Source organism: Rhinoderma darwinii, unplaced genomic scaffold, assembly GCF_050947455.1.
Source record: "Rhinoderma darwinii isolate aRhiDar2 unplaced genomic scaffold, aRhiDar2.hap1 Scaffold_474, whole genome shotgun sequence".
Lineage (NCBI taxonomy): Eukaryota > Metazoa > Chordata > Amphibia > Anura > Rhinodermatidae > Rhinoderma > Rhinoderma darwinii.
The window spans coordinates 165-128,279 of NW_027464020.1; the positions used below are offsets into that span (position 1 = coordinate 165).

At 44.8% G+C, this 128,115-nt stretch overlaps 2 long non-coding RNA genes across 8 annotated transcripts; both read left to right on the plus strand.

Annotated features, from left to right (window-relative positions):
- Window positions 1-13,792: 13,792 nt before the first annotated feature.
- Window positions 13,793-19,308, plus strand: LOC142719273 (uncharacterized). 2 transcript variants are annotated; one of them, XR_012872712.1, is made up of 7 exons: window positions 13,793-13,837; window positions 15,128-15,194; window positions 16,012-16,076; window positions 16,523-16,654; window positions 17,487-17,553; window positions 17,733-17,816; window positions 18,195-19,308. It is a non-coding gene; the product is annotated as an uncharacterized LOC142719273 (long non-coding RNA). The 2 variants fall into 2 exon arrangements; XR_012872711.1 differs by having other exon boundaries at window positions 17,733-19,308.
- Window positions 19,309-49,451: 30,143 nt separating this feature from the next.
- LOC142719274 (uncharacterized) lies at window positions 49,452-106,185 on the plus strand. 6 transcript variants are annotated; one of them, XR_012872715.1, is made up of 25 exons: window positions 49,474-49,533; window positions 50,139-50,243; window positions 57,496-57,784; window positions 59,051-59,110; window positions 59,571-59,630; window positions 60,465-60,592; window positions 61,664-61,730; window positions 62,503-62,567; window positions 63,167-63,278; window positions 64,103-64,169; window positions 64,365-64,429; window positions 71,507-73,230; window positions 74,782-74,848; window positions 77,932-78,079; window positions 94,514-94,750; window positions 96,014-96,073; window positions 96,627-96,686; window positions 98,392-98,519; window positions 99,565-99,631; window positions 100,404-100,468; window positions 101,048-101,179; window positions 101,964-102,030; window positions 102,230-105,118; window positions 105,306-105,426; window positions 105,941-106,185. It is a non-coding gene; the product is annotated as an uncharacterized LOC142719274 (long non-coding RNA). The 6 variants fall into 6 exon arrangements; XR_012872719.1 differs by having other exon boundaries at window positions 49,475-49,533; window positions 71,507-74,848; window positions 102,230-102,294; window positions 105,002-105,118; XR_012872717.1 differs by lacking the exon at window positions 71,507-73,230 and having other exon boundaries at window positions 49,452-49,533.
- The last annotated feature ends 21,930 nt before the right edge of the window (window positions 106,186-128,115 follow it).

Genomic DNA, 128,115 nt, shown 5'->3' on the forward strand with positions numbered 1-128,115 from the left:
TAGGGCTCACGTGTCTGTTTCCCTACCCCCATCATTACATAATCACAAGCCCTTTACCTAGTCTACCCTGGTCCCTCACACTACTATGGACCCCCTTGAGACCCTGGCTCAGCAAATGCAGGGTCTCTCCCTACAGGTCCAGGCCCTGGCTCAGAGGGTAAACCAGCCTGATGCTACCATGGTAGTGCCCCTCACCTCTTGAACCCCACCTCAAGTTGCCTGACCGGTTCTCAGGGGACCTGGAAGACTTTTTTCTCCTTTCAGGAGAGTTGTAGGCTCTATTTTCGCTTAAAGCCCCACTCCTCAGGTACTGAGAGCCAGCGGGTGGGTATAATTATGTCCCGGCTCCAGGAAGGGCCCCAAGAATGGGCCTTCTCCTTGGGCCCTGACGCCCCTGAACTTTCCTCCGTTGATCTTTTCTTTTCTGCTCTCGTACTCATTTATGACGAGACTGACAGGACTGCCTTTGCCGAGAGTCAGCTGGTGACCTTACGTCAGGGTAAGAGACCTGTGGAGGAGTATTGTTCTGACTTTAGGAAGTGGTGTGTAGCTTCTCGGTGGAATGACCCTGCCTAAAGGTGCCAGTTTAGGTTGGGTCTGTCGAACGCCCTGAAAGACCTGCTAGTTAGTTATCCCTCTTCTGAGTCCCTAGACCAGGTTATGGCTTTAGCGGTATGACTTGACCGGCGTCTCAGGGAACGACAACTGGAATGTTTTTGTGTTTTCCCCTCTGACTCCCACATGATGCCTCCCGAGGTTCCGTTGCTTCTTTCTTCCACGGAAGACTCGGAGGTACCTTTGGAACTCGGGGCCTCCGTGTCCCCCCGACAACGTAGAGAGTTCCGCAGGAAGAATGGTCTCTGCTTCTATTGTGGGGATGACAAGCATCAAGTGAACACCTGTCCTAGGCGTAAGAATAAGCAGCCGGAAAACTTCCGCACCTAAGTGATCATCGGGGAGGTCACTTGGGCGCACAGGTATTTCCCGTAAATATGAAAACTAATAAAATCTTGCTTCCCTTTCCAGTCTCTTTTGGTGGTAGGTCTGCTACCGGCAGTGCCTTCGTGGATTCAGGGTCTTCTGCTAATATCATGTCTGTGGAATTTGTTATGTCTCTAGCTATGCCTTTGTTTGATTTGCCTAAACCTGTCCCGGTAGTGGGTATCGACTCCACTCCTCTTGCTAATGGTTATTTTACACAGCATACCGCAGTTTTTGAACTCCTTGTTGGCTCCGTGCATTTGGAGCAGTGCTCTGTACTGTTGATGCAGGGATTATCGTCCGATTTGGTTTTAGGCCTTCCCTGGTTGCAGTTGCATAATCCCACGTTTGACTGGAATACTGGGGAGCTTACCAAATGGGGTAATGAATGCTTGACGTCATGTTTTTCTGTTAATTCTATTTCTCCCCCTGAGGAGGTGAACACGCTACCTGAGTTTGTTCAGGACTTCGCTGATGTTTTCTCTAAGGAGGCCTCCGAGGTGTTACCTCCTCATAGAGAATACGATTGCGCCATCGATTTGGTACCAGGAGCTAAGTTCCCTAAGGGTAGGATATTTAATCTCTCTTGTCCTGAACGTGAAGCCATGAGAGAGTATATCCAGGAATGCCTGGCCAAGGGTTACAGTCGCCCCTCTACTTCTCCTGTAGGTGCTGGCTTCTTCTTCGTAAGGAAGAAGGATGGTGGTCTTAGGCCATGCATTGACTACCGTAACTTGAATAAGGTCACTGTAAGGAATCAGTATCCCTTCCTTTGATTCCTGATCTCTTTAATCAGGTTCAGGGGGCCCAATGGTTCTCTAAGTTTGATCTACGGGGGGCGTATAACCTTAACCGCATCAAAGATGGGGATGAGTGGAAGACTGCGTTTAACACGCCCGAAGGTCATTTCGAATACCTCGTCATGCCCTTTGGGTTGTGTAATGCTCCCACGGTCTTCCAGAATTTCATAAATGAGATTTTAAGAGATTACCTGGGGGTATTTATTGTAGTGTACCTTGATGACATACTTGTGTTTTCCGAGGACTGGTCCTCCCACATTGAGCATGTCAGGAAGGTTCTCAAGGCCCTTCGGGAAAACAAACTGTTTGCGAAGACCGAAAAATGTGTGTTTGGGGTGCAAGAGATACCATTTTTGGGTCAAATCCTCACTCCTCATGAATTCCGCATGGACCCCGCCAAGGTCCAGGCTGTGGCGGAATGGGTCCAACCTGCCTCCCTGAAGGCGTTACAGTGCTTCTTGGGGTTCGCTAATTATTACAGGAGATTTATAGCTAACTTCTCGGTCATCGCTAAGCCTCTTACGGACCTCACTCGCAAAGGTGCTGATCTCCTCCGCTGGCCTCCTGAGGCTGTCCAGGCTTTTGAGGTCCTTAAGAAGTGCTTTATCTCGGCCCCGGTGCTGGTTCAGCCCAACCAAATGGAGCCATTTGTCGTGGAGGTTGACGCGTCCGAGGTGAGAGTGGGGGCTGTCTTGTCCCAGGGTAACAGTTCCCTCACCCATCTCCGTCCCTGTGCCTACTTCTCCAGGAAGTTTTCGCCCACTGAGAGTAACTATGACGTGGGCAGCCGCAAACTCTAAGCCATTAAATGGGCATTTGAAGAGTGGCGCCACTTTTTGGAGGGGGCTAGGCACCACCTAACGGTCCTTACCGACCACAAGAATCTGGTCTTCCTAGAATCTGCCCGGAGGCTAAACCCGAGACAAGCTCGATGGGCGTTGTTTTTTACTAGATTCAACTTTTCACCTATAGGGTTGGGTCTAAAAATATTAAAGCTGATGCACTGTCGCGTAGCTTCATGGCCAGCCCTCCTTCGGAGGAAGATCCTGCTTGTATTTTGCCCCCAGGTATAATAATATCCACTGTTGATTCTGACTTAGTCTCCGAAATTGCAGCTGATCAGGATTCAGCTCCCGGGAATTTTCCTGAGAATAAGCTGTTTGTTCCCCTGCAATTAGGGGTAAGGGTACTCAGGGAAAATCATGACTCTGCACTATCTGGCCATCCAGGCATCCTGGGTACTAAGCACCTAATTTCTAGAAACTATTGGTGGCCTGGCTTGCCTAAAGACGTTAAGGCCTACGTCACCGCTTGTGAGGTTTGTGCTAGGTCCAAGACTCCCAGGTCCCGACCAGCGGGCTTACTATCTTCTTTGCCCATTCCCTAGAGACCTTGGACCCATATGTCCATGGATTTTATCACCGATCTGCCTCCATCTCAAGGCAAGTCGGTGGTGTGGGTTGTAGTCAACAGCTTTAGTTAGATGTGCCACTTTGTGCCCCTCAAGAAATTACCCAATGCCAAGACGTTAGCTACCTTGCTTGTCAAACACATCCTGCGTCTCCAAGGGGTTCCTGTCAATATTGTTTCTGACAGAGGGGTACAATTTGTTTCATTGTTTTGGAGAGCCTTCTGTAAAAAGTTGGAGATTGATCTGTCCTCCTCGGCCTTCCATCCTGAAACTAATGGCCAAACTGAGAGGACTAATCAGTCCCTAGAACAATATTTAAGGTATTCTATTTCTGACTGTCAATATGATTGGGTCTCCTTCATTCCCCTCGCCGAATTTTATCTTAATAACTGGGTCAGTAACTCGTCAGGGGTCTCCCCCTTTTTCTGTAATTTTGGGTTTAATCCACGGTTCTCCTCCGTTTCACCTGGTGGTTCCAACAATCCCGAGGTAGTTGTCGTTCATTGGGAACTGTGCACAGTCTGGGCCCAGGTTCAGAAGATTCTAGAGGCGTCCCAGAGCGTGCAAAAGACTCAGGCAGATAGAAGACGTACTGCAAACTCCTTGTTTGTGGTCGGGGATCTGGTGTGGCTGTCTTCAAAAAATTTGTGCTTTGAGGTTTCGTCCCAAAAATTTGCTCCCCGGTTTATAGGGCCGTACAAGGTCATTGAGGTCCTTAACCCTGTCTCTTTCCGGCTGGAGTTACGCCCATCTTTTCAAATACACGACGTGTTTCATTCCACCCTCCTGAAACGCTGCTCCCCATCCTTGGTTACCTCGAGGAAACCTCCGGTCCCTGTTCTCACCCCTGAAGGGGTAGAATTCGAGGTGGCCAAGATTGTGGAAAGCAGGATGGTCCAAGGCTCCCTCCAGTACCTGGTCCATTGGAGAGGTTACGGGCCTGAGGAGAGGACTTGGGTACCCGCTTGGGATGTTCATGCTGGGGTATTGCTCAGGAGGTTCCATCTTCGGTTCCCCAATAAGCCAGGTCCACCTAGGAAGGGTCCAGTGACCCCTCATAAAAGGGGGGTACTGTAGAGGATTTGCTAGACGCAGCTTCTGTGTCGACGCCCGTGGTTAATCAGTCTGCATCTGCTCCTAGGTCTGATAGCGTGACTTGATCTGCTACCACTCAGGCTGGTAGGCTGAGGAGTGGGAGAACCTATCTCAGCCTGGCCAGACGGTTCTAGCTCCCGCCCTCGGTCTATGTATACCTTCATTTGTATCTTGTCTTTGCCTGTGATTCTATCTTGTTTCCTGGCTCGGCTGCTCCAGCTATTACTATTGAGCTCTGCTTCATCTTGACCCTGGCTTTACTGACTACGCTCCTGCTCTGCGTTTGGTACCTCGTACACTCCTGGTTTGACTCGGCTCGTTCACTACTCTTGTTGCTAACGGTGTTGCCGTGGGCAACTGCCCCATTTCCCTTAGCTTCTGTTTACCCTTGTCTGTTTGTCTGTCGTGCACGTATTAAGCGTAGGGACCGTCGCCCAGTTGTACACCGTCGCCTAAGACGGGTCGTGCAAGTAGGCAGGGACTGAGTGGCGGGTAGATTAGGGCTCACCTGCCTTTCTCCCTACCCCGTCATTACAGGTGTACTAATATTGGTACCAGAAGAACGCGCCTACAAGGGATGAAGAGGAACTTGGCGCGCTACACACCTGTTGGATCGTGGAGTAACACATTTAGGAAAGGTATGGACAACACTTGCGATCGGGAGCGTTGGACATTCTGGGCCAGCAGGTACTATCCTATCTTTAAACAAGATGTTAGGAAATATTGGTGTAATAATACTCCTGAAAATGCACCAATTCTGGAGATGGAATGGGCAGCTGAAGGGGTAGGAGGAGGCAAATTTTTTTTAACACCATGTGTGCATGCATTGAAGGCTTGCACACATGTTGTTAAATTCATTTTTTATAGCCTGATAGTCCAGAATACATATAAGTTTGTCACACGTTAAGACAAAGAATGTTTTCCAATTCGATTTGGCGGTGTGCCCCTCATTCTTTCCCATATTGTGGGGAAAGAATGGGTCATTTGTTGTAGGTAGAAGAGGAATTTTGTACTAATATTGGTACCAGAAAAACACGCCTCCAAAGAATGAAGAGGAACTTGGCATGCTACGCACCTGTTGGATCATAGAGTAACACATTAAGGAAAGGTATAGACAGCACTTGCGATTGGGAGCGTGGGGCAATCTGGGCCAGCAGGTACTATCCTATTTTTAACATAGATGATAGGAAATATTGGTGTAATAATACACCTGAAAATGCACCAATTCTGGAGATGGAATGGCCGGCTGAAGGGGTCGGAGGAGGCCGGATTTTTTCTAACACCATGTGTGCATGCACTGAAGGCTTGCACACATGTTGTTAAATTCATTTTTTATAGCCTGATAGTCCAGAATACATACAAGTTTGTCACACGTTAAGACAAAGAATGTTTTCCAGTTCACCCCCACTGGAAACATTCATTGGACTGGTCCACAGAGACGTGGAGGCTTTCCGCCATGACTTTGGCCTAGGCCTTTTTAAATGCCAGACCAACCTTGACAATATTGTTAGGCAAGCCTTACTCTCACTTACTAGTGATAGGGATTTAATAATTAAACACGCAGATAAAGGCGGGGCTATTGTCGTCATGGATAGGGCCACCTACATGGAGGAAGTAAATAGATAGCTTGGCGATAGGACAGTCTATAAACCCATTAACCATGATCCAACAAGCACAATTATGACGAAAGCCACTGATATTCTAGATAGATACATGGCCCAAGGTACTATAGATCAGGAGACAGTATCATTCCTGACTAATAGACACCTCATCACACCAGTATTCTATATCCATAAAAGACTCGACAAGCCCCCAGGCCGTCCCATAGTAGCATCCACTGACTCCATCTTTTCACCTATCTCCAAATTTCCTGAAAAAGTACTAACACCTCTGGTCAGAAAAATAAAATCATTTCTTCTTGACACATCAGAATTTCTTTCATACATTAGAAGACTAGACCAACTATCAACGGAAACCATATTGGTAACATTTGATGTCTGCAGCCTCTATACATCTATCCAACACATCAAGGGCACAAGAGCAGTACACGAAATGCTGACCAACGCTGACACACATCCAGACATCATGAAGCTCTGTGATGATCTACTCAATCTCATATTGACTGACAACTATTTCCTCTTTGAGGATAGGTTCTACATACGGGAGGGTGGAAGCTCGTGATTTTTGCGTGCTCTTCCTCCTGCTGCTTCCGGCTCAATGCCGAAAACAGCGGGAAGAACAGATAACGTCCCCGAACTCCTCCCTTCCCCAACTCCTCCTTATACTCCCTCCTTCTCTAACTACTTAACCCTTTCCCTCCTATGTCCGTCATGGAGGCTTCCCTCTGAAGCCCTCTGTGCTGCGTCCAGCCTCTTCTTGACTTGCCTAGGTAGAGTCATGTGTTATTGAACATTTTATTTATCCTTTTTCCACACATTCGCCCAAGAAAAAAGACACGTGACAACCGAGGTTGGATGTGAAATGGCCACAGCAGCCGTTTATTCATTTACATTGTTTATAAAATGCAATTTGATCCGAAACATTCTGATAACTACTTAGGAATTCAACCAGAGAATTCCTCCTATAAATCACATGACCCAACATGGGTCAGAATCATAAATAACAATTAACATTAACACTAATCAGAGCAGGGGAAGTCCTTTAAGCCATTTTTACGATATGTTTGCCTCGAGTTAGCCATCTGCAACCACCACCAACTATTTACCTCCAGCCGTAAACCAGCTCGGAGGCACCGCTCACCTCTGCAGATGGCTCCAACCACCAGAAGACCACTTCAAAAGGGATAACACCCTATGAAGTCTTCAAATAATGCACCTTTTTGGGGGAGGCGTACCCCCGATGCGACCCCCCCACCATTTAGTACTGACCAACCTCAAGGACTCCCCCCGCCACAGCGAAACAGGCCTTGACCACCTTAAGCCTGTGAGTCCCTCCAAACCACCACAGCCCTTTCAATTCCTTCTGCTAGTGCCAGGCTCCACAAATCAATCCCAACCTCGGTCAGATGCACTCTATCACTCCTCCAGTAGTTCCCCTCTCCTGACTCCAAATCCCTGTGCCGCACACAAATGCCCCCGTTCTTGGCTACAAAACGTGACACCGCCCGATTCACTTTATTACGGGCCTTGTTAACCCTCTCCACAGACCGTGCCAGCCGCCAATGCTCCCTCGGAACTATGTCGGACCAAACTATCACTAGGCAGGGATAAGATGCCCATAAACACAACATATCGTGTTTGATATCCTGCACCAACTCCCGAAAGGGGCGCACCCCCAAATCATTTCCCCCCACGTGCAATACCAGAACCTCCAGAACCCTATCCAGCCGAGAGTATGTCTGAAACTCGGCTAAAACCCGGCTCCATAACATACCTCTGAATCCCAGCCAATGCAAAACCGCATCCTGCCGCGGAATGCGCAGCTGATGGCCGTCAGGGCGGACGTCCGCCCTCAAGGCCCCCAATGCACGTAAGAGTGTCCTAACAACCACACCAGGCAAGGGCGCTGATCTGAAACGAAAAAGGACAAGCACACATGCTTTTAACACCAAACAAGCAAATAACAACACGACTCATAACAAATGAGGGCGCACGTATGTCCTAAACCTGTTGGACTCCCAACGGCCAATGCGCCGCACCCCCTCGTCATCCAACCCCCAACGCCCAGCCTCAGTCGCTGCTCCAATCCGAAAGGAGTGAGAAGAGTAAGGACCCGAACCGACTCCGACCGCAGCTAAACATTTCTTAAATACTGCGCCAAATTGATATCTGGACAAAAATTACCCATTTTCGTGACGTAGCAATGGCAACTCGGACGCCCCCACCCGTAGCTTGAAAGCAAGCATACAAGCGACCGGACACATCGCCGATCCCGGGAGGGCAAACAAAACTATGTGCTTCCCCTTTCCCATTTGGTCAGTTTTGGACCGCCGCAACAACAACTCAAGTCTATCCCCATATAGACCCACATCCTCCAATCTCAATCCCCCTGCCCGCTTGGTACTAGGCGAAACCAACTCGCCAATTCGAAGCGCACCAAAAAACGCTAACTGAAATAACTCAACCTCAAAAGGCGAACGACAGACAGACGCTAGCGATAAACCCAAAGAACCGAGGAGAGTAAAAGACACGGGCCGCCTCCGATCTGCTACGACTCTACCTCGACGCAAACCCTTCAAAGCTTGCCCTACCAAAAAATCCTTAGACAAATCCCGTAGACCCCGCAACTTAAAACTAAAAGCCAATGCAGAGACGAAACGATTGACCTTAGCCAGGGAAAACCCCGCCTCCCAAGCGTCCCTTAACCAATACAAAAGTGCCACCAACCTGTCTTGATCCGTGCTGACGCTACCCAAACCTCTTACCCACTCTTCCCACTGCCTCCAACAAGCAGAATAAGCACTTCATGTCGTACTTGCCAACGACTTTTCAATCAACCGTTCTACGGGACCGAAACCCGATCCCAGAGATGTTCCGGACAAGCCAAACCGAGCAGCTCCGCTCCCGATGCCAATTGACGGAATCGATCCCACTGTGAGCGAGAAAGAGCATCAGCGATACAATTCCGAACCTCCGGCACATGCACCGCAACCACCCACGCGTTTAAGGTGTACTTTTGTTTCAAACAACCACAAAAAAGGTCACCGTCTTAATTCTTGGTAAAGGTGGCCAATGTGTCCCCTTTCATTACGGAGGAGATTAATGGGGTGCACCCAAAACCTCTGTCGCCTTTCAGGCTCCTGAGAAACATCAAGTGGGACCAAATGTCCATTATAATTTACAATTAAAAAAAATACAAAAAATATTCACAACATAATCCCTACATTTAGAAACATGCCTCACAAATTCTTCTACGTTGAATGACATTGAGGACAATTTGCATCAATGTCTCCATATGGCTGCGGCGAATTTTAATGCGCCTTTCCGCCACATGTTCCCCCTGCTGCTCCTGCTGGGATTGCTCTGCTAATTTCTGGGAACTCATTTTCCAAACTAAATGCACTCAATAACCACTGCTAAGCCAAAAAAGGAAAGTTGCTGATTTTGGGCTGAGTTTTTGTAGGCCTGGGCCAGAAGTACAGCCCCTAGTGGGCTTGTTTTTGAAACGCCTGGAATACGCTTCAAAAAACTTCTTAAAAAAAGTCTCAAAAACGCCTTGGAAAACGGCTCAATTACGCGTGCAAAAACGCCCCAAAATACGCCTCGACATGAAAAACGCTCGCAAACACGCTTCCAACATGCCTCAAATTCAGAGGCTGATTTTCTCAAAACATCTCCGTAGTTTACGGACGTTTTTTGCTAAGCGTCTGAACATACCCTTAGGGTCAGTTCACACGTAGTTTTTTGACACATTTTTTGACGCGGAAACCGAGTCCGAAAACACTCGAAAAACGGCCAAAAAGGCTTTCAATTGATTTCAATGGGAGGTGAGGCGTTTTTTTCCCGTGAGCGGAAAAAACGGCTCGTGAGAGAAAGAAGGGACATGCCCTATCTTCGGGCGTTTGCGCCTCTGACCTCCCATTGACATCAATGGGAGGCAGAGAAAGCGTATTTCGTGGCTCAATGGCCGTGGGTGAAAAACGCTGTTAAAAACGCAGCAAAAATCGGTGTGCAGGCAGAGCAAAATCTGCCTCAAAATTACAAACGCAATATTGAGGCAGAATTTCAGGCTGCAAAAAACTCAGTGTGAACCCAGCCTTAGGCCTCATGCACACGACTGTAGCCATGTGCACAGCTGTGATTTTTGGGTCGGCCGGCCGTGGAGTGTCACCCGCGAGCCACCCGCAAATTGCGGGCCATGCACATGGCCGCGTCCATTATTTTCTATAACCCTGGATATCACGGTCGTGTGCATGAGCCCATAGAAATGAATGGGGCCGCAATTCTCCAGTGGATTTTTGGGGGAATTGCAGCCGCAGGCACACATTTGTGTGCATGGGGCCTTAAATACACAGTGGCAAGACACTTTAAATTCACTTTTTCAATGGTTTTCAATAACTTAAGTGATAAGTGATCATGCTGCAGCAAGTTATAAGGAAAAGGATTGCTACATCTGTACATGACTTCACACAAACAAACAAGAAGTTTATCTGCTCACCAGGCCGTGCATGTGTCCAATAAACTCTCGGTGTGCGGATAATAGTCTGGTAACTTTATGGAGTATTAAAAATTAGATAATCCAGAACTCAAATTAAATTCAATAAAATATATTCTTTATTAGTATAACAGTTTATATCCATCCAGTAACAGCTTACATGTTTCATATATTACATGTTCATAGTCGTAGCCCCTATAACAGCACACGTATCTTTCTTCCATGGTTAACAAAGGCCCCCAGGTCTGTCATTTTTCTACTCCTTTGAAGCTCTGCCTCCGGCAGGGCTTTAAAGCAGACTGTCAGAATCACGATATACTGCAATACATTAGTATTGCAGTATATCATGCAAGCAATCCAACAATCACTGCTTCAAGTCCCTAGGGGGACTAATAAAAAAAGTAAAAAATAGTTAAATAAAGTTTTTTGTTATGTTCCAAAAAAAATAAAGTATTAAAAGATCAAAAAACACCCCTTTTCAAATTTTTACCATAACTGGTATTGCCGCATCCGTAAAAGTCTGAACTATCACAACATAGCTTTGTTTAACCCGCTCGGTAAATGCAGTAAAAAAAAAGTATATATATATATATATATATATGAAACACGCAAATTGCTGGGTTTTGGTCACCTTAGCTTTTCTTAAAAATGAAATAAAAGTAATCAAAAAGTTGCATATACCAAAAGATGCTATCAGTGAAAACTACAGCTCGGCCCGCAAAATTTGAGCCCTCACATTGCTAAATTGATGGATAAATGAAAAAGTTACGGCTCTTAGAATATGGCGACACAAAAGATTTTTTTAATTTAGCAAATAGTATTATTTTTTTAAAAGTGGTAAAACATAAAACATAACATTTAAATTTGGTATCGCCGTAATCGTATCGACCTGTAGAATAAGGTGCATATGTAGTTTTTGCCGCCTAATGGATGCCATAAAAACAAAACTCCCCAAAAAATGGCGTAATCGCTGTTTTTTGTCCATTTCACCCAACAAATAATTTTTTTACAGCTTCCCAGTACATTATGCGGTACAATAAATAGTGCCATAAAAAACGACAACTTGTCCCGCAAAAAAACAAGCCCTAATATGGCTATATAGATGGAAAAATAAAACAATTATAGCTTTTGGAAGGTGGGGAGGAAAAACCAAAAGTAAAAATCCTAAAATGGTTGGGGAGGGCAGCGGTTAAAGTAGTAAAATATAAAAAAAAAAAATATAAATTTGATATCACTGTAATCTTATTGAGCCGCAGAATAAAGTTAAGTTGTTTCTTTTTACCACACGGTGAAAGCCGTTAAAACGAAACCCAAAAAACAATGGAGGAATCACAGTTTTTTCCAATTTCAGCCCGCAAATAATTTTTTTACAGCTTCCCAGTACATTATATAGTACTTTAAAAACTGATCAACTGTCAGTTTTTCATGGCCGTTTTGCATCATTGTGTCTGCAAATTTTTATACACTTCCAGTCCGTCTGTCCGTTTTTAATGGCCGTTTGACATCCATTTTGCATCCTTTTTTCATGGCCGTTAAAAAAACTGATGAATTTCATTTGTCTGGCTTCTTTTGTCCCAACCCCCTGAAAACACCCAAACAAAGGTCATTGTCATGATTGTTTCACAGCCCCCCTGTAGATGATGCCACACAGCCCCCCTGTAGATGATGGCACACGGACCCCCTGTATATGATGCCACACAGACCCCCTGTAGATGATGGCACACAGACCCCCTGTAGATGATGGCACACAGACCCCCTGTAGATGATGGCTCACAGCCTCCCTGTAGATGATGGCTCACAGCCTCCCTGTAGATGATGTCACACAGCCCCCCTGTAGATGATGGCACACAGCCCCCCTGTAGATGATGGCACACAGCCCCCCTGTAGATGATGGCACACCGCCCCATGTAGATGATGGCACACAGCCCCCTTGTAGACGATGGCACACAGCCCCCTGTAGACGATGGCACACAGCCCCCCTGTAGATGATGACACAGACACCTCTCCGGAGAAAGCACCACACCCCCCCCTCCCTGCGGTAATCTTCCGGGACTCTCTCTGTAAATTCAGGACCGTGCCGAAAAATTTGCTACAGTAGACAACAATGTCCCCTGTACTAGCGCCATGCTACCATAGTAGTGAGCGCAACAATATCCGTAATTTTTGTCCGCCTGAATGCCCTACATACTCACCGATGCATGACCGTCTACGTCACGAGTGATCTCTAGTCTCACTGGTTCTGCGAAGGCGACGCGAGGACGTCATCTCGTCACCTTCGCAGAACCCATGAGACTAGAGACCACACCTGTAGAGGACGGCGCTGCATCGGTGAGTATGTGTCATTGCGCCGCCGATTACCAGCAAGGGAGCCAATAGTTCCCTTGGCTCTTGAATCCCCAAATCACAGAACCGTTTTTAACGGCTATTACATGTATTGACGGCCGTTAAAAATTGATCCATTGACTTCTATGGGGGCCGTCTGGCCGTGAAAGCGGCCAAAAATAGGACATGTTCTATTTTTTGACGGCCAATATTCACGGGTGGTTAAAAAAAGGCCGTGTGAATATACCCATAGAACATCATTGTTCTGAAAGCGGACGTTTTTTACTGTTGTGTGAATGTAGCCTAAAACGAAATTCAATAAAATGTATCCTTTATTAGTTCAGATGTTGCCGTCTTTACCTTGACTTTTAACGCAATAAATGAACAATCCCTTATCTTGATTTTTTCAATGGCTTTTGTTGTGTGATATCACGCTGCAACAAATGATATTTTATTTCACATATAGCGAAAAGTAGTAATCCAAAAATAGGTTTTTAACGTTTCGGTCTATACATTCAACCTTCTTTAGACACGGATATGCGGCGCTTGTGACCTCGGTCGCTGTTGGGTAATGGCACCATTATTTTTGGATTACTACTTTTCGCTATATGTGAAATCAAATATCACTTATTGCATAATACCTTGGAGTGCTGAGTTCCCATTTTTACACATTGGCGTGGAAGCCTACTCACGCACACTTGAAACACGGAGTGCTGCGGGATCAAGAAAGTATCACGCTGCAACAAGTTATCAGAGTCAAGTTAAAGATGGCTACATCTGTATAAAAGTATAAAATCCATCTAGTAACAGATTACACGTTTCATACATTACATGTTCTTAGTCGTAGCCCCTATAACCACACATGTATCTTTCTTCCATGTTTATAAACAGCAGTCCCATGTAACGCCTATATCCAGTGTATGCACAGACAGTCTATCCAGGCAGTAGGAGATAATTAGATGATGTAACAGATTCTGCAGCCGCTTATGATGTCACTGATGATGTCATAGACAGTACTAGCCGTTAGGTTCTATGTGCAGCTGGATTACATATTTTTTACAATTTCTGCCAATGACGTCTGGACCGGGACTGTGATTGACTGTGTGATTGACAGGTAAGATGCAGCATTTTATCATTAATTCTACATGTTACTGGACACATGAAATATATACGCTCTAGAATTCTCATATAAGGCCAGATTCACACTGGACATTACTGCAGCAATTTCTAACCACACCAACACCTCACCACAACTATATGATTGTAGAAGGATTTTTTTCTGGTGATTGTCGGGGGTTGTTTTTTTCTTTTAGACAAACAGTTCAAGTTCCAGTAAAATGTTTCTATTAATGCAAGTAACAACTGAACATTTTACATTCAGATTTCAAGGTTTCATATTTTCTCATTAAAGTTACAACTCAGAGTATGTTCACATGGCCTATTTTCATGGCCATAAACGCCCCGAAAAACATCTAAAACTACAGAGGATGGACGCCTCCAAACATCTGCCCATTGATTTCAATGGGAAAAACTGTTATTTTTTTCCGATGGTGCATTTTACGTGGGCGTTTGATAAAGCGGCGCATAAAAAACACCCTGTAAAAAGAAGTGCATTTCACTCCTTCGGCCGTTTTTGGAGCCGTTTTTGATTGTCTCAATAGAAAAACAGCTCCAAGAACGTTGGTAAAAACGCCTCAAAAAATGTTTGTGGTTTAAAAAATGGCTGAAAATCAGAGGCTGTTTTCCCTTGAAAAGAGCTCTGTATTTTAGAGACGTTTTTTAGTTAAGTGTGTGAACATACCCTTACCATTGTCTGAGAATTGCAGCTGTCAGTAATGTGGAATGTGACTTCTCAGTCGTTTTCAATATGATGTTTAATTTAATTTAATTAAATAGTCTTAAAAAGCTACCGTATATTATCCTAATAAGGCTCAGCAGTAGCCAGGGCTGGCCTTAGGGGTGTGCGACCTGTGCCATTACATAGGGCGCATCCCTCCAGCAGGTGGAACGGGGCGCTGCGCTGGCTCCCTTCCACTGCTTGTGTTTTAGAAGCGGCCGGGCAACTCAGCAGCTGCCTTTCCGCCTGGGTGCTTCTCTCACTGACATCGCGTTTCTAGCAGCGAAAATCGGCATTCCTCTAGGAGATGGGGGCATTGGGGATTGGCATTTGTAAATTGCCCACATTGTGACCCCCCCTAATGTCAGTCATGGACTCCTGGGCCTGGGTGTGACTGCAACCTCTTCACCCCTATAGTTATGTTCCCTGGGTTTACACTAACATTACAAAATGTTTTCAATGTCTGACTCGTCCTGTGATAGAAAATGAAAGGTGTGAAAGTAAATATATTATTATTCATTCTAGATATGGGGTTATTTTATGTTTATTCCATTATGTATTTTACAGACATTTATGACATCTGAATATGTGGCACCAGTGACAGCCGACATGCTAGGACATACACTGTATATATGTAAGTATTATAGCAAATGACAACCTATAGAAATTCTATAATCTGATGTCATCCAGAATGTTCCTATAGAGACACATGACAAGACTGTGGGAACAAATTCCCCAATGTTGTTCATCCAGGGCCTGTCTTAGGGGTGTGCGACCTGTGCGGTTACACTGGGTGCATCACCTGTCACTAATGAATGGGGCGCCACTGGTCTTGATGTCTGGGTCACCCATTGCTTGAACACTCAAACCCACTCTTCATGTAAAAAAAAGTAAAGGGCACTGCTCAGGATGCAGATACAATTCCTTGGTAATGGATTACATTACAGTGTGGCAGACAATACTTGTCTGGCAGTGTTATTTGGGCACTGTATGATTGCAGTATTTGAGTACTATATTCTACGCCATAAAGCTGAATTCAGACGCTGCAGATTTGCTGCGCGGCAAAATTCACAAGTGTTACAGGTGAATAGTTACAGTCTCAAAAACTCATCCACATGTAGCAAAAGTAAACGCTGGGAATTTTGCTGCAGCTTTATATTATTATTATTATAGAAATGCTCCATAAAGAAGATATTATGGTATTAGTAATATATAAGGGACTTGTTATTTATGTCATTTCCTAATACACATTTGGCTTATGGGGGAGCACACAGCGCACACAGAGTGTCTACATTACCAGTACTGCAGTCTGTGCGCCACCATACAGGTCCGTCCACATGAAGTTGCTGTGTACATGAGCCCTAATGTACATTTCCTTCATTGTTGGGTGGTCTATACTGAGCACACGTCTGTCTGGAGAAATAAAACTACACAATTATTGTTTTTTCCAGAACACCTTAAGATCGGCTGCCTGCTGCCAGGGGGACTCTCTGAAGCAATATTTCATCTATGCAAGGTGCGTCTCTTATTAGTTACTATATGCAGTATCCATCAATACCCTCCACAGTTAGAATGACACTTTTTGTATGTCCTGGGTCAGAATGCCCCTTTTGTATGGCCCCACAGTAATGAAGCCCCCTTTTCTAAGCCCCGACTCAGTCCTTTTATCCCCCATATTAATAGTGCCCCCTTTGCTCCTATAAAATAAAAAATTATACTCACCTAATAGACGACCAACCGGGTCAGACATTTCGCTTCCTCCCTGCGCCGTTATTGTTTGTCCAATTTCAGGGGCGTATGGAGCCCCAGAGCTGTGGGCCACCCCAAATCCCTGGACCCCAGCCGGTCATCCTATTTACCCCTTTGGTAATTTTACACTGGTTGGGGACTGGACTCTGTTCTAGATAGAAATGTTGCCATTGATTGAGATTTGTCCTAATACATTGTCTTTCTTTCTCCTAGAATTAATTCCTCATAAGAGTTAATGATAACCACACGTCCCAGGAGGGCAGATCAAAGATTAAGCAGAGTCCTCCACCTCACATCACATAACGTTCTACATTCAGTCGGATGTATTCAGTAGGAGAGTCCAAGGTCAGTGTATTTTATTAACTGCATCTCTAAATGATCACATAGTGTGTATTACTGGTCAATACTGAAGAGGGCACTACCACCATAGATGGCCTGGGCACCCTCAACTTACACTGCCGATCCGGCATTTAGGGCCCAAACCTATAATATAAAAAAACAGAAAGATACAATCCCTAGTTTATTGACTGGGTGATGTTATTTGGGCACTGTATGATTACATTATTTGGACACTACATGGTGCATCATAAGGGGGAGGACGTCACAGATACTGCACATGTCACCAATAAACCTAAGGCCGGCCCTGGATGTGACACAATAGCTGCCACGTGACATGCCATCCACACGTATATGACCGCTGTGGCCTAGCAACTAAAGACAACAGAACCACCAGCGCAGGAGCCACCGGGAATTTAAAAAATGAGTAGGGACAATTTGTTATTTTTAGCCATATGCGGCTTAGACTAAGGTTTATGAAACTGTCAGAAAACCCCTTTAAGAATTATTTTGTCTGTTGAATCCAGAAATCCAATTTACCATTTTCTACTCTCTCTACTCCAGTCCAAAAGACTCCACAAAAGACAAATTAGAAGTTTTCCATTAAGGATAAGATTATATAGAAGAATAACAATAAGCTCCTGGTCCCTGATACAAAATCTATACCAGGGTCCTCCAACTATTATGTGCCATTATACTGCTGGTGTTATTTGTGTGGCAGAGGGGCATTGGACTCGCCCTGTGATAGAAAATGAAATGTGTGAAAGTAAATATATTATTATTCATTCTAGATATGGGGTTATTTTATGTATGTGCATTAAACCCATTATGTATTTTACAGACATTTATAACATCTGAATATGTGGCACCAGTGACAGCCGACATGCTAGAAGATCCACTGTATATATGTAAGTATTATAGCAAATAACAACCTATAGAAATTCTATAATGTGATGTCACCCAGAATGTTCCTATAGAGACACATGACAAGACTGTGGGAACAATCTCCCTGATGTTTTCAATAGGCTGAACATATATTTGTTGATATGATGAACCATACTAAGCGCACGTCATAATATTTTCACAGTTTATACTTTTTGTTCCAGAATTTCTAGAGATCGGCTGCCTGCTGCCAGGGGGACTCTCTGAAGTAATATTTCATCTATATGCGGTATGTCCATCATTAGTTACTATATACAGTATCCACCAGTAGCTCTGTACATTGAAAAAGTAATGAGCGGGCAAAATGCCAAGAAAGGCGTAGCAGTGGGGAACCTTGGATAGTTGGTAGGAATAGGCATAATGTAAGTTAGGGGTATCTTTGTCCAAAATGCTGGCCACATGGCTCGGTTTGGGACTGAACGTAGGTGTAAGGTAATTGGGTGAGGGAGTGTAGGGAGATTTTAGACAGCTTTGGTCTGCCAAGAACATTTGCGATGTGTCAAGGCCTGGATGCAATAGACAAGGACTTAAGTGAGTTTCATTACACAGTCATAATCTGCAGGCCTAGGTGATAATGGACACTGGCAGAATGTTTTTATATTTATAGCACTCAAGCGGAAAGCAATGGAAGGTGCCAGGATATTGCCACGTATAGAGCCCCCACAAGTCATGCAGCACAAGGACCTGGACTTGGAGTGTACTGGATTGTTTGGAGCAAATGGCATCAAGGAAGCAAGGCAGGTATCCTCAATGGTATCATTCTAGCAAAAATTTGAGGGAACATGGCACAATGATGGGCCAAGTGCCAGGATCCTTGCGCAGGGATCCAGGGTCGATGAAGGCAGCAATATCCCAGTAGGGCCTCATAATCTCAACATGGGAGAGGGACACCTTGGGGTTGCCAAAATGTTTAGAACACGGGGTACTGGCACAATGTTTGGAATTACAGGAGCATCGCATCTGGATGTAAAGAGAAGCAGAAGAAGGCAACAGTAGCTGGTTGAGTCTGATTCTGATCTGTCAGATGATAATAAGTGGTCTGATGTTGGGGATAGATGGGCTAATAGGCAAGACATTTAAGATGCTGAAAAAAATGTTTACGCAGGATAAAGTAAAAAGGTAAAAGCGAGGAGGCGTGATACCGAAAGCCAATCCTTTACTGGAAAGAGGGGGTAAAGTTTGGGGCCAGGAAACATGTTTGTTGATTTCTACCTACACACACTTGTCCCAGGAAATGTTGGGAAACATAAGGGAGGAAAGGCTTGTCTAGTTTTTGTGATGTCTATGGAAGATTTAGTTTAGTATTGCAGTGTTATGGTGGTGGAGCAGGACCCCCTTATTGATCAGGTGCCAATAAAAAGGGATGGTGCCTGTGAAGCAGGCTGGTAAGTATAAAAAAAATACATCTGTCGCATCTAAAAGAGGCATCAGTAAACGTTGAAATAGACAAGGAGTTGAGTGAGTTGCATCATTAATGCAGAATCTGCAGGCACGGATGACAATGGATACTTGCAGAATGTTTTTTGTGCCTACAGGACTCAAGTGAGAAGCAGTGGAAAGGACACGGATATCGCCACGGATAGGGCATCCACGAGTCATGCAGCACAAGGAACTGGACTTCTGATGTAATTGACTGTTTGGAGGAGATGGCGTACATTTGCGAAGAATGTAGTTGGCTTTCGAAGCGCGTAAGCAGTCTTGTATCATTACTTCAACATGCCGTGTGGTTTATAAAATGTTTTTCTAATAAAGTCATCACATTGTCATGAGGATTGCTGGACCGTATTTTCTTCTGTTTACTGTATATTTATTGGACAGTGCTAACGCCATACAGCCCTCCCTGTAGAGAACGCCATACAGCCCTCCTGTAGAGAACGCCATACAGTCCCCCTGCAGAGAACGCCATACAGCCCCCCTGTAGAGAACGCCATACAGCCCCCCCTGTAGAGAACGCCATACAGCCCCCCCTGTAGGGAACGCCATACATCCCCCCCTGTAGAGAACGCCATAGAGCCCCCCCCCCTGTAGGGGACGCCATACAGCCCCCCCTGTAGGGAACGCCATACAGCCCCCCCTGTAGGGAACGCCATACAGCGTTCCCCCCCTGTAGGGAACGCCATACAGCGTCCCCCCTCCCAAAAAAAATGCGACCTACAGTGTGTCCTACAAAATACATGTATCCCCTATCCACAGGATAGGGGATACATGTGTGATCGCTGGCAGCGAAAGCTGCTTTTATCCTCTCCTCAGGGTCCCCGGCAGTCACTGACAGCCGGAGACCCGACATTCAGCAGCCCGATCGCGCGGGCAGTAAGTTAAAACCGGAGTCGTAAAAAGTCTATGGCTCGGGTTTTAACCCCTTAATGACCGGGCCTGTTTGGGCCTTAATGACAAAGCCAGATTTGTTAAATCTGGTATGTCTGACTTTATCAGAAAATAACTCAGCGAAAGTTTTGAATATCCAAGTAATTCTGACATTGTTTTTTCGTCACATGTTGTACTTTATTTTAGTGTTAAAAGTAGACTGATACGATTTACGGAAATTAATAAAAAAATAGAAAAAATGAAGAAATTTTGTAAAAATTATCATTTTTCCCTATTTTTTACAGCAATATGTCACATATGTACATACATACAGTACAATTTTTTTTATTAAATATATATTTCCATCTCTTTACTCTATTTTGGCAGCACTTTTGAAAAAAAAATTTTTTTTGAGCAATTTAGAAGACTTACAAGTTTAGTAATAATTTTATACATTTTGAAGTACATTTGGCTTTCCTGCACCAAGCCAGGTTTTCAGAGGCTCATAGGTGTCAGAATGGTGGAAACCCCCACAAGTGACCCCATTTTGCAAACTACACCCCTTAAAGTATTTATTAAGGGGTGTTGTAAGTATTTTGACCCCACAGTTTTTTTGTAAGAATTCATGCAAAGCAGGCGTAAAAAAATATAATCTCACTTTTTTCATAAAAGTATAACTTTGAAGACCGATTTCTTTGTAAAGCGACCATGAGAATGAAGAAACACACCACAAAATCTATCACCCTGTTTCTCTTGTTTTCAAAAATGCCCCCATTGTGACTCTAATGCATTGCCTGGACACACGGCAGGGCCCGAAAGGAAGGGAACACCCGGAGACTTTCAGGTCTCATATTTTGCTTGAAAATGTTTTAGGCCCCACTGTATATTTGGAGAGGTTTTGAACTACCAGAACGATAGAAACTCCCCATAAACGACCCCATTTAGAAAACTAGACCCCTTAAGGTATTTATCTAGGGGTGTAGTGAGTATTTTGACTCCACAGTTTTTTGCTAAATTTAATGCATAGCAGGTGAAAAAAAATTAAACTTCACTTTTTTCATAAAAGTATCACTTTGAAGACCGATTTCTTTGTAAAGCGAACATGAAAATGAAGAAACCCACCCCAAAATCTATCACCCCGTTTCTCCTGTTTTCAAAAATACTCTCATTGTTGCCCAAATATGCTTATTAGACGTGTGGCTGGGCCAAAAAGAGAGGGAGCACCCTTTGGCTTTCAGGGCACAATTGAATAAATTCTAGGCCCCATATCATGCATTTAGAGGCATTGAGCTGCCTGAACAAAAAAAAAAAAACACGCAGAAATGACCCCATTTTAAAAACTAAACCCCTAAAGGTATTCATCTAGTGGTGTAGTGGGCATGCGGACCAAACATTTTTTAAAGGAGGAAATAATGGGTATCATTTCAGACACTATGGGTATATAATGTTTTCTTCAAACTCTTATTACGTTTCCACATGAAATAGAGGAGACGTGGTAGAAGGTTATTTTGTTAGAAATATGCCACATTAATAAATTTGTGCGGCACAGAAGAGAAGTGAAGCCGTGTATTCATAATGGATACATGTCGCTATAGACGTATTTGCCTGTACTTATGACTATGTCTTGCTGAAGAAGAAGTTGGTGCCATTATGATGTCATTGTGGACAGAATTCTGTCCTAATATAAAATCAGTCAGAGAGGAAAAAATAAACTGTACTGGAGTGACGGGCAATATCTTCAAACAAATGGAGGAAAATGTATCCAACTATGTTGCAAACTCGAGTCTGTTCACTAGATAGAAGAACCTGCAGGGCTGTCATGACAAGGTTTTTTTTTTTTCAGTGACTGGTTGTACAACGTCTCTTTAGCTCCATCAATCCTTATGAGGGACGAATGTGCCAAGTGACGCGGTACACCATAACAGGCCCCTGCCCGGCAAGGTAGGAACCGCTATGCGCACAAAACAACCAATCACCTACAGAATATATAGAGGGGCAATGTCCAAAACCATCTATAGGAACAGTAAAGGATCACTAATCCCCAAAATGATGTCAGTATTTCCAGAAGAACCGTAACAAAGACCATGGTGTATTGATAAGGAACAGCTCGATTATTAGAGATCCTCCAAAGAAAAAATATCATGCCCGTATCACGGTACAGAATTAGGAATGTAACCGCTGTATGTGGCAGGACATAGTCATAAGAAAAAGGAACTACATCCCCAATTTATTATTGTAACCATTGCTAAAATGCACGACTTCCACTGATTCAGGGGCGGCACGGGCAATGCCCACATTTATTTTTTATTTCAAGAACACTTGTGGGGTCCATGTTCTGAATAGACAGATGTGGGCTCCTGCACAATAAACAGTATTCATTTGTGAGTGATCAAGTCCTGGATTTAATTGTCCAAGAATTGTATAAAAAAAATCATAAAAGGGAAATTTAGTTTTACAGTCTGAAATAAATAAACCTCCCCATGAGAATCCCTCCCTCCCTTGGAAAGCCCAGAAACTAAACAAAAAAATATGCATAAATGAAATTGACTCCCTAAAAAGGATCCCCCCCCCCCCACCCCACCCTTTTTGGTTTTCCCTAAATTATAGATAAAATTAATAATTAGAAACGGTGTGGTAGGTCTCAAAACAGGGGTAGTTGCACAGGCCTGGATTTGAAGGGCACATGGGGCAGTAAAACCGGGAATCGCTCCTCCTTCCGTGTTTACTGCACACCCGGCATCTCTTTTGGGGGTATCTTTGGTTCACAGAGGCAGGGACGGGGTGAAGGAAGTGGCGCTCAGTGAGCCTTTTGACATCCTCTGACTCGAAGGAGTCTCTAGGTGCGGGGGAGTCAAACAGGAGGTGCTCTATAATTTTCTCCTGATACTGGAGGAAACTGAGCGTTCCCTGGGTCTTGTACAGCACATAGCTGTTGTAAGTGGCCATCTGGATAAGGTAGATCGCTACCTTTTTATACCAGGCCCTAGTTTTGCGCTTGACCAGGTACGGTTGTAGGACCTGGTCAGATAGATCGACTCCCCCCATGAACTTGTTATAGTCCACCACGCAGACCGGTTTCCTCTTATCAGAGGTAGCGCCCCTCTCTCTTACTGCCACTGTGGTGTCCTCGTGCACGGTGGAGAGCATGTACACGTCCTTTTTGTCACTCCATTTGACAGCGAGCAACTGGTCACTTGCAAATGAGAGTGACGCACCCCTTTCTAGTCGCCTGGACACCAGTCGTTGAGGGAAGCCGACTCTATTTTTTCGTACCGTCCCACAGGCCCCTGTATTCGCAGCATGGAGGGACTTATACAGGGGGACACTGGTGTAGTAATTGTCGGTGTACACATGGTACCCTTTTTGTAGGAATGGCACCATGAGTTCCCAGACAATTTTCCCACTAATGCCAATATCCTCTGGGCATCCTGGGGGATTAAGGTGGCGGTCCCTGCCCTCATAAATGATAAAGCCACAGGTGTAGCCCGTTGTGCTCTCGCACACCTTATAGAGTTTCACTCCGTATCGGGCTCTTTTGGAGGGGATGTATTGTCGAAACGATAGACGGCCCTTGAAGGACATAAGGGACTCATCTACCGCTAGTTTTTGGCCTGGGGTGTATAAATTGAAAAATGAGTCACTTAGGAGGGAGATTAGGGGTCTCAGTTTGTTGAGGCGATCATAGGCTGGGTCACTTCTTGGGGGGATTTGTGTATTGTCAGAAAAATGCATGAAACGCATTAGAGTCTCATAGCGCGTTCGGGCCATAACGGCTGCAAATACAGGCGTGCTATGGATAGCGCTGGTAGCCCAATAGGAGCGGATAGAGTTTTTTTTTACTATCCCCATGTTTAGGGTAATTCCCCAAAAAAAAATTATTTCAGAAACTGTTGTGGGGATCCATCCTCTGGCATAGCAAGACCTGGGATTTTGGGTGCCAAATTGCCTGGCATATAAATTAGTCTGCTGGACGATTAGTTCCAGGATCTGATCGCCTATAAACAAATGAAAAAAATTATAGGGACTAAAATTTGAGACATCTGCGTTGATGCCTGGAGTCGCTGTAAATGGCAAAACTTGGGGGGAGAAAGCAATTGCAGGATCCCAAATTGCGGAAGGGACTGCAGTACTAGGCCCGTCTCCTGACGCTTCACCGCTGACCGCTGTGTCCACCACCATAGGGCTGGGGGGTCCAGTGGCAGAAGCGGCTCCTGCGGTTCATGTTCACCACACTAATAATTTTTTTTTTTTTTTTTTTAGAAGACAAACAAAAAAACGGGGGTGATTACGTGTAATCTGGGGTGATTACTGGTAATCTGGGGTAATTACGGGTAATCTGGGTTAATTACGGGTAATCTGGGGTAATTACGGGTAATTACGGGTAATCTGGGGTAATTACGGGTAAACTGGGGTAATTACGGGTAATCTGGGGTGATTACGGTAATCTGGGGTGATTACGGGTAATCTGGGGTAAATTACGGACAATATTCGGATAATATCGGAACACTGGCGAGTAAGTATGTGGTGTATTTTACAGTATAATACAGCACAAGATTTGTATAGTATCTCTCTCTCTCCTCTCACAGATCAACTACAGTGAGAGGAGGGAGGGAAAGAGCACAAATCTTGTGCTGTATTTTGAAAATATGGGACTATGGTCACTGTGATAGGTATATCACAGTGACCATCTGATCAGGGACCAATTATAACGGTCCCTGATCAGTTTCCATTTACAGGCAGAATAGCTGCCTTTCAACTGACAGCGCATGCGTGCGCCATTTTTAATTTTTTTTTTTCCCGGTGGTTGGGGGGAGGGGGGGGCACGATCGGAGGCCTAACAAGTAGTTTTTTATCTCCTCTCACCAAACATTCATGGTGAGAGGAGATAAAAAGTTAGATTTACAATGCTCCATTAATTGTAACGGCGATCGCCGGTATTCGTTGAATACCGGCGATCGCCGGTTTGGGGACCGCAAACAACGGTCCCAAGACTGTGCTCCAAACCCTCAGCTACCTCTGGTAAATTATTAGTGTGGTGAACATGAACCGCAGGAGCCGCTTCTGCCACTGGACCCCCCAGCCCTATGGTGGTGGACGCAGCGGTCAGCGGTGAAGCGTCAGGAGACGGGCCTAGTACTGCAGTCCCTTCCGCAATTCTGTATATACTGCACCACAACCAAGCTTAGTACATAAATACATCACAAAAACCAAGCTCGGTACATGTATATATGTTTTGAGCTTGGTTGCTATGATGCATATATGCACTAGGCTTGGTTTTAGCCATCCTGTCCTTTGCACCGGTGTCTCTCTGATCTGGGACGCCAACATGCTCCGACCACTTCCTCAGTGCCTGAGCAATGTTGTTACTGACCTTGTGTTAGTCTGCAAAGGTTCCGTAGCCTGTTTCTGTATCCAGCGTCCGTGACAACTTCAGTATCCGTGTCTGGTGTCCGTGTCAAATCCCGTGTCCTTGAAGATTTCAGTATCCGTTGTCCATGACAAGTCCAGTATCTGCCTCCATTGTCCGAGACCAGTTCTGCTTCCGATAATAGAGCACAAGCCAGCTTCCGATAACCCAGCACAGGTCATCTTCCAATAATCCGGCACAGGCCCATTTCCAAAAATCCAGCACAAGCCAGCCTCCAGCTATCCGGCACCAGCCTGCCAACAAGATACCACTGACTAGTGATGGTCCTATATTTATTTGACCAGCTGCTACTCCGTTATGGTAACAAAAATAGAGGAAGAGGGGGGAGGGATCCTCCAGCTCACCTGACACTGTGGGTTGTGTCGCAGCAGCGCCCCGGATCCTCGTGTCGGCACACGGTCTGAAGCAGGGAAAGAAGAGGAGTATTTTGATCCAGCGCTGCGTGGAGTTTAAAATGGAAGCGGATTTCCAAGTTTAATGGTTCTTGATTTAAAAGATAGTCCAGAGGTATAAAGTCCAGGTGTGAGGGTAAGCAGGCGGTGGTGTCCTCAGAGCCTACGCGTTTTGGATGCTTCTGCGTCCTTAGTCTTGGCTGTAATGTCTTTTAAATCAAGAACCATTAAACTTGGAAATCCGCTTCCATTTTAAACTCCACGCAGCGCTGGATCAAAATACTCCTCTTCTTTCCCTACTCCGTTATGGTGTAGTGGTCCAGCGTGTCCACAAACCCGGTGGTGTTACACTGAGCTCGATTCTGGTGCTGTATTTATATGCTGAGCTTGGTTCTGAGATTGTATATATGTACCGATCTTCTCTTTAGTGCTGTATATATGTATTGAGCTTCTCTTTGGTGCTGTATATATGTATTTAGCTTGGTTGTTCTGATGTATATAACTCCAGGACCAAGCTAAGTACATATATACAGCACCAGAACAAAGCTCAGTACATATATACAGCACCAGAACAAAGTACAGTACATATATGGAGCACAAGCACAAATAACCCCTGCCATATGTTTGTATAGCAGAAAACCACCATTCCCAGTATAGCATGAACAATGGTAAGGATATGCTGGGATTTGCTGTTTCACAAAAAAGAATGATACACCCATCATCTCGCTGCATATCATACAGTGACTACAGTACTGATCAGTCACAGGAAGAATAAACATTTACATTTAGTGACTGTAATGTCTTCTCAGATTGGAGTCGTTCTTTTTCTCTTTTCTTTTCCATCCAGTCCAGACCTCTATGATGACACCTCTTGGCCACGACCTATTTCTGCAGGGTTTGTCGCTCAGATGTCTTCGGAAGCTAATTTTTCCAACATTTCGCACCTATAAGCGAAGAAAATATTCTCATGGTGCCACACTCTATGCCCCTGAATATAATAGTTTAATACACTATGCCCCTGAATATAATAGTGCTACACACTGTGCCTCTGAAAATAATAGTATCATACACTGTGGCCCTGAATATAATAGTACCATACCCTGTGCCTGTCAAGATCTAGGGGTATGTGGACCAACTAAGCCGCTATGCACTAGTTGAGTGCCAGCTGGCCAAACAACAGTCTATATCAAAAGTCTATGCAAAGTCCTAGCACTAGAGTACCTGAAAGAGACAGTAGCAGAGACTTTGGCACGGATGGAACTTGACTTATAATCGGTGATGGAACATCTGATTAATAACAAGGGGACAAGTACAACTTTACAAGGTACAACAACAAGATTGGATTTCACATTTGACTCATTTTGGAGTACAACGTGTTATTACTTCAGATTATGGAAAGTTGTAAATGAAAAGTCAAAACTTTTATATAATATTTAATTTATTCATAAATCACAGAACTCTAGAGCACCAGGCATTTGGGTCTATACATAGAAGGAATAGTTTTCTCTACAGCTGTTTGAGATTTCGAAATCCTACAAAGAGCGTCTCTAGAGGACCTGGATCAACTGTGCATTACATGGACATCCTATTAATTTCAGTGGGAAAATGCAATGCTTCATATCCGCTGAGGTGGCGCTGTAGGGAAATTAAAAACTTCCTGTTAGGTTCCCCTGCAGATTGTCGGATCACTGCGGGTATTTTTAGGGATTCTTCTAACAAAAAGGGAGAGTCAAAACCAGACCTTAAAATGGTTCTCCGCTTTGGACAATCTCTATTCGTTAGAAGGGTCCCTTGACAATAAGTAGACCACAAAGTGTCCCCCTCGTCCCCATTGACCAGCTGTAATCTGTAAGGAAACCTGGCAGTGCGTATATATTTCATAAAGCCACACCACAGGGAAAATTAAAGCAACCATCCAGTTTTAAAAATACATAAAAAAATTCATTAAAAACTGCAAAATTATGGTTAACTTAGGCTTTGTTCACATCTGCGTCGGGGTTCTGTCTACAGGTTCTGTCAGACCTTTCCGCCAGAGAAACTCGTGAACAAAAACCAAACGGAAACCATAGCTTTCCATTTGCATTACTATTCATTTCAATGGTAATGCTTCCATTGCTAATGGTTTCCCTTCTTTTGGTGGAATCAATAGCGTAGGCAACTACTTGGTTTCCGTTCATGGGTTCCCCTGAGGAAAGGTCTGACGGAACCCATGAACGAAAACCCGACGCTGATGTGAACGAAACCTTACCTGTGTCCTTCTGTTTCTTGCTTCTGACACTGTTCCCTCTTGTCCGTTCTCTATTGTTATGGATGCAAGATTGTCGCCGCTGTCTCAGGCTTACATATGGAGGCTTTTGTTTGCAAATCTGAGACATGCCCTCTCCTCCACTACCCTCGGATGGACCAGCGCTGACGACGTCAGTGCTGATGACGTCAGGGCTGTGTCCATCTCTTCTGACACTTTCCCTGCTAGGATCTTGATGGAGTTCCAGCTACAGAAACATCCTCGCTGACAGCGCCGGGGACGTCAGGAATCAGCTTCTTGGATGTAATTATATAATTGTATGCTTGTAATTGCCATGTTTTACTGCCTGTGTTTTTTTTTACAGGTATCCGTGTCTTGGATGTACATTTTTACAAATAAACTGGTGATAGAGAGCTGTAGTGGGGAAGTGTTTATTTCAATAACGTGTTTTTTTTAGTAATGGCAGTTTCTGACTGACGCCGCTCTATTAGGGTATGTTCACACGCAGTGTTTTCAGACGTAATTCGGGCGTTTTACGCCCCTAATACGCCTACAAACATCTGCCCGTTGCTTTCAATGGAAATTACGGTGTTCTGTTCCCACGGGGCTTCATTTTACGCGTCGTCAAAATACGGCGTGTAAAATGACGGCTCATCAAAAGAAGTGTAGGATACTTCTTGGGATGTTTTTGGAGGTGTTTTTCATTGACTCCATTTAAAAACAGCTCCGAAAACGGCCATAAAATACGCCAAGAAAAAAGCGTGTTGCTACAAAAACGTCTGAAAATCCGGAGCTGTTTTCGCCTGAAAACAGCTCCGTATTTTTAGACTTTTTAAGTCACTGCGTGTGAACATACCCTTACTATCGCTGGGGCTTGGTGTCAGCCAGAGGTATGCTATGTCCACGAAAAGCTGAAACTAACCCCTACTATTACACCGGTATCCAATGCCCCAGAGGTACTGGGAAGTGCTGGGAACAGTCAGGATCGGCCAATCTGATGAGACGGGACGATCCCGGGGCAGCCGCAGACAGGTATTTTTAGGATGGGAAGGCACCAATAGCCATGAACCTTCACATCCTGATAATATCACACGGCGGCTGTTGGTTGTCCTTGGCTGATTTTGGAAATTCGGGGGAACTCCACACTGTTTTTTAAATTATTTTTTTATATAAGATTTTTGGGATTTTCATCAAATAATTTTAAAAAATAACGTGCAGCCCCCTTGTATTTCCATAATAAGCATTTTATATTATATTTTATTTTATAGCATAAACAGCTAATGTTTGGTTTAAAAACTTTTTTCAGTTAAATTAAAAGTTTGTCTCCCCCTTTAACCACATTGTACTACACTGAGTGTTTCCTCCTTATATTGTAATTGTATCTCACACGAAGCACAAACTACACTACAAACATACAACTTCCTATTATGCAGTCTACTGTTTGCTGATAAACTAGAAATTCTGCATACTTTTATGTAAAACTTTCATTTCATGGGTACAATGTGAAAATAATGTTTTCTTAACCCCTTTCCGCTGCAGCCATTTTTCGTATTTTTACTTATATTTTTCATCCCCGCCTTCCAAAAGCCAACTTTTTTATTTTTCCATCTATATAGCCATCTTAGGGCTTGTTTTTTGCGGGATGAGTTGTATATTTTCACGACACCATATATTGTACAATATAATGTACTGGGAAACTGGAAAGAAAGTCTTTGTGGGGTGGAATGGGAAAGAAAACTGTGATTCCTCTATTTTTTGGGGGTTTTTGTGCAGTAAATATGACATTTAACTTTATTCTGCGGGTTAATACAATTACTGCGATTTTATGTTTTTTTATATATTTTGCTACATTTACAAGGAAAAAAATGATTGTTAAAAATAAAATGTGCCCTATTCTGAGAGCGATTATTTTTTTACATTTTCTGTCTATTCAGTGGTGTGAGGGCTTATTATTTGCAGGTCGAGCTGTAGTTTCTATTGGTACCACTTTGGGGTACATAATACTTTTTGATCACTTTTTATTTAATTTTTTTGGGGAGATGAAGTGACCATAAAACAGCGATTCTGGCATTTACATTTATTTTTTGCGGCGTTCACCGTGTGGGTTAAATAATGTTATGTTGTAATACTGTAGTTCAGATTTTTATGGAAGCAGCGATACCAGTTATATGTGTAGTATTGTAAAGATATATAAAACTAGGGTCAGTGGCGTAGCTATAGGAGTCGCAGCAGTCGCAATTGCATACAATTACCTTCCTGCTTCCGGAGCGCAGCAGAGGTCCTGATGTCACAGCGCTGTGCGCAGCGCATAACGTCACAACGCTATGCGCCGCGCACAGCATCCTGATCCTGGATAGAGTCAGGACATCAGCTGCGGCTGAAGAGGAAGGTAAGATTAATATCCCTGTCTGCTGAAGCTGATTGGCGGGGTCCGACTCCCGGGACCCCCGCCAATCAGCTGTTTTGAAGGGGCTGCAGTGCTCGTACGAGAGCTGGTGCTTCCCCTTCATTCCGGTCACTTGCTCACACTGTGAATCCATGTCGGCGATTCACAGTGTGAGCGAGTAAGGGAAATGAAGGGGAAGCAGCTCTCGTACAAGCGGTGCGGCCCCTTCAAAACAGCTGATTGGCAGGGGTCCCGGGAGTTGGACCCTGACCCATTAGCTATTGATGGCCTGTCCTGAGGATAGGCCATCAATGTTTAGGGACTGGACAAACCATTTAAGCGTACGATGTAGCAGGCTTAGAGGGCCCATGAGACAGGATCACAGATTGTGCGATGCTGTCAGCTGGGCACTGTATCTAAGCCAATCACATGGTAGGATTAGATACATGGCCCATGTGTGATCCTGTCTAAGGGGCCCCGCATATCAGCCTACAACATGGTAGGCTTAGATACAAGGCTCCAGCAGACAGTAATCTTATACTGTATAAGATTACTATCTGCTGGACCCTGTATCTAAGCCTACCTTGACAGACAGTATCACACATGGGCCCTGTATCTAAGCCTACCACGTGTTACTAATCAGGTTTTTTTGTGTTTGTGTTTTTTTACAGGTTCGGTCATTGGACTACGTCGGATTCGAGGACTACTTCGATGACGGCTTTCTTTTATTATCAATAAAATGGTTAATGAGGGTTCTGTGGAGGGTTTTATGTCTGCGTTTTTTTTTAAACTATATTACTTCCGCCTTAGTAATGGCCGCTGGCTGATTGACAGCGTCCATTACGAAGGCGGGGTTTAGTATTAGCCAATGCATGAGGCTAACACTGAGCCCCATTATTACCCCGGTACCCACCGCCACCAGGGGTGCTGAGAAGAGCCGGGTACGATCCCGTACCTGACCATCTGTAGTGATGGTCGGGTAATGGGGCGGCTGCAGGCTGGTATTATCAGGCTGGGACAGGCCAGAAACAGCAGACATTTCCCACCTGGTAATGCTAACCTGCTGCTGCTTTATTGTATCTGGCTGGTTATGAAAAATGGGGGGCCCCCACGTCATTTAATTTTTTTTTGTTGTAAAGTACGATGTGAGGACCCCCCCTATTTTCATAACCAGCCAGATACAACACAGCAGCAGCCTAGCATTACCAGGGTGGGGAGGGCCACTGTTTTTAGCCTTCCACAGCCTAATACTACCAGCCTGCGGCCGCCCCGGTGCCTGACCATCACTACAGATGGTCAGGTACTGGTTCGTACCCGGCTCTTTCCAGTACTCCTGGTGGCGGTGGGTACCGGGGTAATAATGGGGGTTAGTGTTAGCCTCTGCACCTGCTAACATTAAGCCCCGCCTTAGTAATGGAGGTTGTCAATCAGTCGGCAGCCATTACTAAGGCGGTAATAATAAAGTTTAAAAAAAATACAAGGGCATAGAAAAAATATTTTATTGAAATAAAAAAACACAACCCTCATTAACCATTTTATTGAGAATAAAAAACGCTGTCATTGAAGTCCTCGAATCCCACGTAGTCCAACAACTGAACCTGTAAAAAAAACCACAAGAAAATAATTAGTAACACATAAAAAAAAGCAAAACAATTATTATTCTTACCTTTCCTGGGTCCAGTGCTGGAGCTGCAATGTCAGCAAGCTGGGTCCTATATCTAATCCTATCATGTGTGATACTGTCTGCTGAGCCACTGTATCTAATCCTATCATGTGTGATACTGTCTGCTTAGCCACTGTATCTAATCCTATCATGTGTGATACTGTCTGCTGAGCCAATGTATCTAATCCTATCATGTGTGATACTGTCTGCTGGGCCCTATATCTAATCCTATCATGTGTGATACTGTCTGCTGAGCCACTGTATCTAATCCTATCATGTGTGATACTGTGCTGAGCCAATGTATCTAATCCAATCATGTGTGATACTGTCTGCTGGGCCCTATATCTAATCCAATCATGTGTGATACTGCCTGCTGAGCCAATGTATCTAATCCTATAATGTGTGATACTGTCTGCTGAGCCACTGTATCTAATCCTATCATGTGGGATACTGTCTGCGGAGCCAATGTAACTAATCCTATCATGTGTGATACAGTCTGCTGGGCCCTATATCTAATCCTATCATGTGTGACACTGTCTGCTGAGCCACTGTATCTAATCCTATCGTGTGTGATACTGTGCTGAGCCAATGTATCTAATCCAATCATGTGTGATACTGTCTGCTGGGCCCTATATCTAATCCAATCATGTGTGATACTGCCTGCTGAGCCAATGTATCTAATCATATAATGTGTGATACTGTCTGCTGAGCCACTGTATCTAATCCTATCCATAGTTTATAGGGTCGCAGTGCTATAGATATGCTGTCTCCTATACACAGACACATACACACATATATACACACACACACACACACACACACACATATATATATATATACACACTTTTTTTTGGGGGGGGGGGTATATGTATTGGTGCTCCTCAATCAGGTTCAGGGGGCCCAATGGTTTTCTAAGTTTGATCTTCGGGGGGCTTATAACATTATCCGAGTCAGAGAAGGGGATGAGTGGAAAACTGCCTTTAACATGCCCGAAGGTCATTTCGAATATCTCGTCATGCCCTTTGGGTTGTGTAATGCTCCCGCGGTCTTCCAGAATTTCATAAATGAGATTTTAAGAGACTACCTGGGGGTATTTCTTGTAGTGTACGTTGATGACATACTTGTGTTTTCCAAGGACTGGTCCTCCCACATTGAGCATGTCAGCAAGGCGCTCCAGGCTCTTCGGGAAAAAAAGCTCTTTGCTAAACCCGAAAAATGTGTGTTTGGGGTGCAGGAGATACCATTTTTGGGTCAAATCCTCACTCCTAATGAATTCCGCATGGACCCTGCCAAGGTTCAGGCTGTGGCTAAATGGGTCCAACCTACCTCCCTGAAGGTGTTACAGTGCTTCCTGGGGTTCGTTAATTATTACAGGAGTTTAATTGCTAACTTCTCGGTCATCGCTAAGCCTCTTACGGATCTTACTCGCAAAGGTGCTGATCTCCTTCACTGGCCTCCGGAGGAGGTCCAGACTTTTGAGATCCTTAAGAAGTGCATTATCTCTGCCCCAGTGCTGATTCAGCCTAACCAAATCGAGCCATTCATCGTGGAGGTTGACGCCTCCGAGGTGGGAGTGGGTGCTGTCTTGTCCCAGAGTACCAGGTCCCTCACCCATCCCTGTGCCTACTTCTCCAGGAAGTTCTCGCCCACTGAGAGTAACTATGACGTGGGCAACCGCGAACTCTAAGCCATTAAATGGGCATTTGAAGAGTGGCACCACTTCTTGGAGGGGGCTAGGCACCAGGTAACGGTCCTTACCGACCACAAGAATCTGGTCTTCCTAGAATCTGCCCGGAGGCTAAACCCGAGACAAGCTCGATGGGCGTTGTTTTTTACTAGATTCAACTTTGTGGTCACCTATAGGGCTGGGTCTAAAAATATTAAAGCTGATGCACTGTCGCGTAGCTTCATGGCCAGCCCTCCTTCGGAGGATGATCCTGCTTGTATTTTGCCCCCAGGTATAATAATATCCACTGTTGATTCTGACTTAGTCTCCGAAATTGCAGCTGATCAAGGTTCAGCTCCCGGGAATTTTCCTGAGAATAAACTGTTTGTTCCCCTGCAATTCTGGATAAGGGTACTCAGGGAAAATCATGACTCTGCACTATCTGGCCATCCAGGCATCCTGGGTACTAAGCACCTAATTTCTAGAAACTATTGGTGGCCTGGCTTGCCTAAAGACGTTAAGGCCTATGTCGCCGCTTGTGAAATTTGTGCTAGGTCCAAGACTCCCAGGTCCCGACCAGCGGGCTTACTATGTTCTTTGCCCATTCCCCAGAGACCTTGGACCCATATGTCCATGGATTTTATCACCGATCTGCCTCCATCTCAAGGCAAGTCGGTGGTGTGGGTTGTAGTCAACCGCTTTAGTTAGATGTGCCACTTTGTGCCCCTCAAGAAACTAGCCAATGCCAAGACGTTAGCTACCTTGATTGTCAAACACATCCTGCGTCTCCATGGGGTTCCTGTCAATATTGTTTCTGACAGAGGGGTACAATTTGTTTCATTGTTTTGGAGAGCTTTCTGTAAAAAGTTGGAGATTGATCTGTCCTTCTCCTCGGCCTTGCATCCTGAAACTAATGACCAAACTGAGAGGACTAATCAGTCCCTAGAACAATATTTAAGGTGTTTTATTTCTAAATGTCAATATGATTGGGTCTCCTTCATTCCCCTCGCCGAATTTTATCTTAATAACCGGGTCAGTAACTCGTCAGGGGTCTCCCCCTTTTTCTGTAACTTTGGCTTTAATCCACGGTTCTCCTCCGTTTCATCTGGTGGTTCCAACAATCCCGAGGAAGATGTCGTTCATCGGGAACTGTGCACAGTCTGGGCCCAGGTTCTGAAGAACTAGAGGTGTCCCAGAGCATACAAAAGACTCAGGCAGATAGAAGACGTTCTGCTAACTCCTTGTTTGTGGTTGGGGATCTGGTGTGGCTGTCTTCAATAAATTTGCGCCTTGAGGTTCTGTCCCAAAAATTTGCTCCCCGGTTTATAGGGCCGTACAAGGTCATTGAGGTCCTTAAACTTGTCTCCTTCCGGCTGGAGTTACCCCCGTCTTTTCAAATACACGACGTGTTTCATGCCTCCCTCCTGAAACGCTGCTCCCCGTCCTTGGTTACCTCGAGGAAACCTCCGGTCCCTGTTCTCACCCCTGAAGGGGTAGAATTCAAGGTGGCCAAGATTGTGGACAGCAGGATGGTCCAAGGCTCCCTCCAGTACCTGGTCCATTGGAGAGGATACGGGCCTGAGGAGAGGACTTGGGTACCCGCCCGCGATGTTCACACTGGGGTATTGCTCAGGAGGTTCCATCTTCGGTTCCCCAATAAGCCAGGTCCACCTAGGAAGGGTCCAGTGACCCCTCATAAAAGGGGGGGTACTGTAAAGGATTTGCCAGACACAGATTCTGTGTCGACGCCCGTGGTTAATCAGTCTGCATCTGCTCCTAGGTCTCATAGAGTGACTCGATCTGCTACCACTAAGGCTGGTAGGCTGAGGAGTGGGAGAACCTATCACAGCCTGGCCAGATAGTTCTAGCTCCCGCCCTCGGTCTATGTATACCTTCATTTGTATCTTGTCTTTTCCTGTGATTCTATCTTGTTTCCTGGTTCTGCTGCTCCAGCTATTACTATTGGCCTCTGCTTCATTTTGAACCTGGCTTTACTGACTACGCTCCTGCTCTGCGTTTGGTACCTTGCACACTCCTGGTTTGACTCGGCTCATTCACTACTCTTGTTGCTAACGGTGTTGCCATGGGCAACTGCCCCATTTCCCTTAGCTTCTGTTTACCCTTGTCTGTTTGTCTGTCGTGCACGTATTAAGCGTAGGGACCGTCGCCCAGTTGTACGCCGTCGCCTAGGACGGGTCGTGCAAGTAGGCAGGGACTGAGTGGCGGGTAGATTAGGGCTCACCTGCCTGTCTTCCTACCCCGTCATTACAGGTGTACTAATATTGGTATCAGAAGAACGCGCCTACAAGGGATGAAGAGGAACTTGGCGCGCTACACACCTGTTGGATCGTGGAGTAACACATTTAGGAAAGGTATGGACAACACTTGCGATCGGGAGTGTTGGACATTCTGGGCCAGCAGGTACTATCCTATCTTTAAACTAGATGTTAGGAAATATTTGTGTAATAATACACTTGAAAATGCACCAATTCTGGAGATGGAGTGGGCAGCTGAAGGGGTAGGAGGAGGCCGTTTTTTTTAACACCATGTGTGCATGCACTGAAGGCTTGCACACATGTTGTTAAATTCATTTTTTATAGCCTGATAGTCCAGAATACATAAATGTTTGTCACACGTTAAGACAAAGAATGTTTTCCAGTTCGAATTTGCGTTCTGCCCCTCATTCTTTCCCATTTTGTGGGCAAAGAATGGGTCATTTGTTGTAGGTAGAAGAGGAATGGTGTACTAATATTGGTACCAGAAAAACGCGCCTCCAAGATATGAAGAGGATCGTGGAGTAACACATTTAGGAAAGGTATGGACAGCATTTGCGATCAGGAGCGTTGGACATTCTGGGCCAGCAGGCAGTGGCGGATTAAGTAGACCATGGGCCCTGGGTTGTTACCTAAACTTGGGCCCCCCTTCCTCACCGCCGCCCTGCCGCGCCGTAACTATTTTTAACACTACCTTTTTGGGCAAGTATTAACAGTGTTACGATTTCCCTTGTCACACTGTGCAGGGACACAACCTCCTGACAAGGGGAATTGTCTATCAGTCCTGGACTGCAGAAAGACTTTTTGTGAAATACAAGGATTTCCTATAATAAACATGTCAGGAAAGGTGGCAGATTCTCTATAAATCTAGTGACTCACAGGTGACGACGTCTCAGATTCTAGTAGTTTTTTTCCTCTTTTCTTCTCCATCCGGTCCAGCGCTCATGACGACTTCTCCCGGCCATGACTCATTTCTGCAGAATTTTCCACTCAGACGTCTCCTCACTTTTCCAACATTTCCACACCTATAAACGAAAATAAAGTTATCATGGTGCCACATACTGTGCCCCTAAATATAATAGCACCAAACACTGCGCGCCTGAATATAATAATACCACACACTGTAAAACGCCACATACACACAGCCTCCTGTACATAGTGCCACACATAGCCCCTGTAGGTATTACACACCCCCATAGATATCGCCATACACAGCCCCCTCTATATATCACACATCACCCCCCCGTAGAGAGCGCTACACACAGCCCCCTATAGATAGTGCCATACAGCCCCCCTGTAGAGAGCGCCACACAGCCTTCCCCCTCTTGTAAATAGCACCAAAAAGCCCCCCCTATAAAGAGCGCCACACACATACCACTGTGGATAGCACTACACAGCCCCCCCTTGTATATAGTGCCACACAGCGCTCCCCCTTGTATATAGTGCCACACAGCGCTCCCCATGGAATATATTGCCACAGGGTTATGTACACATTTAAAAACTTTATATTATAATATATATATATATATATATATATATATATATATATATATATATTAGTATGTGTGTGATTGATTGATTGATTTTATTAAAAAATATTTTTACTTTTTGAGATACGGCTGCTTTGTATCCTGTATCCGTCAGGTCAGCAGGACTGACAGGATCAGTGACACGCAGGATCCACCTCAAATCTATCACATCTAAGATTATAATTTAGCGCAGGGCCCGTTTCACTGATCCCGTCAGTCCTGCTGACCTGACGGATACAGGATACAAAGCAGCTGTATCTCAAAAAGTGAAAATATTTTTTAATAAAACGTAATTACAAAGTTGCACCAAACACACATTTTTATTAAAAAAAAATAAAACCGACGAGATTTTTGCAACGTTTTTCCATAGACAATGCAGGTTTCGTTTTTTAGCGTTTTTATACACACCTTTTTTGCAATTTTGGAATTTTTATTCATAAAGTTTGAAAATGATAGTAAAAAAATAAGCTTTTTTACGTTTCAGCTATTTTTTTTTTGGTAATATAGTTTTACCCTAAAATAGACCTTTTATTTGTAATCGTCATTGTTTACCGTAAATTTTTATATATTACATGTCTATATTAGGGTAATTGGGTCAGCGCTAGCGTTACAACAATGATTGGCGGGGGGGAACGTTTTTTTTGGGGTGGGTATTTTATGTGTATTTATTATTTAATTTTTTTTTGCACTTTAGTTTACAATTTTTTTATTACTATGGTCTGTTCCTCAAAGGTCAAAAAAGACCTTTGGGGAACTTTATATATACTTTTTCTTTCTTTTACACCATGTTTTTCCACTGTAACTGGGGCTGCACAGCAGCCCCAGTTACAGGGGAAATCAGCCCTCTCATAGTGACGATTGTCACTAATAGGGCTCTGCTGGGTCTAGTTAGACCCAGCAACAGTCTGCCACTAACGGCACACGGCGATCATGTGACCAGTCACATGATCACCGGGAGGAATAGAGACAGCGCCGCTGCTGCTTTCTCTATTATTGTACACAGCGCGCATTCAGCGCTGTGTACAAGTGTTCAGAGAAGACAGAAGCAGTGAAAGCTGCTTCTATCTTCTCCTCAGGGTCCCCGGCAGTCACTGACAGCCGGAGACCCGACATTCATCTGCCCGATCGCGCGGGCAGCAAGTTAAAACCCGAGCCGTAGAAAGTCTATGGCTCGGGTTTTAACGACCCGTTCCTGACCGCTGGCCGTAAAAATACAGCCAGCGGTCGGGAACCAGTTGGGCAGGAGGTTAAGCCAACTAACCTCAGCGCCGGTGACCGCCCACCCGGCTCTTCTCTTGCTGCTTTGGAGTAACAGAACAGCCGTCCGTCGCTGTTCTGTTACTCAATGGCGGCGGTCCGCACTTGTCAGGGAGGCGCGTCCTACCCCTTTCCCGGCCAATTCCCTGCTCCTCCTCCTCATCTTCGGCAGTTAGCAGCGCTAGCGCGCTGAATATATTTATTAGATGATGTGCGGTTCGGGCTGCCATGGGCCCCCTGGAAGCCTCGGGCCCCGGGCGGCCGCCCGAACCGCCCATATGATTATCCGCCACTGCCAGCAGGTACTATCCTATCTTTAAACAAGATGTTAGGAAATATTGGTGTAATAATACTCCTGAAAATGCAGCAATTCTGGAAATGGAAGGGGCAGCTGAAGGGGTAGGAGGAGGCCGTGTTTCTTTTAACACCATGTGTGCATGCATTGAAGGCTTGCACACATGTTGTTAAATTCATTTTTTATAGCCTGATAGTCCAGAATACAGACAAGTTTGTCACACGTTGAAACAAAGAATGTTTTCCAGTTCGATTTGGCGGTGTGCCCCTCATTCTTTCCCATATTGTGGGGAAAGAATGGGTCATTTGTTGTAGGTAGAAGAGGAATGGTGTACTAATATTGGTACCAGAAAAACACGCCTCCAAAGATGAAGAGGAACTTGGCATGCTACGCACCTGTTGGATCATAGAGTAACACATTAAGGAAAGGTATGGACAGCACTTGTGATCGGGAGCGTCGGGCAATCTGGGCCAGCAGGTACTATCCTATTTTTAACCTAGATGATAGGAAATATTGGTGTAATAATACACCTGAAAATGCACCAATTCTGGAGATGGAATGGCCGGCTGAAGGGGACAGAGGAGGCCGGATTTTTTTTAACACCATCTGTGCATGCACTGAAGGCTTGCACACATGTTGTTAAATTAATTTTTTATAGCCTGATATTCCAGAACACATACAAGTTTGTTACACGTTAAGACAAAGAATGTTTTCCAGTTCACCCCCACTGGAAACATTCATTGGACTGGTCCACAGAGACGTGGAGGCTTTCCGCCATGACTTTGGCCTAGGCCTTTTTAAATGCCAGACCAACCTTGACAATATTGATAGGCAAGCCTTACTCTCACTTACTAGTGATATGGATTTAATCATTAAACCCGCAGATAAAGGCGGGGCTATTGTCATCATGGATAGGGCCACCTACATGGAGGAAGTAAATAGACAGCTTGGCGATAGGACAGTCTATAAACCAGTCTATCTAGATAGATACATGGCCCAAGGTACTATAGATCAGGAGACAGTATCATTCCTGACTAATAGACACCCCATCACACCAGTATTCTATATCCTTCCAAAAATCCATAAAAGACTTGACAAACCCCCAGGCTGTCCAATAGTAGCATCCACTGACTATCTCCAAATTTCTTGAAAAAGTACTAACACCTCTGGTCAGAAAAATAAAATCATTTCTTCTTGACACCTCAGAATTTCTTTCATACATTAGAAGACTAGACCAACGGAAACCATATTGGTAACATTTGATGTCTGCAGCCTCTATGCATCTATCCAAAACATCAAGGGCACAAGAGCAGTACACGAAATGCTGACCAACGCTGACACACATCCAGACATCATGAAGCTCTGTGATGATCTACTCAATCTCATATTGACTGACAACTATTTCCTCTTTGAGGATAGGTTCTACATACAGCTACAGTACAGCTACAGGGCACGGCAATGGGCTCCAATGTTGCCCCCCCCCCCATACGCCAATTGTTACATGGCTTTCTTTCAGGAACATTACATCTATCCCAATAGCCTTTTTAAACAACATGCCTGCCCGATTGTGGAAAAGATATATTGATGATATATTCTGCCTCTGGGAGGTCACAGCTGCTAGCCTCCAGAACTTCACGACTTACCTTAATAGCATCTGGCCAGAGCTACAATTTACCCTGAGCCATGACTTGCCTAAGTAGAGTCATGTGTTATTGAACATTTTATTTAGCCGTTTTCCACCCATTCGCCCAAGAAAAAAGACACGTGACAACCGAGGTTGGATGTGAAATGGCCACAGCAGCCGTTTATTAATCTACATTGTTTATAAAATGCAATTTGATCCGAAAAATTCGGATAACTACTTAGGAATTCAACCAGAGAATTCCTCCTATAATTCACATGACCCAACATGGGTCAGAATCATAAATAACAATTAACATTAACACTAATCAGAGCAGGGGAAGTTCTTGAAGCCATTTTTCCGATATGTTTACCTCGAGTTAGCCATCTGCAACCACCACCAACTATTTAACTCCAGCCGTAAACCAGCTCGGAGGCACCGCACACCTCTGCAGATGGCTCCAACCACCAGAAGACCACTTCAAAGGGATAGCACCCTATGAAGTCTTCAAATAATGTACCTTTTTGGGGGACGCATACCCCTGATGCGACCCCCCCACCATTTCGTACTGACCAACCTCAAGGACTCCCCCCGCCAGCCGCTATGACACCTGGACCTGCTTCTAAAATGAAAAAAACAACAAGTTACATGAGCATACAACAAAACAGGAATAAGCATAGACAAACACACACAAAAAACGAAACACAAGGGACACAACCCAATTAAAGGGCGGGAGGGTGGGAGCTTGTGATTTTTGCGTGCTCTTCCTCCCGCTGCTTCCGGCTCAATGCCGAAAACAGCGGGAAGAACAGATAACGTCCCCTAACTCCTCCCTTCCCCTTCCCCATCTCATCCTTATACTCCCTCCTTCTCTAACTACTTAACCCTTTCCCTCCTATGTCCGTCATGCCCTCCGTGCTGCGTCCAGCCTCTTCTTGACTTGCCTAAGTAGAGTCATGTGTTAGTGAACATTTTATTTATCCTTTTTCCACCCATTCACCCAAGAAAAAAGACACGTGACAACCGAGGTTGGATGTGAAATGGCCACAGCAGCCGTTTATTAATTTACATTGTTTATAAAATGCAATTTCATCCGAAACATTCGGATAACTACTTAGGAATTCAACCAGAGAATTCCTCCTATAATTCACATTACCCAACATGGGTCAGAATCATAAATAACAATTAACATTAACACTAATAAGAGCAGGGGAAGTCCTTGAAGCCATTTTTACGATATGTTTACCTCGAGTTAGCCATCTGCAACCACCACCAACTATTTACCTCCAGCCGTAAACCAGCTCGGAGGCACCGCTCACCTCTGCAGATGGCTCCAACCACCAGAAGACCACTTCAAAGGGATAACACACTATGAAGTCTTCAAATAATGTACCTTTTTGGGGGACGCATACCCCCGATTCGGCCCCCCCACCATTTCGTACTGACTAACCTCAAGGACTCCCCCCGCCACAGCGAAACAGGCCTTGACCACCTTAAGCCTGTGAGTCCCTCCAAACCACCACAGCCCTTTCAATTCCTTCTGCTAGTGCCAGGCTCCACAAATCAATCCCAACCTCGGTCAGATGCACTCCATCACTCCTCCAGTAGTTCCCCTCTCCTGACTCCAAATCCCTGTGCCGCACACAAATGCCCCCGTTCTTGGCCACAAAACGTGACACTGCCCGATTCACTTTAATGCTGGCCTTGTTAACCCTCTCCACAGACCGTGCAAGCCGCCGATGCTTCCTCGGAACTATGTCGGACCAAACTATCACTAGCACATATCGTGTTTGATATCCCGCACCAACTCCCGAAAGGGGCGCACCCCCAAATTATTTTCCCCCACGTGCAATACCAGAACCTTCGGAACCCTATCCAGCGGAGAGTATGTCTGAAACTCGGCTAAAACCCGGCTCCATAACATACCTCTGAATCCCAGCCAATGCAAAACCGCATCCTGCCGCGGAATGCGCAGCTGACGTCCGTCAGGGCGGACGTCCGCCCTCAAGGCCCCCTAATGCACGTAAGAGTGTCCTAACAACCACACCAGGCAAGGGCGCTGATCTGAAACGAAAAAGGACAAGCACACACGCTTTTAACACCAAACAAGCAAATAACAACACGACTCATAACAAATGAGGGCGCATGTATGTCCTAAACCTGTTGGACTCCCAACGGCCAATGCACCGCACCCCCTCGTCATCCAACCCCCAACGCCCAGCCTCAGTCGCTGCGCCAATCCGAAAGGAGTGAGAAGAGTAAGGACACGAACCGACTCCGACCGCAGCTAAATATTTCTTAAATACTGCGCCAAATTGATATCTGGACAAAAATGACCCATTTTCGTGACGTAACCATGGCAACTCGGGCGCCCCCACCCGTAGCTTGAAAGCAAAGATACAAGCGACCGGACACATCGCCGATCCCGGGAGGGAAAACAAAACTATGCGCTTCCCCTTTGGTCAGTTTTTGACCGCCGCAACAACAACTCAAGTCTATCCCCATATAGACCCACATCCTCCAATCTCAACCCCCCTGCCCGCTCAGTACTAGGCGAAACCAACTCGCCAATTCGAAGCGCACCAAAAAACGATAAGGAAAGCGCTAACTAAAATAACTCAACCTCAAAAGGCGAACGACAGACAGACGCTAGTGATAAACCCAAAGAACCGAGGAGAGTAAAAGACACGGGCCGCCTCCGATCTGCTTCGACCTTACCTCGACGCAAACCCTTCAAAGCTTGCCCCACCAAAAAATCCTTAGACACATCCCGTAGACCCCGCAACTTAAAACCAAAAGCCAATGCAGAAACGAAACGATTGACCTTAGCCAGGGAAAACCCCGCCTCCCAAGCGTCCCCCAACCAATACAAAAGTGCCACCAACCTGTCTTGATCCGTGCTGACGTTACCCAAACCTCTTACCCACTCTTCCCACTGCCTCCAACAAGCAGAATAAGCACTCCATGTCGTACTTGCCAACGACCTTTCAATCAACCGTTCTACGGGACCGAAACCAGATCCCAGATATGTTCCGGACAAGCCAAACCGAGCAGCTCCGCTCACGGTGCCAATTGACGGAATCGATCCCACTGTGAGCGAGAAAGAGCATCAACGATACAATTCCGAACCCCCGGCACATGCACCGCAACCACCCACGCGTTTAAGGACAAGCACACCAGAACTAAGTGTCGCAAAAACTGAACCACAGGAGGAGAAGATGCAGATATGTTATTAATGGCCAACACCACCCCCATGTTGTCGCAGTAGAAACTAACCTTCTTGTCCCTGAGCCTATCCCCCCAAATGGTCACCGCAACCACGATAAGGAACAGCTCGAGCAGGGCCAGATTCCGCATAAGTCCACTGACCACCCAGCTAGCCGGCCAGTTACCCGCACACCATGGACAACCACCGTACGCACCAAAACCACCTGCCCCAGCCGCGTCCGTAAAAATGTCCAACTCACTCGTATCCTGTACTGGAGACATCCATAAAGAGCGACCATTATACTGACCGAGAAAATCATCCCAAACCTGAAGATCAGCCCGATGCTCCTCCCTGAGCCGCACAAAATGATGTGGTGCACGAACCCCCGCCGTCGCTGCCGCCAATCGTCTACTAAAAACTCTACCCATCGGCATAATCCGACATGCGAAGTTCAACTTCCCCAGCAGAGACTGGAGATCTCGCAACGTGATCTTCTTCAATCGACAAGCCCGCCGCACCTCCTGACCCAATGACATTAATTTATCCTTGGGAAGTCGACACTCCATCGCCACCGAGTCAATTTCAATCCCTAAAAAACAAATGGTGGGGACAGGGCCCTCAGTCTTTCCCGGCGCTAGGGGAATCCCAAAGTCCTTCGTAACTTTCTGTAAGGAATACAACAAATTACCGCAAATAGGCGAACCCCCAGGGCCGATGCACAAAAAATCATCAAGATAATGTATCAAAGAATCAACCCCGGCTACGCCCTTCGTCACCCATTCCACGAAGCTACTAAATGCCTCGAAATATGCGCAAGAAAGGGAACACCCCATAGGAAGACACCTATCCACATAAAACGCCCCGTTCTAGAAACAACCCAATAGCCGCTGGCTCTCTGGATGAACTGGCAACAAACGAAAAGCCGCCTCAATGTCGGTTTTTGCTAACAACGCGCCAGGCCCCGCCTCACGAACTAACCCTACTGCCTTGTCAAAGGACGTGTACACAACCGAGCATAAATCATGATCAATCCCATCATTCACCGACGAGCCCCTGGGAAAAGATAAATGCTGAATCAAACGAAATTTACGGGGCTCCCGCTTCGGCACAATTCCCAAAGGGGACACCACTAAATTTTTTATTGGCGGATCAACGAAAGGCCCCTCCATGCGACCCAACGAAACTTCCTTCAAAAGTTTTTCCGACATGACCTCCGAATGCAGGTAAGCCGACTTAAGATTGCGCCGAGTAACTGGAACCTCATAAGGAGGAGGAGGAATAACGAAACCAAAACTAAACCCCTCATAAATTAACTTGGCCGCAACCCTATTCGGGTATTCATTTAGATACGGGGCCATCCTTTCCACCCTCACCCTCACCCCACCCTCACCGAGGAGGACTGGTTACCTGACCGCTTCGCTTTCCGCATACACTTGGCAGCCCCGTGCGAGGATCCGTTACATTCTGAACACACGTGCTTGAATTTACATGTAGCCCTGAACTTACACTGGCCGTCATTAAACTGCCAGCAAAAACCAAGTTTTGACCCTGAACCTTGCCCGGCCTGGCTGGACTGACCTCCATGGCCAACGCTCCCGGGAAAGGACTGCTTAACCGGAGCCGTCACCCTCAACCTAACCGCAATATCCTTCTGGTCCCACCGAATCGCCGGCCGAACCGCCTTTCGCTGGCGAAATTGCTCATCGTACCGCAACCACGCCTGACCCCCATATACCCTATGAGCCTCTCCGATGGCATCGAAATATCAAATTAACGCCGAGCAATTTTCAGGCGCCTTCTCTCCTATCACGCTGGCCAAAATGGCAAAAGCTTGCGACCAATTGACGAACTTCTGCGGGATAAGCCTATACCGCCGACGTTCCTCTTCCTCCTTCTTACTCTCATCCCGCTTGCCCTTATCCAAATTGAATTTTGCAAGCGGCAGAAGAGAAAAAATTTCCACGTACTCATCTTTCCAAATCCGATCGTGAACCTCCTGTTTTAGATGTGCCCCTAAAGGACCCTCAAAGCATACATAAACCTCGCCACGAGCATGGTCATCAAGCTGAATTCTATCCCCATCTTTTTGCGCCTCGGTTTGAACAGACATCGCGACCGCCTCCCTAGACGCCGCCAACACTTCCCCAACCATGAGACGCGACTGTAACACGCCAACCTCATGAGGACCTTCCCAGACTACCGCCGGAGAACTCGCCGGAACTACAGGCGCCGCGGCCCTATCTAAGCGCCCGACTAACTCCCGCAAGCAACCCACTAAATCCGATAAGCAGTCACTGTCGCGCCCGGCAACGCCACTACCGACAGCCGATACCGCGCTCGCTGCCCCTCCCCCTCCCCCGACATAAAAATCGCTGGATACGGCAAAGAAGCAGTTACGCACTCACCAGGCTGCCCAGGCGCTGTGTTCCCGCCAGCCGGAAAATCCTGACCGCGCTGAAAATCGTCCAACTCGCCATCCTCCAGGTCTCCTCTCGCTGACGACTGGCCATCCCACCGACATCTCCGACACGGGGATACCGTCATGCTGACAGATGGGCCGGCAAGCTGCCGCCCGACCGCAGGGACCCAGACTTCCGACCGGACCTGTTGTCTCGTCGCCGCTGATGATCTAGGCGTCCTCCCTGAAGGTCTCGAGGAAGCCAGCCCCCTGGCCGGAACATCACCATGCAGGGCGGACGTGGACTGCTCCCTGGATACAGCGTCAGAAGGAAGTGGGGTGACAGGGAGCCCGGCCAGCGACCCCCTGTGGACCGCCGGACCTCGTCGCGGCTGGGGATTCCTGCCAGGACGCAGGGCCTGGGAGGAGGCGGCCTTCCCAGCTGCCTGGCCTGCAGCGTCCTTAGAAGGGCTCCCCCTGCGATGTCGTGCCCACGGGACCACCTCAGGACTGAGTCGTTCCGGTGGGCGAGACCGCCGGGAGCGGCGGGGAGACCCTGCCTGAGCCACCGCCACTCCCGACGACACTCTCTGCTTCATCCGAGCAGGAGCACTGGGTGCCGACTCCCCCCCCCCCCCGCCACCATAGCACCAGCACTAGACCCTGAGTGCTGGGCCTTGCGTGGAGACGAGCCAGCATCCGGCATCCTGGACAGCGCTGCCACGGTCTCCTCCAACCACCCCGGACCGTGAAACACAGCTGCCGCCCGCTCAATGCCGAAAACAGCGGGAAGAACAGATAACGTCCCCTAACTCCTCCCTTCCCCTTCCCCAACTCCTCCTTATACTTTCTCCTTCTCTAACTATTTAACCCTTTCCCTCCTATGTCCGTCATGGAGGCTTCCCTCTGAAGCCCTCCGTGCTGCGTCCAGCCTCTTCTTGACAGATCAAAAATAAATTTTCTTGACACAACAGTCGGAAAAGATGTACATGGCCAACTCAGCACTGATCTCTACACCAAAGATACAGACAAAAATGGCCTTCTACACTATTCTAGCTGCCATCCACTAGTAACCAGAAACTCGCTACCTAGATCACAATACACACGTGTTAACCGTATTGTGGACAATCCATCACTACGCAAAGAGAGGACTGAGAACATGACAACGCAGTTCCTAGAAAGAGGTTACCCTAAAAGAGTCTTAGAGTCAGCCCAATTACCCAGCTCCCCTCGTACCCAGGTAAAACCTAAACGTATCCCCTTTGTGCACGTTTACCACCCATGTGCATATAAGATTCATCATATCATCAGGAAGCACTGGCCCTTATTGAAGGAGGCCTACCCGCAAGTCACGGAATTCAAATCCCCCTTCCTACCCTGTTCAAAAAAAAAAAAAAACCTCAGAGATAAAATTGTCAGGGCAGACATTGGATCATCCAAAAAAACATCTAGATGTTCCTGAATACACCAAAGATGGGCACCTTTCCATGTAGATGCTGTCTTCAATGCTCGCATATCATTAAGGGAGATAAAATTCATCATCCCTTATCTGGTCAGAGCATCCCGATTCGAGACCATTTTGATTGCAACACCAATTACGTGGTCTATATGATCAAATGTCCCTGTGGGCTGGCATATATAGGCGAAACCACCCAGTGGATTAAATAAATAATTAGTCAGCACAAATCTAATATACGGTGCGGCAAAACATTACTTCCCATTCCCGCACATTTTGCCCAACACAAACACAACATATCTCAGTTAATGTTCCAAGTCATCGAACATGTTCCAGCACCAAGAAGAGGGGGTGATAGGATAAATCAACTTAAACGCAGGGAGGCATACTGGATGCATAAACTCCAGACACTGGAACCTAGGGGTCTAAATAGGGAGTATGAAATCAGCAGTTTCCTTTAAACAGTACCAGGATTCTGACGTTAGGCCACTTACTACCTAGAAGACTATGGTGATACACCTCAACTGTATTTTTATGTTGTATATCCAAGTGTAAATATGCTGTACAGTTATTCCGAAATTGACATTATCATAATCTGCATCTTCTTTTAATCTCAGACCCGATGAATCCTTCTGAGCCTATATGTACTACAAGGGGTACTCCTCTCACGACCAGCGAACCACCTCTATTGACACGGTATCCTTTTTTACTATAGGGCGTACCAGAGCCAACTAGCTCATATTCTGTCATTATCTTTACTATCCACATGATTTCATTTCGTCCACTACCTGACACATACATAAGATGGCGCTGTTAAGTAGCTGATTACAACTATTTCCTCATTTCCTTAGCATAACGGTTTCAATTTGATCTACATATGATCTCTTACAAGTTCATACACCGTGTTCTTACTTTATTGTGTCTACCAGGACACAGCGTCCCCCCACTGCGCGGCAGTAATTACCTCGACTTCAAAGACTCCATGAATGGTCTGCGCATGTGTTAACGCAATCATGGGCCAAAATATATTAGACTGAAATTTGTAATGGGTATGTCAACCGATACCCGCCCTCCAGTGATTTATCCCGTTTCCAAATCATAGGTAATAGATATATATATCTGAGAGAAAAGATGACACAAGAGACCATGCTTGTATGCTCAAAATCCTTCTCTGATCTTTATTGATCCAAACAAGTATATAAGTATAATGACAGGAAAGGTGTAGGCTTTGGTTTCAGCCAATCATCTACAATATGATAATGACTCTGATTCAGCCAATGAGAATATTTCAATGCATTATAATAATTCTTCACCCTCCAAGCCCCACATGGCCTGAACCTTGTCCCATGGGAAGACACACATTTCAGGCCAAGGCTATTTGATCTGCTCCTTACAAGAGTAATAAAACATTCAATTCAAGAACACATAACATAGAATTGCTTCAGGACATCTGCTGACATTTACTTTTTACTTATTAATCTCAAGATGGCTCCTTCAGGCCAAAAGATGGATTCCAACGATCCAAAATGGATGCCTACCATACAAAATGGAGTCCATGCAAAATGTTATCTTTTAAACATATTCTAATCACTTTCACAGCATGCACATGCGTTCCACGCCTCACATGCACTCCACGGTGGAACGCACGTCCATCTTGGCCGATGCGTTCCAACCTATCACGTACGTCCTCCAAGCAGCATACATAAGACTGGAAGTAACTAGGGATTACTAGCGCCCTGAAGAGCGGTAAGCCGCCATATTCAATTGTAAGCTGCGCTACTACAATCGCTATACTAACACTGATTCAGTCCCCAGTACGGCTCAGGTATGTACAGATCATTTTCTACAAAGGTGCCCACATCCTTTGATGCACCTTGTACTCATGGCTTCCCACTCTTCGAGTTGCATGTATTTTATTCATGTATTTCATTTGTGTAATGCATTCTGGGATCACCACTTATAAGTGTTATAACCTACCTGTTAACTACAACGTAGTGCTGTGCTCTTTACTATGCACCTCTACTCTTGCCAATTTGAGTTCAGCTTAAACTTTACATTTAACTTTACATTGATTCCTTAACCTCTGCATAGATCACCGTGTACAAGGGGCACCCCCACTCATCCACATGGAGCAGGGAATACTGGATGTTGACAAATGTACTAATACTAGCCCTAGCCTATATACACATGTACTATTACTACCATTCCCTTTGATATGGCGACTGTTCCAAAGATGTCTGTAACTGTATCTTCCTATACTCTTGTTTTTAACTTTATTTTCTAATTTTGCAAATATTGACCTAGCTTGTATATACAATGTTATATTCAATGTTATATTCAGTCTATGAATGACATGTCCTGTTATGTGTTATATGGTAATTTTCCAAACTCATATGATATGCTATAAATTACATGTATATGTTTCCTCAGTGCCCGACGAAGGTCTCACGACCGAAACGTTGACGTTGCACGTATATCCTCTGGCATTTACCCTGAGAAATAAATTTAAAAAAAATTTTGTTGAACGCAATCAAGGTGTGCAGAATACATTTCTTGACCTATATCTGGTTTGGGACCCTATTTCGAGCACCCAAAGATACTGGTGCTGTCTGAACACAACCAGACTCTGAATCCAGGCGGTTTTTAGAACTGATATTCCAAGTATTTTTGAAGCTTGTTTTGAGGTGTTTTTAATAAAGGGACATGTCACTTTTTTACAAACCATTTTTTTACGTGGTGTTTTTAATTCAGCAGTGAAGAAACACACCTCATATGAACTACACAGTGTATTTTCCTTATGAAAACAATGGGAAGCAGTTTGCAGGTGTATTTCAAGTTAATTCCGGAGCGCAATACGAGCATTTTAGCTCTGAAATACGCCTGAAGATAAGATTTTGATCATGCCCTTAATGTGTAAGCTGGGAATACTCCTTTAAGACCCATTTACATTTATATTATTGTTACAAATGTTATAAATGCACAAAAAGATCAATGTTAAAACAATAGTAAATAGATTTTGTATCCATAAAAATAGAGGATATCTGTGGTGGCATCTTCATATAAAAATACCTTATGTGCCCGCACAATCACCATGACGTAACTGTAAGTCATGATGGCATAATGTAAGATAATCTGATGTACAGTTATTCCAATGAAGGCTTAAGGGGTTAATGTTATGACTGAACGGTGTATAATCATCAAGGGCATAATAATAGGGGTTGCAAAGGTAAAAGTCTCACTGGGGGCTGGAATATGAGGGGCCAAAAGACGATACTAATATTATAAATGGCACTTAGTCTATCTAAATAGTTGCCTATTGGTCAGTGTCTGTAGCGTCCAGAATAAAAAGAATACGTAATTTCTAAACAAGGTTGTAATAATAGAGACAACCCCTCTAAATGCAGAAGTGACAGTTTTACACAGGGATCCAATTTATATAAGTGACACTATTGATGTAATTGTTCTGCAATATGTCAGCTTCTATGTACAGATAAAACAGATAAAAACAAGGGGACATATACAAAAACACCGAAAAAGGCCATACTTACAAATGGACACAGCCAGGTCAGAAAGGCCAATGAAGGAGAGTGAGCAGGTGCTTTAAATAATAATAGCCACTCCCACTAGTCTTGAGGGGAGTGGTGTGTGGTGCATGGGTTGTGTAGTAAAGAATAATAAATGGTGTATGTGCAAGTGTAATAATATAAGTGAAATATAGGGGGCAGTAATGAGTAAAGTGCCTCAATAAAAATAAATTAATAATGAGGTGCAAGTGTGTGAAACATGGAGAGATAGTGTGTAAGTCATGAGGCACAACGTGTATTGCCATGTAGAAGCCTATTTGTGACGCCTTGATAATTCATAGAGCGGGCTACCCTGCTTCTATGCCAAACAACAACACACCATGCTCTCCCAGCATCAAAGACCCGGCTGTGTCCAAAAGAAGCAAATATAAGTAATAATGAAAAATACCTGGGGTATTAGTGATCAATTTTGGCAAAAAGGACGCAAGCTCGCAATCCACGACAAGGATCCCCAGACTTGCGAGTCCCTAACTCCCTAACTGGAACGAAAAGCTCCTGATGCACAGACAAAACAGATAAAAACAAGGGGACATATATACAAAATATATAAAACAACGAAAAAGGCCATACTTACAAATGGATACAGCCAGGTCAGAAACGCTGATGAAGGGGGGTGAGCAGGTGCTTTAAATAATAATAGCCACTCCCACTAGTCTTGAGGGGAGTGGCGTGTGGTGCATGGGATGTGTAGTAAGAAATAATAAATGAATAGTGTATGTGCAAGTGTAATAATATAAGTGAAATATAGGTGTAAAGGATCTGCCAGGCACAACTTCTGTGTATACGCCCATAGGTAATCAGTCTGCACCTGAGTCTATGCCTCTGAGACTGACTCCATCTTCCACCACTCAGGATGGCAGGCTTAGGAGTGGGAGAGCCTATCGCAGCCTGGCCAGACGGAGCTAGCTCCTGCCCTCTGTCTATTTATACCTGCCTTTCCTGTTCCTCCTTTGCTTGTGATTCTTCTTGTGTGGTTTCCTGGCTCAGCTACAGCTTCTGACTATTTGATCCTGCTCCATACTGACCCTGGCTTACTGGCTACTCTCCTGCTCTGCGTTTGGTACCTCGTTCACTCCTGGTTTGACTCGGCTCGTTCACCATTCTTGTTGCTCACGGTGTTGCCATGGGCAACTGCCCCATTTCCCTTAGCTTTGTGTACCCTTGTCTGTTTGTCTCGTGCACTTACTGAGCGTAGGGACCGCCGCCCAGTTGTACCCCGTCGCCTAGGGCGGGTCGTTGCAAGTAGGCAGGGACAGAGTGGCGGGTAGATTAGGGCTCACTTGTCCGTTTCCCTACCCCCATCATTACATAATCACAAGCCCTATACCTAGTCTACCCTGGTCCCTGACACTACTATGGACCCCCTTGAGACCCTGGCTCAGCAAATGCAGGGTCTCTCCCTACAGGTCCAGGCTATGGCTCAGAGGGTCAACCAGCCAGACGCTACCATGGTAGTGCCCCTCACCTCACCTCTTGAACCCCACCTCAAGTTGCCTGACCGGTTCTCAGGGGACCGGAGGACTTTTCTTTCCTTTCGGGAGAGTTGTAGGCTCTACTTTCGCTGAAAGCCCCACTCCTCAGGTTCTGAGAGCCAGCGGGTGGGTATAATTATGTCCCGGCTCCAGGAAGGGCCCCAAGAGTGGGCCTTCTCCTTGGCTCCTGATGCCCCGGAACTTTCCTCCGTTGATTGTTTCTTTTCTGCTCTCGGACTCATTTATGACGAGACTGACAGGACTGCCTTTGCTGAGAGTGAGCTGGTGACCTTACGTCAGGGTAAGAGACCTGTTGATGAGTATTGTGCTGACTTTAGGAAGTGGTGCGTAGCTTCTCGGTGGAATGACCCTGCCTTAAGGTGCCAGTTTAGGTTGGGCCTGTCGAACGCCCCGAAAGACCTGCTAGTTAGCTATCCCTCTTCTGACTCCCTAGACCAGGTTATGGCTTTAGCGGTACGACTTGACCGACGTATCAGGGAACGACAACTTGAACGTTTTTGTGTTTTCCCCTCTGACTCCCCCATGATGCCTCCCGAGGTCCCGTTGCTTCGCTCTTCCACGGAAGACTCGGAGGTACCTATGCAACTCGGAGCCTCCGTGTCCCCCCGACAACGTAGAGAGTTCCGCAGGAAGAATGGTCTCTGCTCCCTAATGGTAGGATATTTAATCTTTCTTGTCCCGAACGTGAAGCCATGAGAGAGTATATCCAGGAATGCCGGGCCAAGGGTTACATTTGCCCCTCTACTTCCCCGGTAGGTGCTGGCTACTTCTTCGTAGGGAAGAAGGATGGTGGTCTTAGGCCATGCATTGACTACCGTAACTTGAATAAGGTCACTGTAAGGAACCATCCCCTTCCTTTGATTCCTGATCTCTTTAATCAGGTTCAGGGGGCCCAATGGTTCTCTAAGTTTGATCTACGGGGGGCGTATAACCTTATCCGCATCAAAGAGGGGGATGAGTGGAAGACTGCGTTTAACACGCCCGAAGGTCATTTCGAATACCTCGTCATGCCCTTTGGGTTGTGTAATGCTCCCGTGGTCTTCCAGAATTTCATAAATTAGATTTTAAGAGATTACCTGGGGGTGTTTCTTGTAGTGTACCTTGATGACATACTGGTGTTTTCCAAGGACTTGTCCTCCCACATTGAGCATGTCAGGAAGGTGCTCCAGGTCCTTCGGGAAAACAAACTGTTTGCGAAAACCGAAAAATGTGTGTTTGGGGTACAGGAGATACTATATTTGGGACAAATCCTCACTCCTCATGAATTCCGCATGGACCCCGCCAAGGTCCAGGCTGTGGCGGAATGGGTCCAACCTGCCTCCCTGAAGGCGTTAGTGTTTCTTGGGGTTCGCTAATTATTACAGGAGATTTATTGCTAACTTCTCGGTCATCGCTAAGCCTCTTACGGACCTCACTCGCAAAGGTGCTGATCTCCTCCACTGGCCTCCTGAGGCTATCCAGGCTTTTGAGGTCCTTAAGAAGTGCTTTATCTCGGCCCCGGTGCTGGTTCAGCCCAACCAAATGGAGCCATTTATCGTGGAAGTTGACGCATCCGAGGTGGGAGTGGGGGCTGTCTTGTACCAGGGTACCAGGTCCCTCACCCATCTCCGTCCCTGTGCCTACTTCTCCAGGAAGTTTTCGCCCACTGAGAGTAACTATGATATTGGCAGCCGCGAACTATTAGCCATTAAAAGGGCATTTAAAGAGTGGCGCCACTTCCTGGAGGGGGCTAGGCACCAGGTAACGCTCGATGGGTGCTATTTTTTTTATCAGATTCAACTTTTTGGTTACCTATAGGGCTGGGTCTAAAAATATTAAGGCCGATGCTCTGTCGCGTAGCTTCATGGCCAGCCCTCCTTCGGAGGAGGATCCTTCTTGTATTTTAACTCCTGGTATAATCATTTCTTCTATTGATTCTGATTTAGTCTCTGAAATTTCGGCCGATCAAGTTTCAGCTCCCGGGAACCTTCCTGAGGACAAGCTGTTTGTTCCCCTGCAATTCCGGCTAAGGGTACTTAGGGAGAATCATGACTCCGCACTATCGGGTCATCCAGGCGTCCTGGGTACCAAACACCTCATTGCCAGAAACTATTGGTGGCCTGGGTTGCCTAAAGACGTTAAGGCTTACGTCGCCGCTTGTGAGGTTTGTGCTAGGTCCAAGACTCCCAGGTCCCGACCAGCGGGCTTACTACGTTCTTTGCCCATTCCCCAGAGACCTTGGACCCATATCTCCATGGATTTTTTTCACCGATTTGCCTCTATCTCAAGGCAAGTCGGTGGTGTGGGTTGTAGTAGACCGCTTCAGTAAGATGTGCCACTTTGTGCCCCTCAAGAAACTACCCAATGCCAAGACGTTAGCTACCTTATTTGTCAAACACATCCTGCGTCTCCATGGGGCCCCTGTCAATATTGTTTCGGACAGAGGGGTACAATTTGTTTCATTGTTTTGGAGAGCCTTCTGTAAAAAGTTGGAGATTGATCTGTCCTTCTCCTCTGCCTCCATCCTGAAACTAATGGCCAAACGGAGAGGACTAATCAATCTCTAGAACAATATTTAAGGTGTTTTGTCTCTGACTGTCAATATGATTGGGTCTCATTCATTCCCCTCGCCGAATTTTCCCTTAATAACCGGGTCAGTAACTCGTCAGGGGTCTCACCCTTTTTCTGTAATTTTGGGTTTAATCCACGGTTCTCCTCCGTTTCACCTGGTAGTTCCAACAATCCCGAGGTAGAGGTCGTTCATCGGGAACTGTGCACAGTCTGGGCCCAGGTTCAGAAGAACCTAGAGGCGTCCCAGAGCGTACAAAAAACTCAGGCTTATAGAAGACGGTCTGCTAACCCCTTGTTTATGGTCGGGGATCTGGTGTGGTTATCGTCTAGGAACTTGCGCCTTAAGGTCCCGTCCAAGAAGTTTGCTCCCCGGTTTATTGGGCCGTATAAGGTCATTGAAGTCCTCAATCCTGTATTTTTCCGACTGGAGTTGCCCCCATCTTTTCGAATACACGACGTGTTTCATGCCTCCCTCCTTAAACGCTGCTCCCCGTCCTTGGCTCCCTCGAGGAAACCTCCTGTTCCCGTTCTCACCCCTGAGGGGGTGGAATTCGAGGTGGCCAAGATTGTGGACAGCAAGATGGTCCAAGGCTCCCTTCAGTACCTGGTCCATTGGAGAGGATATGGGCCTGAGGAGAGGACTTGGGTACCCGCCCGGGATGTTCACGCTGGGGTATTGGTCAGGAAGTTCCACCTTCGTTTCCTCAATAAACCAGGTCCACTTAGAAAGGGTCCGGTGGCCCCTCATAAAAGGGTGGTACTGTAAAGGATCTGCCAGGCACAACTTCTGTGTATACGCCCATAGGTAATCAGTCTGCACCTGAGTCTATGCCTCTGAGACTGACTCCATCTTCCACCACTCAGGATGGCAGGCTTAGGAGTGGGAGAGCCTATCGCAGCCTGGCCAGACGGAGCTAGCTCCCGCCCTCTGTCTATTTTTTACCTGCCTTTCCTGTTCCTCCTTTGTTTGTGATTCTTCTCGTGTGGTTTCCTGGCTCAGCTACAGCTTCTGACTATTTGATCCTGCTCCATACTGACCCTGGCTTACTGACTACTCTCCTGCTCTGCGTTTGGTACCTCGTTCACTCCTGGTTTGACTCGGCTCGTTCACCACTCTTGTTGCTCACGGTGTTGCCGTGGGCAACTGCCCCATTTCCCTTAGCTTTGTGTACCCTTGTCTGATTGTCTCATGCACTTACTGAGCGTAGGGACCGCCGCCCAGTTGTACCCCGTCGCCTAGGGCGGGTCGTTGCAAGTAGGCAGGGACAGAGTGGCGGGTAGATTAGGGCTCACTTGTCCGTTTCCCTACCCCCATCATTTTAATAGGGGGCAGTAATGAGTAAAGTGCCTCAATAGAAATAAATGAATAATGGGGTGCAAGTGTGTGAAACATTTGTAAGTATGGCCTTTTTCTATGTACAGATGTAGAGATCTTTAACTTGACTTAATGTGTTAAATACACAGTGGCAAGAAACTTACATTTCACTTTTTCACTGGTTTTTAATGGCTTAAGTGTTAAGTTACAACGCCGCAGCAAGTTATCAGAGTCAGGATAAAAGCCCTTTTACACTGACCGATTATCGGACAGACTAACGTTCATAGTACGCTCGTTCCCTATAATTGTGTAAACAGGGCACAGCGATCAGCAGATGAACGCGCAAACGCTCGATCATATGCTGATCGTATCGTTTAAAAAAAGTTAAATATTATCGTTGTCGGCAGCACATCTCTCTGTGTAAACAGGGAGACACACTGCCGACATGATAATAATGTATGGGGACGAGCGTTCAGAGTAACGACTGCTCGTCCCCATACATAGCTCTGTGTGACAGGAGCAAATGAGCACCGATCAACGATGTTGGCTGGTGTAAAAGGCCGTTAAGGATTGCTACATCTGTACATGACTTCACACAAACGAACAAGAAGTTTATCTGCTCACCAGGCCGTGCATGTGTCTAATAAACTCTCGGTGTGCGGATAATAGTTTGGTAACTTTATGGAGCATTAAAAATTAGATAATCCAGAACTGAAACGAAATTAAATCAAATATATCCTTTATAAGTATAACAGTTTATATCCATCTAGTAACAGATTACACGTTTCATACATTACATGTTCATAGTCGTAGCCCCTATAATAACACATGTATCTTTCTTCCAGGTCTATAAAACAGCAGTCCCATGTAACATGCCTATATTCAGTGTATACACAGACAGTCTATCCAGGTAGTAGGAGATAATCGATGATGTAACAGATACTGCAGCCACTTATGATGTCACTGATGATGTCATAGACAGTACTAGTCGTTAGGTTCTATGTGCAGCTGGATTACACTCACTTTGCACTTGATATTTGATCAGTGTATCCTACAGCTCATGACTTTTTTGGCTTTTTCTACCATTTCTGGCAATAACATCTGGACCAGGACTGTGATGACTGTGATTGACAGGTAAGACGCAGCATTTTATCATTTATCAGCTATAATGTCAGTGTTATTAATTATACATGTTACTGAAATATATAGGCTCTAGAAATTCTCATATAAGGCCGGATTCACACTGGACATTACTGCAGCAATTTCTAACCGCACAAACATCTCACCACATATATAATTGTAGAAGGAATTTTGTCGGGGGTTGGGTTATTTTTTTTTAGACAAACAGTTCAAGATCCAGTAACATGTTTCTATTAATGCAAGTAACAACCGAACATGTGGATTTTACATTCAGATTTCAAGGTTTCATATTTCCCCATTAAAGTTACAACTTACTATTTCCTGAAAATTGCAGCTATCAGTAATGTGTGAATGGAAATGTGAATTATTAAGTATTTTCTAAAACAGACATGTCAGGAAAGACGTCAGATCCTCTATCATTTTATATGTATGTTCTGTCCTTTGTATAAAATGGTCTTATTTACCTTTTAAATGGGTTTTCCATGACCTTAATATTGATGGCCTATACTTAGGATAGTCCATCAATATCAGACGTGGATCTTACTCCTGCCACCCCCATAATCAGAGTAAAGGGGCCACACCCCCCTGGTGGTCATCCCCATGTTCTCTTTATTGTTTACCAGGCAAAGCTCCATGCATTTGATAGTGGCTGTGCTAAGTATTGCAGCTTAGAGAGCTGCAGTACCAGGCACAGCCATTACAAAATGTACGGCACTGTGCCTGGTAAGCAGTAAAGGGGCCCCTTCATTCAGCTTTTTGTTTGGGATGTTGGGAGTTGGACTTTCAATGATCTGTTATTGATAGCCTTTTCTTAAAGTCCCGGAAAACCCCTTCAATGTTCATGTCCCACATTTGCCAGATTACAGAGCATATATGAGGAGGTCACAACCACCACCTCCTTCACCAAATAACTCTGCCATGGGGCATACCGCTGAGGTATTTTCTATAGACAATAATATAAGAGGATTAATATAAAGTGCTATAGTAAGAAGAATGATATTATTGTATGTTATTGCACATTTCAGGCTACAGTGAATATAAACTCTGTATGTATATGGTAGTAGATGTATCCTCAAGGCCAGGAAGCTGTAGCATAAGCCTCCATAGGGAGGTTTACATTTGCTTACTCATAGAAGATGTTGCTGTTAGACTTTCACTGAGATGGATCTAATAGATGCTAATAATATACTTATAGACAGATGTAAACTGAATTTGTGGGTATTGACTTTTATATGATATTCTCCCATATTGTCTCAACAGGTCATGGCACAAGACCCAGAGCCACAACTTCCTGGGAAGTGCCTTGAATACAGTGAACAGGTCAGATTTATTTTTTCATTCATATTACTTATTATGTGTATTTCATTGCTTCATTCTGTTTAATTAAACAAACATCTTACTAATAGAATATCTGATTCTGTAAACCGGATAAACCAGCCTGGTTATATTCTATCTATTCTATCTATTCTATCTAATCTATCTAATCTATCTAATCTATGGTCCAGGTCCTCACAAACTTATCCAAAAGATAAAATATTTGAGTATAAAACTGAACCTGCATTTTAAGCTTTATTCATGAACTCATTCAGTGAATATGCGATGGTGAAAGTAGCGACTCCCCATAACTCCCCAACAACAGTTCACACTTTTACATATGGCTGATTCCACTCCTTCATGTGATTTAGGCAGAATGGTAACTTCTAACACTTGGAGGCAGCGATAGTTATCAGAGTCTAAAGGGGAAACCAAGTATCTCACCTTTGTATTTTATTCTCAACAGATCCCTCGATTTGTCCCAGAAGTGCTGCTGCCGGCCCAGTATCCTGAATACAACACTCAGGTATTGATCTATCTTTCCTTTAATTTTCCTTTTCATGAATATTACTCATAAACATCCCAAATTATCTGGTCAGAAAACAGATGGGACTCCTTCATGTCATATAAGCAGATAGATACCTGGCACTTGGAGGCAGTCATAGTTATCACAAATACCCTTAGTCTTTTGACACCAAGGTGTTCACCAAACATAATCCTACTCATGGATACAGAGCTATACATAGAACATAGGGGACACAAACCAAAGATCAAGCAGGACCCTCAATTATGGTGCCCAAATTTAGCTACTGAGGACAGAAGGGCGTGATGTTTGTTTACGTCTCCATTTCCTTCCCATGACCTTTGTGGTGGCCAGTTCCCCACCGCCTTGGTTCCTAACAATGTAGTTTCTCTGGAGAGAGGAGTCCTGCGTAGGTTGTCACCACCTAGCCGCAAAGAGGATAGGACAAACCCGGGCCCATATAAGGTGTATCTCTATGCATGTGCGCCCGTGCTTGACTATTTTCATTAAAAGATAATACAAGGAATTTTCACTCTGATAAGTTGTCACCTACATCAGTATCTGTGACCTGAAAAACTCCTTAAGCCGTGTTCACCCGTTACCATTAATTACATTTTTTTGTGAAAATGAAAGCAAAAACCGTGAATTGACCATGTTTCACTTTGCGTTTTGGCACAAATTATCGCAGTTTTTCTATGCATTTTTATCATACAACAATTATAGGCCATGTCCCTAAAAATTCTGAAACTATCAGCACTGATTGTATAGTATCAGACCATGGCCAATGACAAAAGGAAATAGCAGCACGCAGTTGTCAATTTCTTCTTACATTTCCAGGAGTAATAAAAGAGGAACCGCACAGTGAGGAACTCTATCATGGTCTCAGGTCCAGGTGTAGGCGGGCTGCTCAAAGAATATAGAGAGCGCCCAACTAATGCCCAGCATATAAAGTAGGAGAGTCCAAGGTAAGTCCCGAATATTTCTTGTATCTCTGCACACACGTTGTATCACATATTTACTGGCTGGATGGTTTATAACAATAATGGATATTTTCTCTGGTACTGAAATCCAGGAACCCAGTTTAATTTATCTCACATTGTCCCTCAGAAAACAAGGTTGTTCTGCCTAATATTTCCCCGCTTCAATACAGAGGGTGGTAGATGGAAGAATAGAAAAAAATGCCCCTCACAAAATATAGTGACTTCTTATTACTGACAAGCTACAAACCTGTAATATATTAGAAAAAGACCAAGAACCTGGAAATCCGATGAGGTCAACTATGGATCCAGACTAAGCTGCCACCTAAACTTATTTTTGTCAGCAAACTTGGTGCATGCCCAGTATATTCATTACATGTATCCACATTATATGTGTCCAGAGACACCACAAAAGAAAAAGAGAATCAGAAACTCCACATTTCTCTATAGTTTCCCTTTAAGTTCTGGTTTATTTAGAGATATAACTTTAAGCTCCTGGGCCTTGATGCCAAATCTATATCAGGTCCTGCCAACTATCATATACCATATATAATCTACACTCCCACAGACAGAAGAGACTGGTTTTATGGAAAATGGGCTCCTGGGCAACAAGCAAAGTAGACGCGCACCCACTACGTCATCTTTTTATATTGTTTTTTATTTATTTATCTGGTGGTCTAAAAATGTGAAAGGGTTCAGTGTAAATTCGGTGGTTTAAGGCAGTAAAGGGATTATTTTTACATTACCTGGTGGTCGAGGGCAGTCAAGGGGGTCAAAAGTGCAATCAGGATTCCTCTAGGAGATGGGGGCACTGCAGATTTGCCCAGATTGCGACCCCCTTATGCATGTCATGGACACCAGGGCCTGTGTGTGACTGGTTGCAACCTCTTCACCCCTATAGTTATGTTCCCTGGGTTTACACTAACATTACAAAATGTGTTCAATGTCTGACTCGCCCTGTGATAGAAAATGAAATATGTGAAAGTAAATATATTATTATTAGTTTTAGATATGGGGTTATTTTATGTATATGTATTAAACCCATTATGTATTTTACAGACATTTATAACATCTGAATATGTGGCACCAGTGACAGCCGACATGCTAGAAGATCCACTGTATATATGTAAGTATTTTAGCAAATAGCAACCTATAGAAATTCTATAATGTGATGTCATCCAGAATGTTCCTATAGAGACACATGACAAGACTGTGGGAACAAATTCCCTAATGTTACAGACCTGTCAACCAGGGCCGGCCTTAGGGGTGTGCGACCTGTGCGGTTACACTGGGTGCATTACCTGTCACTACTGAATGGGGCACTGCTGGCATTGATGTCTTGAGCACCCAGGGCCTGCACACCTAATCCCTCAGTTGGTGCAAAAACCTAAGGAAAGGGCACTGCTCAGGATGCGGATACATTCCCTTGATAATGGATTACATTACAGTGTGGCAGACAATATCTGTCTGGCGGTGTTATTTGGGCACTGTATGATTGCATTATTTGAGTACTATATTGTACTCCTTAAAGCTGAATTCACACGCTGCAGATTTCCTGCGCAGCAAAATCCACAAGTGTTACAGATGTATTTTACTGCAACTCTGTATTATTATAGAAATGCTCCATAAAGAAGATATTATGATACTAGAAATATATAAGGGACTTGTTATTTAGGTAATTTCCTAATACACCGTTGGCTTATGGGGGAGCACACAGCGCACACAGAGTGTCTACATTACCAGTACTGCAGTCTGTGCGCCCCCATACAGGTCCGTCCACATGAAATTGCTGTGTACATGAGCCCTAATGTACATTTCCTTCATTGTTGGGTGGTCTATACTGAGCACACGTCAGTCTGTCTGAAGATTTGAAACTACACAATTATCCTTTTTTCCAGAACACCTTAAGATCGGCTACCTGCTGCCAGGGGGACTCTCCGAAGCAATATCTCATCTATACAAGGTGCGTCTATCATTAGTTACTATCTGCAGTATCCATCAATACCCTTCACAGTTAGAATGATACTTTTTTATGCCCTGGGTAGGAATGCCTCTTTTGTATGCCTCCACTGTAAGGAAGCCCCCTTTTGTAAGCCTCCACTAAGTATTTTTATGCCCCCATTAATAGCGCCCCCTTTGTGCCACAAAAATAACAAATGATACTCACCTAATAGACAAAGAACCTGGTCAGACATTCTGCTTCCTATGAAATCAGTGGCCTGGCGCATACGATGTAATTTAGTGACTTAATCGCGCTGGGCCGCTTACGTAATCAGCATACTCCCAGTGCCTCGTAGGCTACAAGCCTGAACTAGGCCATGGCCTACGAAATCATACGGCAGGGCAGGAACACAATGGCTCCATGTGCCGTCACGGTTTGTCCAATTTCAGGGGCATATGGGGCCCCATCACTGTGGGCCAGCCCAAAGCCCTGGGCCCCGGGCAGTCACCCCATTCACACCTTTGGTAATCCGCCACTAGTTGGGGTCAGGTCTCTGCTCTAGATAAAAATGTTTCCTTTGATTGGGATTTGTACTAATACATTGTCCCTCTTACTCCTAGCATTAATTCCTCATAAGAGTCGATGACAACCACACGTCCCAGGAGGGCAAGTCAAAGAATAAGCACATATTGTTCTACATTCAGCCGGATGTATTCAGTAGGAGAGTCCAAGGTCAGTGTATTTTATTTCCTGCATCTCTAAACGATCACACAGGGCGCATTACTGGTCAATACTGAAGGGGGCACCACCACCATAGATACACAGAGCACCCACAGCTTGTACTCCTGATCCAACACTTTGTACTCAAATCTACAAAAACACAAAAAGATGCAATCCCTAGTTGTTATAATTGTTATTTGGGCACTATATGATTAAATTATTTGGGTACAACATGGTACAACATAAGTGGGAGGGGGCCCATAGAAGATACTGCACAGGACATCAATAAACCTAAGGTCGGCCCTGGATGTAACATAATAACTGCAGCAGTAACATGCCGTCCACACTGACATGACCACTGTGGTCTAGTAACCAAAGACAACAGAACCACCAGCGCAGGAGCCACAGGAATATAGAAGATGAGTAGTGACTATTCGTTATTGTTAGCCATATATATACTGAGGTTTGTAGAACTGTCAGAAAAACCCTTTTAGGAATATTTTCTCTGGTATCTAAATCTAGAAACCTAATACCCCATGTTCTACTCTCTCGACTCCAGTCCAAAAGACTCCACAATAGACAAATTAGATGTATTCCATTAAGGATAGGTTTATATAGGAGAATAACTATAAGCTCCTGGTCCCTGATACAAAATCTATACCAGGGTCCTCCAACTATTATGTGCCATTATACTGCTGGTGTTATTTGTGTGGCAGAGGGGCATTGGACTCGCCCTGTGATAGAAAATGAAATGTGTGAAAGTAAATATATTATTATTCATTATAGATATGGGGTTATTTTATGTATGTGCATTAAACCCATTATGTATTTTACAGACATTTATAACATCTGAATATGTGGCACCAGTGACAGCCGACATGCTAGAAGATCCACTGTATATATGTAAGTATTATAGCAAACAACCTATAAAAATTCTATAATCTAATGTCATCCAGAATGTTCCTATAGAGACACATGACAAGACTGTGGGGACAAATACCCCAATGTTGTCAATAGGCTGAACATATATTTGTTGATATGATGAACCATACTAAGCGCACGTCATAATATATTTACAATTTAAACTTTTTGTTCCAGAAATACTTAAGATTGGCTGCCTGCTGCCAGGGGGACTCTCTGAAGCAATATTTCATCTATATGCGGTATGTTTATCATTACTTACTATATACAGTACCCGCTAGTAGTTCTCTGCGCTGAAAAAGTCTTGAACGGGCAAAATGCCCATAAGAAATCACAAGGAGGGCCATGTGGCCCCCACGAAGAGAGGGGTAGTATTGGGGAGTCTTAGATAGTTGGCAGGGATAGGGATAGTGTAGGTAATGTTTTTTTTTTTTTTGTCTAAATGGAGCTGTCCACATGTCTGGGAGTGCCGAGTAGTCTACAGGGAATGGTATTTGGCCTGAAGATAGATGCAAAGGCCATTGGTTGAGGGGATTAGGGGTGGAGTAGCGTAGCGAGATTTAAGGCAGGGGCTCCTTGCCAAGAACATTTGCAACTTATCAAGACCTGGTACAAGCATTCGCAAGCGCTTGGGGAGAAGTAGCGTGAGAGTCAGGATGCCGGCGGCTGCTGCAACTACTTGCAGAGGACACATTGGTGCCTTTGATCTTACAGCGCCATTGGTGAAAGTTCGGTAGCCCTAATTTAGGCCTACTCTTTTAAATCAAAACTGGAGGCGGCCGTACCACTGCAATGCCATAGACAAGGAGTTGAGTAAGTTACATTATCCAGACATTATCTGCAGACATGGGTGACAATGGATGCTGGCAGAATGTTTTTATATTTATAAGACTCAAGCAGAAAGCAGTGGAAGGGGTCAGGATATCGCCACATATAGAGCAGCCACAAGTCATGCAGCAAATGATGAGATACGTCTATGATTAGTTACTATATACAGTACCCGCCGGTCAATCTCTACACTTAGCATCATTCCAGATTAGAGATGAGCGACCTTATGAAAAGTTCGGTTCGGCTGGTTTGCCGAATTTCATGAAAAGGTTTGATTCGGACCGAACTAGTTCTGACCGAACCTGTAATTCAAGAAAGCCCCTAAAAATCGTGTATAACACCGTTTAAAAGCCCTAGAAGCCATGTATATATAACACTTTAGGTCACCCATGAGTGTATCCAAGTAGTTTTGAGCTGTCTTTAAGGCAAAGTTAGTGTCAAAGTTACGCCAACATGTATGGCTATAGGAAAACGGATGGGACACGGTGATAACTAACAGAAATCACTGCACTTGTGCATGCTGTATGCTTAATGCATTGTTAAAACAGGTACAAAAATTAACCATTTTTGGCGGCAGATGCCTGCCAGGGTTCATACATATAAGGTGGTAAAAGAAGAAGCAATGGCTTTTGACAAGCCCTCCAAAAACTTTACCCTTTTTATTGGCAGATGCCTGCCGGGGTTCATCCGTACAGATACATGGATGTAAAAGCAACAAGCAATGGCTTTTCACAAGCCCTCCAAAAATTTACCCTTTTTATTGGCAGATGCCTGCCAGGGTTCATCCATACATGGATGTAATGTAAAAGCAACAAGCAATGGCTTTTGACAAGCCCTCCAAAAATGTACCCTTTTTATTGGCATATGCCTGCCGGGGTTCATCCATACATGGATGTAAAAGCAACAAGCAATGGCTTTTGACTAGCCCTCCAGACCTGCTTGTAGCAGACGGCAGTGGAGGTGTATTGGTGGTAGTAGAGGTAGCCAATGGACAGCAAGGGTGGTAGTAGTAGTAGTAGCAGCAGCACATTAAAAGAGACTGGACAGTCACAGGACAAAGCCCTGTGGTGGGGCAGGCCTGCTTGTAGCAGACGGCACTGGGGGTGGATTGGTGATAGTAGAGGTAGTCAACGGACAGCACGGGTGGTGGTAGTAGTAGTAGTAGTAGTAGCAGCACATTAAAAGACACTGGACAGTCACAGGACAAAGCCCTGTGGTGGGGCAGGCCTGCTTTTAGCAGACGGCACTGGGGGTGGATTGGTGGTAGTAGAAGTAGCCAACGGACAGCAAGGGTGGTGGTAGTAGTAGTAGCAGCACATTAAAAGACACTGGACAGTCACAGGACAAAGCCCTGTGGTGGGGCAGGCCTGCTTGTAGCAGACGGCAGTGGAGGTGTATTGGTGGTAGTAGAGGTAGCCAATGGACAGCAAGGGTGGTGGTAGTAGTAGTAGCAGCACATTAAAAGACACTGGACAGTCACAGGACAAAGCCCTCTGGTGGGGCAGGCCTGCTTGTAGCAGACGGCACTGGGGGTGGATTGGTGGTAGAAGTAGTAGCAGCACCAACAGCGGCACATTAAAAAAAGAGTGGACAGGACAGAATCCCGTAGTAGCAGGCGGCAGTAGCAGGCGGCAGCTGCAGCAGCAATGTCAGATCTAATCAGTGGCATCAGGCACAGGGGTTTTAAAATCCTAACCGATCCACGCTTGATTCATTTTCAGAAACGTGAGATTTTCCAAGCTGTTGGCGGACAATCTTGTTCGCTTAGCGGTGACGAAGCCCCCTGCCGCGCTGAATACCCTCTCTGACGCTACACTGGAGGGTGGACAAGACAGTACACCCATGGCAAACTGGGCCAGTTCTTGCCAATGATCCAATCTGCTGACCCAGAAGTCCATGGGGTCTGGGATCAGGATTTCTGACGGAGAAAGGGCACAGTCCAGGTACGAGTGAACCTGGTTGTTTAGGTGCTGGTGATGGTGAACATCCCTTTGGTGACTACGATGTGTGTCAGGTTGGGGTATTGGATGTAAAAATTTTGTCATCATATATTCCAAACTGAATTGGCTGCTGCTGCTGCTGCCCCTGCTGCCGCCTATTGCAGAGGTAGCTCTGCCAGAGGCAGTGGAACGATGAGACAGTGGGAAGCGGAGAGTGGCCCCCCGGTCAGACATGCTTGCAGCAGGTGTTTGCCGTTTGAAAGCCGTGACAAGCTGGCTGCATAGCTTCTCTCGATAATAGGCCAATTTTGCCTCCCTCTCGGAAGGCGCAAAAAACTCCCCCATTCTGGCTTTATACCGAGGGTCTAAAAGTGTGGCTATCCAGCACTCATCTCTGCTTCATGCTAATAATACGACAGTCAGCGCGCAAGTAACGAAGCATACAGTTCGCCATCCTGGCCAGCGTTTCAGAGGGCCCAGTTGGTTCCATTTCCGCCCCATACTGCCATGGTTGTACATCATCAAGGTCGTCGTCAGACTCGTCATCATCACTGTCATGTTGCGCGGCTGCCTCGTCCCCTATCCCTTCCTGTGATTCCATCTCCAAATGCAGCTCCTCTTCAGGTCCTGTTTCCTCATCCTCATCCTCCTCCTCCTCCTCAACATCCATAGCCAGATGTGATCCTTCTTCCATCCTTTGCTGAATCATCGCTGTGAGCGTTTGCTCCATAATGAATATCAGCGGCATAACATCGTGCATTCCACTAGCGTCACGGCTCACAAATCGTGTGGCCTCTTCAAAGGGCCTCAAAACGCCACATGCATCTCTAACCAGCTGCCAGTGCCTGAGCTCGAAATTACACTGGCTCCAAACGCTGCCCGTCTGCTGCATCAGGAAATCATTCACGGCTTTCCGCTGTTCGTACAGACGGTCCAACATGTGCAGGGTGGAATTCCAGCGTGTTGGAACGTCGCAAATCAGGCTGTGTTCTGGGAGATAGTTTTGACGCTGCAAGTCCAGGAGGGTGTGCTTAAATGCTTACGAACGTCTAAAGCGAACGCAAACCCTCCTGGACATGGCCAGCACACCCTTCAAACCAACATATGACTTTAAGAAGCGTGTTATGACCAGATTGATCACATGTGCCATGCAAGGAGCGTGTGTCAGGTGACCTAGATGCAGTGCAGCCACAACGTTCTTCCCGTTAACATTGCCCAGTGTGAGTTTCAGAGGAGACAGCCAGCGTGCGATTTCCTCCTTGATGCACAGCAGCAGCTCCTGCCCTGTGTGGCTTTTCTCACCCAGGCTCAGCAGGTGTAACACAGCGTTGTGGCGCTTCACCTTGCACCTATGAAAAGAGGAGGGAGGAGGAGTGGAAGATACGCTGTGTCCTGTCGGGGATGGGAAGACCTCCATTGAGGAGGGCAAGGAGGAGGAGGAGGAGTAGGAGGAGGAGGATGGAGGAGGAGGATGGTAGGCGTCTGGTGTCCGGAGTTGAACCAGAAAGATACAAGCGTGGAGGTGGTAATGCCTAGCATTGCTGCGGTGGTGCATCGGACTGCAAAATATTGACCCAGTGGGCCGTGAAAGACATGTACTGTCCCTGCCCATAGTTGCTGCTCCACGTGTCGACGGTGGCATGTACCCTGCTGCACATGGATAATTGCAAGGACTGGCCCACCTTTTCCTCCACGTGCTTGTGCTTGTGCAAGGCAGGGACTGCTGTTTTGGAGAAGTAATGGCGGCTAGGTATTCGCCACCTAGGCTGAGTGCACGCCATCAATTGCTTGAAGCCGGCAGAGTCGACCAGGTGGTACGGCAGCGACTGCACCACCAACAACTTAGCCAGGTGTGAATTAAGCTGCACGACAAGTGGATGACTGGGTATATATTGTTGCTTATTGGACAACGATTCCGTAATGGATAACTGACGGGACGTAGGAGGAGCACTAGATGACAGTGATGATGATGACAACGAGATGGTGGATAAGGCCTGGCTACTACTTAGATGACAGGGACTTGGAGCAGAAGCAGAAGCAGCAGTGGCAGAGGGGTCTTCATTAGATGTACATGATGGTGGGGCATGTCGATTGTCCCACATGGCCTTGTGATGCCGCTCCATGTGTTTACGTAGAGCGGTAGTTCCTACATTGCTGCCCTGCCCACGCCTTACTTTCTGCTTGCAGATACGGCACTGTGCCATGTTTTCGTCCTTCGGGAAGGTACAGAAAAACCAGTCCACAATGGCCGTATTGTCTAAAATAACCCGCCCACCGGAGGAGATGGACAAGTCTGGCTTGCTGATACTGCTACTACTACCAGCAGGCACATGGCTGCTGCTACTAGTAGAACTGGGCACATGTCTTGTGCCAAAAATGCTGGTACTGGGTCTGGCACCAACAGATCCAACATTTGGACTGGAAGAGGACATGGCATGGGTGTGTTTTCCTCTACCCCGTCCTTTCACAACCTTTTTTTTACCAGACATTTCACTGCTGGAGTGCAGCAAGTTGAATCAAAACCCCTTCCCCTACTAGAGGAATGAGGCCCTTATAAAATATTATTTGGACGGGCTGAAAATGAGTGACTGTGAATAGGTGGCAGTCAGTGTATGCTGTGACTTGTATAATAGCACCAAAGGCACTGGCTGTACTTAATTAGCACGTTGAATTAAACCCTTAGACAGAAATGAGGCCCTTTTAAATTGTTATACGGACTGGTGGAAAATCAGTGACACATAAGGTGCCAGTCAGTCGGGGAATGCTGGGCGTTGTAGTACTACAAAGGCTGCCTGTAATGCAAGTTGGATGAGCCCCTTATAAAAGCTTAATCACACACTGGTTTGGCAAATGGCAATGAATGAGAATTTCTATCAGCCACTGTGCACTCAGGGAATGCTGGACGTTGTAGTACTACAAAGGCTGCCTGTATTGCAAGTGGATGTTAACCCATGCAACGGGGATGAGCCCCTTATAAAAGCTTATTCACACACTGGCTTGGCAAATGGCAATGAAGAATGGCAAATGGCAAATGGAGAATTTGTATTGCAATTTGGATGTTGATTGTTGAGAGTAGAGTAGACTCCCGCTGTAGTGGATGAGCCACTTCGATTGCTGGATTCCTGACTTTTAGATTCCTAAAGCTTTCCCTAACTGCACAGAGATGCTATCCCTACAGCTCCTGTCTCTAAAATGGCCGCTGAGCTCCGTGCATAGACTTTTATTGCAGGCTTGAGCCTGCCCCTATGCTGCCTCCCGATTGGCTGGTAGAGCCGTTTGCAAGGCATTATGGGGTAGCCTGATCTCAGGTGATATTTTGAAATCCTCCATTTTAGATCTAACATGTGGCAGGCGCCAAAATGTAGTCGGGTTCGGTCAAAACGGGTTCGGCCGAACCCGGTGAAGTTCGGATTCGCTGCGAACCGAACTTTTCACGATGTTCGGACCAAAACCGGGTTCGGTTGTCCCGGTTCGCTCATCTCTATTCCAGATGTCTCCTCTAGTTTTCTGATTTGTAAATGTATTGAGCTGACAGCAGCTCAAGATAGGAGGGCAACTTACCTGCAACGTACCTGGAACATATTGCACCAAACAGGGGTATACATAGACACCAGAGGGCCCCTGTAAAAGAACAGTATATGAGCCTTAGCTCTCCAACCATATATCATCTCCCATATCATAGAGTATCCCCTTATGTCTCTCCATCCTCCAGTAATTGTGAGCTATGAAATTCATTGTCTCAATGCTTTACATGCAATCTGACAGTAGGATGCTACTAGCTACTTTTAGGGTGATAGTGGACCCCCTTACCCGCTGGACACCGATGCAGCTGCCCGGGTCTCACATATGGTATGTCCACCCATGATTTATGTGAGAAAGTCATATGGGAAAAGCACTCTGATAAGTTAAAAGATGGTTGCCCATTAGGCCTATGCATTTAATAGCCACTGATTTCAAGTTGTGTAACCGCTGAGGGGTTATATTATATAATACTGTACATGGTAATGCCGTGGTGAAGGAAAGGTACAGGGTTCAGGAGCCTTCTCTACTACTTAGTGTAACAGCGCTGGGCACTTGTGCCAAGTATTCCACACTTAGCCCCAAACTTTGCTAGCAGTCAGGGGAGACACTGCTCACCTAACGGTTGTCATTACTACAAGTAATAAAAGCGGGCGGCAGAAAGCGGACCTATCCATGCTGCCCGTCACCCTGGGGTCCACAGCGTTTAGCTGCAGGATTATAGGGGTATGGGTGGCAGGACTTCTAGTATAGTTACTCTGTATCTATTTGTGAATATGTGTATGAACCCTCTCAGAGACCCCATAATAGTTTACTGTTGTGATGTAATAAGAATATAGTTCATTATTCTCAGTTGAATCACATTATTATGAGCAGCAGCTAATCTAGAGTAACCGCCGTGTGCAGCATGGACAGCAGTTATGTAAGGGGGTGATACGGCCCTTCTAAAGTGAACTGTCTTCCCTGTGCATCTTTCATGTTTAGTGGTATTTTTCTTCTGTGTTATCCTGTGTATGCCTGTCATATTATTAGCAGCCACAAGGTGTCACTGCAGGACGAGTGACTGAGGAGACAGAGCTGGGTGACAGGAAGTGGAAGTGAGGGAGAGCGAGGTGACTCAGGGGGAAGAAAGAAAGAGGACTTGTGTGACAGAGAGGGGGCACAGTGACCAGGCTGCCGCCATTTGTAGGAGAAGGATCCTTGGCTCAATGTTCCTGGAGGAGGACTAGCTGGACATTCACTACAGCTCAGCAGTGTCAGGAGACACAAGGGAAAAGATGTCGTCTTCTTCAACAGAGGAGCAGAAAGCAGAGGTAAGGGTGGTATGCCGCGTGGTAGTGAGTAGCTCTCACTCTGACCCGCGGAGGCGCACGCGGTAATATATCCGCCGGACTCACGCCGTAGCCAAAGGGCGAGGGGCATAGCTTCCACCTTTGGGGATTCCGCAGTGTGAGTGGTAGCACCACAGTGATCCGCGGAGACGGCCCATTTCCTTCTTGAGACCCGCCGGGCCGGGTCAGTGAGCGCCAGGCGCAGCCACCCATGAGCTGGTAGGACTCCCACGAGGGCGAGTGCCTCAGCTACTGAGAGACTTGATTTGAATACTGTATTGTCGTTATTTGGCCTGTTTGAAATTGTGATTTTCAGTAAACCGTTTATTTGAAAAGAACTGAGTAGTGTTGTGGTGTCCACGTTTAGTCTTACCTAACAGTTAGACAGGCTGGGAGTGACTCAATGAGGTGCTTGTCGGTTGTCTCTGGTATCTGGAGCCATGCTGACTGCAGTGCATCCCACATTTGCTGGAGGGTGCGTGGGGGAGGATCCATAGAGCGAACAAGATGATCGAGATGGTCCCACAGATGCTCTATTGGGTTCAAGTCTGGCGAATTAGGGGGCTGAGAAGTACTTGGACATCTTAGTCGTGCTCTTCCAACCACTGTCGGACATTTCAAGCCATGTAACTTGTCGCATTGTCTTGCTGTGAGATTACATTTTCCCCAGGGAAGACAAACAGCATGTATGGGTAGACACAATCTGCAACGATGGATTCATACACAAATCGGATCAGAGTACCTTCCACATGGATGAGTGGGCTCAGAGAATGCCATGAAAAAATTACCCAGAAATTTCCAGCAATGTTTGCAGCAATATTTGCAGAGTATTTGTTCTCTGATGTTTCTCGCCTGACACCCCAACGTCCATACGTTCGATTGAGCAGAAAACCTGACTCATTGGAGAAAGCAACCCTTTGCCAATCATCGGTAGTCCAATTCCGACACTGCCGTGCAAATTGAAGCCTTTTTTTCAGAGTGACCATCCATCTGCTTCAGAGCCCCATACACAGTGGGGTTCTCTGAACTGTTCTTTTATACACACGTCTGGTGCCCCCCTATACTGTGTGTGGGGCACTAAAAAGGGATTATACTCTGTGTGGTGCACTATATAGGGCATTGTACAATGGGGTGGCATTATACTTTTTTATGGGGCATTTTTTATGATGGGGAGGGGCGCCGAAAGATAATTTTGCATGGGGCGCCATCTATCCTAAGGCCGGCCCTGATACCAGGGTCCTCCAACTATCATGTGCCATTATACTGCTACTGTTATTTATGTGGCAGAGGGGCTATTGGAAAGTAAATATATTATTATAATTCATTAGAGATATGGGGTTATTTTATGTATTTTACAAACATTTTAAACATCTGAATATGTGGAACCAGTGACAGCCGACATGCTAGAAGATCCACTGTATATATGTAAGTATTATAGCAAATAACAACCTGTAGAAAATCTATAATCTGATGTCATCCAGAATGTGCCTATAGAGACACATGACAACCAAGGCTGTGGGAACCAAAGTCGTCAATAGGCTCAACATATATTTGCTGAACCATACTAACCACACTTTATAATATCTCTGTCTACCAGCTTACTCGAGCTCTATGTTCTGCCAACGACCTTAGATTAAAATCCTCCATAATCCGAACCTCCCACTCTTGTCTCCAAGATTTTTCTCGCACTGCACCAGTCCTCTGGAATGCGCCACCGCAGACAATCAGATTAATTCCCAATATCCACAGTTTTAAACGTGCCCTGAAAACACATCTTTTTGGACAATCCTATAACATTCCCTAATCTGACTCCTTTCCTTGGCCCCATTAGTCCTCAGAAAAAGATTCCTTCACACTCCTTGCACCGTACTGCATTTCATGTCCGTTATACACGGATACTGGCTGGTGACCGGCTAATGTAGACTTGTGTGTACTACCCCATGTGTATAAAAGATGGCTGGACCATTGTACTGAACAAACACTTTTACACTTTGTGTCTCCCTTATTTCCTCATAGATTGTAAGCTCTTGCGAGCAGGGTCCTCAATCCTCCTGTCTGAATTGTAAACTAGCTTTGTCACTATGTAATGTCTGATATTGTCTGTTTATGTTCCCTCTAAATTGTAAAGTGCTGCGTAATATGTTGGCGCTATATAAATAAAGATTATTATTATTATTATTAAGGTGGGCCATGTGGCCCCCAGGAAGGGGTAGTGGTGGGGAAGTATGAAGAGTTTGGTAGGAATAGGCATAGTGTAGGCTAGGTTTTTTTTTCGTTCAAAATGGAGGTTTGTACCTGAAGATTAGGTGTAAGATAATTGTGTGAGGGGATTAGGGGTGCAGTAGAGGTAATTGGTTGAGGGGATTAGGGGTGCAGTAGTGTAGGGGGATTTTAGTCAGGGTTGCCCTGCCTAAAAAGTTTGCGACACATCAAGGCCTTGAGGAGGTGGGAACTAGGGTGCTGGCGGCTACTGTACGTCAAGTTCAAAGCACCACAGGCTGGAAGTTCAGTAGGCTTAATTTAGGCCTGCTATTTCAATGTGAAACTGGAGGTGGTCATAGGACTACGATTCAATAAACAAGTAGTTGAGTGAGTTGTGTTACCCAGTCACGGTCTTCAGGCATGGGTGACAATGAATACTGGCAGAAGGTTTTTATATTTCAAGGAATCTGCAAAAAGCAGCAGAACAGACCAGGATATCGCCACGTATGGAGCCCCCACAAGTCTTGCAACACAAGGGCTGTTTGGTTGGAAATGTCCTAGCATCGTAGAAACAAGGCAGGTATCCTCAATGGTATAAGCCTAGAAAAAATTTGAGGGAAACATGGCAGGATGATGGGCAAAATGCCAGGGCCCTTGCGCAGGGTTCCTGAGAGGGTGAGGGCAGCATGATCCCAGGAGGGCCTCATAGTCTGAACATGGGGGTTGTCAAAATGTTTACAACACAGGGTACTGTCATAATGTTTGTAATTACAGGAGCAGTTTTTTGGAACGTGAAGAGCAGCAGAGAAAGCAATTCACTACAGGACCACTGGAAGGACAGGTGATCATATGACTAGTAGTGTAGCAATGGAAGAAGAAGGCATGGCAACAGCAGGTGGGCGAGTTTTATTCTGATCTTTCAGATGATTATGAGTGGTCTAATGTTGAGGATAGTAGGGCTGATGGGCAAGATGTTGAAGATGCTGAGCAAATGTTCAAACAGGATGAAAGAAGAAGGTAAAAGCAAGTAAATAAATTCCGGACAATGGTATCAAAAGTATTTGTAAGGCAGAGGCGTAGCTAGGTTCTCCAGCACCCGGGGCAAAGATTCAGTTTGGCACCCCCCCCCCAACCTCTTTCCCGACATCTCCTTCCCCCTCGCCGTGTTTGTTTTCTCTACCAATCGACGTGTCATTTCTTTTTATGTAACGCGAGCATAAAATTATTTGTACATTTCACAAGCAATATGGTTCTATACACAACACCAGAACCAAGCTCGGTACATATATACAGCCCCAGAACAAATACAGCTCAATTTAGTGCAACCCCTGCCGTATAGGTTTGTACGGCGTAAAACTACAGCTCCCAGCATAGCCCGAACAATGATAAGGATATGCTGGGAGATGCCGTTTCACAAAAAATAAATCCTATCATAATCATACCACCCATCATCTCGCTGCAGATCATACAGTGACTACATTACTGATTAGAGGCAGAATAAACATTTACATTAAGTGACTCACCGGTGACGTCTCAGATTCTAGTTCTTTTTCTCCATTTGGTCCAGACCTCTATGATGACTTCTCCCGGTCCATTTCTGCAGTTTGCTGCTCAGATGTCTTCAGCTTCTCACTTTTCCAACATTTCTGCACCTATAAATAAATATAAAGTTATCATTATACCACACACTATAAATAAATATAAAGTTATCATTATACCACACACTACACCCCTAAATATAATAGCGCCAAACACTGCACCTCTAATTATAATAGCACCATACACCGTGTCCCACACACACACAGTGCCCCCTGTAGATAATGCCTGCCATAGAGCCCCCTGTAGATAGTGCCTGCCATAGAGCCCCTGTAGATAGTGCCCCCATATAGACCACCCCTGTATATAGTGTCCCACAAATAACTCCCCCTATAGTGCTCTACAGATAGCCCACCCCTGTATATAGCACCCTGTAGATATAGCCCACCCCTGTATATAGAGCTCTACAGATAGCCCAACCATGTATGTAGCCCCCCTGTAGATATAGCCCACCCCTGTATATAGTGCTCCACATATAGTCCACCCCTGTATATAGTGTTTCACAGATAGCCCACCCCTGTATATAGCCCCCCCTTGTACATATAGTCCACTCCTGTATATAGTGCTCCACTAGATAGTCCACCCCTGTATATAGTGCTCCACAGATAGCCCACCCCTGTATATACTATATACAAGGGTGGGCTATCTGTGGAGCACTATATACAGCAGTGGACTATATGTACAAGGGGGCTATATACAGGGGTGGGCTTTCTGTGGAGTACTATAGGGGGAGCTATTTGTGGGATACTATATACAGGGGTGGTCTATATCTACAGGGGGACTATATACAGGGGGACCATATCTACAGGGGGACCATATCTACAGGGCTGGGCTATACACAGGGCTGGGATATACACAGGGCTGGGATATACACAGGGGGGCTATATCTACAGGGGTGGGCTATACACAGGGGGGCTATATCTACAGAGGGGGGCTATATACAGGGGTGGGCTATATACAGGGGTAGGCTATATACATGGGGAATATATCTACAGGGGGCTATATCAACAGGGCTGGGCTATATACAGGGCGACTATATCTACAGGGGGGGGGCTATATACTGGGGTGGGCTATCTATGGAGCACCATATACAGGGGTGGGCTATATCTACAGGGGGCTATATACTATATAGCCCACCCCTGTATATGGTGCTCTATAGACAGCCCACTCCAGTATATAGCCCCCCCTGTAGATATAGTCCCCCTGTATATAGCCCCCTGTAGATATAGTCCCCCTGTATATAGCCCAGCAGATATAGTCCCCCTGTATATAGCCCAGCCCTGTAGATATAGTCCCCCTGTATATAGCCCCCTGTAGATATAATCCCCCTGTATATAGCCCCCCTGTAGATATAGTCCCCCTGTATATAGCCCAGCCCTGTAGATATAGTCCCCCTGTATATAGCCCAGCCCTGTAGATATAGTCCCCCTGTATATAGCCCAGCCCTGTAGATATAGTCCCCCTGTATATAGCCCAGCCCTGTAGATATAGTCCCCCTGTAGATAGACACCCCCCGTAGATAAAGCCCCCCGCGAGTAGACAAAGTCCCCCCCGCAGATACAGCCGCACATTTCTATTACAATTTTTTTTAAAAACAAAACATTTCAAACTCACCTTATTCCCGCTCCCACGCCGTCCGGCAGCCATATAGACCTGCTCTCTTCTGCGCAGGTCTCCAGGGGGTTGAACACAGCGTCTATGAAAGGCGCTGATTGGCTGGGCAGGATGACTTTCCCTGTCAGTCAGTCAGCGCCTTTCATCGACGGAAGCGTCACTGGTACAAAAGGTACCAGTCGCTTCATTCGTGGAAAGGCGCTGAATGGCCGGGCACGGAACGTGCCCGGTCATTCATTTCTTCTAATTGTACCTGTGTCCTTGCGACACAGGTACAATTATAGTGCAGGAGGAGGTGGCGCTGGCGCCCCCCTCTGCACTGCACCCGGGGCACATGCCCCGCTTGCCCCCCCTAGCTACGCCCCTGTGTAAGGGCTTCGGGGAAATAGTAACAAGGGTGCCGCCAGCTGTTGCAGTTCCTTGTCAAGGGAAAAAGAGGCAGATAAGGTTACTAGAGATTGGGTGAAGGGATTTTTTTTTAAATATTGCAGTGTTATGGTGGTGAAGCAGGGCCCCCTTTTTTAATCAAATGCCAATAAAAAGGAATGATGCCCATAAAGAAGGCTAAGTATATAATAAACTATATCTATTGCATCTAAATGAATCATCAGTTAACGATGCAATAGACAAGTAGTTGAGTGAATTGCATTACTCAGGCAGGAGTTGCTGGCATGGGTGACGATGGATATTTGCACTGTGTTTTTGTGCCTACAGGACTCAAGCGGGAAGCAGTGAAAGGGGCCAGGATAATGCCACGCATAAAGCATCCAGAATTCATGCAGCACAAGTACTTGGACTTGGGATGTAATAGACTGTTCTGAAGCCATTTGTTGGCGAGGAAGGCAGTTGGCGTTCGAAACGCGTAAGCTGTTTTGTATCACCACTTCACCAGTTGTGGTTTAAGAAGTTTGTTTCTAATAAAGTCCTCAGATTGGATCGCTAGACCATATTTTCTACTGTTTGCTGTACATTTGTTGGACACTGGTAGTCAGGGAGTCACGAAGATTGGTCATGGTGATCAACGGCTACATGGGTAGAAGGCCAGCTGCATGCAGGCAGGCATGCCTGTCCCTAGAAGTGGGATTGGTTGCTTGGTGATGCAGCACAAGGACTTGGGATGCAATGGACGGTTCAGACAGCATGGTGTAAATTGGCCGGACATAGGTCTTCATTTGCTAACAACCTGCAAGCAAGGCAGAAGATTGTTTAAAAAACGAGTAATTGGTGAGGGCAAAGTAAGTCAGTTGCACGTTTTCCTTACGCCCCGCCTATTTACATAGGTCAGACCCACAACCTTAAGTATTTGAATTACAAATAGTACACATGATCCCATTCAGCCCACCTAAAAGGAATACAGACCACACACCAAACCGCCTATTGGCATACAGGCAGGGGTGGGATTCAAATTTTTAACAACAAGTTCTCTTTTTTTCTCACAAAGACATATGCGCCGTGGAAAGGGAGCGCTCGCATTGTATCGCGCCATGGAAAATTATTCTAATAATCAAATAAAACAATTACAATATTCCAAATACACCCTATATTAACCCTTTCACGCCGCAGCCCTTTTTCAGATTTTCATTTTCGTTTTTCCCTCCCCACCTTCCAAAGGACATAACGCCTTTATTTTTCCGTCAATAAAGTCCTATGAGGGCTTGATTTTTGCGGGTCAAGTTGTAGTTTTTCGTAGCACCATTTATTTTACCGTATAATGTACTAGGAAACGGGAAAAAAAAATTATTTGTGGGGTAGAAAATGAAAAAAAACAGCGATTCCGCCATGGTTTTTTTGCGCAACATTTTTACGGAATTCACTGTACAATTAAAACAACATGTTAATTTTATTCTATGGGTCAATACGATTACGCCGATACCAAATATGTGTAGTTTTTTCTATATTTTACTACTTTTACAAGTAAAAACCTAAGTGTAAAAAAGAAAATTTATTTTGTTTCGCCAAATTCTGAGAGCCACAACTTTTTTATTTTTCCGTCGATTAACTTGTATAAGGGCTTATTTTTCTGCGGGATAAGCTGTAGTTTTTAATAATACCATTTTGGTGTAAATGCGATGGTTTGATCGCTTTTTATTTCATTTTTTGCGGGAGATTAGGTGAACAAAAAATAGAGATTCTGGCGTCTACAATTTTTTTTTTTTTACGCCGTTCACCGTGCGGGTTAAATAATGATATATTGTGATAGTTCAGACTTTTACGGACGTGGCGATACCAATTATGTTTATTTATTTAATTCTTTACTATGCTCTAGGGGGAAAATGGGAAAAGTTTTTTTTTTTAACTTGTAATTAAAAAAATTTTTTTACACAAAACAAAAAAACTTTATTGAACTCATTTTTACATTTTTTATTAGTCCCCCTAGGGGACTTCAACCAGCGATCAATAGATCGCTTGTACGATATACTGCAATACTAATGTATTGCAGTATATCGTGATTCTGACAGTCTCCTATGAAGCCCTGCCGGAGGCAGAGCTTCATAGGAGTACCAAGATGGCGGACCTGGGGGACTTCATCAGACCCCCAGGCAGCCGTGTGAACCAACGGCTCCCCCCGATCTCGCCGCGGGGGGGGCCGTTGAGACGTTACAGGGGGTCGCCCCCCTGTTTTTAGTAATTTAAATGCTGCGATCTCTATTGAACACGACATTTAACGGGTTAAACAAGCGGGATCGCGCTAAAGCGCGATCCCGCTCGTAGCCCGGAAGTGTCGGCTGTAACACACAGTCGACACACTCGCTCTGTGGAGCGGACTCAGCCCGTGAGCCCGCTCCATATTCCCCCACCCGGCGTGCGCCGTATATATACGGCGGATGTCGGGAAGGGGTTAAAGTTGACTCTAAATAAAGAAATTCCATGTCCAGAATGTTTAACTGGATTTCCACACTATGTATATAATTACATAAGCCTACATACCTACTTACCCACGGACACATCATATTAAAATCACCAATTACATATAGACCTATATGTGCACATTCAATATACTGAGCGTGCTCAGCCCATTTAGTTAGGCTGTGCACTGTGAGAAAGGTGGAGGACAGTGCGCCGTGCGCATTAAGCGATGAAAAAATCTCCCAGGCCAAGTTTGGTACATAAATACAACACCAGAACCAAAATCATACATATATATAAAACCAGAACCAAGCTCAGTACATAAATACAGCACCAGAACAAAGCTCAGAACATATATATATATATATATATATATACACACACACACACACACACACACACACACACACACAACACCAGAACCAAGTTCAGCACATAAATAGAGCATCAAAACCAAGCTCCGTACATAAATTCAGCACTAGAACAAAGCCCAGTACATAAATACAGCACCAGAACAAAGCTCAGTACATATATACAACACTAGAACCAAGCTCAATACAAATGTACAACTCCAGAACAAAGCTCAATACATATATACTGCACTGAAACCAAGCTCAATACATATATACAGCACCAAAGAGATGATCAGTTAATATACACAGTACCAGAACAAAGCTCAGCACATAATACATCACCAGAACCAAGCTCAGTACATTCTGTATATACTGCACCACAACCAAGCTTAGTACATAAATATATCACAAAAACCAAGCTCAGTACATGTATATATGTTTTGAGCTTGGTTGTTATGATGCATATATGCACTAGGCTTGGTTTTAGTTCTGTAGCCAGCCTTCCTGTCCTCTGCACCGGTGTCTCTCTGCTCTGGGACGCAAGCATGCTCTGCTCTCTCTTCCAGACTGTGCCCGTAGAGTGCATGCGCGATCACCAGGAATATTGCTCCCAAACTTTTCCAGCACACTCTGGGCTTTTTAAGGAACTCCGCCCACTTCCTCAGTGCCTGCGCAATGTTGTTGCTGACCTTGTGTTGGTCTGCAAAGGTTCCATAGCCAGTTCCTGTATCCAGTGTCCGTGACAACTTCAGTATCCGTGTCTGGTGTCTGTGTCAAATCCCGTGTCCTTGAAGATTTCAGTATCCGTTGTCCATGACAAGTCCAGTATCTGCCTCCATTGTCCGAGACCAGTTCTGCTTCCGATAATAGAGCACAAGCCAGCTTCCGATAACCCAGCACAGGTCATCTTCTAATAATCCGGCACAGGCCCACTTCCAAAAATCCAGCAAAAGCCAGCCTCCAGCTATCCGGCACCAGCCTGCCAACCAGATACCACTGACTAGTGACGGTCCTATATTTGTTTGACCAGCTGCTACTCCGTTATGGTGTAGTGGTCCAGCGTGTCCACAAACACGATGGTATTACACTGAGCTCGATTCTGGTGCTGTGTTTATATGCTGAGCTTGGTTCTGAAATTGTATATATGTACCAATCTTCTCTTTAGTGCTGTATATATGTATTGAGCTTCTCTTTGGTGCTGTATATATGTATTTTGCTTGGTTGTTCTGATGTATATAACTCCAGGACCAAGCTAAGTACATATATACAGCACCAGAACCAAGCTCAGTACATATATACAGCACCAGAACAAAGTACAGTATATATATGGAGCACAAGCACAAATAACCCCTGCCATATGTTTGTATAGCATAAAACCACAGTTCCCAGTATAGCATGAACAATGGTAAGGATATGCTGGGAGTTGCTGTTTCACAAAAAAGAATGATACACCCATCATCTCGCTGCATATCATACAGTGACTACAGTACTGATCAGTAACAGGAAGAATAAACATTTACATTTAGTGACTGTAATGTCTTCTCAGATTGGAGTCGTTCTTTTTCTCTTTTCTTTTCCATCCAGTCCAGACCTCTATGATGACACCTCTTGGCCACGACCTATTTCTGCAGGGTTTGTCACTCAGATGTCTTCGGAAGCTAATTTTTCCAACATTTCGCACCTATAAGCCAAGAAAAAATTCTCATGGTGCCACACTCTATGCCCCTGAATATAATAGTGTAATACACTGTGCCCCTGAATATAATAGTACCATACCCTGTGCCTGTCAAGATCTAGGGGTATGTGGACCAACTAAGCCGCTGTGCCCTAGTGGAGTGCGAGCTGGCAAAACAACAGTCTATATCAAAAGTCTATGCAAAGTCCTAGCACTAGAGTACCTGAAAGAGTCCAGACAGTAGCAGAGACTTTGGCACGGATGGAACTTGATGTGGCAGATGACGCTAGACGTGGCGGATGATACCAGATGTGGTATATGACAGCAGGTGAGGAAGATGACACCAGTCGTGGCGGATTATACCAGAGGTGGTATATGACAGCAGGCGTGGCAGATGACACAACACGACTCCAACACTAGATAAGGCACAGGAACTAACACAGTACGGGATACAGTACGGGGCTGTACCCCAACATAACCATCTAATCTGACGGAGTTGGAGCAGTTTTGCCTGGAAGAATGGGCCAAGACTCCAGTGTCTAGATGTGCTAAGCCAATAGAGTCTCACCCCAAGAGACTTTTCTCTGTAATGGCACCAAAAGGCGGCACCACGAGAAAGTATTGACTTTCAGAGGGTGAATACATATCACAATAAAGTTGTGTTTTTTATCTTAATGATTGTTTGGTTCAAAATAAAAATATTTTGCAGGTTCAAACCAGTAGGCATGTCATGTAAATCAAATGGTAGAAACCCCCTAATCTATCATGGATTCAAATGAGTGTAACCACTTAAATGGGATCTAATAGACAATTCAGAACTTGCAGGATAACCAACTCCTGGATTTAATGGGGAGGGGGTGATGAGATTAACCCAGGGGCTGTCAGCCTTCGTTTTGATTAGGGGAGATATGGATGTCCAAATGGATAATCAGCCCAAGAGCTTTGGATTTGATTGAGGTGGGGGAGGAGAATCAATGGACCCGACCAGAATCTTTGGATTTGATGGAGGGAGAGGAATTGAGACCAGTCCAGAAGTTTTGGATTTGATGGAAGGGGGGGGGGGGGGGATTAATTTTCCTAGGGTGGAATAAACTCTAAATTTGACCCTGCCCGCTATACTTATTATACAGCTTCATTGCTTAGTAAACATATGTATCCCAACCACATGAAGAACATGAGTACAAGCCAATCCTAAATTTCTCTATTTCTATAACTGGACAGGAGTAATATGAGTCATTGGTTTTGCTTGTCGATTTGACGATACAGTATCTGGTTTATATCACTTCTGGAAAATTCTCCTATTTGGAGTTTCAGGATCTATAAAGCTTCTATAATGTAAGACTTATAATCGGTGATGGAACATCTGATTAATAAGAAGGTGACAAGTACAACTTCACAAGGTACAACAACAAGATTGGATTTCACATTTGACTCATTTTGGAGTACAACGTGTTATTACTTCAGATTATGGAAAGTTGTAAATGAAAAGTCAAAAATTTTATATAATATTTAATTTATTTATAAATCACAGAACTCTAGAGCACCAGGCATTTGGGTCTATACATAGAAGGAATAGTTTTCTCTACAGCTGTTTGAGATTTAGAAATCCTACAAAGAGCATCTCTAGAGGACCTGGATCAACTGTGCATTACATGGACATCCTATTAATTTCAGTGGGAAACTGCAATGCTTCATATCCGCTGAAGTGGCGCTGTAGGGAAATTAAAAACTTCCTGTTAGCAAAATCAGCGCTCCAAAAGCTAAATGGCGTGCCTTCCCTTCCGACTCCTGCCGCTTGCCCAAACAGCAGTTTATGACCACAAGTTTGGTATTTCTGTACTCTGTAGAAGTTGCTTTACAAATGTTGGGGTGCTTTGCCTCATTTATTTGTTGAAAAAAATTTAAATTTTAAGGTAAATCTACATCTTATTGGAAAATAATATAATTTTTCATTTTCACTGCCCAATTCTAATGAAATCTATGAAACACCTGTGAAGTCAAAATGCTCACTACACCTCTAGATGAATTCCTCAAGGGGTGTAGTTTCCTAAATGGAGTCACTTTTGGGGGGTTTCTACTGTACTGGTACCTTAGGAGCTTTACAAATGCGACATGGTGCAGAGAAATTAATCCAGCAAAATCAGCGCTCCAAAAGCTAAATGGAGTGCCTTCCCTTCCGACTCCTGCCTGTCACGAAGCGGGTTAGTGGACCCACTAGGCCATACCGCCGTAGCGGGAAGGCAGCTGGCCAAACCACAGGAAACCCCAGAAATATAATGTCCCGCACAAGGGTGCCTGAATAGTCCGGATGGTGGCCGCAGCTCTGGCACAGATGAGATGGGTGCAGCGGATGGCGCCAAACGTGGCGAATGACACAGGAGCCGCAAGTTGCGCCAGACGTGGTGGATTCCTCCGGACGTGGCAGATGACACAGGACGTGGCGGATTGCGCGGACGTGGCCGATGACACAGGACGTGGCAGATTCCTCCGGATGTGGCTGATGACACAGGACGTGGCAGATTCCTCTGGACGTGGCAGATGACACAGGACATGGCAGATTCCTCTGGATGTGGCAGATTCCTCTGGACGTGGCAGATGACACAGGACGTGGCACGACTTGATACTAAGGCAAAGCACGGGAAACAGGAACGGGGAACAAAGCACGGGTAACAACAGGAACGGGAAACACTAAGGGACCATTTGCAAGACAGACAGGGAAAACTAACAACGCTCAGGCAAGGATTAGAAGGCCTTCTTATAGACCAGGAAATCGTGGCAGTTGATGATGATGACGATTTCCTTATTGCACGCACTGGCCCTTTATGTCCGGGTGCGAGTGTGCGCGCGCACCCTACGGGACACAGCCGAACGGAGCGGAAGTGAGCGCTGGTGTCTCCTAGGAGGGAGACGGGGACCAGCGCTCACAGATACATGGCTGCGGGCGTCGGGAGGTGAGTGAACACGACGGCCCGCGGCCATGGACGCTACACTGCCGCTTGCCCAAACAGCAGTTTATGACCACATGTTTGGTATTTCCGTACTCTGGAGAAGTTGCTTTACAAATGTTGGGGTGCTTTTCCTCATTTATTTGTTTAAAAAATTTAAAATTTTGAGGTAAATCTACATCTTATTGGAAAATAATTGAATTTATTCATTTTCACTGCCCAATTCTAATGAAATCTATGAAACACCTGTGTGGTCAAAATTCTCACTACACCCCTAGGTGAATTCCTCAAGCGGTGTAGTTTCCAAAATGGGGCCTTTTTTTGGGTGTTTCCTTTATTTTTGCACCACAAGACCTCTTCTAACCTGACATGGTGCCTGAAATATAATTTAAGAAAAGGAAGGCCCAAAAATCCTCTAGGTACTCCTTTACTTCTGGGGCTTTTGTTTCAGTCCAGTAGCGCACTACGGCCACATGTGGGATATTTCTAAAAACTTCAGAATCACGGCAATAAATATTCAGTTGTGTTTCTCTGGTAAAAAAAACCTTCAGTATTACAGGAAAAATTTATTAAAATGGAATTTCTGCAAAAAAAATTTAAATTTGCAAATTTCCCTTCCACTTTGCTTTAATTCCTGTGAAACGCATAAAGGGTTAAGAAACTTTCTAAATGTTGTTTTGAATACTTTAAGGGGTGCAGTTTTTAAAATTGGGTGATTTGTGGAGGTTCCTAATATATAAGGCCCTCAAAGCCACTTCAGAACTGAACTGTTCCCTAAAAAAATAGGCTTTTGAAATTTTCTTGAAAATTTTAGAAATTGCTGCTAAACTTATAAGCCTGGTAACATCTCAGAATCGCTTGGATAGGTAAAAGCATTCCCAAGTTATTACCACATATAGTAATACAAGTCAGATTTAAAAAATGAGGCTGTGTCATATGGTCCAAAAATGGCTGCGTCCTTAAGGGGTTAAGGAAAGGTATGGACACCACTTACGTTCGGGAACGCCAGACATTCTGGGCCACCAGGTGCTATCTATCTTTAACCCACGTATATTCAACACCAGAACTAAGCTTGATACATAAATACAGCACCAGAACTAAGCTCAGTGCATAAATACAGCATCAGAACCAAGCTCAGTACATATATACAGCACAGGAACCAAGCTCAGTACATATATATTCAGCACCAGAACAAAGCTCAGTATAGATATACAGCACCACAACCAAGATAATACATAAATACAGCACCAGAGCTAAGCTCAATTCATTTATACAGCAGTAGAACTGAGCTTAGTACATAAATATAGAATCAGAATGGAGCTCCATACATATATATACATAGCACTAGAACCAAGCTCATACATATATACAGCACCAGAACCGAGCTAATACATATATACTCTACCTGAACCAAGTTCAGTACATAAAAACAGCACCAGAACAAAGCAAAGTACATATATACAACACCAAAAGCAAGAACAATACGTATATACAGCACCAGAACAAAGCTCAGTGCATAAATCCAGAACCAAGCTCAGTACATAAATATAGCCCCAGAACCACTCTCAGTATATATATATATATATATCTATATATATATATATATATATATATATATATATATATGAATATATATTGTGACAACCTGGGGACCACTTAGCTCATGGGATCGCCATCTCCCAGGTGAGATGGTTGGCACACATAGAAAGTTCACTCCAACTCCTTGAGTAAAAGGTTTAAACCAGCCGCAGCTAGCTTTATTGTCTTCACAACAGCAGTCAGTGGTACAACCAGTGGCGGATTAAGTAGACCATGGGCCCTGGGCTGTTACCCAAACTTGGGCCCCCCTTCCTCACCGTAACTATTTTTAACACTACCTTTTTGGGCAAGCATTAACAGTGTTACGATTCCCCTTGTCACAGCGCGGTGTCCCTACATACTGACAGGATCACACTGTGCAGGGACACAACCTCCTGACAAGGGGAATTGTCTATCAGTCCTGGACTGCAGAATGACTTTTTGTGAAATACAAGGATTCCTATAATAAACATGTCAGGAGAGCTGACAGATTCTCTATAAATCTAGTGACTCACAGGTGACGACGTCTCAGATTCTAGTAGTTTTTTTCCTCTTTTCTTCTCCATCCGGTCCAGCACTCATGACGACTTCTCCCGGCCATGACTCATTTCTGCAGAATTTGCCACTCAGACGTCTCCTCACTTTTCCAACATTTCCACACCTATAAACGAAAATAAAGTTATCATGGTGCCACATACTGTGCCCCTAAATATAATAGCACCAAACACTGCGCGCCTGAATATAATACCACACACTGTAAAACACCACATACACACAGCCCCCTGTACATAGTGCCACACACAGCCCCTGTAGATATTGCACACCCCCATATATCGCCATACACAGCCCCCTCTATATATCACACATCCCCCTCGTAGAGCGTTACACACAGCCCCCTATAGATAGTGCCATACAGCCCTCCCCCTCTTGTAAATAGCACCAAAAAGCCCCACATATAAAGAGCGCCACACACATACCACTGTGGATAGCACGACACAGCCCCCCCCTTGTATATAGTGCCACACAGCGCTCCCCCTTGTATATAGTGCCACACAGCGCTCCCCCTTGTATATAGTGCCACACAGCGCTCCCCCTTGTATATAGTGCCACACAGCGCTCCCCCTTGTATATAGTGCCTCACAGCGCTCCCCCTTGTATATAGTGCCTCACAGCGCTCCCCCTTGTATATAGTGCCACAATGCTATGTACACATTTAAAAACGTTATATTATAATTATATATATATATATATATATATATATATATATATATATATATATAGTATGTGTGTGTATCAGTGTGATTGATTGATTGATTTTATTAAAAAATATTTTTACTTTTTGAGATACAGCTGCTTTGTATCCTGTATCCGTCAGGTCAGCAGGACTGACAGGATCAGTGACACGCAGGATCCACCTCAAATCTATCACATTTAAGATTATAATTTAGCGCAGGGCCCGTTTCACTGATCCCGTCAGTCCTGCTGACCTGACGGATACAGGATACAAAGCAGCTGTATCTCAAAGTGAAAATATTTTTTAATAAAATGTAATTACAAAGTTGCACCAAACACACATTTTTATTAAAAAAAAATAAAACCAACGTGATTTTTGCGACGTTTTTTCCGTAGACAATGCAGGTTTCGTTTTTTATCATTTTTATAAACACCTTTTTTGCTATTTTAGAATTTTTATTCATAAAGTTTGAAAATAATAATAAAAAAATAAGCTTTTTTACGTTTCAGCTATTTTTTTGGGGTAATAACATAGTTTTACCCTAAAATAGACCTTTTGTTTGTGATCGCCATTGTCTACCGTAAACTTTAATATATTACATGTCTATATTAGGGTAATTGGGTCAGCGCTAGCGTTACAACAATGATTGGCGGGGGGGGGAGGTTTTTTTTGGGGTGGGTATTTTATGTGTATTTATTATTTACATTTTTTTTGCACTTTATTATTTTTTTTATTACTATGGTCTGATCCTCAAAGGTCAAAAAAGACCTTTGGGGAACTTTATATATTTTTTTTCTTTGTTCTACACCATGTTTTCCCACTGTAACTGGGGCTGCACAGCAGCCCCAGTTACAGGGGAAATCAGCCCTCTCACAGTGACGATCGTCACTAACAGGGCTGTGCTGGGTCTACTCTAGTAAGACCCAGATACAGTCTGCCACTAACGGCACCCGGCGATCATGTGACCAGTCACATGATCACCGGGAGGAATAGAGACAGCGCCGCTGCTGCTGTCTCTATTCCTGTACACAGCGTTCATTGAACGCTGTGTAAGAAGACATCGGAGAAGACAGAAGCAGCGAAAGCTGCTTCTATCTTCTCCTCAGGGTCCCCGGCAGTCACTGACAGCCGGAGACCCGACATTCAGCTGCCCGATCGCGCGGGCAGCAAGTTAAAACCCGAGCCGTAGAAAGTCTATGGCTCGGGTTTTAAGGACCCGTCCCTGACCGCTGGCCGTAAAAATACAGCCAGCGGTCGGGAACCAGTTGGGCAGGAGGATAAGCCTGTACTGACCTCAGCGCCGGTGACCGCCCGCCCGGCTCTTCTCTTGCTGCTTTGGAGTAACAGAACAGCCGTCCGTCGCTGTTCTGTTACTCAATGGCGGCGGGCCGCACTTGTCAGGGAGGCGTGTCCTACCTATTTCCCGGCCAATTCCCTGCTCCTCCTCATCTTCAGCCGTTAGCAGCGCTAGCGCGCTGAATAGATTTAGGAGATGATGTGCGTTTCGGGCTGCCATGGGCCCCCTGGGAGCCTCGGGCCCCGGGCGGCCGCCCGAAACGCCCATATGATAATCCGCCACTGGGTACAACAATAAACATACAAAATAAACCCTAGGCCGTCCAGCCTCTAACTAACACATTCAGTGTCCCTCACTATGTGACACTGGGCCTTGTGCCCAGCACCTCAAAACCTTCACAGCTTTACCTCACACGGAGGTGACTCTCACAGGCTAGCATGCCTTTCTTCCCCAGACTGAGCCCTGTGTGAACAGCACACACCTGAATTAAAGAGCCGTCTCAGGTGAAGCCTAACTAAGCTCATCAGACAGCCCAAGACATGGACTGTCTGTATGGAGTGGAAGCCCGCCCTTCTCCTTCACACTCCAGCAAACTAGGCCCTATTCCAGGCTTTACACCCAAGCAATAGAAGAGAAAACCCTCTCTGCTGTACATGTTCCCTGGTTGCTTAAAACCTGAGTTTCTGCACTGTACAGTAGCTGCACTGCTACATATATATATATATATATATATATATATATATATAACACTAGAACCAAGCTCAGTACATTAATACAAAACTAGAACAAAGCTCAGTACAGAAATACATCTAAAGATCCAAGCTCAGTACCTATATACAGTACCAGAACAAAGCTCAGAATATAAATACAGCACAAGAATCAAGCTTAGTACATATATATAAAGTACTAAAGCCAAATTAATACATAAACACAGGATCAGAACCAAGCTCCTACATTTATACAGCACCAGAACAAAACGTAGTACATAAATACAGTACCAGAACCAAGCTCAGTACATATATACAGCACTAGAACAAAGCTCAGTACATGAACTCCTCAACATTGACATTTGGGGGGGGGGGGGGGCCATACTTCCCCAAAAAAATTTAGCATCAAGCAAGTAGCCATGACTTGGTAAAATCTGCAGGTAACGTACATGTTAGGTCAGGTTCACACCGCAGATGTTTAGGCTGAAAAACACGAGGCTGATATCAAGACTAAACAGACTTTGAATCCAGGCGGTTTTTAGAACTGATATTCCAAGTATTTTTGAAGCTTATTTTGAGGTGTTTTTTAAAAAAAGGGACATGTCACTTTTATACAAACCATTTTTTTACGTGGTGTTTTTAATTCAGCAGTGAAGAAACACACCTCATATGAACTACACAGTGTATTTTCCTTATGAAAACAATGGGAAGCAGTTTGCAGGCGTATTTCAAGTTATTTCCGGAGCGCAACACAAGCATTTTAGCTCCGAAATACGCCTGAAGATAAGATTTTGATCATGCCCTTAATGTGTAAGCTGGGAATACTCCTTTAAGACCCATTTACATTTATATTATTGTTACAAATGTTATAAATGCACAAAAAGATCAATGTTAAAACAATAGTAAATAGATTTTGTATCCATAAAAATAGAGGATATCTGTGGTGGCATCTTCATATAAAAATACCTTATGTGCCCGCACAATCACCATGACGTAACTGTAAGTCATGATGGCATAATGTAAGACAATCCGTGACGTACAATTATGCCATGTAGGCTTAAAGAGACTCTGTCACCACATTATAAGTGCCCTATCTCCTACATAAGGTGATCGGCGCTGTAATGTAGGTGACAGTAATGCTTTTTATTTAAAAAAACGATCTTTTTTCACAACGTTAGGAGCGATTTTGGTTTATGCTAATGAGCTTTCTTAATGCCCAAGTGGGCGTACTTTTACTTTCGACCAAGTGGGCGTTGTACAGAGGAGTTCATGACGCTGACCAATCGGCATCATGCACTCCTCTCCATTCATTTACACTGCACTAGCGATATAGATATATCGCTATGTGCAGCCTCATACACAAGCCCTAACATTACTACAGTGTCCTGATAAAGAATACACATGAAATCCAGCCTGGACGTCATGTGTACTCAGAATCCTGACACTTCTGAATCTTTTTTTGTGAGATTCCGGCAAGTGAAACCAAATCTCGTTTAGCTCCGTGATCTCGCGAGATTTCGTATCTGTTGCTGGAATCTCACAAAAAAGAGTCAGAAGTGTCAGGATTCTGAGTACACATGACGTCCAGGCAGGGGCGTAACTAGGAAAGACTGGGCCCCATAGCAAACTTTTGACTGGGGCCCCCCCTCCCCTGGGTGTCACACAACCACCCCCCCCTTGTAGAGAGTGCCTTTTTTACAGCCCCCCCCTGTAGATAACGCCATACAGCCCCCCCTCTGTAAATAGCGTCATACATCCCCCTGTAGAGAACGCCATACAGCCCCCCTGCAGAGAACGCCATACAGCCCCCCTGTAGAGAACGCCATACAGCCCCCCCTGTAGAGAACGCCATACAGCCCCCCCTGTAGGGAACGCCATACAGCTCCCCCCCTGTAGGGAACGCCATACAGCCACCCCCCCTGTAGGGAACGCCATACAGCGTCCCCCCTCCCAAAAACATGCGACCTACAGTGTGTCCTACAAAATACATGTATCCCTTCTCCACAGGATCTCCACAGGATAGGGGATACATGAGTGATCGCTGGCAGCGATAGGGAGAACGGGGGACTAAAAGTCCCCTGAACTTCTCCATGACAAACCTCTGACTTCCGGCAAACCTCTGACTATCCCCTATACATGTCTTTTGCTCTATTTTGCGCCTTCAGGACCAGACACCGTTTAGCCATTTTTAGCACGTGTTAGTTAAATGGCTATAACTTTTTTATTTGTTGGGCTAACAACGTGATTTTTGCGACGTTTTTTCCGTAGACAATGGAGGTTTAATTTTTTATCGTTTTTATACACACCTTTTTTGCTATTTTAGAATTTTTATTCATAAAGTTTGAAAATAATAGTAAAAAAATAAGCTTTTTTACATTTCAGCTATTTTTTTTTTGGTAATAACATAGTTTTACCCTAAAATAGACCTTTTATTTGTGATCATCATTGTCTACCGTAAATTTGTATATATTACATGTCTATATTAGGGTAATTGGGTCAGCGCTAGCGTTACAACAATGATTGGCGGGGGGGAGAACGTTTTTTTTTTGGGGTGGGTATTTTATGTGTATTTATTATTTACAGTTTTTTTGCACTTTACTTTATTCTTTTTTTATTACTATGGTCTGTCCCCCAAAGGTCAAAGAAGACCTTTGGGGAACTTTATATATATTTTTTCTTTCTTTTACACCATGTTTTTCCACTGTAACTGGAGCTGCACAGCAGCCCCAGTTACAGGGGATATCAGCCCTCTCATAGTGACGATTGTCACGAATAAGGCTGTGCTGGGTCTAGTTAGACCCAGCAGCAGCCTGCCACTAACGGCACCCGGCGTTCATGTGACCTGTCACATGATCACCGGGAGGAATAGAGACAGCGCCGCTGCTGCTGTCTATTCCTGTACACAGCGCGCATTCAGCGCTGTATACAAGTGATCAGAGAAGACAGAAGCAGCGAAAGCTGCTTCTATCCTCTCCTCAGGGTCCCCGGCAGTCACTGACAGCCGGAGACCCGACATTCAGCTGCCCGATCGCGCGGGCAGCAAGTTAAAACCCGAGCCGTAGAAAGTCTATGGCTCGGGTTTTAAGGACCCTGACCGCTGGCCGTAAAAATACAGCCAGCGGTCGGGAACCAGTTAATGGCAGAGCGGGGAGATACCTCCCTGCTCTGCCGTAGTGTTCAGTGGCGTCCCGCTGTAGCAGCCATAGCGGCTGCTAGCGGAGCCTCCGGCCATGGTGGGGGCCCCGTGCCGGCGGGCAACACGGGCCCCCTCATGCTGCGGGCCCCGTAGCAGCCGCTACTGCTGCTACGGCGGTAGTTACGCCACTGCGTCCAGGCTGGATTTTATGTGTATTCATTATCAGGACACTGTAGTAATGTTAGGGCTTGTGTATGAGGCTGCACATAGTGATATAACTATATCGCTAGTGCAGTGTAAATGAATGGAGAGGAGTGCATGATGCCGATTGGTCAGCGTCATGCACTCCTCTGTACAACGCCCACTTGGTCGAAAGTAAAAGTACGCCCACTTGGGCATTAAGAAAGCTCATTAGCATAAACCAAAATCGCTCCTAACGTTGTGAAAAAAGATCGTTTTTTTAAATAAAAAGCATTACTGTCACCTACATTACAGCGCCCATCTCCTTATATAGGAGACAGGGCACTTATAATGTGGTGACAGAGTCTCTTTAAGCCTACATGGCATAATTGTACGTCACGGATTGTCTTACATTATGCCATCATGACTTACAGTTACGTCATGGTGATTGTGCGGGCACATAAGGTATTTTTATATGAAGATGCCACCACAGATATCCTCTATTTTTATGGATACAAAAAAAGATCGTTTTTTAAAATAAAAAGCATTACTGTCACCTACATTACAGCACCCATCTCCTTATATAGGAGATAGGGCACTTATAATGTGGTGACAGAGTCTCTTTAAGGGGTTAATGTTATGACTGAACGGTGCATAATCATCAAGGGCATAATTTGTCAATGCAACCCTCTTCTCCCACTCTTCACACACTGATAGCAACACCGCAGAAGAAATGCTAGCAGAGGCTTCCAGTATCCGTAGTTTCAGTTGATGCACATCTAGTAACTTCACAGCATAGACAATTGCCTTCAGATGACCCCAAAGATAAAAGTCTAAGGGGGTCAGATCGGGAGGCATGTCTTCTGCGGTGTTGCTATCAGTGTGTGAAGAGTGGGAGAAGAGGCTTGCATTGACAATCCAACACAATGGGCAGCACTTTGAACACATTTTATAAGTGGTCAGAAACTTGTAAATAACTCATGAAAGAATAAAGTAACGTTAAAACCAAGCACACCATTGTTTTTCTTGTGAAATTCTCGATAACTTTGATGTGTCACATGACCCTCTTTCCATTGAAAAAACTAAAGTTGGATACAAAATGGCCGACTTCAAAATGGCCGCCATGGTCAACACCCAGCTTGAAAAGTTTCCCCCCTCCCATATACTAATGTGCCACAAACAGGAAGTTAATATCACCAACCAATCCCATTTTATTTAGGTGTATCCATATAAATGGCCCACCCTGTATAACAGTTTATATCCATCTAGTAACAGCTTACATGTTTCATACATTACATGTTCTTAGTCGTAGCCCCTATAATAACACACATATCTTTCTTCCAGGTCTATAAAACAGCAGTCCCATGTAACATGCCTATATTCAGTGTATACACAGACAGCCTATCCAGGCAGTAGGAGATAATCGATGATGTAACAGATACTGCAGCCACTTATGATGTCACTGATGATGTCATAGACAGTACTAGCCGTTAGGTTCTATGTGCAGCTGGATTACATATTTTTTACAATTTCTGCCAATGACGTCTGGACCGGGACTGTGATTGACTGTGTGATTGACAGGTAAGATGCAGCATTTTATCATTAATTCTACATGTTACTGGACACATGAAATATATACGCTCTAGAATTCTCATATAAGGCCAGATTCACACTGGACATTACTGCAGCAATTTCTAACCGCACAAACATCTCACCACAACTATATAATTGTAGAAGGAATTTTTTCTGGTGATTGTCGGGGGTTGGGTTATTTTTTTTTTTAGACAAACAGTTCAAGATCCAGTAACATGTTTCTATTAATGCAAGTAACCACCGAACATGTGGATTTTACATTCAGATTTCAAGGTTTCATATTTCCCCATTAAAGTTACAACTTACTATTTCCTGAAAATTGCAGCTATCAGTAATGTGTGAATGGAAATGTGAATTATTAAGTATTTTCTAAAACAGACATGTCAGGAAAGACGTCAGATCCTCTATCATTTTATATGTATGTTCTGTCCTTTGTATAAAATGGTCTTATTTACCTTTTAAATGGGGTTTCCATGACCTTAATATTGATGGCCTATACTTAGGATAGTCCATCAATATCAGATGGGGATCTTACTCCTGCCACCCCCATAATCAGAGTAAAGGGGCCACACCCCCCTGGTGGTCATCCCCATGTTCTCTTTATTGTTTACCAGGCAAAGCTCCATGCATTTGATAGTGGCTGTGCTAAGTATTGCAGCTTAGAGAGCTGCAGTACCAGGCAAAGCCATTACAAAATGTACGGCACTGTGCCTGGTAAGCAGTAAAGGGGCCCCTTCATTCAGCTTTTTGTTTGGGATGTTGGGAGTTGGACTTTCAATGATCTGTTATTGATAGCCTTTTCTTAAAGTCCCGGAAAACCCCTTCAATGTTCATGTCCCACATTTGCCAGATTACAGAGCATATATGAGGAGGTCACAACCACCACCTCCTTCACCAAATAACTCTGCCATGGGGCATACCGCTGAGGTATTTTCTATAGACAATAATATAAGAGGATTAATATAAAGTGCTATAGTAAGAAGAATGATATTATTGTATGTTATTGCACATTTCAGGCTACAGTGAATATAAACTCTGTATGTATATGGCAGTAGATGTATCCTCAAGGCCAGGAAGCTGTAGCATAAGCCTCCATAGGGAGGTTTACATTTGCTTACTCATAGAAGATGTTGCTGTTAGACTTTCACTGAGATGGATCTAATAGATGCTAATAATATACTTATAGACAGATGTAAACTGAATTTGTGGGTATTGACTTTTATATGATATTCTCCCATATTGTCTCAACAGGTCATGGCACAAGACCCAGAGCCACAACTTCCTGGGAAGTGCCTTGAATACAGTAAACAGGTCAGATTTATTTTTTCATTCATATTACTTATTATGTGTATTTCATTGCTTCATTCTGTTTAATTAAACAAACATCTTACTAATAGAATATCTGATTCTGTAAACCGGATAAACCAGCCTGGTTATACTCTATCTATCTATCTATCTATCTATCTATCTATCTATCTATCTATCTATCTATCTATCTATCTATCTATCTATCTATCTATCTATCTATCTATCTATCTATCTATCTATCTATCTATCTATCTATCTATCTATCTATATCTATCGTCCAGGTCCTCTAAAACTTATCCAAAAGATAAAATATTTGAGTATAAAACTGAACCTGCATTTTAAGCTTTATTCATGAACTCATTCAGTGAATATGCGATGGTGAAAGTAGCGACTCCCCATAACTCCCCAACAACAGTTCACACTTTTACATATGGCTGATTCCACTCCTTCATGTGATTTAGGCAGAATGGTAACTTCTAACACTTGGAGGCAGCGATAGTTATCAGAGTCTAAAGGGGAAACCAAGTATCTCACCTTTGTATTTTATTCTCAACAGATCCCTCGATTTGTCCCAGAAGTGCTGCTGCCGGCCCAGTATCCTGAATACAACACTCAGGTATTGATCTATCTATCCTTTAATTTTCCTTTCATGAATATTACTCATAAACATCCCAAATTATCTGGTCAGAAAACAGATGGGACTCCTTCATGTCATGTAAGCAGATAGATACCTGGCACTTGGAGAAAGTCATAGTTATCATGAATACTCTTAGTCTTTTGACACCAAGGTGTACACCAAACAGTCACATAATCCTACTCATGGATACAGAGCTATACATAGAACATAGGGGTCCCTAAACCAAAAATCAAACTGGGCCCTCAATTATGGTGCCCAAATTTAGCTACTGAGGACAGAAGGGCGTGATGTTTGTTTACCTCTCCATTTCCTTCCCATGACCTTTGGGCCAGTTCCCCACCGCCTTGGTTCCTAACAATGTAGTTTCTCTGGAGAGAGGAGTCCTGCGTAGGTTGTCACCACCTAGCCGCAAAGAGGATAGGACAAACCCGGGCCCATATAAGCCGGTGTATCTCTATGCATGTGCGCCCGTGCTTGACTATTTTCATTAAAAGATAATACAAGGAATTTTCACTCTGATAAGTTGTCACCTACATCAGTATCTGTGACCTGAAAAACTCCTTAAAGGAACAGTGTCATGGCAAATAATTTTTTTTATATGTTAAAGATGTTAGTGCTTTAATAAAAACGTTTTTATTCATTTGTGTGTTTGTGTTTTACTTTTTCTTATTTTTACACTTTTTCTTCCCTATGGGGGCTGCCATTTTTTGTTCCATTTCTGTGTGTGTCGATTAACGACACACACAGACATGGAGTACGGCAGCCACAGTCCCATAGGGACTGTGAACGGCTCCCGTCCCATTCACGTCCGTGTACGGCGTCTGTGTGGGAACTGCGCATGCGCCGCTCCCACACAGTCCTATTCGAAATTGGCGCCGTCCGGCGCCATTTTCCTGTGGACCGGAAGTCGCGGCCGGACTGTAATCTTACTACTTCCGGTCGCGGCTTCCGGACTTGTGCACATGGAACAGCGGCAGCAAAGGGAGCGGACGGGCCGGAGGGAGCCGCGGCGGCAGGAGCAGGTAAGACATTTCAATGTATGTTAGTGTTTGTGTGTGTTTACTACTGTATGTAAACCTACTACACTGTGGGTTACCTCAAAAAATGGCGACACACAGTGTAGGAGGTTAAACCTTTCAAACCCCTCGTTTATCCCGGCACTAGCCAGGATAAAGGAGGGGGGGATGCTGAGAGCTCACTAGAGCGAGGGCTTTTAACCCAATGTTGCAATGCTGCAATTTTGGGAACTAGCTCCATCTAGTGACCAAAAATGGGTAGTATTATAAATTAGAATTAATTTATAATATTTCCTGACTATTTCCTGACTCGTGAAAAAAATAAAAAAAATTTGAACCATGTTTAATCACCCACACACTAAATGTTTAATTTTTAAAAAAAAAACATGTTTTTCTGGCAACACCATGCCTTTAAGCCGTATTCACCCGTTACCATTAATTACATTTTTTTGTGAAAATGAAAGCAAAAACCGTGAATTGACCATGTTTAACTTTGCGTTTTGGCACAAATAATCACAGTTTTTCTATGCATTTTTATCATACAACAATTATAGGCCATGTCCCTAAAAATTCTGAAACTATCAGCACTGATTGTATAGTATCAGACCATGGCCAATGACAAAAGGAAATAGCAGCACACAGTTGTCAATTTCTTCTTACATTTCCAGGAGTAATAAAAGAGGAACCGCACAGTGAAGAACTCTATCATGGTCTCAGGTCCAGGTGTAGGCGGGCTGCTCAAAGAATATAGAGAGCGCCCAACTAATGCCCAGCATATAAAGTAGGAGAGTCCAAGGTAAGTCCCGAATATTTCTTGTATCTCTGCACACACGTTGTATCACATATTTACTGGCTGGATGGTTTATAACAATAATGGATATTTTCTCTGGTACTGAAATCCAGGAACCCAGTTTAATTTATCTCACATTGTCCCTCAGAAAACAAGGTTGTTCTGCCTAATATTTCCCCGCTTCAATACAGGGGGTGGTAGATGGAAGAATAGAAAAAAATGCCCCTCACAAAATATAGTGACTTCTTATTACTGACAAGCTACAAACCTGTAATATATTAGGAAAAGACCTTGAACCTGGAAATCCGATGAGGTCAACTATGGATCCAGACTAAGCTGCCACCTAAACTTATTTTTGTCAGCAAACTTGGTGCATGCCCAGTATATTCATTACATGTATCCACATTATATGTGTCCAGAGACACCACAAAAGAAAAAGAGAATCAGAAACTCCACATTTCTCTATAGTTTCCCTTTAAGTTCTGGTTTATATAGAGATATAACTTTAAGCTCCTGGGCCTTGATGCCAAATCTATATCAGGTTCTACCAACTATCATATACCATATATAATCTACACTCCCACAGACAGAAGAGACTGGTTTTATGGAAAATGGGCTCCTGGGCAACAAGCAATGTAGACTCGCACCCACTAGGTCATCTTTTTATATTGTTTTTTTTTACATTTATCTGGTGGTCTAAGGCTGTGAAAGGGTTCAGTGTAAATTCACTGGTTTAAGGCAGTAAAGGGATTATTTTTACATTACCTGGCGGTCGAGGGCAGTCAAGCTAGAAGATGGGGGCACTGCAGATTTGCCCAGATTGCGACCCCCTTATGCATGTCATGGACACCAGGGCCTCTGTGTGACTGGTTGCAACCTCCTAACCCCTATAGTTATGTTCCCTGGGTTTACACTAACATTACAAAATGTGTTCAATGTCTGACTCGCCCTGTGATAGAAAATGAAATATGTGAAAGTAAATATATTATTATTAGTTTTAGATATGGGGTTATTTTATGTATATGTATTAAACCCATTATGTATTTTACAGACATTTATAACATCTGAATATGTGGCACCGGTGACAGCCGACATGCTAGAAGATCCACTGTATATATGTAAGTATTTTAGCAAATAACAACCTATAGAAATTCTATAATCTGATGTCATCCAGAATGTTCCTATAGAGACACATGACAAGACTGTGGGAACAAATTCTCTAATGTTACAGACCTGTCAACCAGGGCCGGCCTTAGGGGTGTGCGACCTGTGCGGTTACACTGGGTGCATTACCTTTCACTACTGAATGGGGCACTGTTGGCATTGATGTCTTGAGCACCCAGGGCCTGCACACCTAATCCCTCAGTTGGTGCAAAAACCTAAGGAAAGGGCACTGCTCAGGATGCAGATACATTCCCTTGATAATGGATTACATTACAGTGTGGCAGACAATATCTATCTGGCGATGTTATTTGGGCACTGTATGATTGCATTATTTGAGTACTATATTGTACTCCTTAAAGCTGAATTCACACGCTGCAGATTTGCTGCGCGGCAAAATTCACAAGTGTTACAGATGTATTTTACTGCAACTCTGTATTATTATAGAAATGCTCCATAAAGAAGATATTATGATACTAGAAATATATAAGGGACTTGTTATTTAGGTAATTTCCTAATACACCGTTGGCTTATGGGGGAGCATACAGCGCACACAGAGTGTCTACATTACCAGTACTGCAGTCTGTGCGCCACCATACAGGTCCGTCCACATGAAGTTGCTGTGTACATGAGCCCTAATGTACATTTCCTTCATTGTTGGGTGGTCTATACTGAGCACACGTCAGTCTGTCTGAAGATTTGAAACTACACAATTATCCTTTTTTCCAGAACACCTTAAGATCGGCTGCCTGCTGCCAGGGGGACTCTCCGAAGCAATATCTCATCTATACAAGGTGCGTCTATCATTAGTTACTATCTGCAGTATCCATCAATACCCTTCACAGTTAGAATGACACTTTTTTATGCCCTGGGTAGGAATACCTCTTTTGTATGCCTCCACTGTAAGGAAGCCCCCTTTTGTAAGCCTCCACTAAGTATTTTTATGCCCCTATTAATAGCGCCCCCTTTGCGCCACAAAAATAAAAAATGATACTCACCTAATAGACAAAGAACCTGGTCAGACATTCTGCTTCCTATGAAATCAGTGGCCTGGCGCATACGATGTAATTTAGTGACGTCATCGCGCTGGGCCGCTGACGTCATCAGCATACTCCCAGTGCCTCGTAGGCTACAGGCCTGAACTAGGCCATGGCCTACGAAATCATACGGCAGAGCAGGAACACAATGGCTCCCTGCGCCGTCATGGTTTGTCCAATTTCAGGGGCATATGGGGCCCCATCGCTGGGCCCCGGGCAGTCACCCCATTAACACCTTTGGTAATCCGCCACTGGTTGGGGTCAGGTCTCTGCTCTAGATAAAAATGTTTCCATTGATTGGGATTTGTACTAATACATTGTCCCTCTTACTCCTAGCATTAATTCCTCATAAGAGTTGATGACAACCACACGTCCCAGGAGGGCAAGTCAAAGAATAAGCAGAGCCCTCCACCTCACATCACATGACGTTCTACATTCAGCCTAACGTATTCAGTAGGAGAGTCCAAGGTCAGTGTATTTTATTTCCTGCATCTCTACACGATCACACAGGGCGCATTACTTGTCAATACTGAAGGGGGCACCACCACCATAGATACACAGAGCACCCACAGCTTGTACTCCCGATCCAGCACTTTGTACTCAAATCTAAAAAAACACAAAAACATGCAATCCCTAGTTGTTATAATTGTTATTTAGGCACTATATGATTACATTATTTGGGTACAACATGGTACATCATAAGTGGGAGGGGGCCCATAGAAGATACTGCACAGGACATCAATAAACCTAAGGTCGGCCCTGGATGTAACATAATAACTGCAGCAGTAACATGCCGTCCACACTGACATGACCGCTGTGGTCTAGTAACCAAAGACAACAGAACCACCAGCGCAGGAGCCACAGGAATATAGAAGATGAGTAGTGACTATTCGTTATTGTTAGCCATATATATACTGAGGTTTGTAGAACTGTCAGAAAAACCTAATACCCCATGTTCTACTTTCTCGACTCCAGTCCAAAAGACTCCACAATAGACAAATTAGATGTATTCCATTAAGGATAAGTTTATATAGGAGAATAACAGTAAGCTCCTGGTCCCTGATACAAAATCTATATCATGGTCCTCTAACTATCGTGTGCCATTATACTGCTGGTGTTATTTGTGTGGCAGAGGGGCATTGGACTCGCCCTGTGATAGAAAATGAAATGTGTGAAAGTAAATATATTATTATTCATTATAGATATGGGGTTATTTTATGTATGTGCATTAAACCAATTTTGTATTTTACAGACATTTATAACATCTGAATATGTGGCACCAGTGACAGCCGACATGCTAGAAGATCCACTGTATATATGTAAGTATTAAAGCAAATAACCTATAGAAATTCTATAATCTAATGTCATCCAGAATGTTCCTATAGAGACACATGACAAGCAAGACTGTGGGGACAAATACCCCAATGTTGTCAATAGGCTGAACATATATTTGTTGATATGATGAACCATACTAAGCGCACGTCATAATATATTTACAATTTAAACTTTTTGTTCCAGAAATACTTAAGATCGGCTGCCTGCTGCCAGGGGGACTCTCTGAAGCAATATTTAATCTATATGCGGTATGTCCATCATTACTTACTATATACAGTACCCGCTAGTAGCTCTTTGCACTGAAAAAGTCATGAACGGGCAAAATTCCCATAAGAAACCACAAGGAGGGCCATGTGGCCCCCACGAAGAGAGGGGTAGTAGTGGGAAGTCTTAGATAGTTGGCAGGGATAGGGATAGTGTAGGTAATGTTTTTGTTTTTTTTTCTAAATGGAGCTGTCCACATGTCTGGGAGTGCCGAGTAGTCTACGGGGAAAGGTATTGGCCTGAAGATAGATGCAAAGACCATTAGTTGAGGGGATTAGGGGTGGAGTAGCGTAGCGAGATTTAAGGCAGGGGCTCCTTGCCTAGAACATTTGCAACTCATGAAGACCTGGTACAAGCATTCGCAAGCGCTTGGGGAGAAGTAGCGTGAGAGTCAGGATGCCGGCGGCTGCTGCAACTACTTGCAGAGGACACATTGGTGCCTTTGATCTTACAGCGCCATTGGTGAAAGTTCGGTAGCCCTAATTTAGGCCTACTCTTTTAAATCAAAACTGGAGGCGGCCGTACCACTGCAATGCCATAGACAAGGAGTTGAGTAAGTTACATTATCCAGACATTATCTGCAGACATGGGTGACAATGGATGCTGGCAGAATGTTTTTATATTTATAAGACTCAAGCAGAAAGCAGTGGAAGGGGTCAGGATATCGCCACATATAGAGGGTCCACAAGTCATGCAGCACATGATGAGATACGTCTATGATTAGTTACTATATACAGTACCCGCCGGTCAATCTCTACACTTAACATCAATCCAGATGTGTCCTCTATTTTTCTGATTTGTAAATGTATTGAGCTGACAGCAGCTAAAGATAGGAGGGCAACCTACCTGCAACATATTGCCCCAAACGGGGGCGTACATAGACACCAGAGGGCCCCTGTAAAAGAACAGTATATGAGCCTTAGCTCTCCAACCATATATCATCTCCCATATCATAGAGTATCCCCTTATGTCTCTCCATCCTCCAGTAATTGTGAGCTATGAAATTCATTGTCTCAATGCTTTACATGCAATCTGACAGTAGGATGCTACTAGCTACTTTTAGGGTGATAGTGGACCCCCTTACCTGCTGGATCCCAATGCAGCTGCCCGGGTCTCACATATGGTATGTCCACCCATGATTTATGTGAGAAAGTCCAATGGGAAAAGCCCTCTGATAAGTTAAAAGATGGTTGCCCATTAGGCCTATGCATTTAATAGCCACTGATTTCATGTTGTGTAACCGCTGAGGGGTTATATTATATAATACTGTATATTGTAATGCCGTGGTGAAGAAAAGGTACAGGGTTCAGGAGCCTTCTCTACTACTTAGTGTAACAGCGCTTGGCACTTGTGCCAAGTATTCCACACTTAGCCCCAAACTTTGCTAGCAGTCAGGGGAGACACTGCTCACCTAACGGTTGTCATTACTACAAGTAATAAAAGCGAGCGGCAGAAAGCGGACCTATCCATGCTACCCGTCACCCTGGGGTCCACAGCGTTTAGCTGCAGGATTATAGGGGTATGGGTGGCAGGACTTCTAGTATAGTTACTCTCTGTATCTATTTGTGAATATGTGTATGAACCCTCTCAGAGACCCCATAATAGTTTACTGTTGTGATGCTCTATGTTCTGCCAATGACCTTAGATTAAAATCCTCCATAATCCGAAGCTCCCACTCTTTTGTCCAAGATTTTTCTCGCACTGCACCGTCCTCTGGAATGCGCTACCGCAGACAATCAGATTAATTCCCAATATCCACAGTTTTAAACGTGTCCTGAAAACAAATCTTTTTGGACAAGCCTATAACATTCCCTAATCAGACTCCTTTCCTTGGCCCCATTAGTCCTCAGAAAAAGATTCCTTCACACTCCTTGCACCGTACTGAATTTCATGTCCGTTATACACGGATACTGGCTGGTGACCGGCTAATGTAGACTTGTGTGTACTACCCCATGTGTATAAAAGATGGCTGGACCATTGTACTGAACAAACACTTTTACACTTTGTGTCTCCCTTATTTCCTCATAGATTGTAAGCTCTTGCGAGCAGGGTCCTCAATCCTCCTGTCTGAATTGTAAACTAGCTTTGTCACTATGTAATGTCTGATATTGTCTGTTTATGTTCCCTCTAAATTGTAAAGTGCTGCGTAATATGTTGGCGTTATATAAATAAAGATTATTATTATTATTATTATTAAGGTGGGCCATGTGGCCCCCAGGAAGGGGCAGTGGTAGGGAAGTATGAAGAGTTTGGTAGGAATAGGCATAGTGTAGGCTAGGTTTTTTTTTTCGTTCAAAATGGAGGTTTGTACTTGAAGATTAGGTGTAAGATAATTGTGTGAGGGGATTAGGGGTGCAGTAGAGGTAATTGGTTGAGGGGATTAGGGGTGGAGTAGTGTAGGGGGATTTTAGTCAGGGTTGCCCTGCCTAAAAAGTTTGCGACACATCAAGGCCTTGAGGAGGTGGGAACTAGGGTGCTGGCGGCTACTGTAGTTCCTTGCACGTCAAGTTCAAAGCACCACAGGCTGGAAGTTCAGTCGGCTTTATTTGGGCCTGCTATTTCAATGTGAAACTGGAGGTGGCCATAGGACTATGATTCAATAAACAAGTAGTTGAGTGAGTTGTGTTATCCAGTCACGGTCTTCAGGCATGGGTGACAATGAATACTGGCAGAAGGTTTTTATATTTCCAGGAATCTGCAAAAAGCAGCAAAACGGACCAGGATATCGCCACGTATGGAGCCCCCACAAGTCATGCAACACAAGGGCTGTTTGGCTGGAAATGTCCTAGCATCGTAGAAACAAGGCAGGTATGAGTATAAGCCTAGCAAAAATTTGAGGGAACATGGCAGGATGATGGGCAAAATGCTAGGGCCCTTGTGCAGGGTTCCTGAGAGGGTGAGGGCAGCATGATCCCAGGAGGTCCTCATAGTCTGAACATGGGGGTTGCCAAAATGTTTACAACACAGGGTACTGTCATAATGTTTGTAATTACAGGAGCAGTTTTTTGGATCGTGAAGAGCAGCAGAGAAAGTAATTCACTACAGGACCACTGGAAGGACAGGTGACAATATGACTTGTAGTGAAGCAATGGAAGAAGAAGGCATGGCAACAGCAGGTGGGTGAGTCTGATTCTGATCTGTCAGATGATTATGAGTGGTCTAATGTTGAGGATAGTAGGGCTGATGGGCAAGATGTTGAAGATGCTGAACAAATGTTCAAACAGGATGAAAGAAGAAGGTAAAAGCAAGTAAAAACATTCCGGACAATGGTATCAAAAGTATCTGGAAGGGCTTCGGGGAAATAGGAACAAGGGTGCCGGCAGCTGCTGCAGCTCCTTGTCAAGGGAAAAAGAGGCAGATGAGGTTATTAGAGATTGGGTGAAGGGATTTTTTTTTTAAATATTGCAGTGTTATGGGGGTGAAGCAGGGCCCCCTTTTTAATCAGATGCCAATAAAAAGGAATGATGCCCATAAAGAAGGCTAAGTATATAATAAACTATATCTATTGCATCTAAATGAATCATCAGTTAACGATGTAATAGACAAGTAGTTGAGTGAATTGCATTACTCAGGCAGGAGTTGCAGGCATGGGTGACGATGGATATTTGCACTGTGTTTTTGTGCCTACAGGACTCAAGCGGGAAGCAGTGAAAGGGGCCAGGATAACGCCACACATAAAGCATCCAGAATTCATGCAGCACAAGTACTTGGACTTGGGATGTAATAGACTGTTCGGAAGCCATTTGTTGGCGAGGAAGGCAGTTGGCGTTCGAAACGCGTATGCGGTTTTGTATCACCACTTCACGAGTTGTGGTTTAAGAAGTTTGTTTCTAATAAAGTCCAAAGATTGGATCGCTAGACCATATTTTCTACTGTTTGCTGTACATTTGTTGGACACTGGTGGTCAGGGAGTCACGAAGATTGGTCATGGTGACCAACGACTACCTGGGTAGAAGACCAGAATCATGCAGGCAGGCATGCCTGTCCCTAGAAGTGGGATTGGTTGCTTGGTGATGCAGCAAAAGGACTTGGGATGCAATGGACGGTTCAGACAGCATGGTGTACATTGGCCGGACATAGGTCTTCATTTGTTAACAACCTGCAAGCAAGGCAGAAGTTTGTTTAAAAAACGAGTAATTGGTGAGGGCAAAGTAAGTCAGTTGCACGTTTTCCTTACACCCCGCCTATTTACATAGGTCAGACCCACAACCTTAAGTATTTGAATTACAAATAGTACACATGATCCCATTCAGCCCACCTAAAAGGAATACAGACCACACACCAAACCACCTATTGGCATACAGGCAGGGGTGGGATTCAAATTTTTAACAACAAGATCTCTTTTTTTCTCACAAAGACATATGCCCGGTGGAAAGGGAGCACTCGCTGTGTATCGCACCATGGAAAATGATTCTAATAAACAAATAAAACAATTACAATATTCCAAATACACCCTATATTAAAGTTGACTCTAAATAAAGAAATTCCATGTCCAGAATGTTTAACTGGATTTCCACACTATGTATATAATTACATAAGCCTACATATCTACTTACCCACCCACACATCATATTAAAATCACCAATTACATATAGACCTATATGCGCACATTCAATATAGTGAGCGTGCTCAGCCCATTTAGTTAGGCTGTGCACTGTGAGAAAGGTGGAGGACAGTGCGCCGTGCGCATTAAGCGATGAAAAAATCTCCCAGGCCAAGTTCGGTACATAAATACAACACCAGATCCAAAATCATACATATATATAAAACCAGAACCAAGCTCAGTACATAAATACAGCACTAGAACACAGCCCAGTACATAAATACAGCACCAGAACAAAGCTCAGTACATATATATACAACACTAGAACCAAGCTCAATACAAATGTACAACTCCAGAACAAAGCTCAATACATATATACTACACTGAAACCAAGCTCAATACATATATACAGCACCAAAGAGACGATCAGTACATATACACAGTACCAGAACAAAGCTCAGCACATAATACATCACCAGAACCAAGCTCAGTACATTCTGTATATACTGCACCACAACCAAGCTTAGTACATAAATACATCACAAAAACCAAGCTCGGTACATGTATATATGTTTTGAGCTTGGTTGTTATGATGCATATATGCACTATGCTTGGTTTTAGTTTTGTAGCCGCCAGCCATCCTGTCCTCTGCACCGGTGTATCTCTGCTCTGGGACGCCAGCATGCTACTCTCTCTTCCAGACTGTGCCCGTAGAGTGCGCGCTCGCTCACCAAGAATATTGCTCCCAAACTTTTCCAGCACACTCTGGACTTTTTAAGGAACTCCGCCCACTTCCTCAGTGCCTGAGCAATGTTGTTGCTGACCTTGTGTTGGTCTGCAAAGGTTCCGTAGCCTGTTTCTGTATCCAGCGTCCGTGACAACTTCAGTATCCGTGTCTGGTGTCCGTGTCAAATCCCGTGTCCTTGAAGATTTCAGTATCCGTTGTCCATGACAAGTCCAGTATCTGCCTCCATTGTTCGAGACCAGTTCTGCTTCCGATAATAGAGCACAAGCCAGCTTCCGATAACCCAGCACAGGTCATCTTCCAATAATCCGGCACAGGCCCACTTCCAAAAATCCAGCACAAGCCAGCCTCCAGCTATCCGGCACCAGCCTGCCAACCAGATACCACTGACTAGTGACGGTCCTATATTTATTTGACCAGCTACTACTACATTATGTTGTAGTGGTCAAGCGTGTCCACAAACCCGGTGGTGTTACACTGAGCTCGATTCTGGTGCTGTATTTATATGCTGAGCTTGGTTCTGAAATTGTATATATGTACCGATCTTCTCTTTAGTGCTGTATATATGTATTGAGCTTCTCTTTGGTGCTGTATATATGTATTTTGCTTGGTTGTTCTGATGTATATAACTCCTGGACCAAGCTAAGTACATATATACAGCACCAGAACAAAGTACAGTACATATATGGAGCACAAGCACAAATAACCCCTGCCATATGTTTTGTATAGCATAAAACCACAGTTCCCAGTATAGCATGAACAATGGTAAGGATATGCTGGGAGTTGCTGTTTCACAAAAAAGAATGATACACCCATCATCTCGCTGCATATCATACAGTGACTACAGTACTGATCAGTAACAGGAAGAATAAACATTTACATTTAGTGAATGTAATGTCTTCTCAGATTGGAGTCGTTCTTTTTCTCTTTTCTTTTCCATCCAGTCCAGACCTCTATGATGACACCTCTTGGCCACGACCTATTTCTGCAGCGTTTGTCGCTCAGATGTCTTCGGAAGCTAATTTTTCCAATATTTCGCACCTATAAGCCAAGAAAAAATTCTCATGGTGCCACACTCTATGCCCCTGAATATAATAGTGTAATACCCTGTGTCCCTGAATATAATAGTGCTACACACTATGCCTCTGAAAATAATAGTACCATACACTGTGCCCCTGAATATAATAGTACCATACCCTGTGCCTGTCAAGATCTAGGGGTATGTGGACCAACTAAGCCGCTGTGCCCTAGTGGAGTGCCAGCTGGCAAAACAACAGTCTATATCAAAAGTCTATGCAAAGTCCTAGCACTAGAGTACCTGAAAGAGTCCAGACAGTAGCAGAGACTTTGGCACGGATGGAACTTGATGTGGCAGATGACGCTAGACGTGGCGGATGATACCAGATGTGGTATATGACAACAGGTGAGGAAGATGACACCAGTCATGGCGGATTATACCAGAGGTTGTATATGACAGCAGGCGTGGCAGATGACACAACACGACTCCAACACTAGATAAGGCACAGGAGCTAACACAGTATGGGATGTAGTACGGGGCTGTACCACAACATAACCATCTAATCTGACGGAGTTGGAGCAGTTTTGCCTGGAAGAATGGGCAAAGACTCCAGTGTCTAGATGTGCTAAGCCAATAGAGACTCACCCCAAGAGACTTTTCTCTGTAATGGCACCAAAAGGCGGCACCACGACAAAGTACTGACTTTCAGAGGGTGAATACATATCACAATAAAGTTGGGTTTTTTATCTTAATGATTGTTTGGTTCAAAATAAAAAATATTTTGCAGGTTCAAAATAAAAAATATTTTGTAGGTTCAAACCAGTAGGCATGTCATGTAAATCAAATGGTAGAAACCCCCTAATCTATCATGGATTCAAATGGGTGTAACCACTTAAATGGGATCTAATAGACAGTTCTGAACTTGCAGGATAACCAACTCCTGGATTTAATGGGGAGGGGGTGATGAGATTAGCCCAGGGGCTGTCTGCCTTGGTTTTGATTAGGGGAGATATGGATGTCCAAATGGATAATCAGCCCAAGAGCTTTGGATTTGGTTGAGGTGGGGGAGGAGAATCAATGGACCCGACCAGAATCTTTGGATTTGATGGAGGGAGAGGAATTGAGACCAGTCCAGAGGTTTTGGATTTGATGGAAGGGGGGGGGGGATTAAAGTTCCTAGGGCGGAATAAACTCTAAATTTGACCCTGCCCGCTATACTTATTGTACAGCTTCATTGCTTAGTAAACGCATGTATCCCAACCACATGAAGAGCATGAGTACAAGCCAATCCTATATTTCTCTATCTCTATAACTAGACAGGAGTAACATGAGTCATTGGTTTTGCTTGACGATTTGACAATACAGCATCTGGTTTATATCACTTCTGGAAAATTCTCCTATTTGGAGTTTCAGGATCTATAAAGCTTCTATAATGTAAGACTTATAATCGGTGATGGAACATCTGATTAATAACAAGGTGACAAGTACAACTTTACAAGGTACAACAACAAGATTGGATTTCACATTTGACTCATTTTGGAGTACAACGTGTTATTACTTCAGATTATGGAAAGTTGTAAATGAAAAGTCAAAACTTTTATATAATATTTAATTTATTTATAAATCACAGAACTCTAGAGCACCAGGAATTTGGGTCTATACATAGAAGGAATAGTTTTCTCTACAGCTGTTTGAGATTTAGAAATCCTACAAAGAGTGTCTCTAGAGGACCTGGATCAACTGTGCATTACATGGACATCCTATTAATTTCAGTGGGAAACTGCAATGCTTCATATCCGCTGAGGTGGCGCTGTAGGGAAATTAAAAACTTCCTGTTAGGTTCCCCTGCAGATTGTGCTGATCACTGCAGGTATTTTTAGGGATTTTTCTAACAAAAAGGGAGAGTCAAAACCAGACCTTAAAATGGTTCTCCGCTTTGGACAATCTCTATTTGTCAGAAGGGTCCCTTGACAATAAGTAGACCACAAAGTGTCCCCCCTCGTCCCCATTGACCAGCTGTAATCTGTAAGGAAACCTGGCAGTGCGTATATATTTCATAAAGCCACACCACAGCGAAAATTAAAGCAACCATCCAGTTTTAAAAAGACATAAAAAAATTCATTAAAAACTGCAAAATTATGGTTAACTTAGGCTTTGTTCACATCTGCGTCGGGGTTCTGTCTACGGGTTCTGTCAGACCTTTCCGCCAGGGAAACCCGTGAACAAAAACCAAACGCAAACCATAGCTTTCCATTACTATTGATTTCAATGGTAATGCTTCCATTGCTTATGGTTTCCGTTCTTTTGGTGGAATCAATAGCGTAGGCAACTAGGTTCCGTTCATGGGTTCCCCTGAGGAAAGGTCTGACGGAACCCATGAACGGAAGCCCGATGCAGATGTGAACGAAACCTTACCTGTGTCCTTCTGTTTCTTGCTTCTGACACTGTTCCCTCTTGTCCGTTCTCTATTGTTCTGGATGCAAGATTGTCGCCGCTGTCTCAGGCTTGCATATGGAGACTTTTGTTTGCAAATCTGAGACATGCGCTCTGCTCCACTGCCCTCGGATGGACCAGCGCTGACGACGTCAGTGCTGATGACGTCAGCGCTGTGTCCATCTCTTCTGACACTTTCCCTGCTAGGATCTTGATGGAGTTCCAGCTACAGAAACATCCTCGCTGACAGCGCCGGGGACGTCAGGAATCAGCTTCTTGGATGTAATTATATCATTGTATGCTTGTAATTGCCATGTTTTATTGCCTGTGTTTTTTTTTTACAGGTATCCGTGTCTTGGATGTACATTTTTACAAATAAACTGGTGATAGAGAGCTGTAGTGGGGAAGTGTTTATTTCAATAACGTGTTTTTTTTAGTAATGGCAGTTTCTGACTGACGCCGCTCTATTAGGGTATGTTCACACGCAGTGTTTTCAGACGTAATTCGGGCGTTTTACGCCCCTAATACGCCTACAAACATCTGCCCATTGCTTTCAATGGAAATTACGGTGTTCTGTTCCCACGAGGCTTCATTTTACGCGTCGTCAAAATACGGCGTGGAAAATGACGGCTCATCAAAAGAAGTGTAGGATACTTCTTGGGATGTTTTTGGAGGTGTTTTTCATTGACTCCATTGAAAAACAGCTCCGAAAACGGCCATAAAATACGCCAAGAAAAACGCGAGTTGCTACAAAAACGTCTGAAAATCCGGAGCTATTTTCGCCTGAAAACAGCTCCGTATTTTTAGACGTTTTAAGTCACTGCGTGTGAACATACCCTTACTATCGCTGGGGCTTGGTGTCAGCCAGAGGTATGCTATGTCCACGATTAGCTGACACTAACCCCTACTATTACACTGGTATCCAATGCCCCAGAGGTATCGGGAAGTGCTGGGAACAGTCAGGATCGGCCAATCTGATGAGACGGGACGATCCCGGGGCAGCCGCAGACTGGTATTTTTAGGAAGGGAAGGCACCAATAGCCATGAACCTTCACATCCTGATATTATCACACTGCGGCTGTTGGTTTTCCTTGGCTGATTTTGGAAATCCGGGGGAACTGCACATTGTTTTTAAAAATTATTTTTTTATATAAGATTTTTGGGATTTTCATCAAATAATTTTAAAAAATAACGTGCAGCCCCCTTGTATTTCCATAATCAGCATTTTATATTATATTTTATTTTATGGCATAAACAGCTAGTGTTTGGTTTAAAAACTTTTTTCAGTTAAATTAAAAGTTTGTCTCCCCCTTTAACCACATTGTACTACACTGAGTGTTTCCTCCTTATATTGTAATTGTATCTCACACGAAGCACAAACTACACTACAAACATACAACTTCCTATTATGCAGTCTACTGTTTGCTGATAAACTAGAAATTCTGCATACTTTTATGTAAAACTTTCATTTAATGGGTACAATGTGAAAATAATGTTTTCTTAACCCCTTTCCGCTGCAGCCATTTTTCGTATTTTTACTTATATTTTTCCTCCCCACCTTCCAAAAGCCAACTTTTTTATTTTTCCATCTATATAGCCATCTTAGGGCTTGTTTTTTTTTCGGGATGAGTTGTATATTTTCACGACACCATATATTGTACAATATAATGTACTGGGAAACTGGAAAGAAAGTCTTTGTGGGGTGGAATGGGAAAAAAAACTTTGATTCCTCTATTTTTTGTTGGTCTTTGTGCAGTAAATATGACATTTAACTTTATTCTGCGGGTTAACACAATTACTGCGATTTTATGTTTTTTTTATATATTTTACTACATTTACAAGGAAAAAAATGATTGTTAAAAACTAAAATGTGCCCTATTCTGAGAGCGATTATTTTTTTACATTTTCTGTCTATTGAGTGGTGTGAGGGCTTATTATTTGCAGGTCGAGCTGTAGTTTCTATTGGTACCACTTTGGGGTACATAATACTTTTTAATCACTTTTTATTTAATTTTTTTGGGGAGATGAAGTGACCATAACACAGCGATTCTGGCATTTACATTTATTTTTTTGCGGCGTTCACCGTGTGGGTTAAATAATGTTATGTTGTAATACTGTAGTTCAGATTTTTATGGAAGCAGCGATACCAGTTATATGTGTAGTATTGTAAAGATATATAAAACTAGGGTCAGTGGCGTAGCTATAGGAGTTGCACCAGTCGCAATTGCATACAATTACCATCCTGCTTCCGGAGCGCAGCAGAGGTCCTGACGTCACAGCGCTGTGCGCAGCGCATAACGTCACAACGCTATGCGCCGCGCACAGCATCCTGATCCTGGATAGAGTCAGGACATCAGCTGCGGCTGAAGAGGAAGGTAAGATTAATATCCCAGTCTGCTGAAGCTGATTGGCGGGGTCCGACTCCCGGGACCCCCGCCAATCAGCTGTTTTGAAGGAGCTGCAGTGCTCGTACGAGAGCTGGTGCTTCCCCTTCATTCCGGTCACTTGCTCACACTGTGAATCCGTGTCGGCGATTCACAGTGTGAGCGAGTAAGGGAAATGAAGGGGAAGCAGCTCTCGTACGAGCGCTGCGGCCCCTTCAAAACAGCTGATTGGCAGGGGTCCCGGGAGTCGGACCCTGACCCATTAGCTATTGATGGCCTGTCCTGAGGATAGGCCATCAATGTTTAGGGACTGGACAACCGATTTAAGCCTACGATGTAGCAAGCTTAGAGGGCCCATGAGACAGGATCACAGATTGTGTGATGCTGTCAGCTGGGCACTGTATCTAAGCCAATCACATGGTAGGCTTAGATACATGGCCCATGTGTGATCCTGTCTAAGGGGCCCCGCATATCAGCATACCACATGGTAGGCTTAGATACAAGGCTCCAGCAGACAGTAATCTATAAACTATATTACTTCCGCCTTAGTATTGGCCGCTGGCTGATTGACAGCGTCCATTACGAAGGCGGGGTTTGGTGTTAGCCAATGCATGAGGCTAACACTAAGCCCCATTATTACGCCGGTACCCACCGCCACCAGGGGTGCTGGGAAGAGCCGGGTACGATCCAGTACCTGACCATCTGTAGTGATGGTCGGGTAATGGGGCAGCTGCAGGCTGGTATTATCAGGCTAGGAATGGCCAGAAACAGCGGACATTTCGCCCCCGGTAATGCTAACCTGCTGCTGCTTTATTGTATCTGGCTGGTTATGAAAAATGGGGGGCCCCAAAGTCATTTAAAAAAAAAAGTTGTAAAGAACGATGTGGTGACCCCCCCTATTTTCATAACCAGCTAGATACAACACAGCAGCAGCCTAGCATTACCAGGGTGGGGAGGGCCACTGTTTTTAGCCTTCCACAGCCTAATACTACCAGCTTGCGACCGCCCCGGTGCCTGACAATCACGATAGATTGTCGGGTACTGGTTCGTACCTGGCTCTTCCCAGTAACCCTGGTGGCGGTGGGTACAGGGGTAATAATGGGGCTTAGTATTAGCCTCTACACCTGCTAACATTAAGCCCCGCCTTAGTAATGGAGGTTGTCAATCAGTCAGCAGCCATTACTAAGGCGGTAATAATAAAGTTTAAAAATAATACTAGGGCATAGAAAAAATATTTTATTGAAATAAAAAAACACAACCCTCATTAACCATTTTTGTTAAGGATCTGCCAGGCACAGCTTCTATGTATACGCCCATAGATAATCAGTCTGCACCTGCTTTTATGTCTGTGAGACTGACTCCATCTTCCACCACTCAGGATGGCAGGCTTAGGAGTGGGAGAGCCTATCACAGCCTGGCCAGACGGAGCTAGCTCCCGCCCTCTGTCTATTTATACCTGCCTTTCCTGTTCCTCCTTGCTTGTGATTCTTCTGTTTGGTTTCCTAGCCCTGCTGCAGCTTCTGTACTATTTGACCCTGCTTCATATGACCCTGGCTTACTGACTACTCTCCTGCTCTGCGTTTGGTACCTCGTACACTCCTGGTTTGACTCGGCTCGTTCACTACTCTTGTTGTTCACGGTGTTGCCGTGGGCAACTGCCCCATTCCCCTTTGCTTCTGTGTACCCTTGTCTGTCTGTCGTGCACTTATTGAGCGTAGGGACCGTCGCCCAGTTGTACCCCGTCGCCTAGGGCGGGTCGTTGCAAGTAGGCAGGGACTGAGTGGCGGGTAGATTAGGGCTCACGTGTCTGTTTCCCTACCCCCATCATTACATAATCACAAGCCCTTTACCTAGTCTACCCTGGTCCCTCACACTACTATGGACCCCCTTGAGACCCTGGCTCAGCAAATGCAGGGTCTCTCCCTACAGGTCCAGGCCCTGGCTCAGAGGGTAAACCAGCCTGATGCTACCATGGTAGTGCCCCTCACCTCACCTCTTGAACCCCACCTCAAGTTGCCTGACCGGTTCTCAGGGGACCTGGAAGACTTTTTTCTCCTTTCAGGAGAGTTGTAGGCTCTATTTTCGCTTAAAGCCCCACTCCTCAGGTACTGAGAGCCAGCGGGTGGGTATAATTATGTCCCGGCTCCAGGAAGGGCCCCAAGAATGGGCCTTCTCCTTGGGCCCTGACGCCCCTGAACTTTCCTCCGTTGATCTTTTCTTTTCTGCTCTCGTACTCATTTATGACGAGACTGACAGGACTGCCTTTGCCGAGAGTCAGCTGGTGACCTTACGTCAGGGTAAGAGACCTGTGGAGGAGTATTGTTCTGACTTTAGGAAGTGGTGTGTAGCTTCTCGGTGGAATGACCCTGCCTAAAGGTGCCAGTTTAGGTTGGGTCTGTCGAACGCCCTGAAAGACCTGCTAGTTAGTTATCCCTCTTCTGAGTCCCTAGACCAGGTTATGGCTTTAGCGGTATGACTTGACCGGCGTCTCAGGGAACGACAACTGGAATGTTTTTGTGTTTTCCCCTCTGACTCCCACATGATGCCTCCCGAGGTTCCGTTGCTTCTTTCTTCCACGGAAGACTCGGAGGTACCTTTGGAACTCGGGGCCTCCGTGTCCCCCCGACAACGTAGAGAGTTCCGCAGGAAGAATGGTCTCTGCTTCTATTGTGGGGATGACAAGCATCAAGTGAACACCTGTCCTAGGCGTAAGAATAAGCAGCCGGAAAACTTCCGCACCTAAGTGATCATCGGGGAGGTCACTTGGGCGCACAGGTATTTCCCGTAAATATGAAAACTAATAAAATCTTGCTTCCCTTTCCAGTCTCTTTTGGTGGTAGGTCTGCTACCGGCAGTGCCTTCGTGGATTCAGGGTCTTCTGCTAATATCATGTCTGTGGAATTTGTTATGTCTCTAGCTATGCCTTTGTTTGATTTGCCTAAACCTGTCCCGGTAGTGGGTATCGACTCCACTCCTCTTGCTAATGGTTATTTTACACAGCATACCGCAGTTTTTGAACTCCTTGTTGGCTCCGTGCATTTGGAGCAGTGCTCTGTACTGTTGATGCAGGGATTATCGTCCGATTTGGTTTTAGGCCTTCCCTGGTTGCAGTTGCATAATCCCACGTTTGACTGGAATACTGGGGAGCTTACCAAATGGGGTAATGAATGCTTGACGTCATGTTTTTCTGTTAATTCTATTTCTCCCCCTGAGGAGGTGAACACGCTACCTGAGTTTGTTCAGGACTTCGCTGATGTTTTCTCTAAGGAGGCCTCCGAGGTGTTACCTCCTCATAGAGAATACGATTGCGCCATCGATTTGGTACCAGGAGCTAAGTTCCCTAAGGGTAGGATATTTAATCTCTCTTGTCCTGAACGTGAAGCCATGAGAGAGTATATCCAGGAATGCCTGGCCAAGGGTTACAGTCGCCCCTCTACTTCTCCTGTAGGTGCTGGCTTCTTCTTCGTAAGGAAGAAGGATGGTGGTCTTAGGCCATGCATTGACTACCGTAACTTGAATAAGGTCACTGTAAGGAATCAGTATCCCTTCCTTTGATTCCTGATCTCTTTAATCAGGTTCAGGGGGCCCAATGGTTCTCTAAGTTTGATCTACGGGGGGCGTATAACCTTAACCGCATCAAAGATGGGGATGAGTGGAAGACTGCGTTTAACACGCCCGAAGGTCATTTCGAATACCTCGTCATGCCCTTTGGGTTGTGTAATGCTCCCACGGTCTTCCAGAATTTCATAAATGAGATTTTAAGAGATTACCTGGGGGTATTTATTGTAGTGTACCTTGATGACATACTTGTGTTTTCCGAGGACTGGTCCTCCCACATTGAGCATGTCAGGAAGGTTCTCAAGGCCCTTCGGGAAAACAAACTGTTTGCGAAGACCGAAAAATGTGTGTTTGGGGTGCAAGAGATACCATTTTTGGGTCAAATCCTCACTCCTCATGAATTCCGCATGGACCCCGCCAAGGTCCAGGCTGTGGCGGAATGGGTCCAACCTGCCTCCCTGAAGGCGTTACAGTGCTTCTTGGGGTTCGCTAATTATTACAGGAGATTTATAGCTAACTTCTCGGTCATCGCTAAGCCTCTTACGGACCTCACTCGCAAAGGTGCTGATCTCCTCCGCTGGCCTCCTGAGGCTGTCCAGGCTTTTGAGGTCCTTAAGAAGTGCTTTATCTCGGCCCCGGTGCTGGTTCAGCCCAACCAAATGGAGCCATTTGTCGTGGAGGTTGACGCGTCCGAGGTGAGAGTGGGGGCTGTCTTGTCCCAGGGTAACAGTTCCCTCACCCATCTCCGTCCCTGTGCCTACTTCTCCAGGAAGTTTTCGCCCACTGAGAGTAACTATGACGTGGGCAGCCGCAAACTCTAAGCCATTAAATGGGCATTTGAAGAGTGGCGCCACTTTTTGGAGGGGGCTAGGCACCACCTAACGGTCCTTACCGACCACAAGAATCTGGTCTTCCTAGAATCTGCCCGGAGGCTAAACCCGAGACAAGCTCGATGGGCGTTGTTTTTTACTAGATTCAACTTTTCACCTATAGGGCTGGGTCTAAAAATATTAAAGCTGATGCACTGTCGCGTAGCTTCATGGCCAGCCCTCCTTCGGAGGAAGATCCTGCTTGTATTTTGCCCCCAGGTATAATAATATCCACTGTTGATTCTGACTTAGTCTCCGAAATTGCAGCTGATCAGGATTCAGCTCCCGGGAATTTTCCTGAGAATAAGCTGTTTGTTCCCCTGCAATTAGGGGTAAGGGTACTCAGGGAAAATCATGACTCTGCACTATCTGGCCATCCAGGCATCCTGGGTACTAAGCACCTAATTTCTAGAAACTATTGGTGGCCTGGCTTGCCTAAAGACGTTAAGGCCTACGTCACCGCTTGTGAGGTTTGTGCTAGGTCCAAGACTCCCAGGTCCCGACCAGCGGGCTTACTATCTTCTTTGCCCATTCCCTAGAGACCTTGGACCCATATGTCCATGGATTTTATCACCGATCTGCCTCCATCTCAAGGCAAGTCGGTGGTGTGGGTTGTAGTCAACAGCTTTAGTTAGATGTGCCACTTTGTGCCCCTCAAGAAATTACCCAATGCCAAGACGTTAGCTACCTTGCTTGTCAAACACATCCTGCGTCTCCAAGGGGTTCCTGTCAATATTGTTTCTGACAGAGGGGTACAATTTGTTTCATTGTTTTGGAGAGCCTTCTGTAAAAAGTTGGAGATTGATCTGTCCTCCTCGGCCTTCCATCCTGAAACTAATGGCCAAACTGAGAGGACTAATCAGTCCCTAGAACAATATTTAAGGTATTCTATTTCTGACTGTCAATATGATTGGGTCTCCTTCATTCCCCTCGCCGAATTTTATCTTAATAACTGGGTCAGTAACTCGTCAGGGGTCTCCCCCTTTTTCTGTAATTTTGGGTTTAATCCACGGTTCTCCTCCGTTTCACCTGGTGGTTCCAACAATCCCGAGGTAGTTGTCGTTCATTGGGAACTGTGCACAGTCTGGGCCCAGGTTCAGAAGATTCTAGAGGCGTCCCAGAGCGTGCAAAAGACTCAGGCAGATAGAAGACGTACTGCAAACTCCTTGTTTGTGGTCGGGGATCTGGTGTGGCTGTCTTCAAAAAATTTGTGCTTTGAGGTTTCGTCCCAAAAATTTGCTCCCCGGTTTATAGGGCCGTACAAGGTCATTGAGGTCCTTAACCCTGTCTCTTTCCGGCTGGAGTTACCCCCATCTTTTCAAATACACGACGTGTTTCATTCCACCCTCCTGAAACGCTGCTCCCCATCCTTGGTTACCTCGAGGAAACCTCCGGTCCCTGTTCTCACCCCTGAAGGGGTAGAATTCGAGGTGGCCAAGATTGTGGAAAGCAGGATGGTCCAAGGCTCCCTCCAGTACCTGGTCCATTGGAGAGGTTACGGGCCTGAGGAGAGGACTTGGGTACCCGCTTGGGATGTTCATGCTGGGGTATTGCTCAGGAGGTTCCATCTTCGGTTCCCCAATAAGCCAGGTCCACCTAGGAAGGGTCCAGTGACCCCTCATAAAAGGGGGGTACTGTAGAGGATTTGCTAGACGCAGCTTCTGTGTCGACGCCCGTGGTTAATCAGTCTGCATCTGCTCCTAGGTCTGATAGCGTGACTTGATCTGCTACCACTCAGGCTGGTAGGCTGAGGAGTGGGAGAACCTATCACAGCCTGGCCAGACGGTTCTAGCTCCCGCCCTCGGTCTATGTATACCTTCATTTGTATCTTGTCTTTGCCTGTGATTCTATCTTGTTTCCTGGCTCGGCTGCTCCAGCTATTACTATTGAGCTCTGCTTCATCTTGACCCTGGCTTTACTGACTACGCTCCTGCTCTGCGTTTGGTACCTCGTACACTCCTGGTTTGACTCGGCTCGTTCACTACTCTTGTTGCTAACGGTGTTGCCGTGGGCAACTGCCCCATTTCCCTTAGCTTCTGTTTACCCTTGTCTGTTTGTCTGTCGTGCACGTATTAAGCGTAGGGACCGTCGCCCAGTTGTACACCGTCGCCTAAGACGGGTCGTGCAAGTAGGCAGGGACTGAGTGGCGGGTAGATTAGGGCTCACCTGCCTTTCTCCCTACCCCGTCATTACAGGTGTACTAATATTGGTACCAGAAGAACGCGCCTACAAGGGATGAAGAGGAACTTGGCGCGCTACACACCTGTTGGATCGTGGAGTAACACATTTAGGAAAGGTATGGACAACACTTGCGATCGGGAGCGTTGGACATTCTGGGCCAGCAGGTACTATCCTATCTTTAAACAAGATGTTAGGAAATATTGGTGTAATAATACTCCTGAAAATGCACCAATTCTGGAGATGGAATGGGCAGCTGAAGGGGTAGGAGGAGGCAAATTTTTTTTAACACCATGTGTGCATGCATTGAAGGCTTGCACACATGTTGTTAAATTCATTTTTTATAGCCTGATAGTCCAGAATACATATAAGTTTGTCACACGTTAAGACAAAGAATGTTTTCCAATTCGATTTGGCGGTGTGCCCCTCATTCTTTCCCATATTGTGGGGAAAGAATGGGTCATTTGTTGTAGGTAGAAGAGGAATTTTGTACTAATATTGGTACCAGAAAAACACGCCTCCAAGAATGAAGAGGAACTTGGCATGCTACGCACCTGTTGGATCATAGAGTAACACATTAAGGAAAGGTATAGACAGCACTTGCGATTGGGAGCGTGGGGCAATCTGGGCCAGCAGGTACTATCCTATTTTTAACATAGATGATAGGAAATATTGGTGTAATAATACACCTGAAAATGCACCAATTCTGGAGATGGAATGGCCGGCTGAAGGGGTCGGAGGAGGCCGGATTTTTTCTAACACCATGTGTGCATGCACTGAAGGCTTGCACACATGTTGTTAAATTCATTTTTTATAGCCTGATAGTCCAGAATACATACAAGTTTGTCACACGTTAAGACAAAGAATGTTTTCCAGTTCACCCCCACTGGAAACATTCATTGGACTGGTCCACAGAGACGTGGAGGCTTTCCGCCATGACTTTGGCCTAGGCCTTTTTAAATGCCAGACCAACCTTGACAATATTGTTAGGCAAGCCTTACTCTCACTTACTAGTGATAGGGATTTAATAATTAAACACGCAGATAAAGGCGGGGCTATTGTCGTCATGGATAGGGCCACCTACATGGAGGAAGTAAATAGATAGCTTGGCGATAGGACAGTCTATAAACCCATTAACCATGATCCAACAAGCACAATTATGACGAAAGCCACTGATATTCTAGATAGATACATGGCCCAAGGTACTATAGATCAGGAGACAGTATCATTCCTGACTAATAGACACCTCATCACACCAGTATTCTATATCCATAAAAGACTCGACAAGCCCCCAGGCCGTCCCATAGTAGCATCCACTGACTCCATCTTTTCACCTATCTCCAAATTTCCTGAAAAAGTACTAACACCTCTGGTCAGAAAAATAAAATCATTTCTTCTTGACACATCAGAATTTCTTTCATACATTAGAAGACTAGACCAACTATCAACGGAAACCATATTGGTAACATTTGATGTCTGCAGCCTCTATACATCTATCCAACACATCAAGGGCACAAGAGCAGTACACGAAATGCTGACCAACGCTGACACACATCCAGACATCATGAAGCTCTGTGATGATCTACTCAATCTCATATTGACTGACAACTATTTCCTCTTTGAGGATAGGTTCTACATACGGGAGGGTGGAAGCTCGTGATTTTTGCGTGCTCTTCCTCCTGCTGCTTCCGGCTCAATGCCGAAAACAGCGGGAAGAACAGATAACGTCCCCGAACTCCTCCCTTCCCCTTCCCCAACTCCTCCTTATACTCCCTCCTTCTCTAACTACTTAACCCTTTCCCTCCTATGTCCGTCATGGAGGCTTCCCTCTGAAGCCCTCTGTGCTGCGTCCAGCCTCTTCTTGACTTGCCTAGGTAGAGTCATGTGTTATTGAACATTTTATTTATCCTTTTTCCACACATTCGCCCAAGAAAAAAGACACGTGACAACCGAGGTTGGATGTGAAATGGCCACAGCAGCCGTTTATTCATTTACATTGTTTATAAAATGCAATTTGATCCGAAACATTCTGATAACTACTTAGGAATTCAACCAGAGAATTCCTCCTATAAATCACATGACCCAACATGGGTCAGAATCATAAATAACAATTAACATTAACACTAATCAGAGCAGGGGAAGTCCTTTAAGCCATTTTTACGATATGTTTGCCTCGAGTTAGCCATCTGCAACCACCACCAACTATTTACCTCCAGCCGTAAACCAGCTCGGAGGCACCGCTCACCTCTGCAGATGGCTCCAACCACCAGAAGACCACTTCAAAAGGGATAACACCCTATGAAGTCTTCAAATAATGCACCTTTTTGGGGGAGGCGTACCCCCGATGCGACCCCCCCACCATTTAGTACTGACCAACCTCAAGGACTCCCCCCGCCACAGCGAAACAGGCCTTGACCACCTTAAGCCTGTGAGTCCCTCCAAACCACCACAGCCCTTTCAATTCCTTCTGCTAGTGCCAGGCTCCACAAATCAATCCCAACCTCGGTCAGATGCACTCTATCACTCCTCCAGTAGTTCCCCTCTCCTGACTCCAAATCCCTGTGCCGCACACAAATGCCCCCGTTCTTGGCTACAAAACGTGACACCGCCCGATTCACTTTATTACGGGCCTTGTTAACCCTCTCCACAGACCGTGCCAGCCGCCAAAGCTCCCTCGGAACTATGTCGGACCAAACTATCACTAGGCAGGGATAAGATGCCCATAAACACAACATATCGTGTTTGATATCCTGCACCAACTCCCGAAAGGGGCGCACCCCCAAATCATTTCCCCCCACGTGCAATACCAGAACCTCCAGAACCCTATCCAGCCGAGAGTATGTCTGAAACTCGGCTAAAACCCGGCTCCATAACATACCTCTGAATCCCAGCCAATGCAAAACCGCATCCTGCCGCGGAATGCGCAGCTGATGGCCGTCAGGGCGGACGTCCGCCCTCAAGGCCCCCAATGCACGTAAGAGTGTCCTAACAACCACACCAGGCAAGGGCGCTGATCTGAAACGAAAAAGGACAAGCACACATGCTTTTAACACCAAACAAGCAAATAACAACACGACTCATAACAAATGAGGGCGCACGTATGTCCTAAACCTGTTGGACTCCCAACGGCCAATGCGCCGCACCCCCTCGTCATCCAACCCCCAACGCCCAGCCTCAGTCGCTGCTCCAATCCGAAAGGAGTGAGAAGAGTAAGGACCCGAACCGACTCCGACCGCAGCTAAACATTTCTTAAATACTGCGCCAAATTGATATCTGGACAAAAATTACCCATTTTCGTGACGTAGCAATGGCAACTCGGACGCCCCCACCCGTAGCTTGAAAGCAAGCATACAAGCGACCGGACACATCGCCGATCCCGGGAGGGCAAACAAAACTATGTGCTTCCCCTTTCCCATTTGGTCAGTTTTGGACCGCCGCAACAACAACTCAAGTCTATCCCCATATAGACCCACATCCTCCAATCTCAATCCCCCTGCCCGCTTGGTACTAGGCGAAACCAACTCGCCAATTCGAAGCGCACCAAAAAACGCTAACTGAAATAACTCAACCTCAAAAGGCGAACGACAGACAGACGCTAGCGATAAACCCAAAGAACCGAGGAGAGTAAAAGACACGGGCCGCCTCTGATCTGCTACGACTCTACCTCGACGCAAACCCTTCAAAGCTTGCCCTACCAAAAAATCCTTAGACAAATCCCGTAGACCCCGCAACTTAAAACTAAAAGCCAATGCAGAGACGAAACGATTGACCTTAGCCAGGGAAAACCCCGCCTCCCAAGCGTCCCTTAACCAATACAAAAGTGCCACCAACCTGTCTTGATCCGTGCTGACGCTACCCAAACCTCTTACCCACTCTTCCCACTGCCTCCAACAAGCAGAATAAGCACTTCATGTCGTACTTGCCAACGACTTTTCAATCAACCATTCTACGGGACCGAAACCCGATCCCAGAGATGTTCCGGACAAGCCAAACCGAGCAGCTCCGCTCCCGATGCCAATTGACGGAATCGATCCCACTGTGAGCGAGAAAGAGCATCAGCGATACAATTCCGAACCTCCGGCACATGCACCGCAACCACCCACGCGTTTAAGGTGTACTTTTGTTTCAAACAACCACAAAAAAGGTCACCGTCTTAATTCTTGGTAAAGGTGGCCAATGTGTCCCCTTTCATTACGGAGGAGATTAATGGGGTGCACCCAAAACCTCTGTCGCCTTTCAGGCTCCTGAGAAACATCAAGTGGGACCAAATGTCCATTATAATTTACAATTAAAAAAAATACAAAAAATATTCACAACATAATCCCTACATTTAGAAACATGCCTCACAAATTCTTCTACGTTGAATGACATTGAGGACAATTTGCATCAATGTCTCCATATGGCTGCGGCGAATTTTAATGCGCCTTTCCGCCACATGTTCCCCCTGCTGCTCCTGCTGGGATTGCTCTGCTAATTTCTGGGAACTCATTTTCCAAACTAAATGCACTCAATAACCACTGCTAAGCCAAAAAAGGAAAGTTGCTGATTTTGGGCTGAGTTTTTGTAGGCCTGGGCCAGAAGTACAGCCCCTAGTGGGCTTGTTTTTGAAACGCCTGGAATACGCTTCAAAAAACTTCTTAAAAAAAAGTCTCAAAAACGCCTTGGAAAACGGCTCAATTACGCGTGCAAAAACGCCCCAAAATACGCCTCGACATGAAAAACGCTCGCAAACACGCTTCCAACATGCCTCAAATTCAGAGGCTGATTTTCTCAAAACATCTCCGTAGTTTACGGACGTTTTTTGCTAAGCGTCTGAACATACCCTTAGGGTCAGTTCACACGTATTTTTTTGACACATTTTTTGACGCGGAAACCGAGTCCGAAAACACTCGAAAAACGGCCAAAAAGGCTTTCAATTGATTTCAATGGGAGGTGAGGCGTTTTTTTCCCGTGAGCGGAAAAAACGGCTCGTGAGAGAAAGAAGGGACATGCCCTATCTTCGGGCGTTTGCGCCTCTGACCTCCCATTGACATCAATGGGAGGCAGAGAAAGCGTATTTCGTGGCTCAATGACCGTGGGTGAAAAACGCTGTTAAAAACGCAGCAAAAATCGGTGTGCAGGCAGAGCAAAATCTGCCTCAAAATTACAAACGCAATATTGAGGCAGAATTTCAGGCTGCAAAAAACTCAGTGTGAACCCAGCCTTAGGCCTCATGCACACGACTGTAGCCATGTGCACAGCTGTGATTTTTGGGTCGGCCGGCCGTGGAGTGTCACCCGCGAGCCACCCGCAAATTGCGGGCCATGCACATGGCCGCGTCCATTATTTTCTATAACCCTGGATATCACGGTCGTGTGCATGAGCCCATAGAAATGAATGGGGCCGCAATTCTCCAGTGGATTTTTGGGGGAATTGCAGCCGCAGGCACACATTTGTGTGCATGGGGCCTTAAATACACAGTGGCAAGACACTTTAAATTCACTTTTTCAATGGTTTTCAATAACTTAAGTGATAAGTGATCATGCTGCAGCAAGTTATAAGGAAAAGGATTGCTACATCTGTACATGACTTCACACAAACAAACAAGAAGTTTATCTGCTCACCAGGCCGTGCATGTGTCCAATAAACTCTCGGTGTGCGGATAATAGTCTGGTAACTTTATGGAGTATTAAAAATTAGATAATCCAGAACTCAAATTAAATTCAATAAAATATATTCTTTATTAGTATAACAGTTTATATCCATCCAGTAACAGCTTACATGTTTCATATATTACATGTTCTTAGTCGTAGCCCCTATAACAGCACACGTATCTTTCTTCCATGGTTAACAAAGGCCCCCAGGTCTGTCATTTTTCTACTCCTTTGAAGCTCTGCCTCCGGCAGGGCTTTAAAGCAGACTGTCAGAATCACGATATACTGCAATACATTAGTATTGCAGTATATCATGCAAGCAATCCAACAATCACTGCTTCAAGTCCCTAGGGGGACTAATAAAAAAAGTAAAAAATAGTTAAATAAAGTTTTTTGTTATGTTCCAAAAAAAATAAAGTATTAAAAGATCAAAAAACACCCCTTTTCAAATTTTTACCATAACTGGTATTGCCGCATCCGTAAAAGTCTGAACTATCACAACATAGCTTTGTTTAACCCGCTCGGTAAATGCAGTAAAAAAAAAGTATATATATATATATATATATATATGAAACACGCAAATTGCTGGGTTTTGGTCACCTTAGCTTTTCTTAAAAATGAAATAAAAGTAATCAAAAAGTTGCATATACCAAAAGATGCTATCAGTGAAAACTACAGCTCGGCCCGCAAAATTTGAGCCCTCACATTGCTAAATTGATGGATAAATGAAAAAGTTACGGCTCTTAGAATATGGCGACACAAAAGATTTTTTTAATTTAGCAAATAGTATTATTTTTTTAAAAGTGGTAAAACATAAAACATAACATTTAAATTTGGTATCGCCGTAATCGTATCGACCTGTAGAATAAGGTGCATATGTAGTTTTTGCCGCCTAATGGATGCCATAAAAACAAAACTCCCCAAAAAATGGCGTAATCGCTGTTTTTTGTCCATTTCACCCAACAAATAATTTTTTTACAGCTTCCCAGTACATTATGCGGTACAATAAATAGTGCCATAAAAAACGACAACTTGTCCCGCAAAAAAACAAGCCCTAATATGGCTATATAGATGGAAAAATAAAACAATTATAGCTTTTGGAAGGTGGGGAGGAAAAACCAAAAGTAAAAATCCTAAAATGGTTGGGGAGGGCAGCGGTTAAAGTAGTAAAATATAAAAAAAAAAAATATAAATTTGATATCACTGTAATCTTATTGAGCCGCAGAATAAAGTTAAGTTGTTTCTTTTTACCACACGGTGAAAGCCGTTAAAACGAAACCCAAAAAACAATGGAGGAATCACAGTTTTTTCCAATTTCAGCCCGCAAATAATTTTTTTACAGCTTCCCAGTACATTATATAGTACTTTAAAAATTGATCAACTGTCAGTTTTTCATGGCCGTTTTGCATCATTGTGTCTGCAAATTTTTATACACTTCCAGTCCGTCTGTCCGTTTTTAATGGCCGTTTGACATCCATTTTGCATCCTTTTTTCATGGCCGTTAAAAAAACTGATGAATTTCATTTGTCTGGCTTCTTTTGTCCCAACCCCCTGAAAACACCCAAACAAAGGTCATTGTCATGATTGTTTCACAGCCCCCCTGTAGATGATGCCACACAGCCCCCCTGTAGATGATGGCACACGGACCCCCTGTATATGATGCCACACAGACCCCCTGTAGATGATGGCACACAGACCCCCTGTAGATGATGGCACACAGACCCCCTGTAGATGATGGCTCACAGCCTCCCTGTAGATGATGGCTCACAGCCTCCCTGTAGATGATGTCACACAGCCCCCCTGTAGATGATGGCACACAGCCCCCCTGTAGATGATGGCACACAGCCCCCCTGTAGATGATGGCACACCGCCCCATGTAGATGATGGCACACAGCCCCCTTGTAGACGATGGCACACAGCCCCCTGTAGACGATGGCACACAGCCCCCCTGTAGATGATGACACAGACACCTCTCCGGAGAAAGCACCACACCCCCCCCTCCCTGCGGTAATCTTCCGGGACTCTCTCTGTAAATTCAGGACCGTGCCGAAAAATTTGCTACAGTAGACAACAATGTCCCCTGTACTAGCGCCATGCTACCATAGTAGTGAGCGCAACAATATCCGTAATTTTTGTCCGCCTGAATGCCCTACATACTCACCGATGCATGACCGTCTACTTCACGAGTGATCTCTAGTCTCACTGGTTCTGCGAAGGCGACGCGAGGACGTCATCTCGTCACCTTCGCAGAACCCATGAGACTAGAGACCACACCTGTAGAGGACGGCGCTGCATCGGTGAGTATGTGTCATTGCGCCGCCGATTACCAGCAAGGGAGCCAATAGTTCCCTTGGCTCTTGAATCCCCAAATCACAGAACCGTTTTTAACGGCTATTACATGTATTGACGGCCGTTAAAAATTGATCCATTGACTTCTATGGGGG